At 44.1% G+C, this 115,746-nt stretch overlaps 3 protein-coding genes across 7 annotated transcripts; 2 read left to right on the top strand and 1 right to left on the bottom strand.

Annotated features, from left to right (window-relative positions):
- Window positions 1–4,580: 4,580 nt before the first annotated feature.
- Window positions 4,581–20,470, bottom strand: ASPA (aspartoacylase). 2 transcript variants are annotated; one of them, XM_066599483.1, is made up of 8 exons: window positions 20,349–20,470; window positions 19,763–19,931; window positions 16,331–16,571; window positions 12,695–12,890; window positions 11,817–11,910; window positions 9,491–9,598; window positions 7,693–7,802; window positions 4,581–5,174 (listed from the first exon to the last, which is right to left on the bottom strand). In XM_066599483.1, exons 2-8 carry the CDS (start codon window positions 19,815–19,817, stop codon window positions 4,977–4,979), a joined length of 1,002 nt encoding a protein of 333 aa, XP_066455580.1. In that variant the 5' UTR covers window positions 19,818–19,931; window positions 20,349–20,470; the 3' UTR covers window positions 4,581–4,976. The 2 variants fall into 2 exon arrangements, with proteins under 2 accessions (XP_066455580.1, XP_066455579.1); XM_066599482.1 differs by lacking the exons at window positions 19,763–19,931; window positions 20,349–20,470 and adding an exon at window positions 19,992–20,329.
- Window positions 20,471–41,225: 20,755 nt separating this feature from the next.
- On the top strand, window positions 41,226–86,580 carry LOC136625356 (transient receptor potential cation channel subfamily V member 3-like). Of its 4 annotated transcripts, none has more exons than XM_066599478.1 (16): window positions 41,226–41,469; window positions 49,816–49,861; window positions 51,035–51,183; window positions 55,640–55,816; window positions 57,310–57,450; window positions 61,639–61,919; window positions 62,394–62,570; window positions 71,636–71,791; window positions 72,338–72,436; window positions 72,648–72,721; window positions 74,887–75,052; window positions 79,417–79,483; window positions 81,643–81,914; window positions 83,205–83,317; window positions 83,402–83,481; window positions 85,518–86,580. In XM_066599478.1, exons 1-16 carry the CDS (start codon window positions 41,385–41,387, stop codon window positions 85,631–85,633), a joined length of 2,199 nt encoding a protein of 732 aa, XP_066455575.1. In that variant the 5' UTR covers window positions 41,226–41,384; the 3' UTR covers window positions 85,634–86,580. The 4 variants fall into 4 exon arrangements, with proteins under 4 accessions (XP_066455575.1, XP_066455574.1, XP_066455576.1 ...); XM_066599477.1 differs by having other exon boundaries at window positions 49,816–49,896; XM_066599479.1 differs by having other exon boundaries at window positions 49,816–49,896; window positions 83,402–83,534; window positions 85,518–85,636.
- Window positions 86,581–89,621: 3,041 nt separating this feature from the next.
- SPATA22 (spermatogenesis associated 22) lies at window positions 89,622–115,372 on the top strand. Its single transcript, XM_066598585.1, has 7 exons — window positions 89,622–89,668; window positions 95,650–95,787; window positions 99,588–99,648; window positions 107,083–107,386; window positions 109,320–109,449; window positions 112,526–112,623; window positions 115,020–115,372. The coding sequence occupies exons 1-7, from the start codon at window positions 89,650–89,652 to the stop codon at window positions 115,212–115,214; spliced, it is 945 nt and encodes a 314-aa protein (XP_066454682.1). The 5' UTR covers window positions 89,622–89,649; the 3' UTR covers window positions 115,215–115,372.
- Window positions 115,373–115,746: the final 374 nt, after the last annotated feature.

The raw sequence follows: 115,746 nt of genomic DNA, 5'->3' as shown, positions 1-115,746 counted from the left end.
CCCAGATCATTTATAAAAATGTTGAACAACACTGGACCTAGGACAGAGCCTTGTGGTACCCCACTTGATACTAATGGATATCCAAGTGGAAGAATGTAAGAAGACCATACATAGAGGTGAAGGGCAATATAGCATGGCTTTAAATGGGGCACCCTACTGGCGGTGGCTCACACCTTCACACTCCTAATCACCTGGGACAATAGGGGTTATTTGTTTTGTCCGATCTATCCAGGGGTTAATTTTCCACAAGCTAGCAAAATTTCTGCTCAAGTGCTTACCACTCATAAAAATATGAAATGCAACCAGTTTTCGGCCATTGTATCTTCAAGGGCCTAGTCTAGTAACAATTGCATAGTTGCCTCTATGATGCATATATCCTTGTTGAAAAGGCAGGGAAATAACCAATCCAGTCTGTGTCCAGCAGTGCCGCTACCTTTACCTCTGGCTTGGTTTCAACACTGGATCACGCAGTATGGATTCTACCTCTCCTTTTCCGTGAATTATCACCCTGGGCTAGCTAGTGGCCGATACAAATACAGAAGCGGGCTGGCTTAGTTATTCAAATGAGGTAAACACCTAGCCCCCTGCTATGATGTCACTAACAAGAGGGGGATGAAAATTCCATACCATGCAACCAAGGTACCAGCACTGCTGAACTCAGAATGGATTAGGTATTTCCTTCCTTCGATAATTATAAGTAGCTCTGCAGACCTGTTAAACTTTAGTCCCCATTGTTTAATAAGACGTCCTTTGCTTACTACCTAGTAGGCGACACGGCCACATCTCCAGATTATTTTGCAGTTTATATATTTAGTACGATCCTGGGATTTAAGATATACTTTTTCCATCTCCCAGGACGAGTTTTCAATCCAGCTAGTTGCAGTAAATATGTCTTGTATGTAGAACTATAATACAGCCATGAATCAGAAGTCTGTTTTTATTTAACCCTTTCCAATCCAATTTGTATTCTGGTTTTCCTAGGGGGCTTACTCTTTTTCTGCCATTATAAAACAGCGCTATCTGCTGGCTAAAGCCAGTACTGCATGAGGTGGCACGATGGATAGGCTCCAACAGCAGAGAGGCTGGCGATGTACAGTAAGAGAACCCCGACGGACGTCTTCCATCATTGGAGCTGTACAGCCTTAAATCATAATGTCTTTAGACGTCAGACAGTGGATTGGAAAGGGTTAATTACCCAGAAGCCCTATTCACACAGTGCAGGTTTGCATATGTTCCAAAACAAAGACTTGATTAAAAACCCACTGGTACTGCAACATTAGGCCATGTTGACATGAAATAGAAGTTTGCAGTGGAGAAATAATTGGAAAAGAGCAAGTGGATCATCGTGAAAGAGATCGGAAGCAAAGAAGTCAGACACACAAAGCTGACTCATATTTTTTTTCTCTAAAGACTACGGAATGTTTCACATAGCTGAAAAAAATTGTGCAAGATTTGTACGTTGCGAGACGCATTAATATGAACCCCATTCTTTTGAATGGAGTTAGAGCCATGATTTTTTTGTGTTTACAAGTTTTCACATCCCTCAGAACTCACTGGCCATTGATTTCAACGGGATCTTTAATGCCTCGCATGATGTGCATGCAAATGCGATGTAAGATTTCCCATTGAAATCAATGGGAAACACTTCCGATCCTCTATCCCAAATGAAACTCACTTGAGAGGATCAGAACTTCACTGATACAATGCGCTTTTGCCTGTAAACCACACGTTCGCCAGCACATCAGGCAGAGTTGCACGGCCCTATATCACGCTCACCCGTGTATAGGTAGATTAAGGGTCCCTTTACATGGGCTGAGACATTATTAAGTCTAAACGTATACACGACTGAACAATGACCGATAAGTTAATTTGTTGTTCAGTTTCTGCATGTATAAAAGAAAAAAAGGGTGGAGAGATCGGCCCGTGTAAACAGGCAGGAATGAGCATCACTAGGACTGCCTGTCAGGCATCTGCACCCTGTAGGTCACCACCTGTAACTGCATTTAAAGCCAGAAGTGAATTCACAAGGAATGGAAAATATAAAAAGCAGAATTTCATTGATACTTTTTGCTGGAACCACTTCTGGCTTTGGCTGGATAAGGATGTCCTCCAATTCACACAAATGTTACTTTTCCTATAGCAGGTGAGTAGCTTGGAAAAACCACATTCAACAGGCCTGACCTTTTGTTTCTCTAGAACAGGGGTCCCCAACTCCAGTCCTCAGGGACCGCCAACAGGTCATGTTTTTTTAGGATTTCCCCAGTATTGCACAGGTGATGTAATTATTGTCGCTGCCTCACATATTGCCACAGGTTTCTTACTATAGGATATCCTGAAAACATGGCCTGTTGGTGGTCCTTGAGGACTGGAGTTGGGGACCTCTGCTTTAGGAGATAAGGCTTTGCAGGAGGCAAGCTGGCAGCAGCTTATTCTCTGGGTGTTTTGGCTGGTGGTGGTGGTGGTGGTGAAGTTAGACATTGGCTTTACTCTAGCAAAAAGTTTTTCATTTTTAAATCATGCAGTTTAAACCCTAATCGTTCATAGGAATGTGAGGCGCCTGAAAACTGTACTATTCTAAACGGACTGCCCCCGTGTGTACAAGCTGGTAATTACATCACTAGCTCGTTCCATTGGGCAAATGAAAATTGTGAGATTCTCAGGCCATGTCAAAATGGCCACAAGTCCTTCTTTCCATTCCTCATATCTTTGGAATCTACTTCTGGCTCAAAAGCTACCACAAAAACTGCATAAAACCAGCAGGTGGTGAGTAAATAATGCTTAAACTGTTCTGAACCAGCAAATCTACACTAAAGAGGTAGAGATAAGCTGCTGAAGAATCGTTGTGGAAAATCCAGCTGGACTCACAGCAGTAAATCCACTCCATGTGAACACACACTAAGGGCTCATTCGCACAGGAAGAAATACGCCGTATATTATGCACATATGTTTTACACGCAGTGAATAAAATCCAATTATTCCAATGGATTCATTCACATAAACATTGAGAAAAAAAACAAAAAACACACACCCATGTGAATGACCCCAAAGGTTGCAGTAACATGATTTGTTGCAGATCTACAGCAGATTTCACCCCATCAGTTTAGATTCAATTCCAAGGGTGAAATCCGCTGCAGGACACCAAAATCTGTGATAAATGCAACAGCAAATCACCCAGACCCAAGCGCGCCCCAAGAGCTTGTTCACACATTGTGGAAATGCTGCGGATATCCAAAATATTTTACAATACAGGCAATGTGGATGCTATGAGAAGGTTTAGAGCAAGTTGACCTGCAGGGCAAATTTAAATCCTCAAATAGGGGCAAAATCCATGCCACAACTTGCAAGTAGTGGCTTTGTTTGCAGAAGGAAGGCAAGTATAAGAAAGGATACTGAGTAGGCATGAGCGAGTATACTCGTTAAAGCACCACTCGCTCGAGTAATGTGCTTTAGACGAGTATCTCCATGCTCATCCCTGAAGATTCAGGAGCCGCTGCAGCTGACAGGCGAGTTGCGGCGGGGAGCAGGGGAGAGCGGGCGGGAGAAAGATCTCCCCTCCGTTCCTCCGCGCTCTCCCCCGCCGCTCCCCGCTGACCCCCGAATCTTCAGGGACGAGCAGGGAGATACTCGTCTAAAGCACATTACTCGAACGAGTAGTGCCTGAGTATACTCGCTCATCCCTAATACTGAGTAATAAAATGCCTAACTTCTAAGAGTCCCAGCAACTCATAGAAGAGGAGTCACTTTAAAATGTTTTTTAAAGCACAGCAAGTCCTTTGCATAAAGAAGGATGTATGTGGAAAAACAATATATATTATCACTAAGGGACCTAGAGGGTCGATGGAAACAAAAAGACAGTGGGCCTTGTTTATGCAAACAGGCTTTGTGGCACATCTCAACCAATCAAAGCTCAGCTTAAATTTTTCAAGCTGCTCTGGTAAAATGAGAGCTGCGCTGTGATTGATTGCTAGGGGCAAAGTTTCTCTTTTAGACCGTTTTGATAAAGAACGCCCAATGATGCAAACAAATTTCTTCTTGGGGGACGGGCGGGGGGGGATTTTTAGTACAGATGAATTTATATATATTAATCTTGGAAGGAATTAAGTGAAAGACAGATATAAGACCTCATGTATAAAAACGAAGGAAGAACTTGCTGAAACATTAGTTTCATTTCCACCCAGCTCTGGAAATAAACTCATTCGTCTTCATAGAAACCACCTCTTTGCAATAGTTTTTATAAGTCCTAATGCACACTTCTGTTTACAGCTCTCTAGAGAACCTCCAAATAGTGCGGTACTAAAATCAGCACCCATAGCCCTTTACCTTCAGGACAATAGGATTTCATAAATGCCACGTTCCATCAGATGCCATATCATAAAGGCACTTTTCCTCTAGACAATGGTTCAAAGGAATAATCTCTCTGTAATGCAGTGCCATAGGGTGCCATCATACAGCGGCACATGGAGTGCCTATTGCTCCCTGCTATGGAGTTGCAGGGACTCTGCATGCTTCTATAGGGCATACACTCCTCTTTGGCGTGTGCAAGAAACCTTATGCCGTTCCAATTTAAGTTCTGGGAAATATTTTTGACCCTTCTATAAGCAAGTGCCATTTTATTACCTTTATAGTACAAATGTTCTGCAAAAACGCAATGTTGGGTATAAAACTGGGGAGGGAATGACCCGTGCGCTACGAATAGTCTATGGTCACTGGATAGGCGTTAGTCAAGCTTGGCGTGGTAGATACAGACGGGCTTGTGTTTTAGTTTTGCCACTTGACAGAACAGCCCAAGTCCAAAGATAATGGGGGTAGAAGTTTATGGCCTAGAAAACGAATATATACAAGTTTATTACAAAATGCCATCAATCTTCCAAGAGCTAGGGTCCAACAACGCCCAGGAAACAGCACGCTCATAGCAAAAATAGACCCTTAACAGTTTGTCAATAGCCAAAATATTATAGGACTTGAATGAAGCATCGTTATACAGAGTTACAATGGATAGACTGTGCAGTCAATGTCACTTTCTCAGTTTTGACAAAAGCTTGCTTTTTTTCATAGTATGCCGCCTCATTGACAAATGTTGGATAAACTGTTTCTTCTCCTTCATAGTAGGTAATGCTTCCATCCATCGCTATAAACATTGGGTCCCCAGGATTCAGGGGCTTCCAGTCCTGATCCTGTAAAATAAAATTCAGTCAATGACAAGTAAAATATATTGAAATAAGTTTTCCAACTCTAGTAAGTGATGACTTATTACTAGTGTCCGTCATCACTTACTGACCGAGAGTCTGAGCGCCAGACCTTCCACCGATCTTCAGGTAGCGCTGCTGCCCTTTCATTTACCTGCATAGGAGCATTCCTGGCCATCTACTGTACAGGAAACTACACAACTCTTGTGCAATGTATAAGCCAAAAGGGACAGTCGTCATCTGAATTAGTCTACAGATGATTGAGGCCCTAGGGTAAATGGTCCTTTTCTATGCCCAGTCAGATCAAAGGAAAAATAAAAACCTTAGTATGGGTTATCAAAATTAGATTAGAGTTGGAAAGCCACCAATCAGCAGTTTGAAGGAGCCACGGCAATTGGTTAAAGGGGTTGTCCCGCGAAAGCAAGTGGGTCTATACACTTCTGTATGGCCATATTAATGCACTTTGTAATGTACATTGTGCATTAATTATGAGCCATACAGAAGTTATCAAAAGTTATTAACTTACCTGTTCCGTTGCTGGCGTCCTCGTCTCCATGGTTGCCGTCTAATTTTCGCCGTCTAATGGCCAAATTAGACGCGCTTGCGCAGTCCGGGTCTTCTCTTCTCAATGGGGCTCCGTGTAGCTCCGCCCTGTCACGTGCCGATTCCAGCCAATCAGGAGGCTGGAATCGGCAATGGACCGCACAGAAGAGCTGCGGTCCACGGAGGTAGAAGATCCCGGCGGCCATCTTCAGCCGGTAAGTAAGAAGTCACCGGAGCGCGGGGATTCAGGTAAGCGCTGTGCGGTGTTCTTTTTTAACCCCTGCATTGGGGTTGTCTCGCGCCGAACAGGGGGGGGGGGGGGTTGAAAAAAAAAAACAAACCTGTTTCGGCGCGGGACAACCCCTTTAAGCACTGTGGCCTGGTCATCGTATACCTGCACTGTGTAGTTGTGATGCCTGGTATTGCAGCTTAATCCCATTCACTTGAATGGGACCAAGTTAAAAAAAAACAAAAAACCCTATGTGATCATGAACTCGACATCACAGGACAAAAACTAGGCCACAGCACCTGTCCAAGCCCCTTTAAATAGCTGATTGGTGTGGCTGCTAGGAGTTGCACCCCCACCAGTTGGATGACAAGCTATCCTTGGGATAGGTGAATATTTAGGATCCAGATAACCCCTTTAAACATTTCAGGAGCATCAATACCACATTGACAATGCATGTTGTTACTAGGAGGCTTAGAGAAGAGGGACAAGTTCAGGTATTGCTTGTCCCCTTTGTTTGGTGTAAGCTAAGATGCTCTCCCTATCCAAAAGGTATTGTAATATTAGCGAACAGAAGCAGCTGGAAGCCATACTTCCGATCAACAAGGGATGGTTGAACAAATACAAAGCCCTTATATTGAAGCATGGTGGAATGTGGCAGTGGCACAAATCTGCAGGAGGAGGGGGTTAATATTTTAATTTTCAATATGGTGCATCTTCTATTCTACGTACGCTACTGGTCATTGACGTTAAGCATCATCCTATCACTATTGATTTCTAGAAACAAATGAAGGGCTGTGTGCCCAATTGTGTTAACCATTATTTTTGGGGCAGCGCTACTCAACATGGTAGAGAATACTACCCTTTAGGAAGTCATAGACCTTTATGAAGCACAGATGCTTGCAGTATAGTGAGGAAGTCTAGTTTAATACTCAAATGGTACTGTGGGGTCCATTTGACCCCAGTCTTGCTCACTGCAGTCCTGCGCTTTGAAACTAGTACCACATGAGTATTAAATACCCAGCACATCTGCTAAACAGTTTAGACCTGCACAGGTCTACAATAGGCAACATATGATGCTTAAAGGGGTTGTCCCGCGGCAGCAAGTGGTGTTATACACTTCTGTATGGCCATATTAATGCACTTTGTAATATACATCGTGCATTAAATATGAGCCATACAGAAGATATTCACTTACCTGCTCCGTTGCTGGCGTCCCCGTCGCCATGGTGCCGTCTACTTTCAGCGTCTAATCGCCCGATTAGACGCGCTTGCGCAGATGGGTCTTTTCCCTTCGGCTCGGTCCGGCAGCAGCGCCGTTCTGGCTCCGCCCCCTTGCACGCGTCATCGCGTAGCTCCGCCCCGTTACGTGTGCCAATTCCAGCCTCCTGATTGGCTGGAATCGGCACATGTGATAGGGCGGAGCTACGCGATGACGCGTACAAGGGGGCGGAGCCAGAACGGACCGAGCCGAAGGGAAAAGACCCATCTGCGCAAGCGCGTCTAATCGGGCGATTAGACGCTGAAAGTAGACGGCACCATGGCGACGGGGACGCTAGCAACGGAGCAGGTAAGTTAATAACTTCTGTATGGCTCATATTTAATGCACGATGTATATTACAAAGTGCATTAATATGGCCATACAGAAGTGCTGAACCCCACTTGCTATCGCGGGACAACCCCTTTAAGAAACAATTTATCATATCTTCACTACGCAGCCAGTCTAGCAAGGCGTACCTGGAGGGTTGGATGAATAACTGCACTTAGGTCACCATTGTCATCCCTTGGGTAGTCTATCTTTTCCAGTACTCTGTATACTTCAATGCTGCATGGTGGAAACTCTATCCCTGCAATGTAGTTACAAAAAAATAAAATCAATCAATCATTGGGCTACATAAGCAAAGATTAATGAATGAAAACTACTTTTCTAGCACAGGCTGATTCAAAAGGTTAGGGCCACTTCCAGCATCTTTTGAAGAAAAATATAAGTAGGAAACTTTGTATAACACTTAGATGGGTAGGGAAAAACCTTTTTCCACAATGGTGGTGCCTGTCGGCCATCTTTGAGGCAGCCAACTTGGATTCAGCCCAAGAAACGTCAGTGGAAAGGGGGTCATGGGATACATGGTTCAAGGGTAGTAGTTAAATCAGAAATTGATAAGTGCAGTCATTTTTTCAAAATCTGCAGCTACTTTTGAGTTATGGATGATATAATGTTGAATATTAAAAGTTATGTTAAATTAAATGGTATGGAAAACACAAAAAAAAAAAAAATCACGTCTTTTCAGGTACCATAAGATGCCATTAACAATCCAAAGGGAATTTAAGTCATCCTGATGGTTGATAACAGAAGTTCATATAAGGTGGCCAAGACTTTTAAATCAGGAACACCCAGGAAAACAATCAATGAGGGCAAGAACTGTCAGGAAAACCGAATCAGAAGTTCAGGGAAACTGGTGGAGGCCAGAAGAAACAGAAGTGGTCATCCGAGCAGAGTTTCTGATCTCCAGGTGTCGACAGCTGTGCTAGCCGTTTTTAGAAAGTCCACAGAAAAGCACCAGAAGAGTGGCAATTGGAGCATGGCGGGAGTCAAGTTCCCCAGTTTATCTTGGACACTACCAGCTTCCCCAAACTTCTGAATCAGTTTCCTGATTGTTCATGCACTCACTGGCAGTCTTTCTGGGTATTCTTGATTGAAAGCCTCGCCACTTCATGTGGACTTCTGTTACCAATCTGGATTATCTTGGTTCTGTCCTGGATTGTTAATGGCATCTTCTGGTTTCTGAAAAGACATGTAATTAGTATTTTCCACACCACAAAATGCAACACAAACTGTCAACATTGATGAAATTCTACCTTTAAAATCATACATCCCATGACACTCTTTCCATTGAAGTTTCTTGGGCTGAAATCAAGATGACCACAGGGCAACATCATAGTGCCAAAAATTCTCCCCTATCCTTTTAAGTGTTCTACAAAGTTTCCCATGTTGGTTTATTTTTGTTCAGAGATATTCTGGACAGTTGACTCTTTTGAAGCACCATGTCCTTTTTTAATACACTAAATCCTTAGGTTCGAAACTAAATAACGATCAGTTTATTCTACTTCAGCTAAGAGCACACTGCTGAATAATTGTTGCAGCAGTTAACTAGTAGGGCTACAGGTGAATTTGTGAAATGGAGGGCAACGATGGATATTTCCTACACACTGCAACTATTGGAGATATTTGTATTAACTTCCTAGGACATGGCTTTCCATTGCTTGAGCTGAAGACTCAGTATGCGGCCCTAGCCATGTTCAACCTCTAAATAACCTGAAAAATGCAGCGGTTTGTGCCGCCCAACACCCAGAGGACACGGTCCATCAGTACCTCTCTAGCCAGGTCCTTGTCTGAGGCAACTGCTTTGATGTGTCATGTGACCACCCCAAAATTCAAGGGCAGGTAGTGAGAAAAGTTCCAATGTTAAATAATGAGGTTTTGTAGGAAATCATTCTTTGCACCTAGCAGTTAGTAATTTACAAAGAGTATCTGTACCTTCATTGAAATACTGCATGAAGTCAAGGGCATACTGTACAACAATTTTCATTATATACAGAATGTCTGCTCGAATAACTCCTTGAGGTTGAGGTCCTACCTCTACGCCTGTAAACAAAAAACACCACACATTAATAATCATTCCTTACAGAACCATCTTAAGAAGGCAACCTGTCAGGTCCCATAAGCCTCCCGGGCTGCGGGATATAGCGACGCAGATTGGTTTAGTGGTTTTGCAAATCTTACTTTTTAAGTTTTGCAGGGCTGGACGAGTCCAATGAAGGTTGTATATATTCACATATGCACCCTCACCTTCCTTTGCCCTGCCACTCTGACACTAACTCAGAACGGACAATATATGCAACGACAACCATTTGACAGAAGAAATAATACCCATTTGTCAAATGCATTCATAAATATTTAGGAGGAATAACAGGTATGGCACAATTCAGAGTCCGGGCCCGTCTACAGTGTCCTAGTCAACCATGACTGGATGGAAAGAGTAAAGCCTTCTATGCTTTTTTTTGGGTGGGACAGAAGAGTATAGAAACATCCATTTTTAATACTGTAGTCAATGGAAAAAAACATACAGAAACATATGGCTGTATTTTTCCCATACAACAAATGATGCTCAGGGCCTGGAGAAAAAGATGGCTGCAACAGCCTCTCTGACTATCTGATCCCCACTGTACATTAGTATAAGGGCTTATTCACACAAGCGTGTTTGCGCAGAGAATAGAACACATTCTTTTGAAAGGGTTCATTGACACTCGCTTTCGCGCACACATTTCACATACACTAAGGCCGCCTGCACACGGGCGGAAATCCCGCGGCGGTATTTCCCGCGGGATTTCCGCCACTGAAAGTTTGCATAGGAGTGCATTACAATACGCACTCCTATGCAGACGGCCGCGGTTTGGCCACGCGAAATCTCGCGCGGCAAACAAACCGCGGCATGTCCTATTTTTGTGCGGGGCATGCACTCACCCGGCCGCCGGCTCCGGTCTGCGCATGCGCCGGCTGCGCCGCAGCTGGCACATGAAAGAGTCGGGGCCGCCAGGCGCGGGTGAGTACGCGCTCGTCCCCGCAGGCTCTCGGGTCGGGTCCCGCGGCGAGAATTCTCGCTGCCGGATCCGACCCGCTCGTCTGCAGGCGGCCTAAAACAAAAAAAAACAAAAAACCACAGATATGTTCTGTTTTTGTGTGCATTTGCGCACCAAAAGCATGATAGGAGTGAGCAGATGTTCACCCGATCCCTACAAAATTGTACAATTTACTACACAATTTCGCAGGGGGGGGGGGGGGGGGGGACGATAACACCAGGGACTAATTGGGCTGCACAGCCTTTTCAAATCACACACACTCTGCTGTGAACAGTTCCCGGCAGTGCAGAAAACACAGCTACGCGCACAATAACGTAATTTTGCGTTGTGAAGGTATCACGGGCGTATTTGGGACTACACCCATGGGAAGGAGACCCAAGACACTACACGCTGTCCACATGAGCAATGCTGGATAGTTAGGGCAGACTACTGACATACCAACACAGTGTGTATCAGGTCATCAGAAGTGGTTCGGTCATCATTGTATCTCCAGGATCGGAGGGTCACTTTAACGTATACTTTGTGATTAAATGCCTTAGGCTACCTCCACACAGGGGAGAGCGCGATATCGGGCTGTGAAACAGTCTAATCTCACGATTAACCCATGAATGGGAGGCGTTTTTCAGGCAAAAATGCCTCGCATTTGTGAAGTTCCGATTCTCCTCCGTGAGAGAAGATTGGAAGGGTTTCCCATTGACTTTAATGGGAAACCTCGCATCGCACGACATGCAAGAACCATGCGATGCATTCAAGGTCGCCTTGAAATAAACAAGCGATGCATTCCAAGGAACGCGCAAAGTTAGAGCATGCCACGGTGCGGGAAAACATCGCTCGTGTAGGTCACTGCTAAGGTCGATCGCGCTCGTGCAGAGCTTTTAGACAAGCAGACTTTGCCGCTGAATCGCTGGGTACTCCCTGAGCGCTACACCTGCTATGTGCGAGGAGCAAGAAGCCCGTGATCCAGCGATAGTTTTTAATGACTTGCGAATGACTTGCGAATGAATAGTGGGCGAGTTTTTGCATTTACACTACAAGATCACTCAAAATTAGTTTGTTCGAATTTTGAGTGATAATCGTTACGTGTAAATGGGCCATTTTTATACAGAGCTCATCTCCATCTTTATTCACTTCCCTCATTCACAGTATACTAGGATATATTCTCACATTCAGCATCTGACAGCTTCATACTAAGGATTACTGCATACTGGAACAGGATCACTTACCAATAGGATGCTTTGCTATAGAGCGAGTCGTTTCATATTTTACTCCAGGTTGTTCAATTAATAAGACAGCACAAGGTAAGGGAGCCATGGACTTCTGCGGTAAATATAAGCATTACACTAAGTTCTTCTCTTTGAAGCATACCCAAGTTTTCAGAACAAGCTGTTGTGTGTTTACATGAGGTTACTCTGACCATTATATGACTTATATCCTGCATCCCCCCCTCCATTTTCCCTATGTAGGGTGTATATCCAATTCTCCATCCTCTCAGTACTGGTGGGAGGAGCTGCTGCTGTGTGCTACAGACTGTGCACAGAGAACTTCAGAGCTGTTGCTTTCTAGATGCCTACTGCACAAAAACATAACCTCATCAGGCAGTAGTGTACATGTGCATAAACAGCTGAAGATATCACCATCATCTCTACTTGCAGCTATCCCTCCCCCTCCTCTCCGCATACAGTTCAATGAACATGACAACTCATCCCCTGCTCTGCTGTCCTAGTGTCCGTGTCAATCAAGAGCCAACAGATAGTGGACAATTAGCTAAGGGGAATAGAGACCGCACTTTATTTTAGACAAATAAACTACATATCACACTGGCTATCATATAAGCACAAGTTTTTGAAAAGTTCATGCCTACTTAAGTAACAGATGTACTAGTTATAGCAAATTGAATATGACACCTGCACCGATACGGTCTATGATACATATAGCGTTGTGCGCAGTCATGAAGAAAACTTCAGTTTTGTATTCATCAATTCAATGTAAGACATCCTGCCTTCATTTTTTAGGACCAAGAAGAGTACAGCAATATATGTAGCTGTCTATGGATGCCCCTTGTATGCCGAGTGCCTAGCTGCACCCGCTAGCTTGCCGATACCTGAATGTATTTACACATCTGTATATTGAAGTCATCCGTAGAGCTCTCGAGGATCAGCGTCGCTCCCATGTGAGCAGTAGTGTTGTGCAGGTCCAGGATTACATCGTAGGCATCTTTACTCCCCTTTGGTCCAAATAAGGAGTTGATTTTTTGTGCTTGTGCAATTTCATATGGAAGTTTTCCTACATCGTCGCTGCTGCAAAATAAGAGACATCTCTTATAAGACTTCAGTTATTTCATGGCAAAATATGCAATAAATCCTCAGCAAAATCCGCACACGTTATGTGCATCTGACTAACAGATTCTGAAGCCAATGATGATGGCTGGCCACTATGTGCCTCTTCCGTAGGAACCATTCAGATGGGCGTGGATCCCGTCAAAGGAGAAACAATACCCTTCCTGGCCCATTTCACAGACAGCACATGGAGCCATTATAGCCAGTTAGGCTATTCACATGAGTGCCTTCTCACGCAGAGCAATGGAGTTCCTACATATCCTATGGACACCGTCCATTTTTTGTATCCCCACTGACTTGGATGGCAGGGTCTTACCCACAAATAGTTTTCAGTTCATGTTAAAAAGCAGATTGATATGCAACTTGCCACATTGGGCCATATGCTGGCCAAGCCTAGTCAGTCTTCCACACGAGAGAATGCGTTTTGTAGCATGATTTTTTGCGTGCGCGTGCATGCAGCGGCTTATTTTATGCGCCCTGTAAGAATATTTGTGCGCGGCAAACAAAAACGCACCAATTAGCCATTCCAATTAGTCTTTATGAGTTCCGTGTGTGTTTATCCTTGCAAAGTCATACGACGCTTCACGCATCTCCTCGTGTATCGTGCGCATTTGCACCCCTCCCTCATCGACTTCTATGGGGACCTTTGGTGTGCAAATACACAGAAAAATAGAGCATGTCCAATATTATTTTTTGCATGACTCAAGTGTGTGCGCAAAATACGTAAATGTGAACAAACCAATTGAAATCAACCCACAGGAAGTCTGGTGGAGGGCAAAGAGCCCTCAGTCCTTATTAAAGGGGTTTTCCACTGAAATACTATTGATGAACTATCATCAGGATCCCGGCCGATCAGGCACATACTGTCAGCTCCGCAATACCAGAGATCGGCGCAGAAGCCTCCGCACTGACCTCCGTGTAGTGGTCAGCACTTGTAACTGCAGGCACAGATCATTGAAATCAATGGGAGTCGTGCCTGCAGTTACCAGCGCCACCCACTATATGGGAGGATGGCACGAAGGCTTCCACTCCAAATACACAGAGGTCGGAGTGGAAGCCTGTGTGAAGTCTGTTTTAGACTTCTAGTATTCCTTACAAGAGTAGAGAAGAAGTGCTAGGTCTGGCGTTCCCCGGCTAGAACACTTGTACTAATGGTACAAAGTAAATCCATTCAGCTCGTGCCAAGAACAAACACGGCGGCCGAATGCCAGGATGACTCAGCACAATCCCACAGCGGACGCCACCGGGAGCAGAAATGTCACTACATGTAAAGAGAAAATGTTCTGTTCCTTTATTCTGGAAGGTCAGCGGCTAAATGCTACACCAAGGAATCAGCACATTTTCAGTACGTGTAGAGAAATATCAAAGGAAATTAAAAAAAAAAAAAAAAAAAAAAAATTATATATATATATATATATATATATATATATATACACACACACACACTCTATTTAAAAAAATTAATTATACATATACACACACAATTAATTTAATAAATATATTTAATCTCATACAAGAACATCTATTGCAGCTGCATGGATGAGACCATTTAAACAGGACCCATCAGCTCACCTGATACATGTAATACTAAGTAACTCCCCATGAACAAAACTTATGAAGGTTGTTTTTTTTCTCCCCTTTAACTATACCATAGTGTTTTTGTTATTCCTCCTGGAAAAATATGACTAAATTGACAACTGGATGTTACAAGTCACCTTGTCAATAGGGTGTGTCCCTACATAGTCTGATATTAGCAGCACTGATTGAGAGAGTAGGTAGGGACACATCCAATTAACAAGGGAATGTTAATGAACAGATATCAATTTATACATACATTTCCAGGAGGTATAAGAGGGATGGCACAAATCAGATTTAAGCCCCCCTCCACACAAGTGTATGCATATTTGAGCACCTGAGCGATCCATACTCGCAGAATGAACTATGCTTTTTTGTGCATGCACCACTGTCTTTTTGCACCTGCAAGCCATGTTCACACCGACTAAAATGACCAGTTCCCAGATGCGTTTTTCCTGCACAATTACACGGTATCATGGATGTCCCATTATATGTTGCACTTTCTGAATGACTTCTATGGGGACTTTGTGTGCGCAAAAGCACAGGAAAAAACAAAAAAAAAAAACAAAACAGGCATGTGAAGGTCTGAGCTCTGCACACAGCTCCATTGTTCTCGCACAGGCTGTCGGCAGAATAGAATGTAATCTCAGACTCCCAAGGAGAACACCGCATGCGGTCCGTTATCTTTCTCCAGCCAAACAATGGATTTTAGGCTCACCTTAAAATAATCGTTCAGCTGAAGAGTGAACGATGGCAACGATTATCGCTCATATGCCATCGTTTGACTGAATTTTGAGCGATAATCGCTGCATGCAGATGGGCCTTAAGACAGACGTGTCAGGAGACTAGATACGTCCTCTGGACATACAGTACCATAACCCTGCAGACTGCTACATTACAGTACGGATTGTTGATCGGTGATCCTACAGATTAAGGAACCTTATATTCTAGTAATTCCCTAATATAGCATTATTGATGACATTTTATAACAGCCCATCTGCTTCCTCAGGCAATTTGATGACCTCACTGCTGCATTGCTTGAAAAGGAGAGGAATTCTCATAGCCGGAGTGTATAAGTGAATAATAAATTCTGGAATTACAGGCATTAAATGTGTTGTGCCAAGAGAACGTGGGGCTCAGAGCGATCAGCTGATTATCTGCAACCCCAAACAGCTGATTTTGTGGGGGAAAGCTGTGGCCAGCATGACATTTTTACGTCAGGAGCCGCTGCAAGAAAAATGTAGCATTATAGGACAGCCATTCTCATGTAATAACAGGATGGCAATAGACCTGCCAGGGCGGAAGCCGCTCTTAGGCTTGGTTTCCATTGATCAAGTAGAAAGGCAAGTTCGTAAAAACATAAGCACTTGGCCAATGTCCACTGCTCGAGTGGACAGAAGAGTAAACAGGCAAGCACTGGGGAGAGTTGACTGTGCAGTTGCTCGCCTCTCCTGTCCCACTCTACGTGGACTCACCTTGTACTTTCCCTCTGCAAACAGACACTAAAGTACACAGAACCGTGCAGAAGAGGGTATAGCAGTAGGAGGGATTGGGTTTTTTTTCTGTTCCCAGTTCACTAGGAATTATCTGGGCCCAGTCACTTGACCAACGTAAACCAGGCCTTACCGAGTAGCTCTCCATTCCAGGCCATAGAACACTACCTCTGCTCGGGACCCCATCTGTGATGTTTATATGCCCTAATAGGGCATATAAATAGGAGATGCCATTATGGTACAATCCCTTTAAGAACTCTTTATGCTTTAAACACATGTTGTGCCAAGTAATATGTTCAACGTGATACAGTAGAAAACAGGGTGCCCTCTTACCTAAGACTTTGACTGTCAAAAACTCTGTTCAGGTCAGTGTCAATATATCGAACACATTTCTCCACAGCTTTTGGGTTGGTAATAAATGGTCTCACCTCCACACCCGGTCTGGCAATCTCCCCTCCATGTTTTAACCAGTGTTTAACTAGAAAGACACCGGATAATTCATTTCCATGGGTGCCCCCAAATATAGCCACTCTGCGTATGGCAGGGATACTACCACTTGCTGCCATGTTGACACCTGAGAACATATACAAAGAGACAAGCGTCAGTAAAACTCAGATGCTAAATAAAACATGCCGAAACATTGTGTGAAGTAACCATCTTCAAGTCAATTATGTGCACTCTGGCTGTAGAATTTTAATTAACTTTTAGAAAAAATAAATAAATAAATTTTGATATAGTCTGCCTGCTTTGAATACACTTTGTCCATCTATCAACAAGCTTTCGTATTTCCTTTAGGCTGATCTGCGAGCCCCGAATGCGCCGCTGTCTTCACCTCTTCATCAGACGTAAATCTTCATCCTCTTAGGGCTTCTTTCAGGGGACCAAACAGGCGATAGTCCGATGGGGCAAGATCAGGACTTTAGAAGATGCTTTAATACCTCAAAATATAGTTTTTAAAGAGGGCTGAAAGTATGGGCAGCGATGTGCGGACGTGCATGCTCATGCTCAACAACCTTGGATAGCAGTCCTCTGCATTTTGTTTGTATTCGAGGCTTCAGCTCTTCATTGAGGATCTCACTGTAACGAGTACTGTTGATTGTTGAACCTTTTTCCAGATAATATTCCAATACTGGCTCTTGGGAATCCAAGTGCCAGTTTCCTTCATGGTTGACACTTATGCAACCTTCCTTGAAACTCTCTATCCATTCATACACACTTTGTGACAAAATACTTTTTCTATACTGTGAACAAAGCTTTTGATAAATATCGGAGTGCGGATAATTTGTGATTCACCCTTGTTTGCTAGATGGAGTATCCCTCATTCCCTGCATTGAAGAGGTTGTCCGGGACTTATAAGTAGTCGATTCAGCCACCCAGAACAACAGTCAGCTGACAACACTGGAAGCAGAATAGGACCTGGAAGCAGATAGTGTTGTCAACATGGATTTCAATAGGAGCTGTGCCTGCAATACCAAACTGGGTGGTTGCAATACAGACAGCAGACCATATGATATACCATAGATATCTAACAGATGCAGCAACAGCCCAGATGGGGTCAGGGGACCTGCATGGAAAGTTGGCTTGGATTGTGGAAACTGCTGAGCTCATGTTCACTTCTGTGGGAGTTAGATTGCTGACACATTAACGTATTCTGGATGCATTTATGCCTGACTTGAAGTCCAAGCATTGCAGATTTAATTCTAGGAGTTCAGGTCAGGAGAATCAGTGTCAGGCCAGGTCACTTGTCCATATTATGAACGCATAGGTGCATCCAGAATACGTTCGTGCATTACTGACCTTACAGATTCCACAGCCGTTTTCGATAATGTTGCCTAAAAACACACACACGGGACTCATGTGGCTCAATATGCCACAAAATTCTGCTGCACATTTTCACTTTACATTAAAGTAAATGATGAAATTCCACAACTGAAACCCATGACTCATGTAGGAAACATGGAAAGCAATTCTGCGGAGGGGAAAAAAACAAACAAAAAAAAACGCATGTATTATGACCTCCTCTCTCCATTGAAATACATGATGCGAAAATATGCCGCTTGCAAATCTCTTACAAGTTACCAGATGGGATTCATTTGAAAACCTATCATAGTGAATGCCATAACACTAAGGCAAACACAGCTTAAATGGAATCCGTCAGCTCAAACATACCGTCCAAACTGCAGGCATCATGTTGTAGAGCAGGAGGAGCCCAGAAGATTGATATATAGGTTTATGGGGAAAGATTCAGATTTAGAATGAGCAAAGATTTAAGTAATTAAAATACAAGTTATCCTGAATCTTTCCCCATAAAACTATATAGGAATCTGCTCAGCTCCTCCTGCTCTATAACATGATGCCTACAGTTTGGACAGTATGTTTCAGCTAACAGATTCCCTTTAATAGGGCTGGCCATCTCAGTCAAAGGCCTCATGTCCACGGCACGCACAGATTTTTAATGCGGATTTCCGCAGCGGATGCACTGCAGGTCATCAATAAATTGATTTTTTTTTTTTATTGCTTGCGGATTGCATTTTTTCCCCGCACGGATGCACTGTGGATCATCCCCGCAGAAAAGATACACAACCCCACCTCCCTAATTGATTTTAACCTTCAAATCCGCAGTGAATCTGCAAATGTATTTGTGGATCATAAGCTCCCATAAAGATGAATGGAGCACATCCACGCGTGATCCGCATTAAAATGGAGCATGCTGCGATTTACTATCCATGCGTGGTATCCGCAAATCAAATAAAAACGAATCCGCAGATGTTAAAATGAAGTGCGGAATCCAATGCTTCCCTATGGGCGGCTTAATTTGTGGATCTCAAGCACGGATTCCGCAAATCAAGTCCACCTGTGGACATTGGGCCTTACACGACTGATATTGGAACATTGCTGATCACAAAGTGGCAGAAACAGCCCAACTTGGACAAGCCATGCGCAAACCGCAAGCTACACTGCACATTTTCCACAACTCCCATTGCCTTCCATAGGAGTTACAGAAGAAGCGTATCCGAGCCGCGCTTGCCTGCTTCTGTTCTCCTGACGACTGCATTCAGAGTGGTCCAAGGAGGTGGTGGCATAAACTCAAGTTAGGTGTAGGTCCCAACGCCACCTCTATCAGAGTTTGGCTGCCTGCACACGGACAGGATGAATTCCGCATGCAGGATCCCACAGCAGAATCCGACCTTGTGCCCAGCCGGTGACCCCCGCGTGTCTGTCCGCAGTCTAATCTGTGCTGCGGATGTGCCAGCCGTCGCACATGCGCAGTACAGATTATGCAGTGCCATCGCCAGACAATGACATAGACCCCCCCCCCCCCCCCCCCCAACCTTTCCGCAATGATGCGGAAGGGCCGCAGATCGGACGGCTTCTATTAACTTCAATGGCAGACTTCCATGTTGAGTCCACCCAGAATCGCAGCATGGGGGGGATAAATCACACTCGATTTCCGCTTGTGTACTGTTAATCACGTTTTGTCATAGCATACTATGGGCAGTATTTGCTGCGGAATCCAGGAGGCGGGCACCTGCTCTGGATTTCGCAATGCAAAGCCGCCCATGTGTAGGCAGCCTTTATGGCACATCCTGTGGATATACCATAAACATTGGAGATGGGAATACTCCTTTAAGAAAACAACGTTGTCTAAACAAGTTTGATTAGGTGTTAAAACAATAAAAAAACAACAACAACTGTACTTGACATTACTTTAGAAACAAAATAGTGAGCAGATTCCATAAACAGGCAGCGCTCTGTATAGCCTACCTGCAGCAGCGATTAGTGCACTCAGTTCTTCTCCTGCAGGGCTATTTATACTCATCCACTTCCATTAAACATTTCTTCCCAGCTTTATCTTGAAGCTTTCTCGCCCTTTTGTACCGGACTTTCCAAGGAGGGATCAGGCAGCCCAGATTTTCCACTGTCCTATAACTTTCTTGATAAATGAACAAACAATGGTTAACAAACCGTAAAGTGACAAGACAGGGACACTAACCAAATGTGAGAGTCCTCCTGAGACACAGGCCCTGGGGTGTGCACACAGAGGAGGGGTCCTGGAACACAGCCCTCATCACAGACTCAAGGAAGTTTGCACACAGCTGAAAAACTTCCTCCTCAGCAAACTTTGCTGCAGGACTCTTGAGGACAAGAACAACATCATGGGTCTTGTGTTTCTGCAGCTGATGCTTCCCACAAGAAAAGTAGCCGAAAGCAAGTTTTGTATCACTTCCTGCACACTGATTTCCTAGAGAAGCAACCCCTGTTCTGCTAGTACTGCATGGCTATTCTTTGCATTCTCCACCTCCAGTGTAAACTTCACCTGATCACTATCACTGTACAGGGGATCGCCTACCTAATGGAGGAGGCTGAGCAAAAGTAAAAGACAAGTGAAAAAAAGTTTGGGATAAGCCTTGTAAATCAGCAAGCTCTGCAGCCAGTGTGTAATCTGCTGAGTAAGCGCCTTCCGCACACAACTGCCGCATGTGAACTGCTGTCAGGTCACCAGTCGGATCATGTTTTTTGCACTTGTTGGGCGGTTTCACACAAAGTTTGTTTTTGGAAATAAGCCACATTATTTTAGATGCAGTTTTCGAGCCAAAGCCAGAAATGGATGCAGCAGGAATGAGAAGAAGTCCCTCCTTAATACTTCACATATCTTCGGAATCCACTTCTGGCTTTGGCTCAAAAACTGCATGAAAAACAGCGTTGCTGTGTTTTTGATTTTTTCTTAATAAACCTTGTGTGAAACCACTATTAGGTTGCTTCCATAATATTTCCGCTTAGTCTGCCGCTGTAGAAGTCCACTCCAGAACCCGCAGTTTTGCATGTGGAGTTTGATGTGAAATCACCAGCAAAAGTGAACCATTTCGAATTCCACATCAAAATCCACTGCGGATTTCGGTGTGGCATTTTCTGGCATCTTGGGGTCCGTAGTGCCGAAATATACAGCTTGTCTGAAAGCACCTTTATGGCTTCTTCAGACCACTGTATTTGCGTTTGCAAAATCTGCCTGTGCAATACGCAGAGGATAGAAGCCATTTATTTTAATTGTTTTCATATCCGTATTTAGCCGCGCATTTCACACGTGCAGCAAAACATAGGGCCGGCTCTATTTTCTGCGTATTTGTGCACCAATGGCTCCATAGACGTCTATGGGAGGTGTGCAAATATGCACGCTGCACATCTCACGTGGCGCTTTGCCTGATTTTACTTTCTGCTGTAACCGACGCAGGCTTCTAACACTCCTTGATGAGGAGCGCTAAACGCCTAAAAATAGAACAGACACCACTCGAAAATCGTGGCGCTGAAAAGCAGGCTAATTAAGAACAAGGTGAGCTTTAGGGTTCACACCCATTTGCGTTTTTTTTAACACTGCGATATCGCTGCGTTTTTAGAAAGTCCCATTGACAATCGCGTGAAAAAAAAAGCAGCAGAAAAAAAAACACGCATGAAAAACGCAAGTGTGCAGGAGCCCTTATGCCGAAAGTGCCGCGTTAATCGCGGTAAAAAACGTCCGCATGAGGGAGGCCTGATACTGTATTTAGACATTGTACAATATATTAGTTTTGTAATGTGCATCTGTGTTCGTTTCAGAACTTGCATGTGTGATCATACTCAGCTGGGACTGGTCATAGTGATTCCGGAAATGGGTAGTGACGTAGTGGTCACAGCCACCCTTCAAGACTCTGGGGCAACATATGAAAAAGGCTTGTGCAACTCTGCAAATGACGCCAGGCGGAACATATCAATATTACAATTGCAACATAGTATGTTAGGCTGAATGAAGACAATGTCCATCTAGTTCAGCCTGTTTCAACCCCTTCCTTGTTGGTCCAGAGGAAGGCAACCTTTCTGACTCCACAATGGCAGCCAGAGTAATCCCTGGATCAACATTTGAGATCAACAACCCTGCTGGTTATTTCATGTTTATAACCTGTAATATCATAGTGCTCTAGGAAGGCATCTAGTCCCCTATTAAACTGGATTTTGCCATCACCACATCCTCAGGCAGAGAGTTCCACAGTCTCACTGCTCTTACAGTAAAGAACCCCCTTCTGTGTTGATGATAAAACCTGCTTTCTTCTAGACGTAGCGGATGCCCTCTTGTTACGACGCAGTCCTGGGTATAAACAGATCATGGGAGAGAACCTTGTATTGTCTGCTAATTTATTCATACATAGTTATTTGATCGCCCCTTAACCGTCTTTTTTCCAGGGTAAGTAATCCCAATTTTGATAGCTTCTCTGGGTATTCCAATCCTCTCATTCCATTTATTAACTTAGTTGCCCTTCTTTGAACCCCCTCAAGCACTGCAAGATCTTTCCTGAGCACCGGTGCCCAGAACTGTACACAGTATTCCATGTGAGGCCTGAGAAGTGCCTTATATAGTGGGAGGATAATGTTCTCGTCCTTTGCCCCTATACCTCTTTTAATGCACCCCAAGACTTTATTAGCTTTTGCAGCAGCTGACTGGCATTGGTTACTCCAGTTTAGTCTACAATCCACTAGTACCCCCAGGTCTTTTTCCATATCACTTTTCCCTAGCAGTACCCCATTAAGTGTATATTGGTGACATCCGTTTCTCCTGCCCATGTGCATAACCTTACATTTATCAACATTGAACTTCATTTGCCATTTTTCTGCCCAAGCCCCCAGCTTATCTAGGTCCTTTTGTAGTCGCACATTGTCCTCCGTTGTATTAATTGTCTTGTATAATTTTGTGTCATCTGCAAATATTGATATTTTACTGTGCAGCCCCTCTATCAGGCCATTGATAAATATATTGAACAGAATGGGGCCCAATACTGAACCCTGTGGCCCCCCACTAGCGACGGTGGCCTAATCAGAGTACAAACCATTTATTACCCACCCTCTGCTTTCTATCTCTGAGCCAGTTCTTTACCCAGATACACACGTTTTTCCCCAGACCAAGCTGTCTCATTGTATATATCAACCTATGCGGCACGGTGTCAAATGCTTTAGAGAAGTCCAGATATATGAGATCAATAGATCCAGGCCCAGCTTAGTACTAACTTCATCGTAGAAGCTGATTAAATTGGTCTGACATGATTGAACCCCTCATAAACCAATTGTGGTAGCTTTTCATAGACCCATAGCGGCACATAAGATTCGGGCTAAAACCGTGAGCCATCTTGGGTGTAAACTGAGCTTAGAATTCAAGAGAGCCTTTAAAGCTTTCTGCATCTGTTCTGCTGGTAAATACTGTAGACTGTGCCCATCAGCAGAGTAACTGCCAAGCTGTAAACCTCTTCTGGACACTGTAACTATTACGTTTGTGTATCACTTAAAGTGACAGTAACTGCAAAATGTGTTGTGCTATGATAAACCATTCTTGTATGCACAAACAAATGTGTCTAAATCTATGTTTTTTCATTTTGGGGTGGATTTCCTTCAGGTACTAAGCTTCCTTCCGCGCTTCAAAATACTGATTGGTGAACTTACCTTCAGAGGCAAGTAGCATGATTAGAGATTGGCAGGGGCTTCTGCACATGTGGTCCATAGCTGGAGTCAGGAGCTGCTGCAAAGAGCGATTCCCGATCTGACAGAGTAGACATGAAATGCTTTGCACTTCATTTGAGCTGTGGCCAGAGGCGTAACTTGAAGCTATTGGGCCCCAATGCAAAACCTGTAACAGGGCCCCCAACTATAATGCTTTATTCATAGTACTGGGCTCCCTATATGGAGAAGAGAGGCCTTCTAAGGCTCCTGGGCCGGGTGCTAGCGCATCCTCTGCATCACTTATGGTTATGCCACTGGCTGTGGCCATGTAATACTGTAATTCCAGTGGCCATTGGACAACATCTGCACTTGGCTGACTTCATTCTGGACAACCCCTTTATTCCTCTATGGTTCATTGAGTGATTTTGTTGGGTTTACACCATTATATAGCACTTGCTCCAATTATATATACTTTAACCTATCTTAGGGCTCTTTCACACAAGAGTATATCAGCTGCCGTATGCGCTACCACATGAGGCGTAAAAGCTCGTGAATGAGTGCACAAATCTAACATTTGTGCACCCATTCAGACGGCATGGGCCCAGCGCATATACACCGAGGCCGCCATGCCGTTGCCCCTTCCCTCCCCTTCAACGGCTCACCTCTTCTTTGGCTTATTGCAATGGGAGGGGGCGGGGGCAGAGACAAGCTCCTGCCCCCTCCCTGCCCCTTGTCTGCAGCCAGCAATAGGAGGAGGTGGGACAGCACTTAGCTCTGCCCCCTCCCTTCCCATTGCAATCTGCTGGAGGGGAGGGGAGAAAAGGGAGGGAGTTTAGCAGTCACGCTGTTAAACTCCCTCCCACCTCCCCTCTCTGGCTGCAGTCATTGGCTCTCATAGGAGCCCATGCAGCGGCTGACATATTCTGGCCCAAAAGATAGTTCCAGGACTATCTTCTTGGCCCAATGTAAAAATGCCTGGGCGCTTTTACGTCGCAGGAATACGGCCATGTGATCTGATGCATTGGAATAGAATGCATCAGATCACAGCATATATCAGCCGACCGTGAAAAAGAGCCCTTAGAGAAAAAAAATTGTTAAGAAACAAATAAAACCAGTGTCTAATGTGCTTCATTTTTTGAGTAGCATCAAGGCGGTGTTTTATATGAGCTGACTCCCAACAGTGATATAATGGTCTCTAAATGATCTGAATGTAATTTGAAAGAACATATTTTTTAGACTATAGTAACCTTTTAATGAAGTTGCTAGTTAGAAAACTATTGCACTGGGATTTTGCATCTGTAAGGGGTTAAATGCCCATGCATATATATCTGTGAATATTACTGTTGCACTTTGTATATGTTCTTGCTAGAACCTTTAGAGAGGTCACATAACTGTGTTTTAACTCTAACTTTTCGGCTGTGGATTAACAGGAAGTGAGTTGTCTGTTAATTGACTGATGGGCTAAGTGTAAAAGGCAGGTTTTGTTTCCTGGCTGTGGTGTGCTTAGCAGTTTTTGCAGAGAGCCTTGTGAGGAGTGAGCTGCCCCTGTGCTACTGGAGAGGTTTTATACCTGAGAAAGAGACAGTACAACTTGGATTCTTGGAGTGACAGTACCCAGCTGATACAGTGCAAGTGCCAGAGAAAGGTCTGCCGATTACCTAAGGATATGTCAGCTGCAATTACTGACTGCATCTGCTGAGCTGTCACCAGGAGAGAGACCACCAGCAAGAGTCAATAGAATGACAGCCAGTATCCGCATACTCAAGTTTTTTTTTGGTTCAAAAATATTTTATTGAGCATTTTTAATAAACAGATATACGTTAGCAAAATGAAAAGGGGTTAACAGGGAGGGGATGGGGAGGGGTAAGGAGGGAGCGGGGGGAGGAAGGTAGTCGTGGACTATAATCAGTACTTTGGGTTCAATGGCACTGTATGAGTTGAACATTAAGAACATCAAGAACATCTCCTGGAGCACCCTCTATAGTCTAGTAATTCACCATTTTAACTGATTCCTACATGACAGGAGCCCTCCATCTTCAGGTTTTGCTGCTCAGGGGAAAGCCTTAATTTACCACTCTCCCACTGAACCAGTTGAGAAATCTCTCTGTACTGAGGTGGGCTATATCTTTTTGATCTTCCCCCTGTTGGTCTGGAATATCCAGGTCTCTCTCTCAATTATCCTGTAGAATTTCTTCGTGTGTTTCCTTCTCACATTACTTCTCATTCATCCAAGATGAAATTCAAGGTTGGGGCCAAGGCAAACAAACATATAAACATATAGCTGGCCCACCAAACACTTTGAACACCAAGGGGGAGTCACACCCGGGGTTGGACACAAGAGGGATGTAAGGGTGGGAAGAGTCAGTGGCCCATGAATATGTCGTCGCTCATAGGGTCTATTTTCTGGAGCCCTCTTTTCTCATTGGAGGGTCGCATACTCAAGTTTTGGTAGTGTGTAATCATAAGTACCATCAGCCAGGATAATTACCAGTAGAACAGTTTGTTTTGATTCCATCACTGTATCGGCTTCCTACAGGTACTATACTAAAAATATGTTCAGGGACAGTGACTGCATATTTCAGTTATGGGATTTGATCATTTGATTAATTGAAGTTTCAGCAAGACTAAGTTATTTCAGAGGAGACTCCTATTTTCAACCAGCATCTGTGATGCTAGTTACCCGTGGCCAGTATAAACCATTTATTAACTGCAATAATTCTATATTGCGTGCAAAGTACCCTGTTTCCCTGGAAATAAGACATTCCGTGAAAATAAGACATAGCATGATTTTCCAGAATTTTTGAGGATGCAAAATGATTTTTCAGGCTTTTTGAGGATGCTTGAAATATAAGCCCTACTCCAAAATTAGGCCCTGCTAACAGTTAATTAAAAAAGTCAATTTAAATAGTGTCCAGGCAGCTATACATGTAAAAAAAGTTAAACCTTTTTGAACAAAAATTAATATAAGACACTGTCTTATTTTTGGGGAAACACGGTATTAAAGACACCCTATTCATGGGGTATAGACCGAGTTATAACGTTAATTGATCATTAGTAAACTGTTTGCAAGGTAACCAAATAATACAGTTATATGTTATTCTGCACCTGCAACCCGCCTCTCAATAACCGGCATCATATTCTAGACCTGCAACCTGTTTCACGTTGTATGTGTTACTGCTATGCTTGTTGAAAAAACTGGTAGCCTATATGTAGCATCAGCACTAGGTGGCAGCAGAGCGCCATATTTTACATTACTATATAGTGTATATAGGTGGCATGGTGCCAAGAACAATATTTTACTGCTGGATTTTGGCTGAATAACAGATATTTTATTTAACAACAACTTCTGTGACTAATGTTAGAAGGTCCACAACTTGGCTCATACAATATGATGTTTGTTTCATTGCGTTTTCTTGCAGAAGTAAAAGTCTGCCCCGAAGTTCAAGGCAAAACTTCAGCTGATTCCATTGTCCCATTCCAATGGAGAGTGACAGTGCACATGCAGCCGACCGGCAACCGTTCTTGGAAAGTTGGTGACCCATTGGTGAAATCCCACGATTTATAATACATCAGATAAGGCGCTGTAAAAAAAAAGTCATATTGTTCAAATCACACTATTTTGTGCATTAATGGTCGAACATTTTGTTTTCACTTTTTCATTGTCGTATCTCAAGAGCCATGAATATATCAACATGAGGGCTTATTTTTTGCAGCATGAGCTGTATTTTTTAATGACACAATATGGACATATATATAATGTATTGCATTACTTATATAATTTTTTTTTGTGTGGTGGATGGAAAACCAATCCCAGAAAAATCATACCTCTTTTATTTATCCATTGCTTTATGAGGGCTTGTATTTTGCGTGATGAGTTGTATTTTTTTAATGGTACTATATAATACACCATATAATGTACTGAAAACTTTAAAAAAGTTCTAAGTGGAGTGAAATTAAAAAAAAACACGAAATTCCGCCATCTTTGGGTGCGTCTTGCTTTTACGGCGCACACACTGCAACAAAAATGGCATGATAACATTATTCTATGGGTCAGTATGATTACTATGATAGCAACTTTATGTATTTTTTTTGCTGTTTTACTTTTATTTATTTTTAAAGATATTTAATTTTTTTTTAAATTATTTTTTGACGCCATCTCCTTACCGCCATAACGTTTTAATTTTTTTGTTGAAATACCTGTGCGGAAGCTCGGTTCTTGCGGGATGTCCTGTTGTTTCCGTTGGTGCCATTCTAGAGTACATACAACTTTTCGATCGCTTTTTATTACATTTTTTTGACCAAAAAAGCACAATTTTGGCGTTCTTTTTTTTGGGGGGACGACACTCACTGTGCGGGGTGCATAATGCATTACTTTGATAGATTGGACTTTTATGGACACAGCAATACCAAATATGTATTTTTCTTTTATTATTTAGATTCTTTTATTATAAATATGGCAAAAGGGTTTTTTTAAACTTTTATTACCTTGAATTTTTTTTAATGATCAGTAAAACTTTTTTAAACTTATTTTTCCTTTTTTTTAAATCCCCAGAGGGGACATAAACTTGCGATGCATTACATCATACTGCGATTGAATAGGCAGTCTATCAAGTCACCCCAAGGGCATGGCTTGCAAGGCATTCTACTATGACAGCCCTAGGGCCTTTCAGAATGCGCCAAGCTGTCATGCCACCTGCATGGCAACCCGCAATCTCATTGCAGGGGGCCGCACGACACTCCGAAACATTGGCCAGGGGATTTAAATGCTGCTGTCAGAATTGACCAAAGTATTTAAAAGGTTAACAGCTCCGATGAGCCACGGGGCTTACCGGAGCTGTTGCGGGCAGACGCCAGCTGTAAAAAACAGCCCACGCTGACATTGTATGAAGAGAGATCTCCGTGCGATCTCTCTTCATATATACCCCAACGCTGCAGGACACAACTGTATGTCCTATCGTGATAAGGGGTTAAATAGTTTTTACTTTTTATTTATGAATTTTTTTTAACTTTTTTTGCATTTAAAAAAAACTATATTTGCATTCCAAGACACACAACATTGTTATTTTTTCACTAACAAAGCTGTGTGAGGTATTGTTTTTTTGGGGATGAGTTTCAGTTACAATTGGTACCATTTTGGGGAACATGTGATTGTTTTTAACATTACAGGGCATACAATTATGTCCTGGAAGTTCAGGATATGTATGGAGGGGGATCGCGGGTCGATCCCACTCCATATAATGAAGATGCCGGCTGTTTCTTACAGCTGACACCCGCCCACAATAGCTCCGATCAGTATATCACAGCTGATTAGAGCTGTTTACCCTTTAAATGCCGCCATCAATTCTGATAGCAGCATTTAAATGTCCCGATCGACGTTTGGGGGTCCCCCAAGAGTAAGATCGCAGGTTGCTGTGCAGTTGCCATGGTAGCCAGGGGCCTTTTAAAAGCCCCTGGGGCTGCGAATGCGGATTGCCTATCAGGCCATTCCTGTGGTGTTGCTTGATATATTGCCCATCAGATCGCTGTATAATGTAACACTATGGCAAAATAATTTTTTAAAAATTAAATATCTTTGGAAAAAATATGTAGAAGTAGTACAGCAAAAAATATATATATAAATTTGGTTACGAATGAAATCGTATTGACCCATAGAATAAAGTTTATTATGTCACTTTTGTTGTAGTGTGTATGCCGTAGGAACAAGACGCACTCGAATATAGCAGAATTTCTGGGGGGTTTTCCATCTCATGGCACTAAGAATTTTTTTTACATTTTTTTAGTACAATATATGGTGCATTACATAGCACCATTGAAAAATATGACGTGTCCCGCAAAAAACAAGCCCTTAGACATCTACATTATGGATAAATAAAAGCGTTATGATTTTTTCAAAGGGGGCAGGAAAAAACGAAAATGCAAAAATAGGGCCATGTCCTTAAAGGGTTAATCTTTTCTTTTTCTTTTTTTTTTTTAAGAGGCTGACAGACAAAAAAAAGCAATGCTATCATGTTTTTTTTTACATTCTTTATGATAGTCGACGTACTGGACAAATAGAATAACATTTTTATAGTTTGGGTCATTACGAACATGGTGATGACTGTTATGTGTATTTTTTTTGTACAGAGAAGCTTTATAAAACAAAACAAACAACATAAAATACCAGATGTTGGGTATCAAATATTCATGCCGATAAACGGAAGTCCAGATTGCACGGTATCAAGACAATAAAGCAATGCATTTAACCAAGAAAGATTCCATATCTTAATAGCGCTACGTGAATAAATCAAACAGGGCCACAATGTAAAAAATACACAACAGATGGAATGACCTAGATATAATAAAATCAGAGAAATTTACTAGCAAGAACACAAAAACCAACAGAGGAACAGATGGGTGAGCAAGCCCTGGCAATCTTAGCATAATGATGACCTAAATGATCAAGTACCAAAACAGCTCAACAACTTGGTCAAAGTGAGCAAAAGGCAAAATGGAGTTACTATACTCAGTTACCAAAGTGACCCTTCAGCATTTAACACCCCCAATACCGTTGATAGCAACAGCAGTGTCAAAGTGCAGAATAGTTGCCTAAGGGCAGTAAATATAGTGTCAACACACAGAACCCAACCAAGGAATCATAAACATAACAACAAAATAACATTAGGGACATCCAACAGGTAGAGGGAGCACACAAGCCGAGCCAAGCAAATCATATAGTGCGAAGGGAGTGAATCCAGGAAAGCCGTATCACATAGTACACTCCCTGAGAAAAAAAAATACACCAAGAAGTTGTTGGAGCTGAATGAAACTTTATTTGTGTGAATGTAATGATATATGGAAGTGATTACAATATTACAGCAAAAGGTACAATTCACAGGAAGCTTTACTACCCTGTTGGGCCGCCTCTGTTAAGAAAATTGTAGATCAATGTATCAGTTAATTGTTTTTCTATTAGATTGTAGACTGGAAAGATATAGCATGATGCTAGTATAAGTAGTGAAGGGGTTAAACGAAACGTTTTCTATATCAGTGCGTGGTAGACAGGTAGTAGACCCCCCCCCCCCCATTGCATTCCTTTTCATTGAATTCATAACGGTTTCATTGTATGTTAAAAGGTGTAACTTATGTTAAACATTTTAGTTGTACCCTGTCATGTATTATTATTCATCTTGGAGGTATGTACTTTTCCTGTGATGTCATTTATGGTATATAAACCACATACACCTTAGAATAAATTAGAAATCATCTGATACTGCACAGGCTGGTGTGATTTGTATTTCTCCTGGGTCCCAGACTTTCTGCACTAGATCTGGGATTGTCTTCTCCTTGATAAACACATAAATTCTCCTTACAGCCTCTAGCCTGGATACACGATGAGATAAGATCGGGCATGGAGGCATACAGGTTCCGTATATTATCCTGTTGCATAAATGCCCACAAATGTTGCAACTGGGCCTTTAGATCACTTGTAGGCTCAAAGCTGGTGTTACGGCTGAGCCCATAAATGCTCAATCAGATATTAATGGGGGCAACCGGCCAGACCAAGGAAGTGTGGCAACCTGACATTCCTGGAAAACCCTTGCTGTGTGTGGCCGAGCATTATCCTGCCGAAAAATGCCTCTTGGAAGCCACCAAGAGAGTAACACATGTGACTGCAGAATGTCCTGAACATATTGCTGAGCTGTTAGTGTCCCTCCTATCACTAATAAGGTTGACCGACTATTATATGCGATGGTCCGCTAGACCATTTCACTAGCAGCAAAGGCAGGAGGCCTCCATACTCAAACACAACCATCGTTGGCTTCCAACACAGAACAAGGAATCGATTCCAGTTCGTAGCAGTTCAGGTTTCTTGTTCATGACGCCACTGCAAACTAAGGCGATGGTGTTTGGGTGTTAATGATAGGACATGTTATAGGTGCCAAATTTTCTTCTGCTAAGTGCCTGGAAATGGTCCTGGCAGAGAGAGGGGTCTGTAATGAAGGTGCCATCTGTGTCTGGATGGGGGGACAACAAAACCATTGGATCTGCTTGTGCTTGTCAGCAGATCAAACAATCCTCTCTACTGTTGGTCTGCCTGGGCCATCCAGAGCTTGCTTGCTATGTGTGCATACCTCACGCAACCACTGGTCCCAACACCTCCTAACAGCTTGGTCAGAATGGCCAAGATGGTGAGCAATTTGTTGAAACGACCATCCTGCTTCTGTGATGCGCCCCCTTTAAAGTCTGCTAACTGGGCAAAATGTCTTTAAGTGCATCAGAGAGGCATGTCTAGCAATCAACGATCTCTCAACAAGAGGTACGCTAAACAAGGCTCTAAGAGCCTTCTTATAGGGAAACGGGTAAGCACTGTTTTACAGCTTCTGGTGGCAAGACTGCAATCATTTACATATCTGCATGGGAGATATTGCAGCAATCCGACATTTCTATATAGGTGCATTATTTGGATTTTGAAGTGGATCAGCAGCATCTTTCACATTTCCCATCAAAAGATTCAAAATTGAAATCCAAGTCAGAATCCACTGAAACCAAATGGTGTGGATTTAGGTGCGGGTCCGCATCCAAATTTTCAGCACAAAATACACTGTGAATTTAGGAGCAGATCCACACTAAAATCCGCTTTATTTTAGAGATGTGAAACAAGCTGTACTGCCGCTCACTTCAACATAACCCTGCAGGAGTTCTGAGCGATGCTGTCACTCCGACAACTTGAGGGGCGAATTCCAGGGCCCCTTTGATGACGCATGTGGAGAAACAGTTAACACGTCATCTACTCATAAGATCTTGCACTCTGTTGCACTGCCAGTAGAGAAAAATGAAAGGTGCCGACGCTTGTACAATGTGACCCCACTGGGACTGAAGTTGTGGTCACAGCACTCAGCCAATCAGAGGCAGTGCTTGGCCATTCATTGAATTCAATTGGCTGAGTGCTGCCTGTGATTGGCTGAGCGCTGTGACCAATCACAGGCAGCACTCAGCTGTCATTCAATTAATGGCTGAGAGCTGCCTGTGATTGGCTGAGCGCTAAGCCAATCAGATACAGCTCTTTCTGAAAGAGCTTCAGAACAGTGCAGGGAGAAGATAGGCTGGACGCGCCTGAGCCCCAGCAGCTGAGGAGAGGTGAGTATAATTTTTTAAAATTTTTAACACATTTTATGGATGATTTTCAGGGAAGGGCTTATATTTAAAGCCCTTCACCGAAAATCCTTGCGGGGCATACCAGCAGCCCATTGCTTTCAATGGAACTGCAGAAGAACCAGTCCCATTGAAAGCAATGGGAGAACATGGCGATCCTCTGTCACAGCTGAGACAGCTGTGGCAGGGGATTCTTCACTCCCCACGGGGAGTCCCCTTGTCGCTGAACACTGTGACTAGGAATCCGGTCGTGTGAGGCTGGCCTAAGACACTGGGAGCTTTATGTACTGTACATAAAATAATCGTAAGTATATTTGTAGACATGCCCAAACATATAATGAAGAAATACATTAGAAGTTAAATTCCACATAACTGAGTCATGTGATTACGCACACGATATCTGACTGAGTTCACCTTTCATATATATGACATACGATCTAAGTACTGATGTTTCTCTCTTTTCCTCTTTCAGCATGTATCCGTGAGCTCATATTATAAAGTGTTTGCAACTGTTGCAAAATATCATTTATATGTATCCATCGTTCACGCCACCTGACTGGACGCACCCACATATCTCTAGCTACATCATCGCTACTAAGTATTTGATCCAGCAGATTATTTCTGCATGCCAAAATCTGTTTATGCATACATAGCCGTGATGCGAATAAATCTGGTAAAGCTTTGGCACCACTCATCATCAAGGCATTATAATGGGTGCAATGTATCAGTGTTTTTACATAGGACTGCAAATGTTGTTATGATGTTGTATAATGGGATTTAATATCCTGTTATGAAAAGTGTTTAAGCTTTTCACTGTGTAATATAATTTCATGCGATCGCACCTTTAGGTAAAAGCACCACCATGCTTGTCAGGGGGTTGCGCAATTGTACAAGGATGCTGGATAAGGGCATTACCACTAAAAGTAATGGAGTGTCCACTCTATTTAGAGATAGAAGTGAGTGGGACACAGCAGAAACTTGGGCAGAAGGGAAAAGACCGCTACAGTCCGCTCCACAGGCTGCCGTGTGATCCCTGAGTCGTGATCTGCTGAACGCAAAAGCTGCACTAGGCAAAGATGGAGCTGAAAAGCTATAGAAGTAGCGGCAAGGGTTGACAATAGAATCAGAGATATGTGAATTAATTTAAGTTAAAGGGGTACTCGGGGGAATGACTAACATTTTAAAATCTAATGCACTTCATCACAATAAGTCATATTGCAATAGGGTCACTGTACTTGTTTAATAATATAATAATAATAATCTTTATTTGTATAGCGCCAACTTATTCCGCAGCGTTTAAATACTTTCTTCATTTTCTATCTATGGCATGTGACCCTCCAACTGAATAATATTTTTACTTACTCTGACATCTTGTCTGCATGTCCTACTTCCTCCCCTGCCCATAGCCTCCAACATTCTGCAAGCAGTGCATGATGGGAGGACAGAATTGCAAGCACTGCACCGTATTGCTCATGTGCAGTTCAGAGTGCTGGAAGGTCTTGTCCATCTGCTTCTGCAGGCCATCTCTGGCACCAAGTGGGAGGAAAGTTGGTGCTAGTAAGTTTCAGGACCCATGAGCTGTGGGCGGAGTTACAGTGCTGGCCGGGAGACAAGCTCTATGCATGCTGGAAGTTGTATGCAACAGTCTTCTGCTGTCTTTACTGTGGAAGTAATGTATGGAAATACAGTGGCAGATCGGCGTCTGCATGGGATGAAGGAGAGGGTCCAGAATGGCAGGTAAAAGGTACAGGTTGCCCCTAACACAGTTGTACTTCCAAGATTTCAGCATTTTCTGAATTTCCATTTTGTACCTGTGATTGGTTCATCAAGTGCTGCAGTGATTGGCTGAGCCGTGGCATACGAGAACCAATCAGAGCCAGCTCTTCCTGGGGGCAGAGTTTTTGAACCTCTGACCAGGAAAAGCTAGGGAAAAAAACACAGAAGGGACAAAAGGTTTCAATAAAGACTTACGAAAGACCCTGTGAATCCTCCATGTAGCTGGCAAGTCCAGTTCATAGGTGAGAGGATTCACTACACGTGTGACAACAAAGGGCCCCACGTGAAGCGGCGCCAGCTTCAAAGACGGGACCTTTAATTTGAGATTTTTAGATGACAGGTATACCTTCTGTCCCACCTTGTAAGGTCCAGACACAAACAGACTCCTCCCACTACGCAACTGCATACGAGCCCCCGTTGCTTCCCAGTTTTTCTGTACTTCTTTCCATAATCCTTGCAGCGTATCTGTGGCGACATCAGCTGCAGGGCAGACAGATGGAGTAGAAATCGCTGTAAGAAAGTGAGGATGCTGTCCATATACACAAAAAAATAGAGACACCCCAGTGGAAGAATAAGTGCAGTTGTCTAGCGCAAACTCTGCCAACCAGCATTGATGAGCCCTTTCGCTAGCAAACAATCGTAGATATTGCACTAAATCTTGGTTCTTTCACTCAGTCTGACCATTGGTTTGCGGGTGGAATGCTGACGAGAAGGAAAGCAACATTCCTAGGTTTCTGCAGAAGGCTTGCCAAAACTGCGCAACAAACTGACCCCGCGATCAGATACAATGTTTTTGGGAACCCCATGTAGGCGAATGATTTCTTTTACAAAAATCCTAGAAAATTCTATTGCCGAATGTAGCTTCTTTAATGCCACAAAATGTGCCATCTTCAAGAACCGATCAACAACCACTAAAATAGTGGTGAACTTCTGAGATTCTGGTAGGTCGGTGATAAAATCTACCAATACCTGCGACCATGGGCGCCAAGGTACCGGTAATGGTACCAGAGGCCCCTCCAGAGGATGCCGCCGACTTTTATTGCATGCACAGACAGAGCATCCCTTAACAAAGTCACGGATCTCCTGAGCCATGCCTGGCCACCAGAAGTGTCTGGAACAAAGATCCAGAGTCCCCTGTACCCTCGGATGGCCTGCGAAAACCGAAGCGTGAGATTCTTCCATGACTTTGAGACGTAAGGTCTCTGGCACAAACCATCTGCCCTCCGGTACCCCCGAAGGAGCATCCTGCTGACTGTTCTGTAGTTGAAGGACGAGGTTAGTTTCTACAGCTGCCACCACCACCCTCAGGAGTAACTGTCTCACTTTCCAGCGACCCGAAACTCCGTGACAGGGCGTCCGCCTTCACATTGTTTTCTCAGAGAATATAAGTCATGCCAAAATTAAACCTGGTGAAAAACAACGCCCACCTGGCTTGATGAGCGGTGAGTCTTTTGGCATTGGCGAGATATACCAAGTTTTTATGATCGGTATACACGGTAATGGGGTGTCTAGCTCCCTCAAGATGGTGTCACCACTCTTCAAGGGCCCATTTAATTGCCAGTAACTCACGGTTACCCACGTCATGGTTACGTTCTGCCGAGCTAAACTTTCGTAAAAAGAATGCACATGGGCAATACCCGGATCTCCCACTGACTTCCTGAGACAACACTGCTCTTGCTCCTACCTCAGACGCATCTACCTCAACGAAAAATGGTCGCTGCGCGTCCGGCTGTACTAAGACCGGGGTAGTAGTAATTCTCTTTTTAGACAACTAAAAGCCTCTAGGGCCTCAGGCGACCATCTCACCAAGTTGGCTCCTTTCTTAGTAAGATTGGTCAAGGGTTGAGCAATAACCGAGTAATTCTTAATGAACCTTCGGTAAAAATTTGCAAAACCCCAAAACCGCTGGAGAGCCTTAAGGTTATCTGGTCTGACCCATTGAGAGATTGCTGCTAGTTTACCAGACTCCATCTGAATCTCCGTGGGAGAAATCACATAGCCAAGGAAAGATACTTGTTTGGTACCAAATATACATTTCTCCAACTTGACAAACAGTTGGTACTCGCACAAACGGGTCAGAACCAACCTCAAGTGCGGCACATGTGAATCCCAGTCTGGGGAATACACGAGAATGTCATCAAGATATATGACCAGAAACACCCCTAAGAAGTCGTGGAAGACCGCGTTCATAAAACCCTGAAACACAGCGGAGGCGTTAGGGCATAATCAGACATTCAAAATGTCCTAACGGGGTGTTGAACGCGGTCTTCCATTCATCTCCTTCTCGAATGCAAATTAAATTGTAAGCCCCCCTTAAGTCCAGTTTGGAAAACCAGTGGGCCCCTACCACCTGGCCCAACAAGTCCGGAATCAGAGGTAAGGAGCACTGGTTCTTCACTGTAATTTTATTCAGAGCCCGATAATCCACACAAGGCCTCAATGTCCCATCCTTCTTCTCTACAAAGAAGAGACCTGCCCCGGCAGGGGACCTGGACGGCCGGATATGTCGTTTGGCCAGAGACTCTGAGATATAGGACTTAAGGGCTTCATGCTCATCCCCGACAAATGGAAAATGGCTTCCCTAGGGATGGGACTGTCTGGAATCAAATCAATACCACAGTCCCACAAAGTCTCAGACAGTTTCTTGGAGAATATGTCCTGAAAATCATACAAATACTCCAGGACAAGCACAGTATCTGCTGAGCACAAGGATATAGTAGTTAAGTGATTATGACAGGACGACCCCCAGTGTGTCAATTCCTGGGTGGACCAATCAAATTGGGGGTTGTGTCGTGCCAACCAGGGCATACCAAGCACCACATCAACAGACATCCTTTCCATAACCAGGAAGGACAGATTCTCAGAATGGAGAACACCCACAGTGAACTGTACAATGGGAGTTCTCCATTGGACAACACATGCAGACAAAGGAGTTGAATCAATACTGGTAAAGTGTATGGGGGACTTTAGCATGGAGAATCTAGTTATCAGGGGTCAGACAAAATTTAAATTAATCAGATTGGTGACAGCACCCGAAACAATAATGGCTTGACCGGACCGAATAAAATCCCGGAAGCCAACCCATCAAGGCACCAACAACTTAGGGAGTACCTGTGATCCTAGGCGATCCTCACGACAAGGATATGTAGTTTTCCGCTGGTTCAGACTGATGTTGCCATTGCTTCTGTGGACAGATTGCTACCCGATGTCTAGCTTGCCCACAGTAGAGGCAAAGACGGTGAGACGTCCGGAACCGTTGCCGTTCCTTGGGACTTAGCTGGTCTACTTCCATAGGCTCGGCTCCAGGAGATGGCATGGGAGAAGTGGGTGCAGGTCTGTAGGACTCCCCAGTTTTACTGGCCTGTGGTTCCTTTTGTCTAGATCTCAGCCTCCTGTCAGCTTTTACTGCCAATTCCATCACCTCACTAAGTGTTATGGGAGCGGGATGGGAAATAAGTAGATCCTTGACAGCATCAGAAAGGCCCAACAAAAACACATCTTTGAGGGCACTATCGTTCCAGGAGATTTCACCGGCATACTGTCTAAACTTAGAGCAATAGTGTTCAGCACATTGCTGCGCGTGACGTAACGCCATGAGATGAGATACTGCTACCCCCGCCCTGTCTGGCTCATCAAAAATACCTCCTAATTCCCGAAAAAATGAATCAACAGACTGCAGGCAAGCCAAACTCTCGGGTAAGGAGTAGGCCCATGTCTGGGGGGGACCCAGCGTTAGGGACATAATCAATCCCACCTTCTGGGACTTTGAAACGGAGGATCGGGGCCGCATCCGAAAATATAGTCTGCATGCCTGCTGAAAAACAAAAACTTACTTCTCTCCACGGAAAACACCTCAGGGAGAGAGACACTTAAGCTCAGGGCTGGAAGGTTCGGCAGAAGAAAATTGCAAGATTTTGTCGCCCGTGTAAAACCGGCCTAAAAGTTTACAAATGAAGTCACACAACTTAAATTAGCACCTTCACAAATCATTTTTATCATCTCTACCTACCATATTTCTTAAAGGGTTACTCCGGTGAAAACACATTTTTCCATTCCTGTCCTCCTGACTTGATTACCTGTCACACTCTGGAGGTCTCCTCTGTGTATTGCAAACAGTTCCCCGCAGTGTAGCCTCTCTGTTTGATACTTACCAGGTACCATCTTGAAAGTGAGATTTTTTACCTGCCCAGATGTAGGACTTTGTATTTCTCCTTATTAAATACCATTCTGTTAGTTGCTGCCCACTGTTCAAGCTTTTCTAGAACTTTTTGAATACTCTCTCTCTCTTCCCTAGTGTTAGCTATCCCTCCTAGCTTTGTGTCGTTGGCAAATTTAAACAGTTTCCAATCAATTCCCTCCTCCAGGTCATTTATAAAAATGTTTAACAACACTGGGCCTAGGATAGAGCCTTGTGGTACCCCACTTGATACATTCCTCCACTTGGATGTGCAGCCATTTATGACCACTCTTTGAGTACGATCACTCAAACTGTTGTGAATCCACCTAACAGTTGCCAATCCCATATTTGGTCACTTTTTCAATAAGTATAGTATGAGATACTTTGTCAAATGCTTTACTAAAGTCAAGATATACTATATCCACCGCATTTTCCTGTTCAACCTAGTCGGTGATTCTGTCATAGAAGGAAATTAGATTCATCTCGCATGACTTGTTTGTTACAAACCTTGGCTGGCTCTGGTTAATTACTCCATTTTTATCCAACTACTTGCATACATGCTGTTTAATAATTTATTTAAAGATCTTTCCCAGTATAGAAGTCATGCTCACAGGCCTGAAGTTTCCTGGATCCACCTTCTTCCCTTTTTTTCCCTCTCCTGTTCTCACAGAATTTTCAAAGATTATGGAGAGTGGCTCAGCAATTACCTCTGCTGCTTCCTTTAGTATCCTAGGATATATTTCATCTGGACCTTGAGACTTGAATTCATTTAAGTAGCTAAGTGTTCCCTCACAATCTCTCTGCTTATAGATAGCCTGCATTCTCCCCCCCCCCCCCCCCCCCCCCCAATCGTGCAGGGAAGATCAGTTGATGTTACATCTACTTTCTGAGAAAAAAACGGATACAAAATAGGAATTTAAAAGTTCAACCTTCTCAACATCATTCTTAACCAATTCTACATTTTCATTTTGAAAGCATCCAATAGCATTTTTGACTTTTCTTTTGCTTTTGTCATACTCCCCAAATCCTTTTTTATTGCTTTTGGCCTCTATTGCAAGCCTCAATTCATTATTAGCTTTAGCTTTTCTGACACTTGCCCTACAGTTTCTGCAAACCACATTATATTCTTTTTTAGATATTCCGCACTCTTTCCATTTGAGGAACATGTTTTTCTTTGTTTTTAACATGTGTGTAAGTTCTGTGTTCATCCATCCTGGTCTCTTTAAGTGCTTCCCATTCTTCCTTCTTTTAGGGATTGTTAACGATTGTGCTTTGAGAATCTCATTTTGCAATATTTTCCAACCTTCTTGGACTTTTCTTTTTTTAAGAACATCCAGCCATTGGATTCTTCCTACCCTCTTTCTGAGTTCATTAAAATCTGCCTTTCTGAAATCCAACCTTGAGGTCTGAGTTTTCTCAAGTCTCCTTCCCCTTTTTAGCTAAATTTCACATCTATCCCATGATGCATCAGCACAGCATTAGCTGAGGCTATACAATTTTTGCCTGGTGAGGGGGATCGGGGTAACAGTTTAATAATCATTAAAAGTAAAGGTAAAGCCCCCTAGTGCAAGCACCAAGTCGGAAATGACTCCTAGGGTGACGTTTTCTTGGCAGACTGTTTTTGCAGGGTGGTTTGCCATGGCCTTCCCCAGGCAACCTGGGTACTCATTTTACCAACCTCAGAAGGATGGAAGGCTGAGTCAACCTTAAGCTGGCTACCTAACCTAAGCGGGGAACCTTCTTGAACTCACAACCTTCGGTTGTAAGCGAGAGCTTAGGACTGTATTTTTGCTGCCTTAACACTTGGCACCACAAGGGGCTCTCTAATGGTCATTACCTTCTATATTCATCTAAATAAACTACAGACAATACGTTTACAGTCAGAATAATGAGTTTTCATCTTCTCTATTATAACTGTGTGACAGGTGCTGTGTGATCATTATCAGTAACTGTTACAGGAGTGTTTGTCTCGCCCTGCATACAGTTTTCCGAGGGAAAAAAAGGCAGGGAGATTCAGATAGAAAGAAATTACTAACCAAGAAAACACTAGCTGACATATGTACTGAGGGATAGCTACATAATGAATGAAAATTAAAAATCACTGGAGTGGTCCTTTAAGCTGCTCATACATGAGTGGCCAAAATACCCATTTTGGCCACTTCAGGTGACCATCAGTTGAAAAATTAGCCCAAACAATTGTTTGCCATGGCTGATGGCAGTCTTCTGTTTGCTGTAAATCTGAGCAGCCATATTAAAAAATTTTGGCCACAGTTGGCTGAAAATACATGGGTATAACATGACCTGCTGAATCTTGCCCTTTTACATAAACTGAAGGGAGTCATTTTTCTTCAAAACTAACTCTCTGATGGTCCACTTTGATCTCTACTGTTGCTGGTGGGATTGTTCATACGGATGGTTGATCGCCTGCATCACCAGTCTTAGATTAGTGATTGTATCATCTGTTATATAACCTTATAATGCATTGTAGTGGAACCAGATAATGTGCCAACGATACTGTATCTGCTGAGCAGTCCGGAAACAATTATGAGATAGACAGACTGACAGAAGCATTCTTTTACAGTATGTCAGGGTGTGCCAGTAGGAACAACTCATTTACATGAAACAGGTTTGGTGGGTAAGAGGATGATCCACCCCCAGTCTCATTCGCTCCACCTTTGTGTACTCTTACACAGGGTTATCACATGCTGTCTATAGAGCTCCTCCGATGTACAGGGCTGACAATGGATTGCTTAAAACAATAAGTTAGATGCTTCTGAACTGGTATATGTGCACTCTCCGTAGCTTTATTAGCTGACACAATGTCTTCTGAGAGCTCCTCGCAGGATGGAATTACAGGCAGTCCAACTTCGCCCGTTTCTCTTTCTTCTATTGTGTTTTCCAAACCTATGGATTCAAACATTACAGTATGGTATGTATCTTTCTTTAACTTTCAAGAACCTCTTCAACTGGCTGTTGTATTACAGTTATGGTTGGAGCTATATGGATGATTCTGTTATGGTAACATAGCAATCAAGGAAATTGAACTAAGATTGGGTTCACATCTATGTTGGAACCTGGTCGGAGGCTCGGTCACAGATCCGGCACCAAATACCGGAAGAAAAAGCTCTGCCGGGTAGCTGACCAGAAACCGAATGGATCCCATAAAGTTAATAGGATCCATTCGATGCTGTTTGGTTCCATCATAAGACGGTCCCATTCAGCCAGAGGATTCCCCTTTCCTGCTCTCCTAATGGAGCAAGAAAACTGAATCCAGACGACATCGGGCAAGCAGGTGGACTGGGTTTTGTTGTAATGACAAAACCCCTTTAATAGGCATATTCCTCCACAATGTGACTATAACAACAATGAAGGGGAAGCAACTCTTACTTCCAAGAGGTTAGACCCTCACTAATCGAACATTACTGGCCTATCGTAAGCCTAAGATCAATATTTACATTTCAGAGAATCCTCTTAACTAGTTCATACTATTCTATTAAAGAAATGGTGGGACCACTGGCGCCTACAGTGGGCTGTAGATCTCATTAGGACCTTTTATTATATTTTCATTCTATATTGGGTTTGCATGTGCTGTTTTTGCTGTGGTTGTTGTTATTTTTGCGGTCTTTGCAAATGATTTTGATCTGCTGTTTAGAAATATTTGGGGATTTATCAATACTTTGATAGGATGCAGAAAAGGCTCAAAAAGTGCACAAAATTGTATTTGGCATGCTAAATGTAATGCCACTTGGTATAAGTACATGTTAGAGACATTTTTTTCCTCACTTCATCATAAGACTGATATACATGATATACCAAGGATGTCTGGGTATAGTGGGAGCTCAGATGTTTAATAACAGCTGGGATCCTGCTCTTATGGCTTGGATCAGAGAAATGTCTAATATTGTCCTTTTAAACCCTTAGAGGGAAGGGGATACTGTATGTACCCTATTGGCTTCCCTGTGTTGCTACAACAGCCAGTGGCCTAACAATAGTTTTGGGATCTGCCATCCACAGAAGTTCATTAGACTGGTATGATGCACTGTAAGCAAAAAGAAAAAATATTCTGGCCCTGGAGATAAAAGCGCATACATGGCTATACATCATTGTTAAAAAACCCTTCTTCCTACATGTTTCAAACTATAAGGTGCTTACTAGAGATGAGCGAGCATGCTCGGATAAGGCAGTTACTCAAGCGAGCATCGCTCTTCTCGAGTAACTGCATTCTCGTCTGAGCAGGCTCGGGGAAGGGGGGAGGGCAGGGAGAGTGAGAGAGATCTCTCTCCCCCCTGCTGCCGCCCCCGCTCACCCCCGCTGTCCCCCGAGCCTGCTCGGATGAGAATGCAGTTACTGGAGAAGAATGATGCTCACTCGAGTAACTGCCTTATCCGAGCGTGCTCGCTCATCTCTAGCGCTTACGCATGGTACACCATGAGAAATTAGATTTTATCTTCAGTGCCAGAATATTTTTTTTACTTACTCATAGTGTCACACTCAAGCCAGTGTCACCTGAGAATGGCTTTGATTGTGATACCGGATGTTGCATTTGTTTTTGTAGTTGTATTATATGAATAATCAAAATACATGACGTTCAAGTCCCCCTAGAGTAAAGAATGCTGGCACCCCTGCAGTGTTTTTGAGGGAAGGGCTTTAAATATAAGCCCTTCCCTGAAAATCATTCCTATCTGGTGTAAACAAAAAAAAACAACTCACCTCTATGCCGCTGCTGGGGCTCAGGCAAGTCTAGCAGCTTGGGTCCCGTCACTGCTCTGAATCTCAGCCAATCAGCCAATCACAGGCAACGCTCAGCCATTCATTGAATGACAGCTGAGCACTGCCTGTGATTGGTCACAGCGCTCAGCCAATCACAGGCAGCGCTTGGCCATTCATTGAATTGAATTGGCCTCAGCTGTCACATGCCATTCTCTTTTTTTTCAAAGGTTTTTATTGGTATTATTCACAGAAACAGGGCCAGGGGTCAGAGGCTCTGTAGCCCAAATTAGGAAAGCTAAAGAGTGTGGGATAATTTGGTTTGCTTCACGTTCTACCCAAAGTGGAACCTCAGGGCCACCTGAGGTTACCGCCCATTAAGCTATCCATGCCGATTTACAATATTTAATTTGGTTAGGTACTGAAAGACCTCCCATAGGAGATGAAGCGATGAGCGAAAAGCGGCTGAGAAGCCAGCGAACCAGCGGCAAGTCTTTCAGTTTGAATGTTCTGCACGAGCGTTGACGTCAACACTCGTGTAGTCGTCCAAAAGACTGTTGGCCCATGTAAGAGGGCCTTTAGTCTCCTTGAACACCGATCAGCACATTAGCAAATAGACTTAATGGCCGTGTTATTAGTCACCCACCCTTTCATGATTAGAGTGTCCTTGTATGAAAATTAGACATGTGACCTCATGGAACTACATAATATCAAGTGAGCAAGTTTTCGGTGAATCAGTTTCACTATGAGTTCACATTAGAATATGGAAATCAAGCCACCTGAATGTCTTTCAATAAGGCCTGATTATTAGAGATGAGCGAGCACGCTCAGATAATGCAGTTACTCTTCTCGAGTAACTGCATTCTCATCCGAGCAGGCTCGGGGGGTGGCGGGCCGCTCTCCCCTGCCGCCCCCCTGAGCCTGGGAGAAGGGGAGAAGCCCCAAGGGTCCCAAGATTCTTCTGTTCTACAAGAGATGGGCAGAAAAAAGAAGCAGACTGTTGTGTTACCGGGATAGAAATTGACCTGAATCAGCACCAGGAAAGGCGGAAGGGCATTTTATCTCTTGCCATACGGTCCGGTCCCCTCTCCTTCTCCTCTTGGAGAACATATTTAAGTAAAATGCAGTTTGTTCTGTTTGACATAAAGTATTGTCTGCCACTAGCAAATACTTGGAAAATACCATAAACTAGATTTTCACGCCCTCCTCCGCTATATAGCCACTATAAAAGCCTTACTTTTCAGCAAGCAAAGTCATATAATCTCTGAGACTTTATAACATTTTATAGAGCCGAATATCTTTTACTGCATCCCAGGATTTCTCCATCAGAATAGCAGAAACATTAGGAGCAGCAGTATAAAAATCTTATGATCCCATGTGAACTAAAATGTCGGTAATAAACTATATTCTGTAATCTTTGTTTCTGGTTAATATACAAACTATAAGGGTAAACCTGTTGTATATAGAGCTCACATGTCAAACACAAGGCCCGTGAACCAAATCTGGCCCGCCACCTAATTTTATGTGGTCCACCAGCTGTGCAGCAACCTAACAGGAAATCCACTAACTCAGCCTGCATCTCTGGTCCGGCGGTAGTGCAGAGTCTGTGACCACCGACCTCTCCCTCCCAATGTCTGTGTGCGTTGTTCTGTACGCAGCACGAATGCCAAGGGGAGAGGTCAGCAGTCATAGACTCAGAAGCGGCTGCCGTTGTGGGACTAAGACTGCAGACTGGGTGAGTGGAATGCTTGTAGGGATGCTGCCCAGCCAAAGGCCAATAGGGGGTAACTATTACTACTGGGGTCAATATAGCGGACACTCTTACTACTGGGGTCACTATGGGGGGCACTATTACTACTGGGGCCAATATAGTGGACACTATTATTACTGGGGTCACTATGGGGGGCAGTATTACTACTGGGGTCACTCTTATTACCAAGGTCACTATTGGGGTCACTCCTATTACCAGGGTCACTTACTACTGGGGCCACTATGGATGTTCCTATTACTACTGGGGTCACTATTACTACTGGAGTCACTATGGGGGTCACTTACTATTGGGGCTACTATGGGGAACCCTATAACTACTGAAGCCACTATGGGGTTCACTATTAATATACAGCCTTACAATTACAATCAGCCCTTTGAAGGTAACCATAAGGCTGAGTTTGACACTCCTGATATAGACTGACATGAGTAGGGTGTTATGTAGGAAGGTTGTGTAATAATGTGCAAGATACAAACTCCTGATAAAAAAACTCAGTATTGCAACAGCTAGAAATTAAAGAGGATCAGTCACCTTTCCTGACATGATTATTTTAGTAAATACTTGTATTCTTCATTAAATTTTGTAGTACTCTTTCTTGGAACTCTATGACATTTCTGTTATTCTTCCCATGATTACTACGAGGTAGAGATATAAATCGGAGTCAGATATGTTTTTAGTAAGGCCTTCATGTCTCTGGCTTCCAATGATCAACCTTCTGAAGAACATATCATGTTATTGTATAGCACAAATAGTGCAGCGATATGATATTAATATTAATCTTACTGTATTGTATGTTGTTATATAGCATTCCAATTCCCCAAAAGTTGGGACACTGTAAAATGTAAATAAAAAAGAATGTAATGATTCGTAAATCTCCTATAATGATATTTTATTAATAATAGAACATAGAACACATATCAACAGGTGAGAGAGAGATTTTTCCAATTCATTAAAAAAAATTAATCCATTTAGAAATTGATGGCAGCAACACATATCACAAAAGTTGGGACTGAGTAAAAAAAAGTCTGGAAAAGTAAAGAGTACTAATTAGAGATGAGCGAACGTACTCGGATAAGCACTACTCGTCCGAGTAATGTGCCTTATCCGAGTACCTCCCCGCTCGTCCTGAAAGATTCGGGACACGCTGCGGAGCGGGGAGCTGCAGGGGAGAGCGGGGAGGAACGGAGGGGAGATCTTTCTCTCCTTCTCTCCCGCCCGCTCTGCCCCGCTCCCCGCTGCGACTCACCTGTCAGCAGCGGAGCGCCCCGAATCTTTCAGGACGAGCAGCGAGATACTCGGATAAAGCACATTACTTGGACGAGTAGTGCTTATCCGAGTACGTTCGCTCATCTCTAGTACTAATGATAAAGAGTCAGAGGATTAATTTTCTTTTAAGTCACATGACTGTGTATAAAAGAGCATGTTAGAGAGGCAGAGTCTCTCAGAAGCAAAGATGCTCAGAGGTTCACCCATCTGTAAAAAACTGCATCTAAAAATTGTGGAACGATTTCAGAAAAATGTTCCTCAACATAAAATTGCAAAGACTTTGAATCATCTACAATACACAATATCATCAAAAGATTCAGAGAATCTGGAGAAATGCATGTACACAAGGCATAAGGCCGATGGTCAATATTAGATGCTTGTGATCTCCGGGTCCTCAGATGGCACTGCATTAAAAACAGGCATGATTCTGTAATACAAATCACTGCATGAGCTCAGAATACTTCCGAAAGTCATTGTCTGTGAACACAGTTCGCCATGCGATCTACAAATGCAAATGAAAGCTGTATCATGCAAAGAAGAAGCCAAATATCACAATCCAGAAATGCCAGCGTCTTCTTTGGCTCAAAGCTTAAAATAGATTGAAGCAAAATGTAATACTGTACTATGATCAGATTAAGGCCTCCTTCCCACGAACGGATTTACGCCGCGTAAATTCGCGGCAAAAATCCGCTGCGTTGCCCCCTGCTATTAGGTTCTATTGAACCTAATAGCTCAATGCTCACGATGCGAAATTCCACCGCGGAATTTCGCACCGTGAAATCTCCCATCCTCACCCACAGCATGCTCTATTTGCTGGGGTGTACGCGCTGACGGCTTCCATTGCAGTCAATGGAAGCCGTCCGTTCACGCTATCTCCCGCTGTAACACAGTGGAAGATAGCGTGAAAACGCTTTCCCGCCTACCGCCGCCGCGTCATATGACGCGGCCAGCGCGTCACGTGACATGGCCAGCCGCGTCATGTGACGCGGTGGGCGTGTCACATGACGCGACGGCGGTGGGCGGGGAAGCGTCTTCACGCTATCTTCCGCTGGTAAGTATGGGGTCTCTTGGGGGCGCCGTGACGAGCTTCACTGCGGAATATTCCGCGGTGGACCCCGTCACGCTCGTGTGAAGCCGGCCTAATAAAAATTTGAAATTTTTGGAAGCCATCCAGACAATGTCTCTTTCAGGGGAGGCCTTGTATATTTCAACAAGGCAATGCTAAACCCCATACTGCATCCATCACAACAGTATGGCTTCACAGAGAAAGAGTCCGGATGCTGAACTGGCCGCCTGCAGTCCAGACCTTTCACCGATAGAAAATATTTGGCCCCATCCTTAAGACTCCATTCAGAGTGGATCTTGAAAGTATGCTTTTTTTTTGGAAAAATCATAATGTTTTAGAATAATACATGCCAGCAATGCACATACCTGGAAATTGAAGGAGCAGAGGTCGAACATGCATGGTGCTACTCCATTCATATCATTGGCGCAGGCGGAAATAGCCAAGCACAATAACTGGCTATCTCTGGCCGTCCCATTGAGATCAATGTAGTAGCATCGCGCACGCTTCACTACTGCTCCATTCAAACTCCTCCTCACTCCTCTTTTACAAAGAACTATTCTGGACGTCTGAGATCTGTCACATGTACTCCACTTTTATATTGTAGGCCAATCAGTAGGCAACTGGAGGCTATGATAAAACAGTGTTTTTAACCCTTCATAAGCCAAGTACCCTCTATTCAACTAAACAACATCAAAGTACCGCCAAGGCTATGATCATACAGTGTGCTCTACACATATGCACAGCATGAGGGCTGTATGAGTGTAATGTCACAAGGTGCATCCCTAATAATTAATACCAAAATTGCCAAAGGGCGAAAAAAAAACTGTTTGAATACCCTCATTAAAATCCAACATTTATTGAACTAAATTAAAACACTAAGAGGCATGGGGATCAAAAATACAACCCCCTGCCTAGCAAACCTGGGATCGCTAAGTCATCAATAATATATATAATTTAATGCTGCTCCATACTGTGCTTCATGGAGCTCTCCTAAATAACTGCTCAGACGAAACATCCTTCCAAAGGGAATGCGTTGTTTGCCAAGCAGGTGTTTGAATTTTTAATTTCTATGCCTCTTAGTATTTTAATATAGTTCAAAAAAAGTTAGATTTTAATGAGGGTATTCAACCGGGGTGTTTCTTGCTCTTTGGTCAATTTTGGTGTTAATTATTGTTAATGAGCCCTGTGTATACCCTGAGGCACTTTTTGTATACTCCATGTGGATTTCTGGCTGCTTCACAGGTTGTTACGCCTGGATTACTTGGACTCCATGCTGAACTTTCTTTTATTGATGGCAACCACGCCAATAATTAATAAACAGTCTCTAATCTCCGTATCTAGAGACTACAAACCACTGTGGTCCAGAACTTTCAGCAGCTATGTTTACTTAGGTCTCTTCAAAGCAATCACTCTTATTCATTCTGTCTGTCTCCATCTGATGCAATACTACTTGTTCTCCATGCGTTCCCTCTGGCAAGACACTACTCTTTGCCCTCGCTGATTAATACTCTTTGGTGGAGTACCCCTCGATGTCTCCTGATTACTTGCAGTCTGCGCCGTGTCATACTACTTGCAGGAATAATACCATCCAATAGCTGACGCTGCAGAGGTATTGATCCAGCTTCCTTATTTGCATATATTTCCCAGAGGAGCATGCATGGCCTTATAAGTCTCGTCACTCACCTTCTCGGTGCCCTCCTTATGAAGAGATTATACCCCTCCCATAGTACTTGTCACTCTACAATTCGTGCCCTAATCAATTGCACCACACAAGGACAGGACTTGTATGTATAAACCCTTGGAACATGTGGGCAGCGTGATCTAGCATCTTTCATGCCCTCATATTGCACCCTTGTACTATGATGTTCTTACAGCAAATTCCAGCCACACTCCACCCAGTCTACCCATGCCTTACAATATTGTTTCACCCATTTGCACCTGTAAATCACATACAAATAATATGTACTGTTGCAAAATGTATGGAGGTTATTTCTATGACCTTACACCAGTCTTCTCTAGGGACATGGCACGTCCTACAAGTTGAGAACCTAGGAGCTGGTAGACATAAGCCAACTTGAAAGTAAAAGTTGTGAGTGGGTAGGAACTAAATGAAGAAGAACAATAAACAAAAGCTTACGTATTTTGTTTCTGCTTGTAATTTTTCTTTAAGGTTAACATTGATAATCCAATAGCTGCGTGGCCCTAAGGGGTGGATTATCAGATGTTTACTGTACTCAGATCCTTTAGTTGGCGGGGTTTCTAAGAATAAACACTACAAACCAAGATAATCCATGTTCTCCAGTGGATACTGAAAACATTGCTGATAACCTATAAAGTCGCTGCCTGACATGAGTGAGCAGCCCTTTATATCAAGGACATTTCATAGTATAATAAGAAGTGCAGAATTATTTCACAGCCCTTCAGATAAATGATTTATTATTCATAAACTTTTTGCTTGCTTCTTCTAGTGACAACAGAAAATGTGGTGATAATGTCGATTCCCCATCAGAAGAGGTGACCACCTGCCTGCTGAACCTACACAACACCAAGTAACCTCTTTATAAGTATTGGTGACATTAAATGTTAGTTACAAACAAGTCAAGGCCAAACTCCGCACAAAGTCCAAAAATTTCGGTTTAAAGGTGTTATCTATTTAAAAAAACAACTAATTTTCATATATCCTATTAGGGATTTTTCCATTAATAGAAGGAGGGGAGAGTCTCTGTTCAGAATCCTCATCACCTCCTTAATGAAGACTGTTTAGAAAGAAAGTCTGGAGGACCTGTCCTGCCCTGCATTACACAGACTTTGTAGTGCTTCATTTCCCCTGTAGGGGCACTGCAGGAGACTTGGTCTCCCTATAGAGGGCACACTTTAAGGCCGAATGCACGCAGCCGGTAGGATCCCGCAGCGGAATCAGACCCTGTGCCCAGCCAGAAACCCCTGCGTACCTGTCCAGATTCTTGTTATCCGTGCTGCAGATGTCCTAAAAATTCCCCTAGGAGAGCACCTGCTTTCTGCAACCCCTATTTATAATATTTTAAAAAGACAGAGCTAATAAGCTTGTTTTCTAAGAATTTAGAAGATTTCTAAATTATTAATTTCCTAGAATTGGTTCTCTTTAGTTTGATCTTCTGCCTTTCGTGGAGCAAGATTATCTAGCAGAATTTCTAGATTAGACACCACAGTGAAACAAATGTACTATTTTTTTATGTGTTTGTATTTAAAAGGGTTATCCACTTCTTAACTATTGATGACCTAACCTGAGGATAAATCATCAAGAGTTAATCGGTGGGGGGCCTCTGCTCAGGATCAGATCAGATGTTTGCCTGACCGCTGTCAGTGTGTATGGAGGCGGACGCTAACAGCTCCATACACATAGCAGTGGCCTGGGTTGGTCTTACAGACACTGTTCCCGCTGAGTTTAGTGGGAACAGTGCTTGCCAAACCAACTCAGGCCACTGCTATGTGTATGGAGCTGTTAGCTTCCGGCTCCATACACACTGACAGTGGACCGCTGAGCAGCTGATCACAGGAAATCTCAAGGGGAGAACCACTGACAATCAACTATTGATGATCTATCCTGTTATCAATAGTTAAAAAGTAGACAATCTCTTTAATAAAAAAATAGAGGAAATGATTAAATGCGCACATAATGTTCTAAAAGTAATTTTTTAAACATTACAGTCAATCTGCATTCAACTTAATACGTGAAACACCAAGTCAGAAAAACCCCATACTGAAGGCTGTTTCAGAAGGAGACGTATTGTCACTAACCAGACTACTGAATGAAATTGAAGCATTATCTTCTGTTTTTGCAGATAAGTGTGCTCAAGGTAATATACTGATATATACATAAGGTTTAAACATAACATTAAAACCACCTGCTTAATATTGTGTAGGTGTAAGGGACTCCTAAGAGTTTAATGCTGCCTATGAAAGGATTGGAGATGCGGCAATGCCTAGGGTGTACTGGTCTTCACAATTGAGCACTAAGATGGCCACTCCAAGATGCACTGATCATGCTCACTGGACACTTGCTCATTGGCTGATTCTGTGACTATAAAAAGGACAATTTTTGCTGCGTGGTGAGCAAAGCAAAACAGAGCAGAGCTGAGCTGAAGTGTGCTGATGCCGTAAGGAAGACTGAGGAGGCTGGGACAGAGAGGAGCAGTCACTTCCACTAGCCTAAGTGAGTAGAGTGCAGCAACTACAACAAGTGTCGTAAGGAAAGAGGAGTGGAGAGTAGCGTTCCCAACCCTGGACAATGCTGTGGAAGAGATTGGGTTGGTAGGAGTTGTAACTCTTGTACATTAAATTGTAAGTGAGGCCGGCCTCAGCAGAGACATTAGATGTGCACACCAATAGGGCCAAATTAGTTAGCCAGCAGGCCTGCTGCAAGGAGGGACCTGCCTTGAATCTTGCATTGAGCAGGGGGTTGGACCAGATGACCATTGGGGTCCCTTCCAACTCTACCATTCAATGATTCTATGAAATCGAGGCTGCACTGGGAAAGTGGACTGTTGCTAAATTTCTGTATCTTGAGCCCTATTCACAGACTGAGATATTGTTTACTAGAGAAAAAAAGTAAAACGGCACTTGGGGTAGCGAATGAGCCTTACACAAAGACACGTCGCAAATGTATTCCATAACCTCTCTTATTTTTTGCAATTTATATTTATGTGAGGAGTGACTGAAATTGTTCACCAGGTATTACTGTTGCTGTGGATTGCTCACCAAGTATTTCCAATCCTATGTTTTAGTTAGCAGTAGATAGCACCTAGGTATTGAAAAGTAGAAGTTCAATTGCTTAACCATTATTATACTGTTCAACTTTATTTCTTTGTTCTTAAATAAATATTGTATATTTTGGTTTCTCCATCTGCTGCAACGTATCCAGAATCCTGTGTTGCTAAACCTGCATCGGGGACATAGGTCCCCCTCACCCACCAAGGCATAACACCTCTGACCCACCAAGACATGAATTCTACAAGACCTCTGTAGGTGTTCTGTGGAATCTGGAACCAAGACTTTAGCAGCAGATTTTTTAAGGGGTTGTCCAGAATTAGAAATTTTTTTATTTTTTTCCAAACACCCCCACCACCACACACATACCTGTCCATTGATTGTGTGTGATATTGCAATTCAGCACCTTTCCCTTCAATGTAACTGAGCTGCAATACCAGAGACCACACACGGACAGATGTGGCGCTGTTTCTGGAAGAGAGCAGCAATGTTTTTCCAAGACTTTTAAATCCTGAAAGTTGTGGGTTGGGGCCTCAATAGATTAGACTTGTTCCATTGCACAGATGCTAGATTGGATTTAGTTCCGGGGAATTTGGGGGCTAAGTCATGACATTGATCTCTTTGTCATGTTCTTTAAACCATTCCTGAACTATTTTTGCAGTGTGTCAGGATATGTTATTCTGTTGAAAGAGGCCACTGCCATTAGGAAATAGTAGTGCCATGAAGGGGTACTTGGTCTGAAGCAATGTTTAGGTAGGTGGTACAGTAGAGTGGCCCATAGAGATATGGCAAAAAATAAAGTGGCAGCTATACAGCAAGACACCTTCCCAATTTGTTATATCTGCTAATAGTAATGTTAGGGTGCATTCACACAAGTGTGTGCGTACATAGGTGCACACAAAACCACGCGTCTTTTAGAACCATTGGTTCCCTATGGTGTGTTCCCATGTCCATGTTTTACAGGCGTGGAAGCGTATGTACCTGCAAAACATAGCACATGCATGCACCATAGGTGCTTGTCAATATTCCCCACAGGAAATCCCCTCACCACTGAACACTGTGACAGCACATTCATTGAATGGCTGAGCACTACCTGTGATTGGCTGAGCACTCAGCGAATTAGATACAGCCTTTTCAGCAGGCGGGGATTTTAAATCCCCGCCTGCTGAAACAACCTCACAGCAGTGCAGGGAGAACCAGCGGGAGGACGTGCCTGAGTCCCGGTAGCGGCAGAGAGTTAAGTATATATATATATTTTTTTTTACTACAGTTAGGGATGATTTTTCAGGGAAGGGCTTATATTTAAAGCCCTTCCCTGAAAATCACTGCAGGGGTTGCCGGCAGACCATTGCTTTCAATGGTGCCGCCGGCAGCAGCTGCGGCCCCATTGAAAGCAATATTGCACGGACCTGCATTTATGTGTGTTTGTGCACGTACGTTTGTGCGCAGTTTTGTGCACAGCTACGTACGCACCAGCACACGCTCATGTAAATGCACCCTTAGGGTAAAGTTTTAGCTTTAAATTCTAACTGCAAGATGGAGCTCAAAACTGATGTATATTATGAGAAATGGCGCTTATGCACAAGTTTTCTAGTTACACAAGCTACAGAATTAATATTAACAATTTGCTTTTGCAAAAGACTCGCTATACTTTACAACATGACAATCTACACATTTGTGGTGTTCCCACAAAAATACCTCCAAATATATGAAAATAGTCAAAATTATGACACAAATACCTGTCAGTCGGCGCTTAAAGGGGTTGTCCCACGCCGAAACGGGTTTGTTTTTTTTTCAATAGCCCCCCCGTTCGGCGCGAGACAAACCCGATGCAGGGGTTAAAAAAGAAAACCGGATAGTGCTTACCTGAATCCCCGCGCTCCGGTGACTTCTTACTTACCTGGTGAAGATGGCCGCCGGGATCTTCACCCTCGGTGGACCGCAGGTCTTCTGTGCGGTCCATTGCCGATTCCAGCCTCCTGATTGGCTGGAATCGGCACGGGGCGGAGCTACGAGGAGCCGCTCTCCGGCACGAGCGGCCCCATTCAGAAAAGAAGAAGACCGGACTGCGCAAGCGCGTCTAATCCGGCGATTAGACGCTGAAAATTAGACGGCACCATGGAGACGAGGACGCTAGCAACGGAACAGGTAAGTGAATAACTTCTGTATGGCTCATAATTAATGCACAATGTACATTACAAAGTGCATTAATATGGCCATACAGAAGTGTATACCCCCACTTGCTTTCGCGGGACAACCCCTTTAAGGACTGGACAGCAGACCTGGTAATTGGTGTTGGAACAGTCTTGCGATTTCCTTCCACAACTTGAAGCAACAGTTGTTTTCCTTCTTCGTCATTAGTAAAAAGTCTCAAAATTCATGGTCTTTAAGCACAGCCTTGTTGTACACATAAGAACCTGAAACTGCCCAAAATAAAGGTTTGTTAAAAGGAAAAAAATTAGACGGTGTCTTACTTTGTAGTTGAAAGTTGAGTTTTTTGGGCCACCCTATGTACAGGTTATAATAACATTCAAAAAAATGTTAACATTTCTTGATCTATAGTGTGACGTGTGTACTAGGAACATGTCACAAAAGGCATTACCATCCACAGCAGACAACACAGTGGTCGTCCAAGGGTGCTTAATGATCGCAACCACCGGTGTCTGGCTAGAATTATCCATGCAAACAGACTAGCAACTCTGACAGAAATTACATCCACATTCAAAGCAGGAGGCCCCATATGCAGTGTTGTTTAGCTTCTATGGGATACGGGAACAGAAGACCCACCAAAGTGCCTATGTTAACACTACAACACTGGACATAGCAACTCGCTTGCGGTCTTGAGGTTGCTAACTGGAACCTAGAGGACTGGCAGCATGCGGCATAGTCCCATTAGTCACGGTACCAATTGTTTAGGGCTGATGGTAGGGTTCGTGTGTAGCACAGATACCATGAAGCCATGGACCCCGGATGGCAACAAGGCACTGTGCAGGCTGGTGGTGGTTCCATACTGGTGTGGATTCTGTTTTCATGACATGGTTTGGTCCACTATTCTGCCTAAACATGCCATTGAATAATGGCAACCCTTCATGAACTTCATGTCCCACAATGATGGGACATTCTAGCAGGATAACGCACTGTGCCATGAGGCCAAAGTTGTCTTGAATTGGTTCAAGGAGCATACTGGAGAGTTCCAACAAATGGTGTAGCCTGAACATTCAGCCAAGTGCAATCGAGCATTTAAGGGATGTGCTTTGGAGGTCCATATGCACCTGAGATTCTGGACCTACAAATACAACAGAGCTTTTGGCAGCTATCCAAACCGCATGGTGCAATATCCCTCCAGACGTCTTTCATCCACTTATGGAATTGATGACACGTTGAGTTGCTGCACTTCACCAGGCTAGAGAGACTGGTACAAGATATTAGTCCCTGTCCCATAACTTTTGGCATGTCAGTGTATAATCTCTTAATTAGAGTTAAATAAAATATAATAAACAATTACATTACCAAATATTTAAAATAATACGGTTTGTTACATTTCAGATTTTCTCATGTGCAGACTAACATCACAGGACACTGGCAAAACCTGCTTGATGAAAGCATTACTGAACATAAATGAAAAGACTCCACAGATAGTGCGCATTCTGCTATCATTCACTGAGAAACACGGCTTTCTGGACAGTTTTATCAATGCTGAATATACTGAGGAGAATTACAAAGGTAATTACAATTAATAGAGCAGTTTATTCACTGGTGGTTTACTCATAAATATTGTTTCAAGGTTTTAACTCAGTCATTATAAGAGGGGAAAACAAGACAAGAAAGTTGCCTGATTTATATATTGGTTACTTTAGAAAAGTTTGATGCCTATGGATGTATATAGAGGAGAAAGTCCCCACGATAAAATTCAGAATGCCCTCTGACCTGGTGCTGAACACTCTTTTTGCTGACTGCACCTCTTCCAAGTGCTTTACCTGTACCCTAAAGATTTCCCTATCACAGACACTTGAATCTAAAGATAAACAACAATTACATTTAATGACTCCGATGAGAGTTTTTGTTGTCCCTGATTGTATTAGTGGGAGTCCATTTAAACTAAGTTCACCATCCTGCTGCCCCACAAAAGTGTCTGATCCCCTTAAACAGCTTCAGTCATTGGTTTCCATCAACAATGTTTTCTAGGTACGTCTTTAGAAAGTGGCACTCTGTGAGTGTTCCTTTATACAGTCAGAGAGTGCTCCCATATACAATGACTAGAACAGGGCAGACATAGAGTGCCGAGTGTCATGTGCAAAGAATGTGCTTGAGCACCCCCAAATGTTCTTAAGATATCTATCTATCTATCTATCTATCTATCTATCTCACCTTTCTCGGACTCTTCAGGTTGCTAACTGGAGCTTAGAGGCTTGGCAACATGTGGCATGGTCCCATTAGTCATGGTACCAATTGTTTAGGACTGTTGGTAGGGAACGCTGGGCCCTATTGCAAAATTGCCGCCACACCATGATCACATATTACTATAATGTAGTGACCGGTATCACCATACTGTTACTGAATAAAGACCACTACAAACATCAATATTATCAATAATAACATTATATGAGGGCCAAACAATGACCACATAATAGCACTATACTGTAACTAAAAACCACTATACAGAGACCAGTATTACCACCATACAGTGACCATATAGCAGTAAATACCAGCTGTACACAGGCACTCTACAGATCGTATAAGTGATTACAGTACATTTACCTTTAATGATCACAGGTGACGTCCTCGCTAATTGCAGTCATTCACTTTTGTTTCTTCTCCAACTGGCCCAAAGTTCCATGACGACTTCTTCCAGTCACACACAGACATCATTATCTGCTAAATTTTCCAGCAACCTACCTTTGTTTTCCACAGCTCTACATAATCTTCCTATCTATAGTTCTAAAGTGCCCCAGATAGTAATAATGCCACTTGTGGTGCCCCACACAGTAATAGTATTCCCTTCCACATTCTACTTGGGCCGCCTGTATGGTATTCACATTCTTGATTGATGTTTAGCATATATGATACCTGCCATTTAGGCTTCAGTGATTGGTTTTGTATATTTCTACTGAAACTTCCTATATAATAAGTTTCAGTAGAAATCTAAGTTGCAATATTTGATAGGATTGTCACATTTATGTAAATTATTTTGAGCAATCTATACCCTCCCTGTCTAGGTCAAACTGCTTTGCACATAGCTATTGAAAGAAGACAAAATATAATTGTTAAGTATCTTCTTGATAAAGGCGCTAAGGTGAATGTACGTGCACAGGGCCTGTTCTTTAACCCAAGGTGTAGAAATAATGGATTTTACTTTGGTAAGTAAAGAACTTATATGATAACTAACATAATCACTACTAATTGTATTAGACCAAGAATTAGTTATATTTATGTACAGAAGTAGCAAAGTTCAACTTACCTGTGACTTACTGCAACAAGTTAATTCATTGTCATGCCCACGCGGCTTCAGGGCACCACGCCAAGCACAGACGCAGGCCGGTGTTCAAACTGAAACGCAAAAAGCACACACAATACTATGCTGAAACAGACTAAACCACTCCAGGCAAAATTAAATGGACAAACCTTTCCCTTACAAATCAGGTGGATAGGGAATGCTTGACTAAACGCGGGGCAGGTGTCCTGGTAAGGACGGCCACACAGTCATCACCTAGGCTAGGGTCTGACTATCCCTAATAAGGTACCTGGAGAGATGCACTAAATACTGCAAAGAAACTGTGTAAGGACAAACAAAAGCAAAAAGAAAGAAGTCCAGCCATTAACTGAATGTGAAAAGCTTTCACCCAGGATAGAGGTTCCAACCTGCTCCAACTACACCTCTTACTGAACTGAAACAAAAGCTGCAAATGGAACTCGTGGACAGACATAAGCCAAGACACTCACCAAACATACCTGCAGGCATAGATAAATACTACAGAACGTACGAGGTATTAGTTCATGTCTTGGTTAAGACACTTAAGCCCACAAGCCTGTAACTGGGGTCCTCATTGTCTAGTTGGTCCCTACTCTATAAAACAACTTACCTATGAATCATGCCTGCACACAGGTGGCTGTCCCCTGCTAGAGCCTAAGACCTGTCACGCTCAAGATGGCAACGATCCAAGCAGGAAAGGACACAGTTCACACCAAGACCGAGGAATTGCATACCACACAAAACACCATGCACCCTGAACAAGACTGTTCACACAACATGACTGGCCACCTACACAGACACACAGAACTCGACACTGTTCATACCTACACGACAACATCAATACTACAAACACCAGGGTATTGGGAAACCAGCATCCTCTAGCCAGAAAGGATGGTATATATGTGCAGCAGACCAGTGGGTATTGGCTGGCTGGAGAACATCACACCCAGCCAGCACAATTTTCCCACACCTGTGAAGGTGTGCTCTGGGAAACCCATAGAACTACAGGTCCCAGGAAAACAACCTAACACTTATCTTAACAAAAAAAAGCTATTGGAAGGACAAATAAATTGTTTCACAGAACATTTTCTTAAGGCATTGTCAAGTTAAACTTTGCTACAACTGTAAGTACAGGATATTTTGTAAATGACTGCTGAGATTAAAAAAAAAGGATGGTATCTGTTTATTGGCTCTTCTTTTGTAAACCATATGAATGGAAGATCAGACAAGCTTAACCTGGTAGCAGAAGATCCTTTAGTGGATCCAAACTCTCACTTTCCACTGAGTCTATGTCTTATGGAATATTAGTATCTGGGCAAATCACCACTAGATGCAAATTGGTTAAGGTGTAAAGTTGTGGTATTCACAAAACCAATATAACCTAAAATAAAGAAAAAATGTCTCGTGATTTTTGTGCATTTTTCACGTTTTTCTCTGCTCTGCAATTTTTTTTCATGTGGTCCCCATAGTAACGTGTTAAAAGCGACCATGAAACTCACATGGCATACAATTTTTGATCCGTTTTTTTTATGTTCCCATTGGAAATAATGGACGGTTCTTGAACAAGAATCACACAATAATAAGACATGCAGTGATTTTTCAAACTTACGCTGTTGGTCTGTGAATTAAACCATTCAAAGGAATGGGTTATTTTCCTGTGTGAGTTCTGTCCATCTTAATCTGTCAATCAGATTAAACTCCCACAGGAAAATCGTCATGTGAATATACCCTCAATTGGTGAAAAAAACTTAAGGAAATGTAGAATTATAACTGAAATATAGTAAAAAGCAGATGTAGTGCAAATTTCACATAGTAATTACAAGGTACAAAAAATCCATTATTAGGGCGCCCACCCACTGGCGATTTTTTTCCCTGCGAAATTCGCAGCATTTGTTTCTCTGCAGGGGTCTATGGGACTTGTAATGTTAAAATCGCGATCGCGCAAAATTGCGATTTCGCGGTAAATTGCGATTTTGCGCGATCGCGATTTTAACATTACAAGTCCCATAGACCCCTGCAGAGAAAAAAACGCTGCGAATTTCGCAGGGAAAAAAATCGCCAGTGGGTGGGCGCGTTTTTCACCGCGTTTTTTGCCGCGTTTTCGCGGCGTTTTCGCGGCTTTTCCATTAATTTCCATTGACTTTCATGGGTGCATTAGGAGAAAAATAAGGACACATATGCAACTGACAGTTCCTATGTTAAAAAACGCAACGCAACGCAAAAAAAAAACGCCAGTGGACAGGAGTACATTCAATTCTAATTGCTCTTGAGAAAAAACGCAAAACGCAAAGAAAAAAAAATCGCCAGTGGGTGGGCGCCCTAAGGCTGGCTTCACACGGCCGTGACGGGCTCCACAAGCGGAATACCGCAGCGGAGCCCATCATGGCGCCCCCCCAGAGACCCCATACTTAGCTGCGGATCCGCCGCCCGATGTCCTGCATGACGCTTTGGCGCGCATGCGCAATAGAGCACATGACGCGCCGGTAGCGTCATGTGACACGCCCACCACGTCACATGACGCGCCGGCCACGTCATATGATGCACCTGGCGGTGGGCGGGGAAGTGGTTTCAGCACCGTGAGCATTATGCTATTAGGTTTAATGGAACCTAATAGCTGCGGGGCAACACGGCGGAAATCCGCCCATGTGAAGTCACCCTAAATATAGTCCAACTTCATGTAATAACGTTTGCAGGACCCTCATGGCAGACAAACATACAACAATGTAAATATGTAGCAAAATGTAACCCAACACTGATGGCTTGCTGCAACAAGTTATCTTATCTTAAAAGGATGTTGCTAGTAATTTTTTTTAAATGTGCGCTCCCCATGAACGTAGATCAGCTCGGTTTTCACGCCGAGCCGATATACGTCCTCCTCATCTGCAGGGGGGGAGGATGGAAGAGCGAGGAGCAGGAACTGAGCTCCCGCCCCCTCTCTGCCTCCTCTCCGCCCCTCTGCACTATTTGCAAAGGGGAGAGGCGGGAAGGGGTGGGGCTAATTCTTGGAACTTAGCCCTGCCCCGTCCCGCCTCCTTTCATTGCAAATAGTACAGAGGGGCAGAGAGGAGGCAGAGAGGGGGCGGGAGCTCAGTTCCTGCTTCTGGCTCTTCCATCCTCCCCCCCCCCCCCCTGCAGAGGAGGACACCGTATATCGGCTCGGTGTGAAAACCAAGCCGATATACGTTCGTGTCAATACAGCCTAAACGCGTTAAGTTAATATTTGCTTTATCTAAAGACAGCCAGACGAAAATACAGGATTGACTGATTTACTTATCCATCACAAGCACTAATAATGATGTATGTAAGTTTGGTTAAGTGATTGATAGTATTTATTAAATTGTATTTAGTATTTATTACATGAATAAGAGATTAGTATTCAAATCTTGACTTAATAATTGGCAGCCTGTGGCTAGTTTGTAACAATAGAACCTAATAGCTGCTTTATTCTGCTGTGGATTTCCGCTGCGTTCCCCGCGGTGGATATTCATCAGTGGGCATTAGCTCTTAACGGAGATGGCGGAAAAACACACGTTTTTCCATGATCATCAGCGGGGAGTTTTTGTTTACTCCCGTGGTAAATCCGCGGGCGTATCCCGCTCCATCTGTGCACATGAGCCCTAAAACAGTGCATTAGAAGGGGGACTTGTCGGTGCAACGAAGTGGGTAATAGAAGCAAAGAAAAACCATTTCAGCTGATATTAGGAAGCATAAAGTCCCTTGATTATAGTATGTTGGTGCTATATAAATAGTATATAACAGTACAGAAACTGAAAGTCCTGTTAGTTAATTAAACAAAATTACATCTGCTCTGCATAAGAGAAGAGCCAGCTTGCAGATAATCCAGGCCATACTGCCAATAAATTTACACTGGTGCTGCTTCCATCAATTAGAAACTTGGATAAAAAGTTTGTGGTGTCGGCAGGGCAAGTCTTTTGTTTTGCTGTGACTGGAATGACAGATCCTGAGTTTCTCTATGCTGTAGAATAAAATCATTCAACATACTCATTCGTGTTGCAGAAAAAATATGAAACCAAGATTTCAGCTCTTCGCAATAACTGCACTTTTGAAATTTTAGGTGAAACCCCTTTAGCTCTTGCTGCATGTACCAACCAGCCCGGCGTGGTCAAACTGCTCATGGAGAACAGCAAGACCAATGTCACCATCCAGGACTCTTTTGGAAATACTGTACTCCATGCACTTATTACTGTATCAGAGAACGGAAAACCTCACAACACATTCATAATCAATATCTATGATAAGATCATACGCAACTGTAAAAACAAGTTTCTAGAACGTATGACAAACAATGAAGGCCTCACGCCAATGCAACTAGCGGCCAAGACAGGTAAATTGGAGGTAAGAATTACTGTCTGATCGTGGCAGGGTTCAAAGTGTATGTCCAGATCTGGCTGGATCACCTGGACAGGACCATAGTCTTTCATTACTAAGCTAAGGACCAAAGCTACAGGCTTGCAGTTTTGGCCTCCTGTTGATCAGCTTTCCGTTCCTTTCCCGCATTTGAGCCGAACAGAATAGCATAATCAACTACACTATTCTGGATAGTACAAATGCAAGAAAAGAACGGAGACCTGGTCAAACCAAGATGCTATCGGTTTCCATTTGAAAGACGAGAGTCTATGGTTCCATCTTGGCTTCCATCTGGATGCTGTGTTCGGTGATCTAGATGGAACCTCTAGACACAAAGGCTGGGGGTGCACTGATATGCAGAGTGAGCCCAGTCTAAAAAATAAAACTAACTGCTAACAACATTTTAATCACATTTCCTTCAACATATATACAGTAGTAACCATTTTTAATCTATTTATTCAGATGCTAAAATACATCTTGAATAGGGAAATTAAGGAAGAAGAAAATAGAATCTTGTCTAGAAGGTTTACAGACTGGGCTTATGGACCGGTCTCCTCTTCTCTGTATGACTTGAAGGATGTGGATACTTCTTCCCAAAACTCAATACTGGAAATGGTGGTCTACAATACACGCATTAAAGTAAGTCTGAGGAAAGGGAAACCAAATGGTTGACTTTGAGTTTTTTTACACCATGTGTAATTATTGAGTCAAATGTCATAAAGTTGCAGACAGATGAATAAATACTCAAACCCATTTTTGTGTACATTTACATGTGGAATAAAAACGGCAACCAATGTTAAAGGGTTTCTCCTCCTTGGATAAAACCTACTTGTAAGACCAGTTCCTTAAAGGGGTTGTCCCGCGAAATCAAGTGGGGTTATACACTTCTGTATGGCCATATTAATGCACTTTGTAATATACATCGGGCATTAAAGGGGTTGTCTCGCGGCAGCAAGTGGGGTTATACACTTCTGTATGGCCATATTAATGCACTTTGTAATATACATCGTGCATTAAATATGAGCCATACAGAAGTTATTCACTTACCTGCTCCGTTGCTAGCGTCCCCGTCGCCATGGATCCGTCTAATTTCGGTGTCTTCTTGCCTTTTTAGACGCGCTTGCGCAGATCCGTCTTCTCCCTTCTTCTCCCTTCGGCTCCGCTCGGCAGCATCGGCATTTTGGCTCCGCCCCCTTGTACGCATCATCGCGTAGCTCCGCCCCATGATGTGTGCCGGTTCCAGCCTCCTGATTGGCTGGAATCGGCACGTGACGGGGGCAGAGCTACGCGATGATGCGTACAATGGGGCGGAGCCAAAATGCCGATGCTGCCGAGCGGAGCCGAAGGGAGAAGAAGGGAGAAGACGGATCTGCGCAAGCGCGTCTAAAAAGGCAAGAAGACACCGAAATTAGACGGATCCAGGGCGACGGGGACGCTAGCAACGGAGCAGGTAAGTGAATAACTTCTGTATGGCTCATATTTAATGCACGATGTACATTACAAAGTGCATTAATATGGCCATACAGAAGTGCTGAACCCCACTTGATTTCGCGAGACAACCCCTTTAAATATGAGCCATACAGAAGTTATTCACTTACCTGCTCCGTTGCTAGCGTCCTCGTCTCCATGGTTCCGTCTAAATTCGCTGGCAGCTTGCTTTTTTAGACGCGCTTGCGCAGTCCGGTCTTCTCCTTTCAGCACGAGCCGCTTCAGTGTGCTCCCGCTACAGCTCTTCTGCGCATGCGCAGACGAGCTGTCACGGCTCGGGAGGTGCAGAGCCGCCCAGCTGTCCCGAGAAGCCGCCCAGCTGTCCCGCCGTCCTGCCGTCCTGCCGCCCAGGTAAGTAATGGGCCGGGGGGGGCTGCCGCTGCGCCGGGGGGGGGCTGCGCTGGGGGGCTGCCGCTGTGATGGGGGGGCTGTCGCTGTGATGGGGGGCTGTCGCTGTGCCGGGGGGGGGCTGCCGCTGTGATGGGGGGGCTGTCGCTGTGCCGGGGGGGCTGCCGCTGTGATGGGGGGGCTGCCGCTGTGATGGGGGGGGGGGCTGCGCCGGTTACCTGCTGCCTGGCGGTGGGTGACTGGTCAGCCGTGTTCAATCCAGGGGTCCGGTCGGCGGCTGCGGGGCGTCTGGTTGTCAGGGAGACACAGCTGGTAGCGTCTCGGGAGCGCGCACGTCGGGCTACAGCAAGCGATGGGAAAAGAGCTGGGGGCCATCTTGGGAAAATTTTTATAAGTTGCTGAAACGCTGGAACTGTAAGTACAAACCAGCTAGAAAAGTCATTTACAGGGGGGCTTAGTAATGTATGCTTAATTAGGGGGACTGGGCAAAAAAAAAAATTCAGTGCTTCCTTGAGACAACCCCTTTAACCCCTTAGTGACCAAGCCTGTTTGCGCCTTAATGACCAGGCCAAATTTTGCAAATCTGACATGTGTCACTTTAACATGGAAAAACACCAGAAAGGTTTTGCATATCCAAGCGATTCTGACATTGTTTTTTCGCCACATGTTGTGCTTCATTTAGGCGGAAAAAATAGACCGATAGAAATTGTGTTTATTTATTAAAAGCGCCAAAATTGGGAAAATTTTGAAAAAATCGTCATTTTTTCACATTTCCAACTGCAATATCCTAAATATGTGCAAACATAATATAGAAATTTTTGCTAAGATTTATATTTCCACCCGTTTACTTTATTTTGGGCGCACATTGGAAAAACTTTCGTTTTTTTTTAACTATTTAGGAGACGTACAAATTTAACATTACTTTTTAGCATTTTGAGGAACACTTTGTTTTCCTATACCAAGCCGAGATTGGAAAGGCTCATGAGTGTCAGAATAATAGATACCCCCCCAAATGACCTCATTTTAAAAACTACACCCCTTAATGTATTCACTGAGGGGTGTCATGAGTATTTTGACCCCACAGTTTTTTTTCAGGAATTAATTCAATTTAGAGGAGAAAAAGTAAAATTTCATATTTTTGCAAATCTGTCATTTTAAAGACATATTTTTTTCCTATAGTTTACATGAAAATCAGGATTTACACCCCAAAATGGATACCCCTATTTCTGCCGTGTTCAGAAATATACCCATTGTGGCCCTATTGTTATATCTGAGTCCACAACGGGGCCCAAAATGAAAGGAGTAGTCAGTGTCTTTCAAAACAGAAATTTTGCTTGAAGTCCTTTTAGGCCCCATAGCACACATGTAGAGTTCTTGAGCGCCCAAAACCATAGAAAACCCCCACAAATGACCCCATTTTGAAAACTAGACCCCTTAAGGAATTTATCTAGGGGTGTACTGCATATTTTGACCCCACAGTTTTTGAATGAATTCAAACCAAGCAAAAGGAAAAAATTGTGATTTTCGTTTTTTCGGCAATTCTGTCATTTTAAAAACAGCTTTTTTTGTACAGCACACATATGAAGGAAGACTTACACCCAAAAATGGATACCCCTGTTTGCCCCGTGTTCAGAGACATACCCATTGTGGCCCTAATCTTATGTCTGGATACACAACGGAGCCCAAAATGAAAGGAGCGACCGGTGGCTTTCGGAACACAAATTTTGCTTGAAGTCCTTTTAGGCCCCATTGCCCACTTGTAGAGTTCTTGAGCGCCCAAAACCATAGAGAACCCCCACAAATGACCCCATTTTGAAAACTAGACTCCTTAACGAATTTATCTAGGGGTGTACTGCGCATTTTGACCCCACAGTTTTTGAATAAATTCAAGCAAAGCAAAAGGAAAAAATTTGGATTTTTGTTTTTTTGGCAATTCTGTCATTTTAAAAACAGCTTTTTTTGTACAGCACACATATGAAGGAAGACTTACACCCCAAAATGGATACCCCTGTTTGTGCTGTTTTCAGAAATATACCCATTGTGGCCCTAATCTTATGTCCGCATGCACAACGGGGCCCAAAATAAAAGGAGTGATCGGTGGCTTTCAGAACATAGATTTTGCTTGAAGTCCTTTTAGGCCCCATTGCCCACTTGTAGAGTTCTTGAGCGCCCAAAACCATATAGAACCCCCACAAATGACCCCATTTTGAAAACTAGACCCCTTAACGAATTTATCTAGGGATGTACTGCATATTTTGACCCCACAGTTTTTGAATAAATTTAAGCAAAGCAAAAGGAAAAAAATAGGATTTTCATTTTTTGGGCTATTGTGTCAATTTAAAAACAGTTTTTTTTGTACAGCCCACATATAAATGAAGGCTTTCACCCCAAAATGGATACCCCTGTTTGTCCCGTGTTCAGAAACATACCCATTGTGGCCCTAATAGACTTACAGGACACATGGCTAGGCCTACAATGAAAGGAATACCCGTTGGATTTCAGGTTACCACTGAATAAATTCCAGGCCCCATTGCCCACTTATAGAGCCATTGAGCGGCCAAAACTATAAAGAACCCCCTCAAATGACCCCATTTTGAAAACTAGACCCCTTAACGAATTCATCTAGGGGTGTACTGCGTATTTTGACCCCACAGTATTTGAATGAATCTAAGCAAAGCAGAAGGAAAAAGTTACGATTTTCAATTTTTTTGGCAATTTTTTCAATTTAAAAACAGTTTTTTTGTACAGTGCACATAGGAATGAAGACGTTCACCCCAAAATGGATACCCCCGTTTGTCCCGAGTTCAGAAACATACCCATTGTGGCCCTAATCTACTTACAGGACGCATGGCAAGGCCTATAAAGGACGGAACACCTGTTGGATTTTAGGGCACAACTGAATAAATTCCAGGCCCCATTGCTTATTTGTACAGAATAAAGATTGACTCCCTAAAAATTCCCCCCCTCCCCCTCCGCGCCCTTTTTGGCGTTCGCAAATCTTAGATAAAAGTAAAAATGTGAACTGTGTAGTATTTCCGAAGACAGGGGTAATTACGGAGGCTGGTTGAATGGGCCCATGGGGCAATAAAACCGGGTATCCCCCCCCCCTCCTCTCATGCTTTTTGGGGGTATTTCATGACCTCAGTGGCGGGTATGGGGTGTAAAAAGTGGCGTTCCGTGAGTCTCTGTAAGCTTGATGAGGTGCGGCGGTCTCACACAGAAGGCGCTCAACAAGGTGCTCCTGGAACTGCAGGAAAGCGAGCGTTCCCGGGGCTTCTTGTAAAATACGTATCACAGGTAGCGGTCTGAATAACGCCGGGCTCACGCGGGTGCAGGCGGAATCCACTTGCGGAGGCCCACAGCGGATCCCATCTGTGAGCCCGGCTGTGACCCTGCGTACGGCTGCGTAATGTACTGCGCATAACTGCGTACTCACACAGGCGGTCATGCACAGTACACCTTTGTTTGTATTTCCCGCACCCTCACTTAGTGATGACGCGGGTACCCGCAGCCCGTATACAATGTAGTTGCGTATGGACTGCGGGTATATCCGCGACCATGGAGCACAATGGGCTCTATGCTGCCGATATCCGCAGTAAAATAGAACCTGCTGCGTTCTCTTTTCTGCGAGTGGATTACACAATTCCAACCCGCTAATGTGAGCGGAATTATGTAATCCAATGCGATTGATCTGCGTATTACCGCTGATCAGATGCATGTGGAATCCGTAATTCCTATCCGGTCATGTGAGACCGGCCTAAGGTAGATCGCTACCTTTTTATCACGTGACCGGGGACCGCTCAACGAGGCCCCTACCCGTCACTGCTCCAGGCTCTCTGTGACCGTTGGTCGCTGGGAGCAAGGAGATTTTAAGTTTCCTGGGCTCCCTGACTCCTGCGCATGTGTCCGGCTTTTTGCCGGCAATCGCATGTGCAGAATCCTGGAAGGTCCACGGAGGAAGATCGCGTCGGGATTCAAATACGCAGGCCTCCGGTAAAAAGATTCATCTCCTCTCACCGATCGCATCAGTGAGGGGAGATGAAACTTCAAATTTTTTTTTAAACTTTTACGTGATCGCCATTATTGGATAACGGCGAACACGTGACCAGGAACCGCTCACCGCGGACCCCCATTAAATCTCCATGCTCTTGGCTACGTTTTGTAGCCAGGAGCAGGGAGAATTTAAATTATCCCGGCAATCCACAGCTTTTGCGCATGCGCCCGCCATTTTGGCGACGGGCGCGTGTGCAGAAGCTGTGGTAAGGTCCGCGGATAAATCTGGGGGCCTTAGGTACGTACTTTCATCCTCCCTCACGGATATGATCCATGAGGGGAGATGAAACGTACGCTTTTTAAACTTTTAAAAACTTTTTTTTACTTTTTTTTTTTTAAACTTTTTTACACTTTTTTCTCACTTTACATGATCACTGTCATCCATTGGATGACAGTGATCATGTCCCCGGTACAATCTCTCTGCTCCTAGCTACACATGGCAGCCAGAAGCAGAGGGATTTTAAATTTCCCGGGGCTCGAGCCCGTCTGTTCACGCGCCCGATGTCAATCATCGGGCGCGCATGCGCAGACGGGGATTCGGGTCCCGGGACATCGGGACACCGCTGAGGACTGGGGGTGAGTATTTTCACCTCCCCTCATGGATCCGATCCGTGAGGGGAGGTGAAACTGACTTTTTTAAAACTTTTTTTTAACTTTTTCGCGATCGCCGCTAACCATTGGATAACGGCGATCGCGGTACCGGGGACCGCTCACCGCAGTCCCCGCTGACATCTCCTGCCTCCCGGCTACCTACAGGAGCCGGGAGCCAGGAGATTTTAAATCTCCCGCGCCGCCGGGCCTTCTGCGCATGCGGCTGACGTAATGCCGCCTGGCGCGCATGCGCAGAAGACCGGCTTCGGGCCCCGGAGGCATATTAACACATTCTGCCGCAGTTCTCCAGCGCGGCCGATTCACCCAATCAGCTGGCTGGAATCGGCACATGTGACTACACAGCGTGCACGCGGATTGCCTGCAGCAGCCGTGTGCACTACACAGTACAGTTAAGCAGCCGTGTACTACACACTCCACTTAAGCAGCACGGGGTTAGGTTTAGGGTTAGGTTTAGGGTTAGGGTTAACTAAACCTAACCCTAACCCCAACCCTAAACCTAACCCTAAACACTAATCCTAAACCTTAACCCTAAAGCTTAACCCTAACCCCAACCCTAACCACTAACCCTAAACCTAACCGTAAACCTAACCCTAAACCTAACCCTAAACCCTAACCCCGTGCTGCTTAAGTGTAGTGTGTAGTACACGGCTGCTTAACTGTACTGTGTAGTGCACACGGCTGCTGCAGGCAATCCGCGTGCACGCTGTGTAGTCACATGTGCCGATTCCAGCCAGCTGATTGGGTGAATCGGCCGCGCTGGAGAACTGCGGCAGAATGTGTTAATATGCGCCCCGGAGCGGCAGGAGAGCGGGGAGCAGCGTGCCAGACCTGGGTGAGTAATTTCAGCTGCTCCGATGGATCCGATCCATCAGAGCAGCTGAATCTTTAACTTTTATGTACTTTTATTTACTTTTTTTGCGATCGGCGCTATCCATTGCATAGCGCCGATCGCAATGCCGGGGGGGGCTCCGAACAGCCCGGGATGACAGCTCCATGCTGTCAGCTACCTGCGGACACCGACAGCATGGAGCTATCACGTCCACAGCCCGAGGGGCACTATTCTCTGCAGGAAGCATGTTTTTACGTCCTCAGAGAATAGAGCCCACTTCGGGAGGACGTAAAAACACTATGGGCTGGTCGTTAAGGGGTTAAGAATAACCACGTTGCAAAAGGTCTAATTGATGGGATCCCCAGTGATCAGCTGTAATCTGTGGGGAAACCTTGCAAGGAAGTGTTTCATTTCCCTACAGCTCCACCACTAAAAAATGAATTACCCATTCAAATCTATGAGCTATGTGTGTTATGCAGGAACTGACAATTCCTCCATAGCAAGAAATGCTCTTTGTAAGTCTTCTTCTTATTGGCCAAGAGATGATAATCCTGGACAGAGGACTCTCCTTTATTAACTCAGAATTTTCTAATAGAGTAGATAAAATGGATTCTCTAAACTGGAGAACACCTTTAAAGGGGTTTTCTCACTGTTTACTATTGATGACCAATCCACCACTTGGGATCCCCAGCGATCATCTGATCCTCTGGCCTGTTTTCAGTGCAGCCGAGCCAGACGTCATCATCTGGGTTGGAGTCGGAATTGTAATAGACAGTTTCATTCCCATCTAAATCAATAGGAGGAAAGTCATCCAGGGGCGTAACTATAGGGGGTGCAGGGGATGCGGTTGCACCCGGGCCCAGGAGCGTTAGGGGGCCCATAAGGCCTCTCTTCTCCATATAGGGAGCCCAGTACTGTGAATAAAGTATTAAAGTTGGGGGCCCTGTTACAGGTTTTGCATTGGGGCTCAGAAGCTTCAAGTTATGCCTCTGGGCAGCATCGTTTAGGTATGGGTACGGGTACAGATACAGATAGAGGGAGGGCCCAGCTCACCTTTTGCATCAGTGCCCCTGAGCCTTTAGTTACGCCCCTGAAGTCATCTATTATGCTTCTGGCCCCGAACAATGGGACCAGATGTCCATATTGGTGGTCAGGACTGGAAGTGTAATAGACAGTTTTGCTCAAACCAGATGTCGAGTCACACAACACCGACAGTGAGCCAAATAAATCAGCTGATCAGCAGACTCCCGCCAATCTGCTATTGATGACCTATCCACGGGATGGGTTATCAATAGTAAAAAATAAGAAAGCCCCTTTAAAGATAATCTAGGTCCATTTTTGGGTTCAGGGTTAGTCACAAATCTGCATCGAATATGGACAAATGATAGAGGGTGTGTAGTATATAAAAACCTTTTATGTTTTAAATCCTCACCAGCTTCAAGATCTCTTCTAGCTGTCACTAACTTAGAACAATCTTATTTACATCCACAAGACCCAGTACTTCTCACAGATGAGACTTTGTAAAGCTATCTTTACATGGAGCAACTATCGTTCAGATTGTAGCATATGAACGACAGTCATTCGTTTTCTTTTACACAAAGCACTGAAGTAATTTGTCGAGATATTGTTCTTATAGGGCATCTCCAGGCAAATTTATTCGCAAGTCGTTCAAATATGAATGACTGTGACTTTACACCAGATGACTTTTCAGCAATCAGAGACTATTTTTTTCGGTAAGCTAAAAGGAAAAGACTAACGAGTTATTGCTCGGCTCCCTGTTAGTGGCCATGTTTATACCCTGAACCACCATTGTTTGAATTAGCTCTTTCAAGCAATTAGTCATTCCATGTAAAGCTACCTTTATAGTGTAGTTGTTTATGTTAGTGAATCTTAAATCACTGGTGTGATACACTATTCTTGATAAAATTGTGCTTTAAGAATGTGACTTAAAGGGGTTGCGCCCAGATGTAGAATCCCTCGCTGAATGCAGGGCCATAGATGAAATACTTATTACCCCGGGTCCCATTCTTTCACCCCAGGTAATCAGCTGATTTTGCCAAAAGAAACCATCCAAGCAATTTCTACTGATGCAGGGAAAATATAGACTTACGGACGCCATTTAATGAATGGTCATCCCGCTAGTAACAACATGGCACAAGTTCTGCCACAAAGGGATCCACTCTTATTCAGTGTGGGTTGTAGAGGGGGATTCCTAGTGGGGACCTTGCTCTATGACATTCAGATGCCCTAATAGAGCATATGAACAGGGGATGCCATCTTGGAATAACTCCTTTAAAATAACCGTAGCCATCTGCATTAATGTAAGTAATCTGTACATATTGGCAAATGAACCTCTGTCTTATTTTGCTCCTAGAACCGCCATGAGCTGTTGGCTTTAGAACCTCTCCACACTCTTCTTCAGATGAAATGGAACAAGAGCGCAAGATACATGTTTTTAATGTCTTTTGTTTTTTACTTTGCTTTTAATGTTATTTTTACTCTTCTGTACTATCGAGCCCGTGGAGATGAGGTACAGTGACCTTCAATCTATTTCTTTATACCATTGCTCTGAATACCCCAATGCAAATCAATGGGTTTCAGTACTCCGTATTACGAATGTAATATGGAGCATATACACTCCCATGTGAATGAGACGTTTTAAGGAAGGTACAGGAACTGCAGTTCACAGCTACATTTCTCTTAAAGGGATGGTCCTGTCTGGTTATATTTTTGGAGTTCTTGCAATAACAGCAGATTGCAAGCAGTCCCCTTCCCTTAACTTTTCCTATTTAGGACCTAAAGAATGGTTGTGCCAAATTTCAAGTTTGTATGACACCAGGAAGTTAGAGAATTAGATTAGGTACATTACGTAGGGGTGCACTTACTTTTGCACTTAGCATTAAATAATCAAGTTGTGATCCCTTTACTTTTCCAGTTTAGGACCTAAAGAATGGCAGTGCCAAATTTCATATTTGTACAACACTGGGAAGTTGGAGAATTAGTGGCGAGTCAGTGAGTGAATCAGTGAGGACTTTCGCATTTATATATATAGATTATAATGCTTTTCTCGCTGCAGGGTCTGATCCTACTGAACGTATCTACTAGAAGTGGAATCTTTCAACTCTTCGGGCACTTGTTTATTGTGATTTTCGCCTCATCGTTAATAATTCGTGAGGTACAGTATGTTATCAACCAAACAGTTCTTTTCTGGCATTTATATTGTGGCTCCCAAACACAGATGAGCTGACCCTAGAGATCAACTCTTGACAAGGGACACGACAAAGTGCATTGCAGTAGTGTGAACAGAACTTATTTAGAGGACACAATCATCAGAAGAACTATAATGTTGCTTTACATATATGGTACTGAGTAGAGTTCTTTTCTAGGGTGTAGCAATCTTCCAGTTGAAGCCTTCAGATCTCCAGTCAGTGGTGTCTGATGCCTATTTCCATCTGCTATTGTAAGTATTATTGCAGTGTTTAAATATCTAAAAACATTCCTTAGAATCGCTTAATGCTATTTAATATTTCACATGTAGGAATATATAGACTGGCATCCCACTCAGCAGAATGCCACTCCAAAGAACCAGTTCACCCTGCACTGTACTCTCAAACATGCCCACTAGAAAGGGAATACAGTATTATGTTTCAAATAGTGATGAGTAAACTTTTCAAAAGATTGGTTTGGCCAATTTGCAGAATTTGGGCAAAAAGTTTGGTTCGGTCTGAATGAGTTTGAATGCAACCAGAACTTCACCAATACCCTTAAAACTGGTGCATAACACTAAGAGCCATAAAAGTCCCATATAACACTCTTAGATCACCTATGAGTGTAATCAAGAACTTCTGAGCTGTATTTAACCCCCCAGCAGTTTAGGGCGAGCGCTGTTCCTTCTGAGGAAAAAGGACATTAACCCCTTCATAACATGACCTATTTTGAGCTTAAGGACGCAACAATTTTTGGCGGATTTTCTTTTCCATTTATCAAAAGTCATAACTTTTTTATTTTTCCGTCGACGCGGCCGTGTAAGGGCTTGTTTTTTGCGTGGCGAACTGTAGTTTTTATCGGGATCATTTTTGGGTACATAGACTATATTGTAAAACTTTTTTTTTTTTTTTATGATAGCAGGGAGAGAAAACGCATCAACTCTGCCATAGGTTTTTTTAATTTTTTTTTACAGCGTTAATCATGCAGCATAAATGAGACAATCCATTTTTTCTGTGGGCCGGTACGGTTACAACGATACCAAAATTCTTACATTTTTTTTAGGTTTTTCCACTTTTCTGCAATAAAAAACCCTGTTTTTGGAAATCTTTTTTTTTTCTAAATCGCTGCATTCAAAGTCCTGTAACATTTTTATTTTTTGATGTACGGAGCTCTATGTGGGCTTATTTCTTGCGAGATGAGTTGTAGTTTTTATTGGTACCATTTTGGGGTACATACGGCTTTTTTGATCACTTTTATTGCGTTTTTGTGAGGCAAAATGCTAAAAATTAGCATTTTGCCTCAGTTTTTTAGAGTTTTTTTAAACGCTTTTTTCCATGCACAGTCAAAAGCATGTGCAACTTATTGTACACGTTGTTACGGACGCGATATTACAAAATATGTGGGGTTTTATTTATTTTTTACGTTTTTTATGCTAATCTGAGAAAAAGCATTAAAAAAAATGGGTTTTTTACTTTTACATTTTTTTTTATTCATTTTTTTAATCTTTGTTTTTTTTACAACATTTGTGTCCCTCTGAGGGACTTTCACCACAGCCCTGATGATCGCTGTGATAAGGCATGGCAGAGCTACTGCTCTGCCATGCCTTAGCGCTTATACAGTGATCTCAGGCACTGGCAACACAGGACGAAATGATGAGCTTTTTCCCCTTACCCAAGGCTTTAAATATTCAAAAAAATTAAAGAACAAAATAACTACAAATAATTGGTATTACCACGTCATAACGACCCATACAATAAAATGTTACATTATTTATCCAGCACGGTAAATTATTTCAAACTGCTTAAAATCCTGAGTGCTGATCGTTCTGTGTACACAGCAGCCGTTCAGTATTGAATGGCTGTTGCTTAAAGTGAATGAATAGGGGCAGGGGAGAGCGAGGAGTGAAATCTCCTCCAGCCGTCCCAGCCCCCTGCTGCTCCCTCTGTAAGCGAGCCAGTGATACTCGCTCTTGTGTAACAGCAAAATCTCATCCACTTTGTTGCTACTGTAAATGCAGAGGAATTTCCTTATGGAGGATCCGCACAGAAATTCCACTGCAAATTTACATTCCCCTTTAGAATTTTCTGCAGCTCTACAAGTTCATCTGAAAGTCAAATGAAAGACTATCCGTCTGCACAGAAGGAAATGCAAATGCAAAACTGTTGAGTTATTTTGTTTAATTATAGGGTAGGTTTGGTGTATGAGACTAAGGTACAGTACACAGCACAGCTAATACGAAGTGTATGGCATGGTGCCGGGTGAATACCAAGGCTTTATTCTATTTCATGGTCAATGGGGGTCAGTGCTACAGAAAAACCATGAATTGTATCTCTCTTGCCTTTCTGTATATACAGTATAATGTTATGAGCGATCTATTGAAACAATCACCCTCTTAATGCATGAACATTTATTTATCAGCTTTCTACAAGCTGTTTTCGCCATCCTATCAACATTAACTTATATGTGTGGAGTACAAGAATATCTGATCTTCATTGTCATCGCCATGGCACTTGGATGGGCCAACATGCTGTTCTACACAAGAGGATTTCAGTCCCTGGGTATCTACAGTGTTATGATTCAGAGGGTAAATACAAATACTGATTAATTATCTAATATGAAGAAAAGTTTAAAGGGGTGATCCCCTCTCCATTTTTATAACATATCCATGTGTATATGTCATAAACGTCTGGTAGGTTCAGGTCCTATATCTGGCACTCACACCTATCTTGAGTTATGTGCCCTACTGCCTCTGGCCTGGCTGTATGTAGTGTCTGGGACTTATGGAAACAGTCAAGTTGGTTTTGCTATGCTCTTTCCTTAACCCCATAGAAGTCAATGGGAGTTATGCAAACAGTATAGTACAGCGAGCTATGCTGTTTCTGTAACTCGGGAGCTGTGGAAACAGTGTAGCTCACTGTGCTATGTTGTTTGGGTAGCTGCCATTGACTTCTATGGGAGTCACGGAAATGACACAGCCCAGTCACACTCAGCTACCTCCATTCTTTTATCAACTGTGTATACAGTGGAGTTAACATCATGGTCATATTTGGCTGAGATGGGAAAACCCCTCTAAAGGGTTATTCTGGGATTTTTTTTTCTATTAATGACCGGCAGGGACCTGGCGCTTGGACCCCGCCAATGAGCTGATTCTCAGGGACGCTGCCACTGCAGCCAGTGCAAGAAGCAGAAAGTGCTGACCATAGCACAGTGGCCCAGATTGGTATTGCAGGCACAGTTCCTATTGAATTCAATGGGAGCTGCACTGCAGTACCAACCGGCCCGTTGTGCTATAGTCAGCACTTTCTGCTTCCTGCGCTGACCACAGTGACAGGCACCCCAGGAATCAGCTGATCGTCAGGAATCCAAGCGCGGGGAGGGTGTCCCCATCCATCATCTATTGATAACCTGTCAGTTACCAATAGGACAAACAAAAAAAGTCCCTTAATACCCCTTTAAGTTCTCCAGAACTTTTGCTGTTTATACATATTTTAATGTACAACATTATGTAAAAAAGTAATGAAATATACTGAATAGAGATGAGATGTGAGAATCTTTGAACCAACTTTCCATGTTAACTGTTATGCTTCATTTCACAAGAACACTTCCAATTAAAAAGTATATGTATAAAAAATGTTGAAATAGCGCACACTGAACTTCTAGTCAACTGGAGTTAGTCGAATAGCAAATATCTCTATCAAGAAATTAATAGCAAATATCTCTATCAAGGAATTAATAGTAGAGATGAGAGAGTATACTCGCTAAGGCACATTATTCGAGCGAGTAGTGCCTTAGCCAAGTATCTCCCCGCTTGTCTCTAAAGATTCGGGGGGCGGGGAGCGGCGGCGGAGAGAGGGGAGGAACGGAGGGGAGATCTCTCTCTCCCTTCCCCCCCTTGCCCCCCGCAACTCACCTGTCACCAGCGCCGGCCCCTGAATCTTTAGAGACGAGCAGGGAGATACTCAGCTAAGGCACTACTCGCTCGAGTAATGTGCCTTAGCGAGTATACTCGCTCAGCTCTAATTAATAGCAAATATCTCTAGCAAGGAATTATAGAATTATACATATGACTGGTTTGCAATTTACTTAATAATGTTGCAATGTTCTTTGCAAAATGATTCAAAATGTTAAACTTTTCAAGAAAGTAGGCTTTCAGAAATCAGTGCCCTTCATGAAATTGTTCACACGGCCAAACAGAGAAACCTAGAATTCTTCCCTAACGAGGAGCAGAAATTCAAAAACAATGCTGTTTACAGATACGCTTGACAACCAGAGTGCCATGTTGTGCTGCTGGGACCTCTAGTTTTATGGGTTTCCAGAAACACACTTCCACAGGTGTGGCATGATTGAGCTGGATGGGTGTGGACAGTGTTTCTCAAATCCAGTCCTCGGGATCCCCAACAGGTCATGTTTTCAGGATATCCTATAGTAAGGCTGCCTGTCCACAGGTAGGTTTGAATTGCGTTCCCCGCTGCGATAATCCGGCCACGGGGAACCCAATGAAATCTCTTCATAGCGCTGCTATGGAGAGCGCTTCCCCCTGTCCACGAGCGGAGAATCATTGCAATTCTCCCCTCGCAGGTGGCAATTTGCAGCATGCTGTGATTTGCCGCGATTCTCCGCGGTCAGCCTATCTGTCAGATAGGCTGACAGCGGAGATCTGTCTGCCGGCTCCTGCTCCCAGGCGATGGTATTCCGCGGCGGATCTCCGCCGTGGGATACTGCAACGCCCGTGGACAGGTAGCCTAAGAAGACTTGTGGCTATGTCTGAGGCACCGGCAATAATTATATCATCTGTGCAATACTGTGGAAATCCTAAAAACATGACCTGCTAGGGGTCCCTGAGAACTGCAGTTGAGAAACACTGGGTGTGGAGTTCTCCAGCCAGCCAATCACCACCAGTGTGCTGCATATAAACACCAGCCCCTCTTCCTAGAGGGCGCTGGTCATTTATTCCTTTTGCTATTTTCCTTATTCCCTCTCAGAACCCTGGGTTTTGGAGTCTTGCATATTTTGCTGTGGTGTTGCTTGTTTGCATGGGGTTCTGGGTGGGATCGGACACTTGTTGTTCGCTATTCAAGGTGTATGTCCCTTGTCTGTTTGTGTGTACTGTGTCCTGTTCAGCATATGTGTTGTATACCATATAGATCAAGCCAGGCCCCTAGTCTCCAGTTTGGATGGGGCCATCGGCCTCCTTGCAGGCAGGACTCCCTCTGCTTTGAGTTGTCTTGTTAGAGTAGGGACTCACAAGGCAACAAGGGCCCTTGTTGTGGGCTTGTGAGCTTAAGTGTCTTGACCAAAATATGAACCAATACCTTTTATGTACATTAGCTATTCTATCCGCTTATTGATGTTCATATTTTAGGTGAGTGTTTTGGTATTTGTCACTCATTGTTAGATGTCTGCTTGCAAGTCCTGTTGGCAGTTCAGTTTGTTATGGTGTTCAGCGTGTATGCATGTTCCCCTCTCCCAGTCCTTTCCCTCCAGTCCTAGTTCGTGTTGAGTCCGTGTAGGTCATTGTTTCCATGGCCTACCCGGACATGATGTAATGACCAGTCTTCCATTTGCGTTCGTCCTGGATGGGGTGTGTCTTACGCTCAGGGCGAATGTGACACTGAGTAATGTTTCAAGGGCTTGGACAGCGACCTACAGTTCAACCACTTTAGGCGGCTAATCCATAGATCTGATATTATTATGGGCTTATTTACACGAGCATATATTGGCCAGCACTTTCACAGCCGACCGATATACGCTTCCCTCTGAGCAGTCCCCCCCCTTCCCTCCCCCTTACCGGATCTCTGCCTCTCTCCTCCCCTCCAGCTGTTTGCAATGGGAGTGGGTGGGACAGAGGGTGGAGCTTCGATCCCGCCACTTGTCCGCAGCCAGCAATGTGAGTGGGCGGGACAGAGCAGAGCTTAGCTCCACCCCATCCTGACTCCTCCCATTGCAAACGCCGGAGTGGAAGAGAGATGCAGAGAGCCGATGAGGGGGAGGAAAGGGGGGAACTGCTCAGATGGAAGAATATATCAGCTAACCGTGAAAACGCCGGCCGATATGCGCTCGTGTAAATAAACCCTAAGGGTGAGAATAAAGCTGGACACAGCGCTTCTTTTGTTGTCAAAAATGCTTAAAAGACCTACAGGAACACATATCTATATGCCAAACAAGTCACACTTGTGCAACAACAGGCAAGACCTGTTCATCATTTCCTACATAACTTCTGCCGCAGTTAATACATGTCTAGACAATAGGATTTCATCTTGGAAGCAATGTTGTTTTTTCTTCAACATGATTCAGCTGGCAGCATCTTCTGCAATAAGATAGCAGTTAACCCTTTCCAATCCACTGTCTGACCTCTGAAGACATTATGATTTAAGGCTGTACAGCTCCAATGTTGGAAGACGTCCGCCGGGGTTCTCTTACTGTATATTGCCAGCCTCTTTGCTGCCGGAGCCTATCCAACGTGTCACCTCGTGCAGTACTGGCTTTAGCCAGCATATAGCGCCGTTGCATAACGGCAGAAAAAAGAGTAAGCCCCCTAGGAAAACCAAGATACAAATTGGATTGGAAAGGGTTAATAGATGGGACATATCGAGGGACAATTCTTTATCACATTTATCAGGGATGCAATAAGTACAGAGTGGCCCCTAGCACAAACTGGATAATCCTGTCTTCTAGCAAGGATTATCTACTAGTGGAACAAAGCATCAGATATGATCAAATATGTCTCAGACTTGTTTCCCACAAAGGCAGACAATAGAACACTTCCTGATGGCTCATATTACATTGTTGGTTGATTCCACCCAAATCATTCCCTGACAACTATCCTACCAACAGATCAGAGAGTAAGAAGCACTGTGGCCAACCCTTTGGTCAATGTTTCTGATGACATACTGTAAAATAGATACAAATATGACTGTGTTTATCAAACAAAATATATTTATTTTCCAGGTCATTTTGAACGATGTCTTGAAGTTTCTATTAGTGTATATTCTCTTCCTATTAGGATTTGGTGTAGGTAAGCAGCTCAATGTCTTTTCTGCACATTAGTACATGAGAAAACTAGGTTAAATGACTACTTTTATTATGTGGCTTTGTAATATACATAGGCATAAGATCAAATAATTTGCCAAATTGTTTCAAAAGCATCAGGCTTGTCCAGTGATACAAAGTAACTTGTGTTGTGCAACTCCAGACAGTCACCTAGATTTCTGTCTACACGAATTATAATGAGCTTTTATACAGCTACAGTAGTCACGTAGCATGGACATTTAAAAGACATGTACACACTTTCAATCTATATTTTGTGTTGGCCCAACACATCTAAAATAAAAATGGAGCAACTTTAGTAAAAATGATCCTACCCATTATGTGTCTGTAGTTGCTATACAATCCTGTATGTATGCCTGGTTACAGACTACAAATAAACTGTATGGCCATATTAATGCACTTTGTAATGTACATTGTGCATTAATTATGAGGCATACAGAAGTTATTCACTTACCTGCTCCGTTGCTGGCGTCCCTGTCTCCATGGTGCCGTCTAATTTTCAGCGTCTAATCGCCCGATTAGACGCGCTTGCGCAGTCCGGTCCTCTCCTTTGCTGAATGGGGCCGCTCGTGCCGGAGAGCTGCTCCTCGTAGCTCCGCCCCGTCACGTGTGCCGATTCCAGCCAATCAGGAGGCTGGAATCGGCAATGGACCGCACAGAAGCCCTGCGGTCCACCGAGGGTGAAGATCCCGGCGGCCATCTTCACAAGGTAAGTATGAAGACGCCGGACCGCAGGGATTCGGGTAAGTACTATCTGTTTTGTTTTTTTTATCCCTGCATCGGGTTTGTTTCGCACCGAACGGGGGGGCTATTGAAAAAAAACAAAAACCGTTTCGGCGCGGGACAACCCCTTTAATGTGATAATTCAGTCATATATATATTTCAGCACTTTATTATTGCTCCAGTTCCTCAGCTCCCATTGAATTCAAGGGGGTTCATGGGAGTTGCGCCTGCAATACTAACCTAGGCCTCTGCATTGACAGCTATCTGCTTGCAGCTCTATCCACACAGCAGCTCAGGGAAACAGCTTATCGGCGTGGATCTTAAGCGGCGGACCACCGCCAATCACCTGTTGATGACCTATCCTGAGGATTGGTCATTGATGCTAAAATCTCAAAACCATTTTAATCTACACCCTGATATCTGTAGGTTACTAAGAAGAAAGGGCAGAGGGATTGGGGTAACTTATCAATGTTGTTTGTTTGTGTTTCCATGACAGCTTTCTTTAATTCTGCATTTAGATGCAATGAAACAAAAAAAAAATGTTTTGAAAAGAGTCCATTATTGGCACAAAGGGCGCTTTCAGATGAGCGTGTTTTACCTCCGTATTTGGTCTATGTTTTGCAAACCATAATATGGATCTAATGTAAATCTATGTATCTATTTACATGGCTGTATTTTTCATAGACGGTTTTTAAAATTTCAGCATGACCCGTTTTTTTCAGTTTTTGCCTCTTTTAAGGTTGGGTTCACACAGGGCGGAATCCCGATGGAAATCTCGTGGTTTTGCCGCGGCACTTAGCCGCATTCTTTTCCGCTGCGGACGGCAGAGAGGAGCGCGGCCGCAATGAAAAAAAAAAGACATGCTGCAGCCAGGGAATCTGCGCCGCAGCACCGGCTCATGCCGGCTTTGACGTGACAGATTGGCCGTCCCGTGTGGGCAAAATTTTTGACGAATCTCGTCCACATGGCTGGCTAATCCTGGGATTAGCAGCCACTGGCAGATTTGCATCTACATGGAATTTCCGTGGCAAATCTGCCGTGTGTGAACCCACCCTAAGGCCGGCTTCACACGGGCGATAAAATCGAGATGCACAAATCTTGCACGAATATGAGCCCTATTCTTTTGAATGGGGTCATACGCATGAGCGATGTTTTCCCGCATGGCACCACAATGCGGGAAACAAATCGCGGCATATTCTATCCAGATCCTCGGCATGATCCACAACCATTCACTGAGTGTAAAGGCACAGAAGTGATTGTATCTGGGACAACTGCCAAACACATTAGCGCATGACAATCACCCGCAAGAAGGGACCTTTGTTGTAAATGTCTGTAAAAACAGTAAATCAGTACAATCTGCCGATACGTGTAAAGTAAAGCCTTTTTTCTCCTTTCTTTCCACAGCTCTGGCTTCACTAATTGAGCCTTGCGCTGAGAGTGAGCAGTGCGGTTCTTATAACAGCTTTAGGACGGCTACCGTGGAATTATTTAAGCTTACCATCGGACTAGGAGACTTGGAGATACAGCAGCACTCAAAGTATCCCATCCTGTTTCTGCTTCTTCTGATCATTTATGTCATATTGACATTTGTGCTTCTTCTTAATATGTTAATTGCGCTAATGAGTGAAACTGTGGATAAAATTTCAAAGGAAAGCGAAAACATCTGGAAGCTTCAGGTGTGTATATAGTGTAAATGTCATAGTCATGATAGTATAAAACAATTATTAAATGGGATCATGTTGTGAGTGCAGTTATCAAATATGCAGATAGGATATTTTCAATTAAGGTCAGTTGCAATCTTTACCTGATGTTTAAACATGGTGGATTTGTTGTAGGTTCCCAAAATTTGCATAGGCATATACAGATTTACTGAAGTTTAACTTGACTCCTAATGTACTTAAAAATATTTTGTGCCACAGTTAATTTCCCTTCAATAGCTTTTCAATTTCCTTAGTTGTGTTAAGAGAGCAAATTTTTTTCAATGACTCAGGGCTCTTTCCCACGAGCGTAGGCGTTTTTACGTGCGCCCGCCAGCGTTGTAAAAACGCGTGAACGGTTGCACAAATCTAATGTTTGTGTGCCCGCTCAGACAGCTCAGCCCTGGCACATATACGCCAAGGCCGCAATGCCGTTGCCTCCCCTTTGCCGGCTCACCTCCTTTCTCCTTCCCTCCAGCTGTGTGCAATGGGAGTGGAGCTAATCACACCCCCCCTCCTCACCCCTTGCTACAGCCAGCAATGGGAGGGGACGGAGCTTAGATCCGCCCCCCTCCCATTGCAAACAGCCAGAGGGGAGAAGAGGGAGGGAGTTTAGCAGTCACACTGCTCCCTCCCACCCACCTCCCTTTTCTGACTGCTATCATTGGCTCCCATAGGAGCCTATGCAGCGGTCGACGTATTCCCGGCACAAAGATAGTGCCAGGACTATCTTTGCTGCCCGGCGCTATATTTGCCGGCAGGGTGCTTTTACGCACAGGAATATGCTTGTGTGATCTGATGCATTGGAATCCAATGCATCAGATGGTAGCGTAAAACGGCGGCCGATATACACTCGTATGAATAAGCCCTCAAGATGAGAAAATTATCACAGTTGAGTTAACCCTTTCCAATCCACTGTCTCACCTCTGAAGACATTATGATTTAAGGCTGTACAGCTCTGATGTTGGTAGACGTCCATCGGGGCTCTCTTACTGTATATTGCCAGCCTCTCTGCTGTCAAAGCCTATCCAACGTGTCATCTCATGCAGCACTGGCTTTAGCCAGCAGATAGCGCCGTTGTATAACAGCAGAAAAAGAGTAAGCCCCCCTAGGCAAACCAGGATGCAAATTGGATGGGAAAGGGTTAAACTTTGCTACTGGTGGTGACTGATGTCATTGTATGGCACCGCCAGACATAATGTCCTGAGTGTATAGCCTGACAGTATAAAGTATACAAAGTATAATTCACTAATTTTCTTTTTCTCCCAGAGAGCAAGAACTATATTGGAGTTTGAAAAAATCTTACCAATATATTTTAGCGATATCTTCAAGCTTGAAGAGAAGTGCAAATTCTCTGAAAATGACATCAGGCAATGTATAAGGTAATGCAAATTGTGATGGAATCTAATACAAATGTAACATAAATGAATCTATATATAAATAATACATCTTTTCATTATCTACAGAATTAACAAAGTGAAATGGACGGAATGGCACAATGAGGTCACCTGTGCATATGAAGATGATAATGTCTCACAGTCAAACGGTTGGTCAACTGGCGTAACTCTTATTGTGACGCTGTCGCTGGCATAGTTATGGGTCAGTGTGGCTGACAACTCCAACTTCAGTTATGTGGCAGTTAATTAAAGGGGTTGTCTCGCGAAATCAAGTGGGGTTATACACTTCTGTATGGCCATATTAATGCACTTTGTAATATACATCGTGCATTAAATATGAGCCATACAGAAGTTATTCACTTACCTGCTCCGTTGCTGGCGTCCCCGTCGCCATGGTTCCGTCTAATTTCGGTGTCTTCTTGCTTTTTTAGGCGCGCTTGCGCAGATGGGTCTTCTCCCTTCGGCTCCGCTCGGCAGCATCGGCGTTTTGGCTCCGCCCCTTGTACGCGTCATCGCGTAGCTCCGCCCCATGACGTGTGCCGGTTCCAGCCTCCTGATTGGCTGGAATCGGCACATGTGACGGGGGCGGAGCTACGCGATGTATTGCCGGCTCCATTGAATTCAATGGGCAAACATCATTCTTCTCTGCCACAGCTGTTACAGCTGTGGCAGAGGAGAATGCTTTGTCTAGGATATGTTCTCAATGGGGTCGGCGCTGCTGCCGCCAGCCCCATTGAGCGCATATAGAGAAGAACAGGAATTGCAGATCGCAGATAGGTGCGATCTGCGATTTCTGTTCTATAATTAATCGGACGAGCGCATAAAAAGTGCTCATGTGTCCGATACCATTGCAAAGCAATGGTTCTATAAAATCGCCGGACGCATGCGCTTGCGCAAATCGCGCGAAAAAACTCCCGTCTGACCGAGGCCTTAACTTGCATCTATGGTTTGCACGGTGATTGATGTTTACAGACTTTGATTTCTGGGAGTATTCCTGAGCCCATGCAGTGATTTGCATTACAGAATCATGCCGGTTAATGCAGTGATGCCTGAGGGCCCCTAGATGTTGAGTATCCTATATTGATCATCTTGGCCTGTGCACATGATTCTCTCCACATCCTGTGGATCTTTTGATAATATTGTGAAATGTAGATGGTGGGATAGTCAAAATCGTCACAATTTTATTTTGAGGAACATATTTCTGAAATTGTAGATGCAGTTTTCCACAGATTGGTGAACCTCTGACCATCTTTTCTTCTGAGAGACTCAGCCTCTCTAACATGCTCTTTTCATACACAGCCATGGAACTTAGTAGGAAATTGGCTCTCCAGCTGTTTTTCATTAGTACCACTTACTTTTCCAGCCTCTTGTAGAATAACTGTCTCAACCTTTGTGAGATGTGTGGCTGCCATCAATTTGTAAAGGAGTTCTTTTTTTAAACATGAAATAAAAAAATCTCATTTTCACCTTCTGATATGTGTTCTATGTTCTACTATGAATAAAATGTGGTGATGAGATTTCCAAATCATTGCATTCTTTTTTTTCTTGACATTTAGTTACATTTTACATGGTGTCAGGGGTTTAATCACAGCATGCTTTATCGCAGTTGGTTTTCCTCGCTGACCGGGAAAAACATATCAGAGTGAAAACTTATACCAAAAGTATTACTATGAGATATTTATTTAGCTTTAAAGCGCCCCTTGAAGCATGATGCTCAAGATTGATATGTAAGTCAGTACCTACAGGAATTGATCACCTATTTACTTTCCTCAGATCTTACTTTTTGGCTGCTAATTAGTTCATCTCTTTTAGGACAGAGCTATGAACTGTGACTATAGCTACAGTGTTCAATCTAAAGTAGCCTAGGACATACCTTCTGTCTCATCATTGGTTCAGCTGGTCTTCTCTGCAGCCTGAACCAATGATCAAACAGGGGGTGTGTCGTGGACTATTTCAGTTTAGGCACCGTAGCTAAACTATAGTCACAAATCACAGCTCTATCCTAATAGAGCTGAGCTAAAAAGGAGCATGATCGGAGGAAAATAAATAGCAGGTAAGCGACCCTTGTAGGTACTGACTTACATATCAACTTTGTGCCTTGGTCGCTTTAATCTTGTATTTTTGGTGGCCCACCATAAAAATAATTGCCTAATAATCAATTGTTTGTTTTTTGTTATGAATGAAGAATCAGTCTGCTCCAGTGTAAGCACCATTGATGATACGGATTTATCAAAACGAAAAGAACATACTACAATCCAGATGAAAAATGAAGAGGACGCATTCATGGAAACAGCATTTTAATAGATGTCTGTGACCAACAGATGGGATAAATATGTGGAGCTGGTTCATCACATCACCACGCATAGACATAATTTCTGTCATGCTGTCAGGGTTTGCACAGGTAGATTAAGCCTTTGTCAATCCCCTAAAACTGAAGGGATTGTGTATCGTTGATTACAAATTCATCAAAGCCATTTAAAGTTGTGTTTTATACTTAATTTAATAAATATGAGTTAACAAAATGTAATAGCAAGCAAACAGAGCATGGCAGGACCGCTATGTATGTTGGGGGTATGAAAATGGAGCCTTAACTAGCGGGACCCCATGTGATGATGAAGCGTGTCTCTAAGACAGTTGTGCTTGAGTTGCGGAAGAGCTGAATTGTGCTTAGAAAACCATTGCTGTGGAGGACGTTCCAAAGAGAACCTGTGTAAGCAGACAAGCTGGCATACTGGAGATACCCCTAACAAGTGCTCAGCTGTTACGAGAGCGAGCCTGAGATCCACTGGATGAGTAATGCCTGGGGAGCGAGATTGCTAGAGACTGAATAGAGAGAACCAGTATTGAATGCCATTGCCATGTGCTGTGTCCACCAGACTGCAGTCACCTGTTACTAGAAAGGTTCTTCAGTAAAGAACTGTTGAAGCATCACTATGTGACACTCTCTCTTCACTGCTGTCCCTTCTGACCCCACCATACAATATATTACTGGTATGACTTCATGAATATCTAGAGATGATGTGAGTAGACCAGACATGGAAGCAGCAGCCGGTTCCAATGTCCCTGGCCCAATTGGTGAGCTTGCGGTCAGTTTACAATTACAAACCTACTCTAAATATCCTTATCTTTTAAAATATGTAATCTATGTCTATCAGAGCTCTTAAAGGGGCTTTAGCAAGTTATAAAGTTATCCCCCACCCACATTGGGAATGCCTTTATGATTGGAAGGGGGCCAACTGTTGGAAATCCCACCAATCGAGTGAACAGGGATCTTGTTGTTCCCCGATTGAATGGAGCAGAGGTCGCACAGGGTGTGCCACCGCTCCATTCACTTCACTTACAGCGCCGGAGATTGCTGAAGTGCTTGAAAGTAATAATCTCTGGCACTGCCATTGAAATGAATAGAGCAGTACCGTGCCTACACAACTTCCACTCCATTCCCTCGTGGACCAACCAGATCCCAATTTATTCCCCACTCTCCTGTACACTCTTGCCCCCACATCTCCTGTACCACCCCGCCCTGATTGAGCTCCCGCATGCATCAAAGCGCTGCGGAATAAGTTGGCGCCATACAAATAGAGATTATTTCTTGGGATCGGTGGGGGTCCTAGCAGCCGGACCTCCACAAATCATAACGGGTAAACAAACTGTGGCACAAAAAAGTTATTATGTGTTAAAAGTCATGTTAAACTTTGCTGTATCTGTAAATAAAATTTTTTAATGAAACCAAACAAAATTGTGAGCATAATATAATCCCGCCATCCCAACTGACAGAGAGCAGCAGTTTGTGTAATAAGAACGCAATCTGGGACTTAATTAAGGATTAATAAAGGAGGTAATGAAATTACTGACCCAGGGTCACTTACACACAAGGAACAAGTGGAAAAAGCCAGGAAAATAATTGACAGTGGGAAAAATAAATGGCCAGCTACAGTATAACGTGGTGAAACAGCCATACGATCTGCCGGGAGATGAAATGAAAATGTGTCAGCCTGATTTTCCAGGTGACATGATGGGGATGATTGGCTGAAGATGTGCACTGCGGCCGCCGTTATGCTGTTTGGTGAAAACAATGGGTTGAGGAGATAAGGAAAAATATCAGTCTGATTCGAGACGCCCACATGCCGTAATGCACACTTTGCATTGCAGGTAACACGTTATCGCATATAGAAAATACTCATCCAGCCCATAGGCCTCCTGCAGACAGGTGGAAATTTCGCGGCAGGATTTCCTGCAGAATTTCCGCCCGTACCCGCCGCTATAGGATTGCATTACATAATGCAACCCTATGCACACAGCCGTGATTTGTCTGCGTGAAAACACACGTGGAAAACATATCACGGCATGTTGTATTTCTGTGCGTGTCTCGCAGAGGCCCGCACAGAAAAGTCACCGGTGACGTGTCGGCTCCACTCTGTGCATGCACCAGCTGGGCGGCAGCCCGTACATAGAAGAGCTGGGAGACGCGGCAGCAGGTGAGCCGCAGTGGTCACTGCAGGGGCACAGGTCTTTTGCTATTGGTGATCTATCCTCAGAACAGGTCATCCATAGTTGATTGGCGGAAGTCCATCACTCTGGATCCCTACGATCCCCTGATCTTCTGGTCTATTGTAAGTGCAGCAGTCTGGTCATCATCCTCAGTGGTCAGGATGGGAAGAGTAATAGGCGGCTTCACTCCCATTGGAGCTGCGGTGCTGGCGAACGCTGCTGTGTATACCCTGGACAGCAAGAGTAACAAACAGAGAAGTCCAATAAGACCTGATATATCACTGAAGGGTAAGATGACCGGCTCAGGCTCACGGATTTTGGCCATGCAATGCGAGCACAGTCGCTCGAAAAATCTATAATGCTTGGACAGATCAACGGCAAAAGACGACCCGGCCGCCAAAGAACACGATGGCTGATACTGCCAGAGCTGATACTGGCATGGATATCACACAACTGAAAGAAGCAGTGCAAAACCAAACATGGAGGGAGCTCACCTTTAGGGTCGCGAACAACTAAACGGCTAACAAGAACGTTAGTGAGAAGGGGTCCAATTGCACCTTATTACTGAAAATGGGGCAAATGGGAGATTATTACTGAAAGAGGGCATTATTAATAAAAGGAGGCAAACAGACATTATTTCTGAAAAGGGGGCTAATTGGGCATTATTACTAAAAAAAGAGGCAAACTGAGATATTATTTCTGAAAGGGCACAAACGGGGGAATTATTTCTAAATGGAGGCATTATTAGTGAATGGGGACAGAAGGGGCTGTATTATTGCTGAGTGGAGAGATAAGGAGGGCACTATTGCCAGGTGGGGTTACTTTTACTGTGTGAGGGTCATTATAAGCAGCACTTAGTGTGTGGGGCCTACAGGAGTCACAAAAATGGGGACAGTACTGCTGTGTGGGGTACCACAGGTGGCATTATTACAATCTTAAGTACTATAGAAGGGGGGATTGTCTAAAGGCGGTCTGGGCCAGATCTAGAAGTAATGAGGAACTAAACCAACTATCCAGAGAGGACGTCACCTGCGATCACTGGACATAATGGCACTGTAATCACATATATGGCCTGCAGTACGCCTGTGAAGAGTTAATACTCTACCCGTATATGCGCACGGTATGTGCTGCAGATATACTGCCGCATGTGTGTTGCAAATTGCAGAAGTCTGTTGAGACTCTCTAGCCCAGGGGCCATATATACCTGCTTACAGCATACCCACATACCCTGCCCGCCACAGCTGCACCCATACAGTGCCAGCAACATAGCCACATACCCTGCCCGCCACAGCTGCACCCATACAGTGCCAGCAACATACCCACATATCCTGCACACCACAGCTGCACCCATACAGTGCCAGCAACATACCCACATACCCTGTACACCACAGCTGCACCCATACAGTGCCAGCAACATACCCACATACCCTGTACACCACAGCTGCACCCATACAGTGCCAGCAACATACCCACATATCCTGCACACCACAGCTGCACCCATACAGTGCCAGCAACACATCCACATATCCTGCACACCACAGCTGCACCCATACAGTGCCAGCAACACACTGCCTGCTACCCCATGGGTATCCACCTCCATGGATTTCTTACAGCTCAGTGAGGCCATTTGGCTTAATGGGAAATCCTCAGTCTATCCAAACAGGTGTTTTCACCAGGATAACCCTGTACTGCAGCTACATGTGTCTTATATACAAGTATGCGTCTGCCATATTAGGCTCCGCCCCTCCAGCCAGGCCGGCGAGATAGGCCCCGCCCTCCTTCCCTACGCGGTTTGGGCGGGAAGAGCTGAAGCTGGACGTGAGGAGAAGATGAAGAGAAGTTTCCCGGGTGAGGAGACGACCGCGGGGGTATATATGTGTATGTATGAGGTGTAAACAGCGGGCCGGCCAGTAGTAGGAGCTCCGCAGCACAGCGTGACCGAGCCCTCCTCCTGGGTCTGACTGAAACGCTGAGGCGGAGTCCGAAGGAGGACGGCTGTGGAGGAGGCTGAGAGGAGGACGGCTGTGGAGGAGGCTGAGAGGAGGACGGCTGTGGAGGTCCCGGGTCTCTGTGGTTGTACATGTTGTGCAGGGGATTGTCCGCACATACTGCTGGGAGGCTTGTGGTCTCCTCACTAATGGCCGCTTCATCTTATTGGGCAGTGAGTTATTAGATCCCCCTCTCCAGCTGTGGGATTCCTGCAGCCTCCATGACAGATGGCACCGTGCTATTAACCCCTTAGGGCTCCTTCCCACGGACGCATTTTCGCCGCGTTGCTCGCAGCTATTTGGTTCTATTGAACCTTATAGCTCAGGGCTCACGGTGCGGAATTCCGCACCATAAAATCACCCGTCCTCACCCGTGGCATGCTCTATTTGCCGCGGGTGTACGCACGGACGGCTTCCATTGCAGTCAATGAAAGCCGTCCGTCACGCTATCTTCCGCTGTAGCACAGCAGAAGATAGCGTGAAACCGCCTACCGCCAGCCGCATCATGTGACGCTGTGGGCGTGTCATATAACGCAGCCGGCGCGTCACGAGCTCTATTGCGCATGCGCGCCGAAGCGTCATGCGGGACGTGGGACTCCGAATCCGGAGGTAAGTATTGGGGTCCCTGGGGGGCGCCGAGCCCGTCACGGCCGTGTGAAGCCGGCCTTAGGCCTCATGTCCACGGGCAAAATATGATTTAAGATCTGCAGCGGATCTCCCGCATGCGGATCCGCACCCCATAGGGATGCATTGACCACCCGTGGGTAGATAAATACCCGCGGATTGTCAATAAAAGGGATTTTAAAAAAAATGGAGCATGAAAAAATCTGGACCATGCTCCATTTTCGTGCGGGTCTCCCGCGGGGACGGCTCCCGCGGGCTTCTATTGAAGCCTATGGAAGCCGTCCGGATCCGCGGGAGACCTAAAATAGGAATTTAAAAGTATTTACCCATCCGTAGCGGACCGGGAAGGTCTTCTCTTACTCACGGCCGGATCTTTCTTGCTTCGGCTCGGCGGATGTGCCCGGCGCATGCGCGCGGCACGTCGACGTGCCGCCGGCGTGACGAATTCATCCGCCGGCCGAAAAAGAAGATCCGGCCGTGAGGAACAGCAGACCTTCCCCGCCCGCTACGGATAGGTAAATTCTTTTAAATTCTTATTTTCAGCCCTCATGTCCGCGGGGCAGGAGGGACGAGCTGCAGATTCTACATGTAGAATCCGTAGCGGGCCTGATTTTCCCCGTGGACATGAGGCCTTAAGGAGGTTTTTTTTTTACATTTTTGTTTGTTACCTCTCCCCCCCATCCTTTGAAAAAAAAATCCTAGCTCCTTTATTTCTCCATCGCCGTCGCTGTATGAGGGCTTGTTTTTTGCGGCACGAGTTGTGGTTTTTAATGGTGCTATTAAATGTACTGAGAAGCTTAAAAAAAATTCTAAGTGGAGTGAAAGGGAAATAAAACAATATTCGTCCATCTTTGGGTGCGTCTTGTTTCACCGGCGCACACACTGCAGCAAAAATAACCCAATAACGTTATTCAATGGGTCACCCCGCGATGTCCCTCCATACGCACCCCGAACGTGCAGGACGTAACCTTACACCCCGTGTCATTAAGGGGTTAATGATTTATTCTCAGGTTAGGTCATCAGTAGTTGATCGCGAGGGTCCACCATTCCGGATGCCCACCGATCAGCTGATTAAAGAGGTTGCCGCGCACAGAACGCTCATCAGTCACATGACTCGGAAGCGTCTCAGTCTTAGACTGGGTTCACACAGGGGCGGATTTGCCGTGCAGAATTTGGCCATGGCAAATCCGCCCGCGGCCACTAATCTCAGGATTAGCCAGCCATGTGGACGAGGTTTCTCAGAAATCTCGTCCACACGGGACGGCCAATCCGCTGCGGTAAGTCCGGATGAAACCGCGGCTGCGGCGGCCGCAGCTGCGGTTTCAGGAGATGCAGCGTGTGTATTTACTTTTTTTTTTTTTGTTTATTTTCGTCGCAGCCGAGCTCTCCTCTATGGAGCGCCGGCCGCAACGGAAAAGCGAGCGGCCGGGCCGCTTCAAACCGCGAGATTTCCGACGGGAATACGCCCCGTGTGAACCCAGCCTTATTCATGTGAATGGGACAAGGCTGCAATACCAGGCACAGCCACTATACAACTCACGGCACTGAACCTGGTATGGAGTGATGATAGCTGCACTCACCTGAGCGCCGCTGCCACTACAATTAGCTGATCGGCAGGGATTCCAAGCAGCGGACTCCCATCCATCAACTATTGATACATGTGCAGGGCGCAGTAAGAGCTGGCACAATTTTCCCAAGGAATACAAGGTTTGGTATCCAACTTCTTTTATTTGACACAGTCCGCAGAAAAATGTGTTTTAGGGAAAAAATCCCCCCGTTTAGTTGGAATGGGTGCTGTGATGGCCGAAATGTGTTTTTCTGCTGCTTGTGTTGAATAAAACAGAAGTTGGATACTACTTGTATTCCCTGGAAGTGTAGGCTGCTCCTTACATACCTACCTTATGACACTCACAGGTAAGTGTCTGACGGGTCAGCTGTACTTCCGTTTTCCACACTATCACCCATGGCCTCTACCAAATATTTTAGGCCCTATCCGTGTCATGGGATCGCTCCTCTCATTTTTCTCCTCTGCACCTATTCCCCTCAGCTATGGATGACCTTTCCTGAGGATAGGTCATTAACCCCTTATGGACGAGGATAGGTCATTAACCCCTTATGGACGAGGATAGGTCATTAACCCCTTATGGACCAGAGTGTTTCAGTCCTAAAGGACCAGACACTTTTTAGTAATTTTACCCATGGGGTGGTTTTGCTGCCCTTTATTTTTTTTTTTTGTTCTTCAACTACCGGAATTATTTTTGCTGTGTTTTTTAGGGCTATTTTTACATTTTTCTTTTTTCCCTGCTTTTTAGTTTTACTAGAGATAGGGGCTTATTTACACGACCCAGCGGCTCTCTGCCTCTGTCCCCCCCTTCTGTCCGCAGCCAGCAATGGAAGGGGGGGAGGGACAGCTTTGGTTCGTGTCGGCGGAGGGTCACTTTTTATATATATATATATATATATATATATATATATCTTTTTTATTTTATTCTCCAATGTAACTTTTTCTTTACATCTATGTTCTCCATGACGTCATATACCGTAAGGGGGTCATTCACATGGTCTTTTTTTTAACCTCTTAAGGACCAAGTCTGGTAAATATACAGAGCTTGATCCTGGGCTTTAATCCCCACCAATAGAACTATGGCAATCAAGAAGGAGCAGGACAGGTTTTTGGCTGTCAGACACAGCAAAGGACTCATAGGAAATTGGAGAAGCTTTTTTTAAAAATGTTTCTGCCTTCTCCTTTCCCGGGTACATATCACTCAATGAGCGCTATGTACTAAAAAGGGAAAGGATTACTTGCACTATGTAATCTGGCGATCGCGTGACCACCAGGTGCCCCATGTTACAGCAGAGTTGCAAGGTCCTAGCAGACTATATACCAGTGTTGGCGAACCTTTTAGAGACTGAGTGCCCAAACAGCAACCCAAAACCCACTTCTTTATCGCAAAGTGCCAACACGTCAGGGGGCGGGGCTTATCATGGCATGATTTTACTCTAGTCGTTTTAAAAAGGGCAGGGCTGTTTCAAAATAGACAGCAAGCAGATTTTGACTCCTTTTTGGATGCAGAAATGCTGTAGAACTTGCCAGCATTTCCGCCACATGTGGTAACAGTGGTAATAGTGACCCCCTGAGACCCATATACTTACCCACCTTGTCCTCATCGAAGCACGGCTGCTCCTCTGCTCTGCGCTGCTCCCAGGTGCATACTGTGATGTCCCTCCTTCCCTGCTCTCACGGAACCTAAGAGGAGATGTCAGGGGAGGAGGATGATCCCGGCTGCACCCTGACATCACTGAGTGCACCAGAATCAGCGCTACTGAGTGAATGCTTCAGGGGAGCCGCAGCAACCCGGCCGATATCCACTACTGTAGTGAGCAGCTGACAGCGGCACGTGCCAGCAGGGAGGGCTTTGCATGCTGCAGGTTTGCCACCACTGCTATATACTATCACTGAATCACCTGGGACACATGCAAAAATGGAGTGCATGACAGAAGTGCAGGCAGCCACTCCTACACAAATGCCATTGTATGTAGAAAGCAAAAGTCACAGTGGATGGGCATATACAGATTTGATCAAGTCGTGCACCAAGAACCTTGGATTTTTATGCGGTTAGTACAAAAAATCGTTATGCATTCGTTTGCAGATATTAAGTGTGTTTGGGTACTGTAGCACATGTTTGTTACTGAGTTTCCTGCAGCCATGGCTTATTGTGCTCCTTCACACTTAATTTATTTGTTGGATATGCAGACTTTTGTTTTCTATAACAGCTTAGAACCCGACCGGCTCCAGCTAAATTGTAGGTGCTGTAGCTTTAATTATGAGCAATATTTTTGCTATCGTTTGGGGTTAAAGCCCAGGACCAAACATCATAAATTTACAATGCTTGGTTCTTACTAGAGATGAGCGAGTATACTCGCTAAAGGCAATTGCTCGAGCGAGCATTGCCTTTAGCGAGTATCTCCCCGCTCAAGACGGAAGGTTCGTTTGCCGATGCGGGGGAGCGGTGAGTAGCGGCAGTCAGCAGGGGGGAGAGAGGGAGAGAGAGATCTCCCCTCCGTTCCGCCCCGCTCTCCCCCGCAGCTCCGTGCCCGCTGCCGGCACCCGAACCTTCTGTCTCGAGCGGGGAGATACTCACTGAAGGCAATGCTCGCTCGAGCAATTGCCTTTAGCGTGTATACTCGCTCATCTCTAGTTCTTACCCCTTAGGCTGGATTCACACGAACGTATATCGGCTGGGTTTTCACGCCGAGCCGATATACGTCATCCTCATCTGCAGGGGGGGAGGATGGAAGAGCCAGGAGCAGGAACTGAGCTCCCGCCCCCTCTCTGCCTCCTCTCCGCCCCTCTGCACTATTTGCAATGAAAGGAGGTGGGGTGGGGGTGGGGCTTAGTTCCGTTCGTGTGAATCCAGCCTTCAGGACATGGCCTATTTTGGCATTGAGGATGCAAAAATCTTTGGGGGAGTTTCATCTCCACTATTCAAAAGCCATAACTTTTTTTATTTTCTGTCAACATGGCTGTATTTTTGCGTGTCGAACTGTAGTTTTTATTGGTGCTGTTTTTGGGTGCATAGACCATATTGTAAAACTTTTATTAATTATTTTATGATCGCAGGGAGAGAAAACATCAATTCTGCCATTGTTTTTTGTGTTTTCTTTTTTTTTTTAATATAGTATTAATCATGCAGCCTAACTGACAATACATTTTTTCTGCAGGTCGGTTCTTTTTTTTTTATTATAGGGTCTTCCACATTTCCGCAATAAAACACCTTTTTTTTTATTATTTGTTTTTCTAAATCGCTGCATTCAACGTCCCTTAAACTTTTTTATTTTTATTTTTCCATGGACGGAGCTCTGTGAGGCCTTGTTTTTTTGTGTAACAAGCTGTAGTTTTTATGGGTACCATTTGGGGTACATACCGCTTTTTTATCAGTTTTATTGCTTTTGTGGAGGGGGGGCAAAATGAAAGAAATAAACATTTTGCACCTGTTTTTTTGTTTATTTTTACGCTTTTTGCTGTGCAGCTTAAAAAGTGTGTTTAATTTATTGTAAAAGGTGTTACGGATTTTTTTATTTTGATGCTATTTTAATCTTTTTTTTACACTATTTGTGTCCATGTGGGGGACTTCCACCATATCACCTATGATCGCTATTATAAACCATTTCAGGACTTCTGTTGTAACTAAAACAAGTTGTTTCCTTCTTCTGCAGCCTGTCTCCCTGTACCCATCTTCAACCAGAAGAAAAGGAATAGACAACCGCTTACCTCAGTTCCACAGATAAAAGAACTAACTTCTGATGGGATTCATTTTGACCATGAAAGTTTTCACTTCCCTTCCCTGCCAGCTGGTGAATTTAGTTCCTTATCAGAGCACTGCAAACATGCTTTTATTGCTGGGGCAATAAATCACAATTCATTATTAAACTGTTAATATCAGACTAAGGCTGCCTGTCCACAGGCGTATTTTCATTGCGTTCCCTGCGGCGATAATCCGACTGCAGTGAACGCTTTCCATAGCGTTGCTATGGAAAGCGCAGCCCCCCCTGTCCACAAGCAGAGAATCATAGCGATTCTCTGCTTGCGGGCGGCAAATCTGTCAGATAGGCTCAGTGCGGAGAACCGTCAGCTGGCTCCTACTCCCCTGTGGCGTCTCTCCGCCGTGGGATATCGCTATGCCCATGGACAGGCAGCCTAAGGGCTCATGCCCACGAATGTATCGGTAAAATGCAGCAGGTCTACCCGCAACAGTTTACACACCAGCTTTTCTGGCAGAGACAGCGTATGGTGCATATCCTGTGCGCATGCCCCTTATTACACTGACATGCACAGTGTGTCTTTTTTTTTAAATTCCTCACCCTGCTTTAAAGTGGGGGTGCATATGAAAACGCTGCCCATATGTAATGTATTGCGCATGGTCAGTGTTTTTTTATATGCAGCGTACACGAATTTATAGGGCTTACACTGCGTAGGTACACAGAGAAATAGAGCATACTGCTATCTATTTCTCATGCAGCTACACGCACATGTGCATGGATCACTGAAAGTTCATTGACTCCATTTACCGCATATCACGTGTCCGTTCAACATACACATAATACGCTATGAAACCATGGTCGTGGACATGAGCACTTAGGCTGTGTTTCCATACAGCAAAGCTCAGCTGTGGTATTCAATGACTACATGATCTTGCCGACATTATTGAAAAGATCGTGTTGCCATTAGGTGCCATGTCTGGAAGGTTTTCAAGGTGCAAGCAGGGCAAGTTTGCTGTGTGAAAACATCCTTCCTGCCTTAGGCCGCCTGCACATGGGCGAATTTTCATTGCGGAATCTGCAGCCGGGGGGGGGGCTGCCAGATCCTGTAGCAAATGCCACCTATAGCATGCTTGGTAAAACGCGATTTCCTGCCCACGAGTGCAAATCGATTGCGATTTTCCGCTCGCATGCTGCGATTTTCTGCGGCTCCCGTGTGGATGGCTTCCATTGGCTTCAGTGGAAGCCTTTCTCCCTGCAACCCTTCTGCAATCAGCCTTGCGAAAAAAGTCGGTGGAACACCCACCGATCTATCAGTTTTCACCCATCAAGTGGATGGCTGAAATTTTGAAAAACTTCCTATAACCACAATATTCCTTTTATGACAGTTTGCAAAGAATGTTGTGTTAAATTTTGTGTAACAGAATTTGTGTAATTGGCCTTAATTTTGTATTTTCTGGTAAAATAAAAGCTGAGCTCTGATTGCTTGCTATGAGTAACTAAGACACTTTTTAATTTTAACAGTTTCATAAGTACAACTGAGTGGGATTTTTGTAATCTGCAGCTAATTATGAGTAGCAATGTGAGCCACATTGACTTCTTTAGGGCTCTTTCACACGAGGCACCTAGGCCTGCAAAAATTCCACATGCAAAAAAATGCATGAATGGCTGATTTTCTTCGATCGAGCCCCGAGCAGAGTTCGCATTAAAATCGCTTGTTCACACGATTTGGAGATGCGTGTTGTAGAAAAACTGTACTGCTGTTTGGGAGTTCAGGAACGATAGAAGGAGAGATCGTGGTAGCAGCCCCGAAGTCCCTCGTTCGACTAAACAGCAAGTTTTAAATATTCTGCTGTAAGCTCCTGTTAGTCTCTGAGGGGACTCCCTGGGGGTTTCTTTCATCGCCAGGGACTCCCTTCATCTCAGCGGAGCTGGAAAGAACCCCGAGGGATTCCCTGTAGCGGGGAGAGAGAGGACAAGGCTAGAGGGATTCCCGCATAGCGGGTAGAGAGAGAGAGGGCAGGGCTAGAGGAGTTCCCCGAGGGATTCCTCCATAGTGATCCCTCTAGCCCCGTCCTTTCTCCACACTGTTGTGGAATCCCTCGGGGTATTCTCTCTAGCCCCCCTCCCCTCTCTCCCTGCTTTGGGGGAATCCCACGGGGTGTTCCCCTCTAGCCCCGCCTTCTTTCTCTCCCTGCTATGGGGGAATCATAGCAGGGTGTGTTCCCTGCTATTGGGGAATCATAGCAGGGTGTGTTCCCTGCTATGGGGGAATCATAGCAGGGTGTGTTCCCTGCTATGGGGGAATCATAGCAAGGTGTGTTCCCTGCTATGGGGGAATCATAGCAGGGTGTGTTCCCCGCTATGGGGGAATCATAGCTGGGTGTGTTCCCCGCTATGGGGGAATCATAGCTGGGTGTGTTCCCCGCTATGGGGGAATCATAGCTGGGTGTGTTCCCCGCTATGGGGGAATCATAGCTGGGTGTGTTCCCCGCTATGGGGGAATCATAGCTGGGTGTGTTCCCCGCTATGGGGGAATCATAGCTGGGTGTGTTCCCCGCTATGGGGGAATCATAGCTGGGTGTGTTCCCCGCTATGGGGGAATCATAGCTGGGTGTGTTCCCCGCTATGGGGGAATCATAGCTGGGTGTGTTCCCCGCTATGGGGGAATCATAGCTGGGTGTGTTCCCCGCTATGGGGGAATCATAGCTGGGTGTGTTCCCCGCTATGGGGGAATCATAGCTGGGTGTGTTCCCCGCTATGGGGGAATCATAGCTGGGTGTGTTCCCCGCTATGGGGGAATCATAGCTGGGTGTGTTCCCCGCTATGGGGGAATCATAGCTGGGTGTGTTCCCCGCTATGGGGGAATCATAGCTGGGTGTGTTCCCCGCTATGGGGGAATCATAGCTGGGTGTGTTCCCTGCTATGGGGGAATCATAGCTGGGTGTGTTCCCTGCTATGGGGGAATCATAGCTGGGTGTGTTCCCTGCTATGGGGGAATCATAGCTGGGTGTGTTCCCTGCTATGGGGGAATCATAGCTGGGTGTGTTCCCTCTGCCCCCGCCCTCTATCTCTGCCCGCCCTGGGGGAATCCCTCCTACATTTGCAGTCCGGCTCGCATATTTTACCATGGGAGTCTGTGGACACCCCTCCGCATCGCGCACCAAAGATAGGTCAAGACTAAAGATGAGCGAGTATACTCGCTAAAGCCAATTGCTCGAGCGAGCATTGCCTTTAGCGAGTACCTGCCCGCTTGAGACTGAAGGTTCGGGTGCCGGCAGGGAGCTGCGGGGGAGAGCGGGGCGGAACTCTCCCCCCGCTCCCTCCTGCTGACTGTCGCTACTCACCACTCTCCCGCGCCGGCACCCGAATCTTCAGACTCGAGCAGGGAGATACTTGCTAAAGGCAATGCTCGCTCGAGCAATTGCCTTTAGCGAGTATACTCGCTCATCTCTAGTCAAGACCTAATTCCTCTGCTGCAAGAGAATATTTGTCGCTGAATTTCAGTTGCTGGGGTTCTTTTTTAGGTACATTTTTTTTTTCTTTTGCACGGCTAAAATTTCTTCATCTGATTATCTCCATAGGAAACCATTGGTTCTAATAGCTGCAATTTAATTTTTTTTTGTGCACAGTATTTTTGCGTGATTAGGTCCTCATGTGAAAAAGCCCTCAGGGTCACAGTCGCTGTTTTGGATCTAGGCTTAACCTTAAAATCATGGATTTCAACTGTCATTTGATATAATCGAAATGTAGTTTTAGATGTTAAGAAATAACATGCAAAAAATGTTGAAGTTAAACTAAAAAGACATCATGTATATGTTAAACCTGTTCATCTGCACACTGAAGTATAAACTGCTACATTTGACTTTATTCTTTTAAATTATATTCTCATTCAGAATCCGTTTGGGAAAACAGACTTCCTCAGCTGCAAAATGCTGCAAAAAAATTGGAAATCAGGTAAGAACTTTATCAACCTGGCAGTATAATCTGAAGAAGTAGCGATTAAAGCACAAATAGCATTTTTTATTGGATAAAAATTTAGAATCATTAGAAAAACGCATTTCGGGGCACAGCCTCCTCAGTTAAGCTGGGATAGAACAATGTGATAGACAATGCAATGAAAATATATTAGGATATTGTATGAGAGTTCAAAAGAAAAAGTTACATTTCAAATATAAACAAAATGTGAGAAAAAAAACAATAGAAATAAACAATAAATGTGTTGCATGAATGTAAATAAAATAAAGTGATCAACTGATCCAAATCCATACTAATATTATACACTATATGGACAAGTATTTGGACACTGCAGGAAATATGCAAATACTGAGTTTGCCAAACAGTATTCTGGGAAGGGCATGGGTAAAATAAAAAGCTTCTCATTTTGTAATAACCATCTGATTGAGCCCTTGTGGGACGCACTGGGCGACGGGTATGACACTGCCACCCACTCTCTAGGGAGCGCGACAAGACAGGTTTATTTGGTGATGTGCAGACGCGCCTCTCAATCACAGCGCAGCTTTCATTTTACCTCAGCAGTATAACAAATAGCAACCAATCACAGCGCAGCTTTTATTTTACCTCTGCAGTATAACAAATAGCAACCAATCACAGCGCAGCTTTTATTTTACCTCCGCAGTATAACAAATAGCAACCAATCACAGCGCAGCTTTTATTTTACCTCCGCAGTATAACAAATAGCAACCAATCACAGCGCAGCTTTTATTTTACCTCAGCTGTGTAAGAAATGGTTTCTTTTTGGCAATTGTATTTCCACTCCATTTTGGTCTTCTTATAATTTGCCATGCAAGTCAGACCTAGCACGTAGCTCTAGCAGAGCTCGAGCTGTGAAAATGACTAGAGCCCAAAAATCTGATGACCAAGAATGCATCATCAAGCTGAAAGACAAGCTGCTCTTAGAACAGTAGAGACCCCAGAGCGTTGTCAGACCCTTCAGACTCTAGGTAATGAGCATCACACGTCTCCTAGAGCTACAGAGACATTGGAGCGATCTCAGGTCTGCAAATCTTTAGATGCTGACCGCCAGCCAATCACTAATAGTCTGTGCACTCTTGCTAGAGGGTGCTGGTAATTTATATCTTGAACATCTCCTAACCTACCTGGGTGTTAGGATACATGCGGTGAAGATATTTGTTCTGCGTGTCTTGTTCTGTCAGTCTCCTTTGTGGTCTGCATGCATGCTTTTCAGTTTGGTTTCTGTCTGCATATCCCTTGTCTGAATTCTGTCTGATCTGTTTTGGGGTATGTCTGAACTATGTCCTATGTCTGTTCCACCTGTCCGTTGGTTGTTGGATGCCGGTTCTTGTTTGTTTGTCTTACCTGTTCGTTGGTGGGCGGATACCTGCCCAAAACATTGTCTTGTCCCTGTTGGTAGGTGGATGCTGAAGCCTTGTTTTGTCTCTGTAGGTGTGCAGAAGCCTACAAGCCAACTACGTCTTGCTTGTTGGTTTCCTGTCTTGTTAGTATTTGCTCGGTTCCTGCCAGTTACCATCTAGGGCGAGCCAGGCCCCTGGGTTCCAGCGTGGGGCCGTCCCTATTTGGACAATCGTCCCGCTTGTAGGCAGTACTCCTGGGGTTAGGTTGTCCTGTTAGAGTATGGATTCGTTAGACAACGAAGAACCTTGACGTGGGCTTGTGAGCTTTTTACTTTGGTCAAAGCACTAACTAGCACCTCATATTTATTAGCTGTTCCATCTGCTTATTGTGTTGGTATTATGGGTAAGAGGGCCTCGTGTGGCGCAGAGTACTAAGACAGCAGAAATGCAGTCCTAAGCTCTCGCTCACGACCTGAAGGTTGTGGTTTCATCCCTGCATGGTTCAGGTAGCCGACTCAAGCTTGACTCAGCCTTCCATCCTTCCGAGGTTGGCAAAATGAGTGCCCAGCTTGCTGGGGGTTTAAAAATGACTAGGGAAGGCAAACCACACCGCAAAAACAGTCTGACAAGAAAATGTCACAATGTGACGTCACCCTAGGAGTCAGTCGTGGCTCGGTGCTTGCACCAGGGAAATTTACCTTACCATTATAGGTAAGTGTTTTGGTGTTTGTCAGTTGTTGGTGGAAGTCCTGCATCCAATATTGACTGTCGTCCTTGTGCACATAAATTTCTCCGGATTCTCTGACTCTTTTGATGACATTAATTATCCACCATCTACAGTACATAAAGTCTTCTCAGTTTTACGTTGTGGAACATTATTCTGAAATTGTTCTACAATTTTTAAACTCTGCTTTTCACAGCTTGCTGAACCATTGACCATCTATGCTTCTGAGAGACTCTGCCTCTCAAACATGCTCTTTTTATACACACAACCACGGGACTTAGTAGAAAATTGACTCTCCAGCTGTTTTTCATTAGTACTACTTACTTTTCCACCCATTTGTTAACCCTCCCAAATTTTGTAAGATGTGTTGCTGTCAATTTCTAAATGAGTTAATTCTTTAATCCTGGAACACCTTAAAGGGGTTCTGAGATGAAAGAAAAAACATTTTACTCACCTTGCCTGGCCAGGACTGATCGCCAGGAATGCCCTTTACGTCCGGCTTCTTCATCTGTGGCTTGTAGAAGCAGAGTAGGAGTCGTCTAAATGACAGCTTCCTGCTCTTCTCCGTCCATCAGCCACTTCCGAGGTGAACGGACGGGTGCCATGTCACAAGCAGTGCTTGCTGTGGGCGGCCCGTCCGTCCTGGCTGATGTCGGAGTTCTGCGCATGTGCAGTGGAGACGCGGCCTGTCCTGACTCCTGTCAGAGGGCACCTCTACACTGCGCATGCACGCAGTCCCGCCTGTCGAAGGAAGAAGAGGAAGAAGACTGCCTGTCGGGAGATGACCCCCCTGATGACAACAACAGCAGAATACAAGGTAAGTATTATGTTTTTATGCTTTAACAGCCATTAATCGTGAGTTCCCTGTGTCAATTAGGCAGACCTGGGAACAATGCCCGTTAAAGCATAAACACATTATTCGTGTCAGAACCCCTTTTAATGAGTCTCTCAGTAATTCCTTTTAGCCTCATGTAATAGCCCCTTCACTATTCCTCCATCATGTTGATTGACGTACAATATAATTTTGCACTTTATTTCTATATTATGTATGAACCAGATAAATGCTATTATGTAATTTTGTACGTAGACACCTAACATGAGTATGACGATTCACAAGCTATTTTGCGGGTCACTTGTTCTTCCCGCCTTCGTGCTTTTGCTTTGGACAGCAGATTATGTATCACAGTGGTTTTGGGTAAATCCCACCACAATTATGAGAGATAGGTCGAGCACCAGTCACCAGATATTAGTAGTTGGGAAAAAAACGTGCGTTCATGATTGTTCCCCTGCTGCTGGTGTACTGGTATGTCGAAAAGAAAACTAACGCAGAAATAACTTGTTTGCTAGCGGAAGAAAACAGTGACATACAGTTCAGCGACAATGAATCTGATCCCGAGCCAAATGACAGTGAAGAGGATTACCTGAGTGTTGCGAAGTGATGTTCCATACTAGCAAAGTGCTGAAAATATTGATGACTATTTATTTGGAAGGTAACAGCCTTGTACCGCCGGCTGCTGAAAATTCTTACGATGTAGGGAAAGGGAGCTTTCTGTGGATCAGAAATCCACTGGCGCCATGCAAATTGAGAAGATACAATATGATTAGAGATGAGCGAACGTACTCGGATAAGCACTACTCGTCCGAGTAATGTGCTTTATCCGAGTATCTCGCCGCTCGTCCTGAAAGATTCGGGGCGCTCCGCTGCTGACAGGTGAGTCGGAGCGGGGCAGAGCGGGCGGGAGAGAAGGAGAGAAAGATCTCCCCTCCGTTCCTCCCCGCTCTCCCCTGCAGCTCCCCGCTCCGCAGTGCGTCCCGAATCTTTCAGGACGAGCGGGGAGGTACTCGGATAAAGCACATTACTCGGACGAGTAGTGCTTTACCAAGTACGTTCGCTCATCTCTAAATATGATCAAATCACAAATAAATGTGATAATGCTGCCACCTTCGAATATATTGGAGAGTCCAGTGGGTGCTTTTGATTTGTACATCACGAGTAATATTATTAAAAATTGTCAAGTACCCCAATTTGGAAGCAGAGAGAATGTATAAATAAAAAAAAATATATTGTTTATGAGCAATGCGATTCAGTAGAAATTTGAGCTTTAATTGGACTGCTGATCACTGCCGGTCACTTGAAAAACTATTTCTCAAACATCTGTATTCTGGGGAGCAAGAATATGCAACGATGAGTAATGGAAGATCTGTAGACCTAATGAACTTTTTGAGATTTAATGACAAATTGTCAAAAAGTGTTTGAAGGGCTACAGACAAATATGTGTCTTTTTGTGAAATAAATCACAATTTTCAAAGGTACTACGTTCCAAGTGTGAATCTGACTACTGATTATCAATTGGTCCCATTCTGAGGTCTCTGTTGCTTTCGCCAGTACATGAGTTCATGGTCAGCAAAATATGGAATAAAGATCTTCTAGATATGTTACTCCAGCTATTTTTACCCACTGAAAGGCTTAAGAGCAGCAAATAATGCATTCAAGGTGGTGAATGAATTGGCTATAGAGTAATTTGGCACCCATCGAAATATTACCATGGGCAATTTCTTTACATCCATGGGACTCTCTGAACACTATCTGAAGAACGGACTACCAATGGTGGGCACAGTGTGTCAAAAGAAGAATATTAAGAGAGAGATCTAAACGCCTTATACTGTACAGAACAATGGCCCCAAGCATTTTCATGGGCCCACAAATCTACTTTATGTGCTAGTCCAATGGGGGTTCACTACAGAACTATTACAAGATGGTACTATTCACCCTTTGGACTGGCTTCTCTCTTCCCGAATGTCACAGCAGAGCTGGAAATCCTGTGGGGTAAAGGCACCCTTGTCCACATTTTTTGGAGCTGCCTAAGATTATAGCCACTCTAGGAAAAAGTTTTTGAGTTAATAAATAAAAGAGCAGACACAAAAATCTCCCAGTGAAACTGAACTGCTACAGAGTGGAGCCGGTTTGTATTCAGCGACGAATCTGGGTTTGTTTGGGCACCCGTATTTGTATCTGAAGATCTAGAGTTGAGTGTCTGAATACTGCCTTTGCTGTGGAGCGGCACACTGCCCCCACTGCTGGTGTGATGGTCTGGGTGGCTATCGCATACAAAAGTCGGTCGCTCTAGTAGTGGTACGAGGGACAATGACAGCTCAGCGATATGTTCAGGACATCCTGCAGCCACATGTGTTCCTCTCATGGCGGCTTCCAAGAGGCATTTTACAGCAGGATAATACTTAACTGCACACAGCAAGGGTGTCACAATAATGCCTCCACAACCTTGCCACACTTCTGTGGCTGCCCAGTTGCCAGATTTGTGCCAATAGAAGATGCATGGGACCAACTGGGATGCCAGTTTTAACAACCTATGAATTTGCACAATTGATCTTGTATCTAAACTAGAGGCGGCCCAACAGGGTACTAGAGCCTCCATGCCCGTCCGTATCACATATTGTACCCAAGCTAGAGGCGGTACAACAGGGTACTAGAGCCTCCATGCCTGCCTGTATCACATCTTGTATTCATGCTAGAGGCAGTACAACAGGGTACTAGTGCCTTCATGCCCACCCATGTCACATCTTGTATCCAAGCTAGAGGAGGTACAACATGGTACTAGAGCCTCCATGCTTGCCTTTATCACATCTTGTATCCAAGCTAAAGGCGGTACAACAGGGTACTAGAGCCTCTATGCCTGCCCGTATCTCATCTTGTATCCAAGCTAGAGGTGGCCCAACAGGGTACTAGAGCCTCCCTTCAAGGGGTCAGTTTTCCGCAATAAATGATCCTTCTGATCTGATATTGTAATCACTCACTTATATCAGCGTTACAATAACACAAAGTTTTATTTGACTCCAACAACTCCTCAAGTGGCTTTATTTTTTTTATTACAATGAGTATACCAAAGAAATTTCTTCTTTGCATACACAAGGCAGTAAAGTTCTCTTTTGAGTTTCTCGAGAGACCACTCCTTGCTGTCCTATGTACACAAAGCAGGAAAGTGAGTGTTGTGCTTCTCTCGACAACGCACCGCACCTCTGATGGCAAACCAGAAATAATTCTTCATTACAATAACACAAAAGGAGGCGTCGATACTCCTGATGAAATGGTAAACATCTGCACTTGTAAAGGAAGAACAAGGAGATGGCCGCTCACAGTATTCATGAGCTGCATTGACGTAGCCGGAGTTGCATCGTAAATACTCTTTTTGGCAAAGACTCCTAACTGGAATGCAAATAAAAAGAAAACCAGAAGACAAATCTTCCTTACTAATTGAGCTGAAGATTTTGGTTCAGGAATATATTGGAAGGAGGTCAAAATGGGCGGCAGAAAAACATCATTCAGTCTACAGGAAAAGTTGTTTCTTTTCATGCCAGTGGAAGTTCACCTGTTTTTACGCCAGATACCCTAAAGAACTAATATCTCAAGAACGGACAAATGCAAAAAACTGTATGTGATAATTGTAAGAATGTGTGCAGTCAATTCTCTTCAGGAAATGCCCAAAATGTTTAGGTCCAATGTCCACAGGTAGATTTAATTTGCAGGAGATACGCGAATTAAGTCCCCTATAGGGATGCATTAGCGTCTGCGGAACAGTAAAATGCATGCAGATATGATTTTTATTTTTTTTGTTCCCAGCATGCGGATTGCTCGCGCGGGAAGAAATAGCAGCATGCTCCATTTTGTCTGCGGATCCCGCGGGACGACTTCCATCAAACTCATTGGAAGCCGTCATATCCGCAGCACAGCCACAGTGGTCATTATGGCCGTTGCTGTAGATCCGTGGCAAAGCAAGAAATAAAAAAAAATTGCACTGCGCATGTGTCCGGCATGTCTGGACGCATCGGCCATGCTGAAGAAAGAAGACGTCAGCATTGGGCTGTACCTTGACCTGTGCTGGCACCAACTTCTGCAACAATGATTCCTGGTGCCTGGCGAATCTGACAAGGTATGATGGCATTGCTGTGGCCCCACAGCCCTCAACACCTACGATAGGACTAACGGGCACAACAAATGTGGGGCATAACACGGCATGGTATGTACATATGTTGTAACAATAAACTTGCTGAAGTGACAGACACACAATTTTACTTAAGGAGGGGGTATATAGGATTTAGCATTTCGCAGATGTCATAAGATTTACTGTACATCAAAATGTAACGTTTACTGTAAAAAGGTTATTTATTTCCGAAAATAAGCAAAGTACAATTAAGCTGCTATCTAGCTAAACTTTATAAACCTATCAGAACATTGTAGTCTTTGTGTAAAATGAGAAATATGGTTATACATGTGTTTTTAGTTCTGCATCAATTCAATCTATGCTCATGTTACAGATTGACAGATAAAAGAACAAATATCTCTTCAGAAGATGAAAATCTGTTTAATAGCTGCAGTAAAGATTTACTTCCTGGTCCTAAAAGGCATTATGGACAAAGTGTAAATGAGAAATATTCTTCACAAGATCCTACTTCGGCACAGATCTCTAACCCAACATCTGCATCATCTTATAAGAGGTCGCTCTACTCTAGTGCTACTTCATCCGCAACAAAAGATCAACAGCCATCATATTTCTTTAAAAGTCAGGCTAAAGTGAACAAATACAACGCATCTGCTGATATGTCAGAAGTACTGACACAGGTAAAAGCATTTCCATCCAATAGATAACACTGAACTGTACGAAATAGCTTTTCTCCATAACATCACAACATTGCTCTCAGTCCCTATAAAGGCTTTTCCCATAGATAGCATTTCTCTGTTGTGACACCCAGTGGCCAAAGTGAAAACTGCAAGTTGAAAAAAAAAAAAAAAGTTTAAAAAGCAACTGCTAGAGATGAGCGAACGCACTCGGTAAGGCCGATTTCGCAATCGAGCACCGCGATTTTCGAGTACTTCACTACTTGGGTGAAAAGATTAGGGGGGCGCCGTGGGTGAGTGGGGGGTTCCAGAGGGGAGTGGGGGGGAGAGGGAGAGAGAGAGAGCTCCCCCTGTTCCCTGCTACCCCCCGCTCCACCACGCCACGCCCCCCCGCGACCCCCAAATCTTTTCAGTAGTGAAGTACTCGAAAATCGCGGTGCTCGATTGCGAAATCGGCCTTACCGAGTGCGTTCGCTCATCTCTAGTAACTGCATTTAACAAAAAACTTTTGTTATATCAAAGCAACATGTCCAAAGTTTTGATCAGTGGGGTCTGGATGCTGTGACCTCCACTGATCACTGAAATGAAGGGACAGAAATGCTCACTTAAGCGCTGTGCCCTTTTGTTTGCGATTTGTTCCTCATCAACTTTTCTCTGCAGCAGAAGATTCACGAACATCTCAGCACCTGAACCCCCACTGATCAAATCTTTTGATATGTTGCTATGACATGTCAAAGGTTTATTTAAAGTACAGTTACTCTAACATGAAAACCAAAACTTGATTTAAAGGGGGTTGTCCATTTGACATCGCTGCAGATATATTAAAATAATAAAAGCAGCTGTACTTGTCCATCCTCTTTCCTGGTGATCCAGCGCAGCAGTCCCTTGGTCCTTCCAGTGTTTGTTTAGGAACAGATACCACCTGCAACCTCTGACAGGTCATGTGGCGTTCCCTTGGCATCACCACTCAGATGCTGGGAGCCATGATGTCAGGATAACAGCATCTGGCCTCTGAGGTCAAGCTGTATTAATATCTTAAACACAAGGAGGACCGCACAGTTGCAGAGATACTTAAAAAAAAGTCCAGCAACCCAACAACCCCTTTTAAACTATAGGTAATTTTCTGAGGACAAATTGCCTTTAAAGATACTCTGTCACTTACTCTTAGCCCTACAAGCTAAGCTTATGGCTAAAAGTAGGTTACCCACTGAGTAAATTTTATGCTTACCTTCCCGTCGTTTACCAGGTGTTAGTGCTGGAAGCCGCCGCTCCTTGCATTGTAGTAGTAAAATTAGGGGATGTCCAGTGGATCCAGTGGTTTCCACATCTATTATCTCAACGTGCTTTAACGAGCTCTCAATCCACTTACCAGATTCCGCGGCTCAAATACAGTAAATCATTCGTCAGACGGTCGTTGCAGCATATACAATAATAGTTTCTGACAACTGTGTGGCTGATATACCATTATATCTTAAAGTACTGCACGGGATTTGTCAGTCACAATCATTTATCATGGCATGGAAAGGATTATTTCTAGAGATGAGCGAGCATACTCGTTAAGGGCAAATACTCGAGCGAGTATTGTCCTTAGCAAGTACCTGCCCACTCGTGAGAAAAAATTTGGGTGCCGGCGGGGAGCGGCGGGTGGGAACGAGGAAAGGATCTATCTCTCCACCCCCCCCCCCCCCTTCCCACTCACTCCCGCAACACACCGCTCACCGCCGCCACCCAAATCTTTTCTCATGAGCGGGCAGGTAATTGCCAAGGACAATACTCGCTCGAGTATTCGCCCTTACAAGTATGCTCGCTCATCTTTAATTTTTTTTCTTTTTGCCTTTCCCTTATATTGTTATCCCTTACATTATCACTTCCCCGCCGCCTATCTTTCAGTCTATTCCACGTCTCATTGGTAAAATGATTTCTCATCTCTTTACAGCGTATACCGCTTTCCCAAATGACTTTTAAAGAAAAGAGTAATTCTTTAAGGATCATATCTGCATCAATCGAGAACATGAAGTACTGGAGTCAGTACAGTGACAGAATCCCACTATTATTTGAAGTACTTGGTATGTATCATCCATTAATGACATGTAAAGGATTATTCAAATTGTGATGGTCGTTATAATTTATCATTGGTGAGTCGTATGTAGCAGACATTCCTTTTCATGTACTTTAGCCAGAATTGAAGCACTGAAACGATGATACAAATCATGCAAACATTTTACAGTTTTGTTCTTTTTCCCAAAGAATCCCTTTAATTATTATTGGCTTTCTCAATGTAACAATACAAACCCTACCATATTCTGACAGAGATGTGAAAGAACAGGGAATTGTAGGTTGTACAACTGTTGGAACTTGGCTCTTTTGAGTTGAAGGACCTGCTTATGTTCCTCCTTCTCTCTGATATATGGGGTAATTGCATAATTTAAGTGCAGGAAGAGCAAATAGTTTACCTCAGAATTTTTTTTACTTTTCCTTCTTTTGCTGCAAAGCAAAGTTGTGCACAGAAGATGCTTTGGTGCTTGGCAGCAATTAATTTTCTCTTCCATCAGTTGTCCAACTGCGCCTATTGTTCTTTGATGCAAGGTAATGATATTGATCACGGGTATAGCCTAAACTATCTCCTTCAGCTTCCCCGCCTTACTTGATTTTTACATTTGGGAGAAGCTGAAGTAGATAATTTATGCTACACCTGTGATCGACATCATCACGCTACATCAAAGAATAATGTGCGCAGTTGTACAACTAAGGGTGGGATCACACATGCGTGTTTTTGTGCATGCATACACACGCACAAAAACATGCTTGTATTTGCAACTTTGCATTCCCTATGGTGTGTGCACATGTCCGTACTTTGCAGGCGTGTGCCTGCAAAGATAGGACATGTGTGCACCATAGGGAATGCACGCATTGTTTTCAGTATAGCCGCGGCTGCTGCCAGCGGCTCCATTGAAAACAATGGTCTGCCGGCACCCCTGCATTCTTTTTCAGGGAAGAGCTTTACATATAAGTGTAGGGGGAAAAAATACTTACCTCTCCGTCGCTGCCGTGACCCCCGTGGGCATGAAGAACACATCTGCCGCATGCGGCAGATGTTTCCTTCACCCCCGCTAGTTAAAAGAATTCCCTGCTGCTACATCTGCCACATCTGTGGCAGATGCAGTAGAGGAATTCTTCAATTCTCAACCGCAGCTGTCACACATGACAGCTGCGGTAGAGAATCCTGCTGCCGGCATCCCCGTCATTGGATTTCAGGGAAGGGCTTTAAACATAAGCCCTTCCCTGAAAATCCAAAAAAAGTAGTGTAAAAAAAAAGCATACTCACCTCCCTTCAGCTGCCTGGGCTCAGCCGCGACTTCTGGCGCTGTCCCCGGCTCTGTAGTTCTCAGCTATCAGCAGCTGGGGATTTTATATCCCCGCCTGCTGGTAGCTCTGATTGTGATTGGCTGAAGTGCTTCATGCTGCTAGCTGAGAACTTTAGAGCTGGGGACAGCGGCAGAAGCCGTGGCTGAGCCCTGGCAGGTGAGTATAGAATTTTTCTTTTAACACTATTTTAAAAGGCTTTTCAGGGAAGGGCTTATAGAGCCCTTCCCTGAAAAGCCATTGATGGCTGCCGGGGCTCTCGGCGACTTCTGCCGCTGTCCCTGACTCTGAAGCGCTGCTGAGCCTACAGCAGCCGGGGATTTAAAATCCCCGCTTACTGGTAGCTCTGATTGTGATTGGCTGAAGTGCTTCAGCCAATCACAATCAGAGCTACCAGCAGGCGGGCATTTCATTACTACAGAGCCGGGGACAGAGTACTGAACGGCTGCTATTTACACTGAACAATCAGCATTCAGATTATCGTCCATCATTTATGCAGCATAAACGATGGACAATGAGCTGATCACTCAGTGTAAATAGCAGCCATTCAGTACTGAACGGCCGCAATGTTATGTAAATGGAGAGGGGCGGGGGAGAGCGAGGACTGAAATCTCCTCCAGCCTCCCAGCTGTGAGCCAGCGATACTAGCTCCCGTGCAGCAGCATGAGATCGGGTATGTGTGGGAACAAATTCCGGGCATTGTAAATAAAAATTACAGAATAAAACAACAATATATACATAAGAAAGAAAATAACCGAAAACAGACACCAACCAAAACAGTCGCTATAAGCTGCAGGAGATTTCACTCCCTGCTGAGAACTAACGATACTAGCTCCCATGCAGGTGCAAAAGAGCGAGTATCTGTGGGGGGCATATATCTATATTACTCTCAAGCTCGGCACTAACAACCAATCAGGTTGCATCAGGGAACCCGAACAACCAATCAGGTTGCTGGAATTGTGAATCAGAACCAATGAGGTTGCTGGAATTGCTCTATAGTACTGAGCTTGAGAGTAAGAGGCTAATATGCGTGCGGCGAAGAGTGTCCGCCATCGTTTGCCCGACACGCGTCCCGTCTAAATGGGCCTTTAGCGATGATTCTGCCATGAACAGCAGGTGATTGCTGAAGCCTGAGATTGGCTGAGCGGTCACATGAACAAGGAACACAGCATGTGACAGCCTCAGCTTCTTCTTAGATTGGAGCTGCAAGGATTCGGGCTCCTGCGCTGAACAAGGGAGTCACTTCAGGAAGGAGTAGGGCATATTTTTCTATTTTTAAACTTTTCCTGTTTGTAAGCTTTTTTTTTTTTCTCAGTCTTGGAAAGCCTCTTTTAATATGCTTTAGCCTTTATTATAATTACTGCCAGGACTTACATAGCATTCATCGCTACATTTACCTGGTCTGCCTGAGATCCGTCTGAATCACCGAAAACAGTCTTCAGACTGAACTCCGAACAGAACCATTAACTTTACATTAGTCAAAGGACAAGGTTGAAAACTTTGACCTCCGTTTGGCCAGGTTTCTATGATTTCTGTTGCGCGGAATAGTGTAGCTGACTGTGCTGCATGCAGTAAAGTGATACAGATTTCCCTTAAAACCAGGGCTTATGCGTTAGTATTGTGTGGCATTGTGGTGCATCATACGGCAAAGATTTTGTACAAGGTTTGTACCTGAAGAGGTGTGACACTCTCGAGAAAACTCTTAACATTTAGTTGAGTACTTTGTACACGCATAGAAGTTCTATTCACAATTACACTACCTCTTTGTTTTGTCTGCAGCAACTCTTGACTCTGCTGTGACATCAGGTAACCATGGATCTAAACTCTTCCTTCTACGGGACGGCAAGAACCATCTTCAGTGCACATTTTATGAAATTGTAAGTCATTTCAGTACTTTAATGCTATTTGAATGTAAAGAAAAGCTCCAGCCATTCCATAACTTTCCATTAATCTTCAAATAGATCTATTATTTTTTATCTTAGTCAGATCAAATGATACATTATTTCCAACTGACTTTCTTTACAGGGTATTCTGGTTCCAGCAAATACAGTTTATTCATCGTATGATAAAGTTTTACAATTTTTCTGTTTACTTTCAGTATTCGTTTTTTATACTTTTCAAAATCCCTGCTTGCAGTCATTCTATATGAACCTTTGTATTTTTACTCCCAGCAAATATAAAGCTTTCATGGCCACATGCTGATTATACTGATGCTTGACCCATTAGGGACCTTTCACACAGGACAGAATAGGCCGCCCCACGCACAGAAGCCATGGTAAATCCGCTACCTGCGGATTTTGATGCAGAATTAAAAATGGCTTAAAATCTGCCTGCAATTCTGCATCACAATCTGCAGTCAGACCTGCGGATTTTGATGTGTAATTCCACAGCTGCGGATTCAGTTGCAATTCTGTCCTGTGTGAAAAGTCCCTTTCTATACAGTTATCAGATGTGTACTTCTGTCACATGACCACAAAAGCGTTTTTTTTCCAGTGGAAGTTAACCACGAAGGTTCCTACTGAGTGACATCAAGCAGAGACCTTAATAACAATGAAGAATTGATACAGAAAGTACATTGGAAAATTGTAGAACTTTGCCATATACAAAGAACTACTTTTATTTGAAGGTTTATCTCCTGAAAACTTGTTACAACTTTGAATCTTTCCTCGCTTGGGGAAAATTTAGCGGTTATGTCATTGTGTGCTACGTGACAGCAAATGTAGATTAATGACTTCTACCCACTAGCATTTTTTTTTAATGCTGCAATATTGCTGCGTTTTTTTTCAATGGGACTTTCTAATGTTAAAATTAACATAAAATCGCAAGAGCACAAACTTGCAATTTTAACATTAGAAAGCCCCATTGAAAAAAACGTAGCGATAGCGCAGCATTAACCCTTTGCAATCTAATTTTGGATTCAGGGTTTCCTAGGGGGGTTTCTCTTTCTGCCATTATACAATGGCGCCATCTGCTGGCTGGAGCCGGTACTGCGGTATGGACATGCTGGAGAGGCCCCCGACAACAGAGCAGACAGTAATCTACAGTAAGAATACCCTGCCGGACGTCTTCCTACGTCGGAGCTGTACAGCCTTCAATCAGAATGTCTTCAGAGCAGACAGTAATCTACAGTAAGAATACGCTGCCGGACGTCTTCCTACGTCGGAGCTGTACAGCCTTCAATCAGAATGTCTTCAGACGTCAGACAGTGGATTAGAAAGGGTTAAAAAAACCGCTAGTGGGTAGAAGCCCTCATAGTAAATACGAATTATCTTTATAATAAAGCTAGAGAATCCATACAAACACTGTGTGGTAGTTGCTATTTCATGGAGAAATATTCCAGGCCTTTATTCTCTTGATGACCTAGGTCATCTACATCAGATCGGTGGAGATGTGAGACCCAGCACACCCGTCCATCAGCTGTTTGTTGGAGCCACTGCACTGAACCTGCTCAGCTCCATACTTGTGTTTAAAGGAACCTTTCAACTCCAAACCGCACCATAAACTAAGTTGTGCCGAGTGATGTATTTTTTGGTTCTGACCAAGTCTGTCACTACCGGAGGTCTGTACACGGCCCAAAAATCTGACTCTTTTCATACTTCTATAGGAGAGTGTGCGCATGACTGTGTCTGAAAGGAGTCATGCGTGATATTCACCGGTGATAGTGCGGGATCAGGAAAGTGGGTAAGGACAAAAGATGCATCACAAGACTCCCTGTCACTTCCCGCAATGGCTCCATAACTTAGTTTATGATGCTGTTCGGAGTTGACAGGCACCTGTATAAACCAATGGGGAAGAGGTTGAAATGTGTTTTATAGCAAGAAGCACGTTTTCCAGCTGGGTTTATAATGGCTTCCCCATTATTAGTAGTGCAGGTAATAGTGCCTCATACACATAGCCATTATCATTACAGTATGTGCATCTCATATTGTAGCATGTAAATCTGATCCTGTGGCATACAGCTGAGCCATATATTGCAATACTGTAGTATCAAACAAGTTCTAGTTCAAGTCCACTATGGTGACAAAAAAAGTGCAAAAATAAGTAGAATCTTTAATTACTCTAAGTACATTATAAAGTTCATGAAATGATGGCATTAAAACTACCACTCATTCTGCAACAAACAAGCCCTCATACAAGTAATGAGGTTTTTTTTTTTAAATTGGGGAGGAAAAAAAAAAAATGTTAAATATGACTAATATATATACCTTACATGACATACAGCCATTTAGTAAGCAAGATGCATGTTTATGGCATATCAATATGTCTCTACTAGGACCGGGACTTACCAAGACTAATCAGAGGTCGAATTCATAGAGCCATGGGGAGTTATGACCAGAAAAGAAGCCTATTTAAGTGTGTGTCAGTGAGACCGGCCTCAGGGGCAGAGCAGCAGACCTTTATGGAGTATGTCATCGCCGCTGATAAGGAGATGCAGAAGTCTGCTGCAGCTCTAGGAGACACTAAATAAGAGGCTCATTCTGACCATCAATTAAAGATTGTTTATTAATGTTGTTTTGCTGTTGCAGTATAATTGTAGGGTAACATGTAATGAGCGCGCCGGTCCGGATGTGTTCAGCTGACTGATGTTCTGAAATAAGGTGTTCATATAAAAATATATTCAATGCATTACGGTTTATTTGCTTGCATCTGGTTATTTTAGTTTATTTGTAGATTTGTTCCATAATATTTTTAACCCGGACCTCACTTCGGATGTCATTACAATAACCATTTAAGACCTCCTGCCCACGGGCAGATCGGGATACGCCGCGGGGATAAACAAAAAAGCCCCTGCTGGCGATCGCAGAAAAACGAGGTCTCCATTAATATTATGTTAATGAAGACCTCCTGCCGCAGAAAAACGCAGTAAAATAGAACATGCCGCGATTGTTTCCCATGGCGTAAATCCGTGACAGAATCTCCCATGTGAGGACTGAGCCATTAGGTTCAAAAGAAGCTAATAGCTGTGTTATTTCGCTGCAGATTTACGTCGCGGGGAATGC

This window comes from Eleutherodactylus coqui, chromosome 4, assembly GCF_035609145.1.
Source record: "Eleutherodactylus coqui strain aEleCoq1 chromosome 4, aEleCoq1.hap1, whole genome shotgun sequence".
Taxonomy (NCBI): Eukaryota; Metazoa; Chordata; class Amphibia; order Anura; family Eleutherodactylidae; genus Eleutherodactylus; species Eleutherodactylus coqui.
The sequence above is the reverse complement of the archived record's forward strand: the minus strand, read 5'-3'. Positions and strand labels throughout refer to the sequence as shown.

Bases quoted from the DNA above. Each gene is read 5' to 3' on its own strand.
- ASPA (XM_066599482.1), bottom strand. From the start codon at position 20,067: ATGAGGGCTGTGTTCCAGGACCCCTCCTCTGTGTGCACACCCCAGGGC. The intron at 11,911-12,694 runs GTATCGGCAAGC...TATTTACCGCAG, and splicing joins AGATGTGTAAATACATTCAG to AAGTCCATGGCTCCCTTACC. The intron at 5,175-7,692 runs GTACGCCTTGCT...TTTATTTTACAG, and splicing joins TTATTCATCCAACCCTCCAG to GATCAGGACTGGAAGCCCCT.
- LOC136625356 (XM_066599477.1), top strand. From the start codon at position 41,360: ATGTCTTCTGAGAGCTCCTCGCAGGATGGAATTACAGGCAGTCCAACT. The intron at 55,817-57,309 runs GTAATTACAATT...CTCCCTGTCTAG, and splicing joins TACTGAGGAGAATTACAAAG to GTCAAACTGCTTTGCACATA. The intron at 75,053-79,416 runs GTAAATACAAAT...TTTATTTTCCAG, and splicing joins ACAGTGTTATGATTCAGAGG to GTCATTTTGAACGATGTCTT.
- SPATA22 (XM_066598585.1), top strand. The intron at 99,649-107,082 runs GTAAGAACTTTA...CTCATGTTACAG, and splicing joins GCAAAAAAATTGGAAATCAG to ATTGACAGATAAAAGAACAA. The intron at 112,624-115,019 runs GTAAGTCATTTC...TGTCTCTACTAG, and splicing joins AGTGCACATTTTATGAAATT to GACCGGGACTTACCAAGACT.